The sequence below is a fragment of the Erigeron canadensis genome, chromosome 8 (genome assembly GCF_010389155.1).
Source record: "Erigeron canadensis isolate Cc75 chromosome 8, C_canadensis_v1, whole genome shotgun sequence".
Lineage (NCBI taxonomy): Eukaryota > Viridiplantae > Streptophyta > Magnoliopsida > Asterales > Asteraceae > Erigeron > Erigeron canadensis.
In genome coordinates this window covers 32417825-32562003 of record NC_057768.1, presented here as the reverse complement: position 1 = coordinate 32562003, position 144179 = coordinate 32417825, and the positions used below count along the sequence as shown (strand labels likewise).

The window sequence follows — 144179 nt, the reverse complement described above, 5'->3', positions numbered from 1 at the left end:
TTTATTGATTTGTTTGTAACTATGTTTCTAGGAATTTTTGGGAGTACGTTCAAGATTCGAGATATTAATGGATCGGAGCAATACCCGGGCTTGATTGAAGATGTTTGAATTATTTTGGATATCTGTACGAACATGTTGATGAATTGAACAATATTGTTTTACTATGTGTTTTGGAGTGTTTTTTTTTGAATATTTTCAAGCTTAATGTAATATGTGTATTAGTGTATAAGCATTTTATGCCAGCCTTACATTTTGAATATTTTTCATGGCTATAGTGTTTTATGAGACATCCAAGCATAGTAAGTTTTAAGCATCATGCCTCATGCGCATCTTGTTTGAGTTTTAATGTTTATTAGGAAATTGATTATAGTAGGTTATTTTTTGAGTGAAGTATTGGTACCTAAATTTCATTGTGAAGGGGTGCACAGCCACGGATGCCACTTCTTCTTGGACACAGCAGCTAGTCTTTTTACACTAACTGCCACAATTTTGATATAATGGCCATGAAATATACTTTACAAATCTTAGCAACTTCACTTATTCTAATTCCTTTACATTTCTAAACAAACTTGAATATAACCTAAATCAAAATTGAGATTGACTTAACTGATCGAACGAGCATTTTCTTCAAAGCAAATCTTGGTCATTGTATGAATTAACGATTATGTAGTTCAGAGGCATCATAAGCGGCTAGGGTCAACTAGTTTAAGTCCAAAGGTTATGTCCTCGCAATGTCTAACGTGAGAAACAATTGAACCAGTGTCAATCCCAGATCTCTTACCACACCCCTTAAAAGGAGGAACATGAAAGCAAGGCTCCATGGACATGGCTCGATTACATGGAGGATTTTGAACTGTCTCATTAACGGGCATATGTAAGATCCATGGTGTCAATCCTCCAAGACCTTGGGCCACATAACCAAACGTTGACCCGGGACTAGTGATCAGCTTATCCGACAAGCTCAGTAAGTACATATCTGCCCATGCTTTCATATTATGCCACTTTTTCCCGGTTCTCTGTTTCCCTTCAGAACTTGGATGGAAAACTTTAATCACCGTTCCATCAGCAGTTGTATATTTCTTGTATATCTTTTTTATCTTCTCAAAATGATCAGATTCTAAAGATGTCACTAGAACAGCTATAGACTTATGGTCTTCCTGTGAGACGATTAACGATTTGTTTGTATTCATTTCTAGCGGGAGCATCTTATTTGCTAACGAACAGGATAATACTGTCTCTGGTATGGTTTGAACTGCCCATCTAGTGTTAAACATCATTTTGACCCAATTACGAGTAAAGACTCTGATCTGGACGCCGATTCTTTCCTCTGATTTTTCTAGATAAGCTTGATAGTATGTGGTTATATGATCCCAGACAGGATTTGAGGGCAAGAACAGGTACCTACCTAGGAAATGGAAAACCGTATCTTTTACAGGGAAAAGTTTGGCTAGTTCTTGTTCAAATGACGGGATCAAGAACAGAGACGGGATGAAGTAGAAATTTGATTTCATTATTACCCAAGAAATGTTTCCTAGAAATACGTGATCGTCATCACAATAGAAACGTTGATCGTTTTCATTGTAGCCACCAGAGACATGAAGATATATAAATGATAATGAAGAATAACTTTCCGAAAGATTCACAATGTTGCCATAGCTTTCTGGTGAATGTTGATTCAACGAGTCAAGCCGATTCCAAAGAGGGAATTCCTTAGGAAGTAACCATGTGGTTTCGGGAAAAGGCTCACAGAAGAGATCAGACATGTCGATTTTGTTGTCGTAAACTAGAAGGACCCTGTTTGTGAGAAGAGCATAAAGAAATGCTGATGCTAGGCTCAGCATTCTGTTTCCTAGCCCATCAGCCGGTATCCTCACTAGATACTTACAATCTGAGGATTCATCGTCATGATTATTGCTCACACGACCAGACTTTAATTCTCTTATCTTTTGCTTGTAGGCTTCTGATTGTGGTCCACATCGGGTGTGAAGTGCTTCGTATTCACTTAATCTGGAAATTAGGTAAGACGAAGGTTTGTGCAGTGATTCCCTACGATACCTTCCAGATTCATACCTACTTTGGCAAGATTCGTAATTGTTATTGAAATCTTCCTCCTCTGGAAATTTAAAAATTGGAACACAAATGAGATATATGATCCTATAGGCAAAATGTAGAAGCTTGAACTTGGACATACTTCAAAAATTGGCAGTACCAAATGCATATATTTATTTTGTACAAATAAAATAAATAGAATATGAGATCAAACCGTTCCTATCAATCTATCGTTTTAAAACAAAAATCACAAATAATGAAAGCACTATTAAACAAGAAAAGAAAAAATGTGGGGAAAAAAAACTAAAATAGAAGTCAAAAGGAGCGACGTGAAAAATCCAAACGGTAAAACAGGGTGTGACGTGACGGAAGCTGAACATAGTGATACTGTTCACTTTGTTTGCTTAATATAATTTAGGGTTTAGTGCGACAAAATGCAACTAACTATGCCCAAAAAGTTATAGTGTGCACGAACTAACGTTTTTGTTTATTGTATGTATAAACTTAGTAAAAATTTTTATATTTTATGACCGACCAATCAAAACCTTACACGTGGTCTGTTCAAATTTTTTTTTTTTTTTGCATGTGGCAGTTCATCATATGGGCTGCCACCTATACACATTGTATGATTTGAACATTTTTATTAAGTTTATGCATACAATAAACAAAAATGTTAATTCGTGCACACTATAACTTTTTGTACATAGTTTATTTCATTTCGGTACACTAAACCATATAATTTAATATACTTCACATTGTTTTGTAATATAGTACTCATGAAACAGCCATAGAAACATTTTTTAAAAATCAAAAATAACATGAGTGGCTACAAAATATAAAATAATAATATTGAGTAATACCAATTCTTAAAATTTTATCATCTAAAAGCACGTGTAATAATATTATTTGTAACATAAACGGTTTTCCCATCCAACTAGTGTATCCATAAGGAGACTAGCTAGTAGTGAAAATATTTGTATTTGCATATCACATGTATATTTAAACCCATGAGAGTATGAGACAACCTAACTTTTAGGCCTTGGTTATGTTTCAACCTTAAAAGTTATGTATTATGCTAAACTTTTAATTTAGATCCTCAAATTACAAGTTTATGATATTTTTATTTATTTAATAAAATCGTTGTGGAAATAAGTTGTCTAATTTAAATAGGTTTCAATTTCTAAAAACCCACAAATATTGTTTCATTAATTTACAAAATTTATTAGTTTCGCATTAAAAACTTATTATCAAAATTAAGATTTTTCTAATTTTTCGTAATACTATAATTATTTAGAGTGTTGGCGTGGGGTGTGTTGTGTCACATTGAAACACCACTACCAACGCCTTTTTTTTGTGGTGTGGCAAGGAAATAAGTGGTAGTACTATACCGCTTTTGAGTGTGTGAGGTTCGAGGCATTTATTTGCCTTTTCTTTTTCCTTTTTTATCTGTTACTATTTGTCTTTTTCCTTTTTTATCTGTTACTATTTGTCTTTTTCCTTTTTTACTTTTATTTACTTAATATAAGGTATAATGTGGTGTGAGTGAGGAGAGTGTTGCCATCAAAATAGTGAAATGATGGTGAGTAAAGGACGGATGAGGTACGTCATACGTGTCAGGTGTGAAATGTCAACATCCTTATAAATGAAAACACATTTAAATATGTCTGTTCTTCTCCATCTTTTCTTTGAAATATTTTTTGCTAGTTAAAACGTACTCTTCGTTTTCTACAACCAAATTGTTTACAACTTTCGACATGAATTTGAAAGTGAAAAACTATATGCATATGATTTATTGAATGCCCAATCACAATAAGACCAGCTTAACTTGATTACATACACATATTATTATTAGTTTATTACTCAAAAATTTCATGTGCACAGTAAAACGAACTTTTAATTGGCAGTTAATTATAAAGTAACACAATAGTTAAAGTATAAATATAATAATAAGCAGGAACAAGGTATATATACCTGTTGGTTGGAATGAATATCGTAGTATGACTACCAAAATGAAAGAACAAACAACAACTCCTCCTATTAACTTTAATTTCCTCATCATCATGATATTAATTAATTCGTTTTAATCATGCATGATCAATATTTTCTAATGGAGTACCGTAAATCCATAATTAATGTTGTTTATATATAGTGAGGATAAGAAATAAAACAAAACAAAAATGGCCGGCTTCATTGATACAAAACCAGAACTCTGATGGATCGTGCACTGCTGTACGTGGTTTTGTCATATTTAGTTATTTACTTAGTGTTAACAACGATGAATTGTTTAACATTTCAAAAAATAATTAAATAAACAACAACTGCTAATCCTTTTATATCAATCTTTGTAAATTATAAAAACTCAATATATATATGCATTAACAAAGCAACTTGAAATAAATAGAAGTAAGTTTTAAAGGCCGATATATATATATATATATATATATATATATATATATATAAACTAATTAATTAGAAATGTGTTTATTTTTTGTTATATGTAAATTAAATACTCCTCTATGAGTCTGATCAGGCCATGCAAGTCATGCTTTGTTGTAATCATCTAACTATGACAAAATGATGATTAATACAGTATATTATAATTACCATTATCATATATAAATAATAAATACAAATTAAGACTTTAAAGTTATTGTCTGAAATAACAAAGTACGTTCGCCTTGCCTAATGACTAATGCATCCATTTACGTATAACAAACAAATTATATGCAAATACCATGGGAATATCCTTTTTCCCAAGATTATATTATATATAAAGATGATTCACAATATGTAATGGGACGCCAAAAAATCTGGATATGAAATTAACATTAATTTGTTACCGGTTACGGTTCAATCTGAGTCCATTTTTATAAAATTTTGAATAAATCAATTAAAAGTGGTTGCAAATATGAAATTGTGAATTATAAAACGAGACTAGCTTGTAAATTTTTAAAAGGAAAAAACATCAAATTTTAAAACTTCAAACCCCCCATTTCAATCCTCCAAGATCTTGAGCGCGCTACGTACATAACCAAACGTTGACCCGGGATTTGTGATCTTAATCACTCAAGCTGATCAGTAAATACATCTCCGGCCATGCTTTCATATTATGCCACTTTTCCTCGGTTGTTTTTTGTTTCCCTTCCAAACTTGGGTGAAAAACTTTAATCACGGTTCAAATTATACATGTTTGCATTATAGTTTTAATGGTTAATATTCTCGTTTGTTTGCATTTGTTAAAATGATCGCCTAGTATTTTGTAAGGTTTCTTGTAGGTTTTATATAAAAATGTGACATTGGAGCTAAAATGACATTGTGTTGATTAATATTGAATTTTTGGATGCAAATGAGTAAAGTGGTTTTGCAAAAGTCAGTCATAAAACTCTCTGTTGTTTTAATATACAAATCTGATGGGCTACTTAATCGGGTGAGCCGTGGGTTAAAGGCCCAATATAACGGCATTCATTTAAGTCATTTGGACACATAAAGTCATCAGCCCATCATTGACATATTTATGTGTGACCATTTAGACAGTAGCAGCAATATTCACTCTTTCTGGAGAAATTTATTTGTTGACTCACCAATACCACTTTGCCACATAACGACCCAACCACACTCCCCATTTCTTGATTCTTTGTAAAAAAATTATAAAAACAAAAAAGCCGACACAAAGCTTCTTTTATGTGATACCAAAGCCCAGCAGACCATGATCATTTTCAGCTGGGGGATATAAAGAAAAAAGAGCGAACAAAACTTTTCCAAACTTGGAAGTTTTTTTTATCCTTTGTGGGACCGGCAATTTGCTGCTGTTGACCGTGTTTGACTGGATGGGGTTTGTTTAATTTGCTGCTCAAGGTTCTGATGTTTGGTGAGCCAACTTGATTATAGCCTAAACCCAGCCAACTAATCTCACACATATCATTTCATCTAAACACCCAAAGACCCTTTTCACCACAACCAACCACCATAATCCATCATTACCCACCCCTTGTATCAAAAAGACAAAAACCTATTCAATATTTTCATCACCTAAAAATTAAAGATGATTGTCTTAGCTTGAAGAGATATTGAGATATCGAAGAAGTTGAAGGTCGAAAGGCCATCCACCACGTAAATCTCTACTTTATTTTCATATTTGTAAACTTGATTATTATATGTCTATGTGTGACGATATGTGTGAATTTAGAATAGTTTATTAGTATGTTTGTTTAGGCGATAATGTTTTTCCGCTTTTTGTAAGTGGTTAATTATTTATTGTTGATTGGTTGACAAACATTTAGTTGTGGGTTTGACTTTTAAGGGTCAAACTTTGACTAGTTAATAAATTTGGATAACATGAAATTTATTAGTGATTTGCAATTGAACAATTGATTGAATTTGTATATATTAAATGTTGTTTTTGGAGTTGATTGGTCAAATAAGATTTATAATTTAATAACTTGTAATTACATTAAGATGAACGTCAATTTATTAGCTTGGATTGTATACATAAAGGGACACTAACTTATATTTTGACCAAATTCTATTAGCTTGGACTGTATACATAAAAAGGGATACCAACTTGTATTTTGGCTCAAGCCTCATGAATCAGTTTTCATGCTAAAAAATGGAAATGGGAAATACTTGTGACTGTAATACTTTTTTCTATTGTTTGTAGTGATTTCAACGTCTGAGTCTTTTGTCGTAGATGACTGTCTAGGCAATTATTTTAGATGCTTATGTCACGTTGTTGCTCAAGCTATGGTCAACTCCCATAAACAAGTGTTTGTCAACTTGGTTTACATTGTTTTATTTGAATCAACTATAACCATTATGAAAAGGAAGAAACATGACTAAGTAAGCATATTGTTAAATACAGTATTTGATCATTTTATCTGCTTTATTTAGTTTATATACTTTTTACTCACACTGTAAGTAGTTTAAAAAACAAATAGGTTGTATGTAACAAACTTTGAACGAATGTCTATAATAGGAAATAACTAAAGTTGTGTGTATTGTATGTAAACACCTCGAAAATAATGTTTATTGTATGTAAGAAAATGTATTCAACCAATTAAAATCAGACAAGTGACAACTCTATATGGTTGCCACGTATGTTTTCTTACATATAATAAACATTTTTTAAAGTTGTTTACATACAATACACAAAACTTTAGTTATTTCCTACTATAGACATTCGTCCAAAGTTTGTTACATTCCAGGATACTTATCCCAAACAAATATTTCAAAGTTTCTGTTAATTTAACAAAATCTATCCCAAAATTTAAATAGCTCACTTAAGTTTTTAATTCACCATCTTCTTGTCGACACTCGAGTCATACTTGTCATATACTTTTGTATTTGGTTAGGTTTTGACTTTCCATTCATTCCATTCCATTTTCCACTTTCTTTATTCTTGACCGTGGCCCGTTGACTTTACAACACCGGTAGTGGGCATCGTCAGCTTCCATCACACGTTCAGTGTTTCGACTATACTTTTTCTACTTTCTCAAAAATAATCCGATGACAAAGATGTCGCTAGAACGGCTATAAACTTATGGTGATCTCCTTGAGGGATGATAAACTGATGGCAATGCTGATGGCGACGATTGCGAGTAGCAATCGGCGGTGAGGTTAATAAAGTAAAGATTATTGATATAAAAGAAGGTGATGTAGTTGTTTTAAGAGTCTGACAGATCTATGTTTTAAATTAGTTGTATGTATACTAAATGAAGATAATGAAATTAGTGGAGAGGGAATTGGACTTTTCAACAGTTTGTTTTTTAATTTTCTTTCACATTAATTTCTACAAAAATAGGTATCTTGAAATTAACATATCTGAAAATAAATAAATAAATAGCCTCAATTGGGGTTAAAATCATAATGATTAGGATAGTTAATTAAAAAATAAGTGGCTAGGGTCAACGAGTTTAACACCAAAGGTTATGTCCTCACAGCGTCTTATGGGAGAAGGGTTAGTCCTAGATCGTTTATCACAACCAGCATTATAGCTAGGACGAACATGAAAGCAAGGTTCCATGGACATGGCTCGAGTACAAGGAGGATTTTGCACTGCTTCATTATCAGGCATGTGTAATATCCATGGCGTCAATCCCCCAAGACCTTGAGCTACATAACCAAACGTTGACCCGGGACTCGTGATCAGTTTATCGCTCAAGCTCAGTAAGTACATCTCTACCCATGCTTTCATATTATGCCACTTTTCCTCGTTTTTCTGTTTCCCTTCCGAACTTGGGTGAAAAATCTTAATCACAGTTCCATCAACAGTTGAATGGTTCCAGTATACTTTTTGTATTTTCTCAAAATAATCAGATGTTAAAGATGTAACTATAACTGCTATAGACTTATGGGTTCCTTGAGGGGGGATCATTGAAGATTTGTTATTACTGATTTCGGGAAGCATCTTATTTTCCAAAGCACAAGATAATACCGTCTCTGGTATGGCATTGTATTCCCATCTAGTGTTAAGCATTATCCTGACCCACTCGCGATCAAAAACTCTGATCTGGATGCCGATTATTTCATCTGCTTTTGCTAGGTAAGCTTGATAGTATGTGGTTATATGATCCCAGACAGGATTAGAGGGCAAGAACAGGTACCTACCCAGGAAATGGAAAACTGTATCTTTTACCGGGAAGAGTTTGGCTAGTTCTTGCTCAAACGATGGGATCAAGAACAGAGACGGGATGAAGTAGAAATTTGATTTCATGATTAACCAAGAGATTTTTCCTAGGTGTCTTTGATCTTGATCACAATAGAAACGTTTATCATAATCATTATAGCCACTGCACACATGAAGATATAGAAATGATAACGACGCATAACTTTCTGAAAGATTCAAAATGTTGCCATAGCTTTCTGGCGATGTCTGATTCAAAGTGTCAAGCTGTTTCCATATAGGAAATTCTTGTGGAAGTAACCATGTGGTTTCAGGAAAAGGCTCACAGAAGAGATCAGACATGTTGATTTTATTGTCATATATCAGAAGGACCCTGTTTGTGAGAAGAGCATAAAGAAATGCCGATGCTAGGCTCAGCATTCTGTTTCCAAGTCCATCAATTAGTATCCTCACCAGATATTTACAATCTGAGGATTCATCGTCATGATTGTTCATGCCACTGGACTCTAATTCTCTTATCTTTTTCTTGTAGGCTTCTGATTGCGGTCCACATCGGGTGTGAAGTGCTTCGTATTCTCTTAATCTGGAAATTAGATAAGACGAAGGTTTATGCAGTGATTGTTTACGATACCCTCTTGATTCATACCTACTCAGGCAAGACTTGTCGTAGTGATTGACTTTCTCCTCTGAAAAATGAAATTGGAATGTAAATGAGAAATATGATATATCCTAAAGGCAAAATGCAAATAATTAAACATATAATACTCAAAACATCAACACAATCATATAAATAAATCTATATATATTTCTATACAACAGGAGATCCATTTTCTTATCTGGCCGATAAAAGGATTATTAAGGGTGCAATTTGCTTAAGTTTACTTGCAGAGTTCACATTCATGTAGTTAATGAGTTAATTACTCGTTAATATTTTACTACTATGTACTTGTATTAATCAATCTAATGAATGATTTGTTGGGTTAGTCGGGTGATTCAGGGTCACTGGTACAGCATATGGGTCATGGGTTCACAGTCTGTGATGTTTGGATATGGGCCAGTTTTGGATCCAAACATGAGCAGGAGAATTCCATATTTACTCAAACAATAGTTTAAAAACATACGTATTATTGTTTTTTTACAACCAATGAAAAGTGGTTTTGAACTGTAAATGAAATTAAGTTATCACAAAGTCTCGACATCATCTAAAAGAGTAAAATTATTGTTGTTACCAATTGCGTTTTCACAAAGTCTTGACATCAAGATCAATAAACTTGACAAAGTGGAAATCATGTACGTACAATTCATAAAATATATATCCAATTTAGATCGTAAAGCTGACAAAGTAGAATATCCGAGCAAACCACACAAAGGTACTACATAAGTACATATACTTGCTACTACAAACTTCTGTGCTAAACTATAAACTTTTCGTATAGAATATATATATATATATATATGCACGATCAAGATATATACCTGATGGTTGAAGGGAGTATCGTAGAATGAATATAAATGTGAGGGAACAAACAACAAGCACTCCAGTTTCCTTCCTCATTAATATATTGTTAATATATCAAAACTTAATTATGAAAAAAAAAGTGGTGTAATATATATATTGTTTATATATAGTGAGAAACTGAGAACCATATATAGTGAGAACAAGGGGTGCATGGTTCACTTATTGGAAGGTAAGGGTGAAAAGTTAGGTTAGTAGCCTTAAGAATAAATAGCTACTACTAGAAAAATCAAATTTACATAGGAGAGGTTTTTCCTTGAAAGATCCTTTACTATTAGAAGGATCAAATTTACATAGGAGAGGTTTTTCTTTGAAAGATCCTTTAATATAGATATTTTAAACAAGTTTCAAGGAAATCTGGTCCTTAGAAAAAAGTTTATGGCAAACAGATTTTTCAAGGAGTTCGCTTATTTCCAGCGCATTATCAAGGACAAGTTATCAAGGAATTTCTAAGGGTATCTATCTTGAAAAATATTCCTTGAAACTTCCTTAATATACATTTCCTTGCAAAATCCTCAATATAGCATCCTCTAAAATTCCTTGATAAAATTTCTTTGCTGACTATTCGTTGAAATCTCCTTACAAAAAGTCCTTGGAAACCCCTGCCAAACTATTTCCTAGAAAATTCCTTAATGAACAAGTCCTTGAAAATCCCTCAAAAATCTATTAGTATTTCTCAAATAATACTTTTTTTTTCCTCACATTCCCGGTTATTGAAAATATGTAAAATTGGAATTAAATCCTGTAAATACGATAGTAACCACGCAAACTTTTAACATAAATGAAATTGCATAAAACCATACATCTTATCAAATACAATTACAGATTCCAAAAGCTCCTAGCAATATTTAACGTTTCTAATATAGATACTAGCTACTTAGGACCAAAAGACATAACAATGTTTAATGTTTTCAATACTAGATACTAGCTAGGAGGTGGATAATTTTTAAGCATCATTGAGGTAAAAGCGGCATACGTTCTCCCAATGCCTTCTGCTCTTCAACCGCTAGTGTTGCATTCTCCGCAAGTGCTCTTTGTTCTTCCATCTCTTTTTGTTGTCGGTCAACCGTTGCCATCAAAATACAACCCTACCAAATAAAAATACATACACATTTTTACCATTAGAACACTATTTACACAAATTGACTACATATTACAAATACCTATATCAAATTCCAAGTAAACTTGCCTTATCTTTATTGCTGTCATTTCCGGTCTCAACCCTTTATGTCAGAGTTGTTTTAATAAGCATATATTATTTTGTTTAATGTGTGAACTTTTTCGTTTTACAATTCTAAAAAAGATAAATATTTCCTAATCATACAACAATGAAAACCAAGTACTATATATTTCCTAATATATTGTTAATATATCAATTATGAAAAAAAATGGTGTACTATATATTGTTTATATATAGTGAGAACCATATGTACTGAGAACAAGGGGTGCATGGTTAGTGGTATTGGAACGTAAGGGTGAAAAGTTAGGTTAGTAGCCTTAAGAATAAAGTTAGGTTAGTAACTGTAGAAATTAGAATTGTTTTAATTGATCTCAAGCATTGAATATCTTTACATACTGATTAGGGATGGACGTGAGACTGCGTCCTGTACCGGTCCTGGTACCGACGGTACCAATCCCGAAAATGACCAAAACGTGGTACTGATCCCGTTCTGATTTGAATTGGTACCGGTACCATACCGAGACGGGACCGGGATATCAGTATCAAGTCCCGAGTATTCCCGACTAAAAATAAAAGCTATCTCACAAACCATTTCAAAGCTAATATGATCTCTTGCTATTAATGTTTTGTCTCTCAAATCCATTCTGTAATGCAAGTATATGCTATAATCTAATTAAGATACCAAGACATGTCATTAAACTAATTAAAAAACAGCAATAAGCCAATAATACATAGCATAGATTACGTAATTAATTCATTACTAAATTCAGGAGCTTATAGCTTGAGATTAGTATATGAAATATTGCATGCAATATGTACAGATTTAACTGTATATCAATTTCGTTATTGATGATGTACATAATCTTCAAACTATATGAGATCAAAAAGTAAAATTCTAAAATCACCATAGCCAAAATATAGATGCCTGCTCTTTGACTTACTGATTACCATTTAAAAATTGCACATATTATATATACAAACCATATAGTTGGGACCAGTTGGGATTTTCGGGAAAATCTTATCCCAGTACCGGTACTGATTAGTCCCGGTCCTGAAAACCATTAAAAGTAGGTACTGGTACTGGACCCACTCGGAATTCGGTACCACTTCCTGGTACCGGAATACGGACGGTACTGGGATGTGATCGGGATTTGGGAATTGTTGCTCATCCCTAATACTGATGGTTTTTTAAAGTTATTAAAATATAATTTTGGATTTTAAAATTATGTGAAAAACATGAATCTTCATGTTATACAATTATGTTGAGACATGAATTCTGTATGTTATGAATATATGTATGCAAATACTTTATAAATAAATATTTCATTAAATTGTTAGTGATAAAATGTACAAAGATAGTCATATGAATATGTCAAAGCAATTATACGATAAATAACAAATGGTTTAATTAAAATACCCTATTAATTATATTTAATTTAAAAATTCTCTAAAGGAGTCTGTAACTTTTTGGGTTCTTAATATATCTTTTTCTGAATGCAAGGAATGAAAAACATAATGAATAAGCATGCTTGATTAGGATTAGAAAATGCAATCATTGTCCAACAGTGGTTAATGGACTACAATGGCCGTCACCACATGGGGGACGCTAATGATAACACACTTGCTCTACAGTTGCTACAATCACCAGTTGCTCTTCTACTGCTACCACGGCCACCATGTGTTATGTTGCTACCTCGACCGCCACCACTTATTCCCCACTATCACCAGTACCTTATGTCGTCGTCGTCACCATCACCTGTTCTACTGATGCCACTACCATCACCATCACCGCCACCTGTTTCTACTTATTTCTCCGCCACTACCAATACGTGCTCTATTGTCCTCGCCACCAGTTCCTCCACTGACGCCGCTTTCACCACCATCTACCGCTACCATCGTCACCGCCATCTCTTCTATATATATTATTGTGTGTTGACCAAACCACATTAATTAAAATGATAATGATTTATGATTATTAACCAACCAACATTAATGCATCGATTATATTTCTTACTATTCATTTGCATTCTCTTTCCCCTTCCCTTTCTCAATCCTCAATTTGAACCAACCATATTCGAATTATGTCTCAAGTATAAAATCTCTTCCATGGTAAATCGGTTTCAAGCTTGGTTTTAAAAAGGCACAAGCCTTACAACTTTTCGGTACCGGTAACATTTTTGAAATTTGACTTGTTGGCCACGTGTACATTTTGGCTAATTATTTAGCTAATTAATATATTCCGGGTGCAATTTAAAGTTCAATTAAGTGCAATGTGTTCTTTAGATCAATTTATCGTTTAATTTGAGACATATGTGCTAGTTGAGGTCATTTGATAGTGTTATTCGATCATACGGTATAAGATGACATTTGGAATTAATCGGAAACATGAAACGGATCATCCATGGGTCAAACCCAACCCATGACCCATGTACCAAATTCTTTCACCCAACCCTATCTCCCTACATCTCCTCCCACCCACCCAATCATTTCTCTATCTCTTTCTCTGTCTTTAGTTAATGCAAACACACACACACACACACTCTCTCATCCTTTCTCTCTCTAAGATTTTGACATTTCTAATGTGGTTTCAATAAAAATAATAACAAAATCATCATCTTCATCATCTAATCTATCACATATCAAAAACTTTCCAAAGTGCAAAAAATTTCTACATCTAGCTCAAATTCGGATTTCTTCGATTGTGAAGGTTTTGGTAAGTCAAATTCAACTCAAATGCTTCATTTTAAGTTATCAAACATGTTTCTTGTTCAAATCTATACATCCTTGGTCATTTAAGCTCCAAAAACCCGAAATTGAGTGGATTAGGGTTTCGATTAGGATTTAATTGGGTCAAAAACGATTTGGGTCAAAGATCGATGCTATGGATCAATTTTGTGTAGTGGGTTATGTTCATTTATGTTCAAAATTGGTTTAGAAGTTCACCAAATCGATTAGCTTGGTCAATTGTGGGAAAAATTGAGTTTTCTCCCGTAACTGGCAAAGTTGCACCGCAACTTTCCAAGGGTTCACCGTAACTTTTAAGTTTCCATTTTTTCTGAGATCAAAGTTGTGGCGCAAATTTGACATGGTTTGCCTCAACTTTTCCCAGTTCAGCAAAAACTCAATTTGAAAGGTCGTAACTTTTACATCGTTAGTCCGTTTTAAACGTTCATGCTATCCACGGAAATGTATGGGAGTCTACTTTATTATGGTCTTATCCATTTGAGATGAATCCAAACTCATTTATAAAAATGTTAATCTAAAGTGTCCCCGTTCTTGATTGGGAAAGCTTTTAAAGCATTTGTTGGGTTAAGGCATGACTTAAACTAGCCAGGTCTTATTGTTTAAGGTATTTTGTGTTGACTTGATGCTTGTGAAGTAGGTTGTGGACATTTGGCAAACACTTGACGTTGTAGCTCATCTTAAAACTAGTTATCTCAAGGCAAAGGTGAGTTTTTGTAGTTCCCTACTCTTTTAAGAATCGGGCTGAAAAGTGTACTTACGTGCAACATGACATTTGTTAGTTGAATGATTGTTTGATTAAATTGTTTGACGTGTGAATATTTGGTTGTGATATGGTTATTGTATGTAGTTGTTTAAGTGATTAATAGGTTAGTTGTGCATACATGGTAGACGGTAATGCCTTTGAAAGGATGTAGATGTGGTGGGAAGGCTGCGGGTGACCCTATATATAAGCATCTATGATTTCTCAAAAGTAGTATCGTATGAAGTGTATGCACATGGTGTTTTGGTGTTGTTGTGGACATTTGTGGTATGTCGAGGGACATTGATGGACATGATGACATATAAACGGGTACACCAAGTACTTGATGACATTATACGGGTATAATGGTCCACGAATGCACAACTTATATTATGATTAACTAGTCAGAAAGTAAAGAGCAAAAGTAAATAATAAGAACAAGAATAAGTTCAAGTGCAAAGATCTAAGCAAGTCTAATCATATGTATCATTGATTAAACGATGAATACATGGTCGATATTACAACTTGATTTACAAGAAACAAATGAACAAAGTAATTGCTAAGTCTAGACACATTACAAACTTGAACAATTACAATAAAAGTGACACACACTTTTTAATGTGACAAACACAGAATAAGTGTTGCGGCTGTGTTGCCTTTTATAGAGAAGAATTAGGGCAACACACCCTTACAAAGATAGTGACTAGATGGTGGTTGTCGACGTTCCATTGGCTCGAAGTACTTACATGCAGGAGCCTTTGTCTTCTTTACCAAATCGGGTATGAAAGAGAAAACCCTTGCTTTGGTCCCAACTGTACCTTTGCCGTACAAGGCAAATTACAGTTGGAAGAACCACCATGTGACTCTTGTCTTCATCTGGTTTGAGATCTTCCCGCCTTGACCAATAAATTGGGCAGCATACAACCCGCTTAAGAGAGTCACTGGACTAGCTGATGACTCCCTGACGACACATGTCTGGTCAGCGAATTCAAGACTCAACAATCTCCCCCTATTCGCTGAGGAGACTTGCTGAGTAGATAAGAGTTAGAAAAGAATGAAGTATGGTAGAAAGATATCTTTTATATCATTAAAGAATATTACAAGCTGATACTTTTACAAAGTAAGACATCTATAGATTAGCAGCTTTAATCTCCCAAGCGTCCTCTTGCTTGGCAATCCTCAGCACTAGATCATTTCTTCTATGAGGCTTCATCAGCTCTTTATCAATCTTGCTGATGAACCATCTAGCACTTGTTAATTTGGATAATCTCTTTCTAATGCTGATGAGAAGCCCAGTGGAAGCCTTTTCAATCTCTGCCAGTCTGAAGAAGAGTTGATCATTCTGAAAATTTTGGAAGAATATGCCAGCAGGGGACTCCAATACTCTCCCTTCTTCAAATACACTTCTGGGAGGCAATCTGAGATTTAAAGCAGCATCTCCAGAGATAGGAGGAAGGTTAGCAGACAAGGGTTGATAGATTTCCTTCCTCTTTCTTTGAACCCTCTGGCCTGCTGATGAGGTGATAGCTGCAGGAGTACCAAATACTTGCCTCAACATAGGCAAGTCAACCTTGAACTGTGTCTTGTACCCTCTGGCCTTCTCAAAATATTCCTTCAGCATCTTTTGAAGATGGTCATAACTAGCAGCCTTCTTATCTTTTATCAGCATATAGATTCCAAACCATTCTGAGGCACCAAGAGTGGTTAGTTTGACTCCTTCATATTTGACTAGCTTGTCAGCACCATCCCTTAAGATCTTCAGGTTGGCCTTGAGACCCATTTCAGCTTTGAAGGCCTCAGCAGCAATTATTCTTTGAGGCCTCTTCCTATCCTCCATATACTTCAACCACTTAGCCTTTTCATCTTCGAACTTGGCTCTCTTTTCTTTGAGTTGCTTCTCTACTTCAGCATGCTTTTGTCTATAGAGAGCTTCAGCACCACCAGTGGTTAAAATCATTCTTTGTTCTCCATCTAGCTGATCCTTTTCAAGGAGAGGCAGCTGCTTGATGTACTCAAGATTCTTCCTTTCATTTTCTTGATTCTCTTTGATTATGTCCAGCTCCTTGATAGCTTCTTCTAGAGTCTTTCCCCCAGCAGTCAAGGCCTGTATATCTATCATTTTATGCATGTGACCTGTTGGGGATTGGATGGATAGTTGATCATCAGAAAGAGAGGAAGAAGATGAGGGTCTCTTGAAGAATCCAGATTCAGTGAGCTGTTTTCGACGATCAACGGATAAAGGAGTAATTTCAGCATTGGCTAGATATCGTCTATGAAAGATAGATAGCAACTCTCCTAATCTGTCTGTAGCCATTTCTTGAGCAAAACCAGCTTCCCACGCCGCTCTGGGAGCTTGAGGATCCATCTGCTCAACATCTTCAAAAACTTCACGCTGGGGAGAATTGGAAACTATAATCTGTTGCTCCCCTTCAGCATCAGCGTCTTTCATCTCCCCCTCAACACCAGCAAGGGGAGCTTCCATTTCCATTTCAGTCTTCCCCTCAGCACCAGCAGTGGGAATACTTACATTTTCCTCGCTGATAGCCACGATTGCCAGATTATCATTTATTGTTTTGGTGGCTTCAGCGGCATCATCTTCATCCAACACCTTTTCAGCAACATCATCATATATTTGTTCTATGCTTTGTTTATTGCTGCAGTAATAGTATCTAAGACCTCAGCGTCAACCTTCTCCCCCTTGGAAGTGGCATTATTGATGACCACTTCCACATTCGCTGCAGATTTAGATTGCTGTTCAACGAGCTGAGTCAACAACACTTTGATCTCACCCATCTCCTTTTCTAAGTTTGCTTGCCTCTGACGATCTTCCTCAGTGAAAGAGACAGGAGGAGGAGGAAGATCAGCCACTTGCCTTTTCAAAGCATCAATTGCTTCTGTATTCTTTTTAATTTGAGTGGCCAAAGGGGAGATGAGATCAGCTAGCTTTGTTACTTCAGCAGCAGCAGTAATGCGCTGGAGGCTGCTTTCTTGCTAAGTAACGGAAGGAGTTGCCAATCTTGCACAGCGATCGAGTAAAGACTTTTGTGTCCTGCTGATCCTTTTGGATGACAATTGTATAGGTGCGCAGCTTGTCTTGATCAGCAGCCATTGAGACAATTTTGTTTTTAATGGTATCGATGCTGGCAGTGTTTTCACTTTGTTTCTTATACCAGCTTTCCAAAATCTGCACCAATCGATCACTTTCTTTACCTTTAAGTTCAACAGCCAGTGATGCGGCCTTGGTGAGATCATTGAGTTGGTTCTCCACCCGAGCCAGCTTATCAGAAGAGTGAGTAGAGAAAGAAATACCCAAACTTTTGGCAGTTTGAGGTTCGATATCAGGCTTGGCAAAAAAATGAGCAGCAAGGAACACTTGTGAAAGAAGAGGGCATGCTCAGAGATAGCATGGTGTTCACTGGCAGCATGGGTGGAGTCTGAGGTCTTGCAGAAAGACTGACTGCCTCAGTTTCTACACATTCATTTGTTGCTACTGCAATGTTACCAACAGCATCAGCATTCTCATCAGTGGCTACTACATTTTCACCAGCAGTAGCAGCCTCTTCTTCGGCATCCACCTCCATGTCACTAGCATCAATTTCGCCAGCCTAGTTGGAGGAATCCAGCTGGAATGCATCAACCATAAACTCACCCAACTCTAAATCACATTCATCATCGACCAACTCAACATCACCAGCAATTTCAACATCCATCCTTTCCTCCATTGAAAAATTTAAGGGGGTAGGGGAACCTGGTGCCTCAGTTTCAGTGTGTTATGTCACTAAAGCATTATCGGCCGTAGAATTTGTTGTCCCTAGCATCACTTGTGATATGGCTGCTGACAATGACTCAGAAGGTTGAGAAGAAGAGGGAATTATGGGAGTAGTGAACTCAACTCTAATAAGTTGGGGTGGCCCTTGATCTTCACCAACCTCTCCTATAGATGATTGAGGTGGCTGCTTGCGGTTACCCTTTTTCTCGTCAGCAGCCTTTTTTGAGACTGCTGATGGGCTGGCTGGGTGTCTAGTGTCCTTGGGTTGTGAGGACGTCTTAGCCTTAATGGTTAAGCCCTTTGGTACTCGCTGATTCTGTTTTGGGACATCAGTAGGAGGTGAAGTGGAAGATGTAGTTTGTTTTTTATTGGTCTTTTTGGGAGCTTTGGAGGTCACTGGGGGGATTACCAGCGAGCCAGCTCCAGAGGGTTGCTTTTTACTTCGGGGTAAGTAGAATATAATACCTGTTTAATTGCTGGAGGAAGTACATCATATTTAGCATCAAACACTTCAGTGTCACAAGCAGGTATCTTGTACACTCTGCTGGCAATTCGTGGTGCTGAAAAGACAGTGGCACCATAAGGAAGATACTTCTCCTTCATCTCATGCTTGAAGACTAGAGACAAAAATCGAGTGAAGGGTACTGAACTTGATATGTTCCTGGCCAGCACCTTTGCCTTCAAGTCTTCAAAGATGACACTGACAAAGTCAATGAAACGGCCCTTTGCCAGTGCATATATTATTTGCATCTGACCAGCTGTGGCCTGATCAAATGACCCAGTATTCCCACCCAGGCATTGAATGACATGGGTGAATAGCAACCTCCATACCCCAGGTAAGAATTTCTTCCAAGGATTGTTGTGCACAGGTTGAGGTGGTTCTGCAAACTATCTTTCTTCAGATTATGAAGGAAGACAAAGAACATCTCTTATTAGTTCAACAGAGATGGATATGGTGTGTTTTCCTTTCATAACAGTACCAGTGATGGTGTTGTTGGTTATGTTGTAGTCGCATGTCCACCAAAATTCTCTTAATAGATGAACACACAAATTTGTTGGGTCCTTATAGATGGCCCTTCTGACTAGACATGCTTTGATGAAGTCAATCATTTGATGGTACCCTTTAACCTTGGAAGGGATTTCAAGAGACCCAAGGTAGTTACGAGGTTTGATAGCCAACTTGTGGGCTTGGAAGGACACTTTATTAGATGGAACAATGCCTTCTTGATCGAAAACATTTGATGAAAGATAGAGAGGGATATCTTCAATTTGTTGTGGCGATGATTGTTGTTGTTGTTGTTGTTGTTGTTGTTGTCGTTGTTGTTCGGATTGAGAAGCCATTATAAAGATTTTGAAGATAAGAGAAATAATAATATTGAAGGTGAATGGAAAAGATTTGGGAGAATTAGAGAAGATTTAGAAAAGCATGAGAGATTTGAGAGAATTTGGAAATTATGAAGATAAAAAATGAATGTAAAAGACAGAGGTGGAAGAGATTTGTATATATATATATGGCATGGATATGGGCCCCATGACTGCAAAAAATGAAACGTCACGTATTTCTCTCTCATACGAAATAAGTATTTAAACTAATGATATTTATTAAAAATCATTTTTTGTACCAATGAAGGTACGGAAAAAGTATTTTAAAATTTAGAAAATACTTTTGTATATACGTATGAGAGTAACGTATAAAAGTCGTATGATGTGACAACTTGTACCACAATTTCAACTGTACTTGAGTGCATACGGCGGGTACAGTGTACAAGTTTCCCATTAGGGAGAAAATCGAGGTAAGCGTTTGAAATACTTAGTAAAATATTAGTAAAAATACGTAGTGGAATGCACTCAGATAATGAAAGGTATCCACTGAAGAGTTGTTAGAAAAAGAAATTTGGTTACCATTTTGATGATGTACTCCTCTGGAGCTCTATCTCCGAAGGTAAATCTGCCAGAATTACGGAGCTCACCTTCGTCAGAACGAAGCTCACCTCCATCAGAATGGAGGTCACTTCAGGAAAACGGAGCTCATCCGTCAGAACGAAGGTCCGCCAAATATGGAGGAAATCTCTTATAATCTTCCTCCTAAAGCAAAGGTAAGTTTCCTTATCTTTTATTATTATAATATATCTATAATATGACATGTAAATCCCATAAACATGTCATACCATATCTTGTACCCACATAACACGAGGGTATCCCCCTAAAACCCTAACTTATCCCCCAAGGTAAGTTAGTCCTATAAATAGAGGTATCCCCTCATGAATAAAGGTATCATATTCTCTCTACGAGATACAAAACCTCATTCACCCGATCATCCGATCACCTAAGGTGGTCGTCTTCTCTACAAAGTCGACTCCACCGTCAACACAAACACACTCGATCTTGTGGCGTTGAGCTTCACCAAGCTTTACACCGATAGGGAACCGCCAACGAATCAGTTAAAAACCCTCACCTTGTTGGATCGGAAGACCGTACGGTTCTTTGATTCATCACATTTGTTTTTGATCAACGACCTAACACAGAATGAAGGTCGCTGACCAATTTTGTACAATTTTTGGCAAATTATTAGCCATCAAAGGATTTTAGATGTCTTTACTAGCAGCCGTTTGCTGCTGGACTAGATAGGGACTTTCAGCACCCTATTATTTTTGTTTTGCTTTTTCCCAAAGCAACAGGGATAAACGGATTTTATTCGTCTTTACCAGCAGCCGTTTGCTGCTGGACTAGATAGGGACTTTCAGCACCCTATTACTTTTATTTTGCTTTTTCCCAAAGCAACAGGGATCAACGGATTTTAGATGTCTTTACCAGCAGCCGTTTGCTGCTGGACTAGATAGGAACTTTCAGCACCCTATTATTTTTGTTTTGCTTTTTCCTAAAGCAACAACGATAAACGGATTTTATTCGTCTTTACTAGCAGCCGTTTGCTGCTGGACTAGATAGAGACTTTCAGCACCCTATTACTTTTATTTTGCTTTTTCCCAAAGCAACAGGGATCAACGGATTTTAGATGTCTTTACCAGCAGTCGTTTGCTGCTGGACTAGATAGGGACTTTCGACACCCTATTACTTTTATTTTGCTTTTTCCTAAAGCAACAGGGATAAACGGATTTTAGATGTCTTTACCAACAGCCGTTTGCTGCTGGACTAGATGAAGACTTATGGCTCTTCATTGCCTTACTATTCAGCAAGTAAGACAGACTTAAACTTGCTGAGAAGAGTTTTGACCTACAGATCAATTATAACTTATAATAAAAATATATAAGCTAAGTTGTAGATTCACCGTTCAGCATACCCAACCTACTGACGAGATCCTTGAATCTCTTTTCATCTAAGGGTTTAGTGAAAATGTCAGCGAGCTGATCAGTGGGAATGAAATAGATTTCGACATCGCCCTTCATGACATGGTCACAAATGAAATGATACCTAATATCTATTGTTTGGTCTTGGAATGCTAAACGGGATTATGTGTGATGGCAATTGCACTCGTATTGTCACACATGATGGGGATTTAAGAGTAGTCTAGTCATAGTCAGCGAGTTGGTTTTTCCTCTAGAGGACTTGTGCACAACAACTCGCTGCATATACGTACTCAGCTTCAGCAGTGGAGATGGACATTGTATGTTGTTTCTTACTAGACCAAATAGTCAGCCTCCCCCCCCCCCAACAGTTGACATCCACTACTTGTGCTTTTCCTGTCTAACATGCATCCAGCATAGTCAGAATCTGAGTATGCAACTAGGTCAAAGTTAGACTCTTTGGGATATCAAAGACCTAAGGAAGAAGTCCCTTTAAGGTATTTGAAAATTCGCTTGACAGCGAGAAGATGAGACTCCCTAGGAGAAGCTTGATATATTGCACAGAGGCAAGTAGCAAACATGATATCCGGACAACTTGTTGTGAGATACATCAGCGAGCCAATCATTCCCCTATAGTGAGTGGGGTTCACATGCTTACCAGCAGGATCAACATGGAGATTATTTGGAGGGGACATAGGAGTGGGCTTAGGAGTGATATTGGACATATCAAACTTAGCTAGCATGTCTCTAATATATTTTTCTTGATTTATAAAAATGCCATTAGAGAGTTGGCGAATTTGCAAACCAAGAAAAAAGGTTAGCTCACCCATTATGCTCATCTCAAAGTGAGAGGACATCAGCGAGCTAAACTTTTTGCAAAGCTTCTTGCTTGAGGATCCAAAGATGATATCATCTACATATATTTGAACATATAGGACATGAGCACCCTTTCTAAAGATGAAGAGGGTGTTGTCAATGGATCCTCGTTGAAAGTTATTAGAGAGAAGAAACTCAAAGAGTGTGTCATACCAAGCTCTGGGAGCTTGTTTAAGGCTAGATAATGCCTTGTATAGACGATAAACATGGTAAGGCTTGGCTGGATCTTCAAAACCAGGTGGCTGCTCAACATAAACTTCCTCTTCGATTTTTCCATTTAGGAAAGCACTCTTTACATCCATTTGATATATTGTGAAGTTTTTGTAAGCAGCATGTGCCAAGAATAAGCGTATAGCTTCCAATTGGGCCACTGGAGCAAAGGTTTCATCGTAATCGACACCTTTTTCCTAAAGGTAACCTTGTGCAACCAGCCTAGCCTTGTTACAAATAACAACACCATCTTCGTCCATTTTATTTCTGTAAACCCATTTGGTTCCGATGGGTTCTTTGCCAGGAGGTAGAGGAACTAAAAACCAGACATGCTATCACTGGAATTGAGTGAGTTCCTCTTGCATGGTAGCAACCCATGATGGGTCAACCATTGCTTCTCCAATGTTCTTGGGAGTGATCATAGACAAGAAGTTAACATACAGACATGTGTTTCTTGTCACTGATCGAGTGATAATACCCTGCAGAGAGTCACCAATTACTTGGTGAGCTGGATGACTAGATGTCCATTTAAGTGAAGGAACACTTGATGAACCTAGCTGAGTGTCAGCGGAAGATTGAGTGATGGTAGCAGCAGGAGTATTATAGGAGGAGAGATCAATGGTAAGAATGGGTTCAGAAGTTTGATCAATAGAGCCATTCGACTGAACTGAGTTATCATTGATGTGGGAGTCATCAGCAGGCTCCATATCTTCAGCATTTGCTGAAGCATCATGAAACTCATCTTCAGTAGAGTCATCAGCTTGCACTTCATCAGCCAGTGATATTGGTTTGGCTGATGCAACATGGATTGATCTTAAGATAGGCTCAACTGGATCAATCGAGTAGATATGAGCAGCGAATTGCTCTAGCTCAAAGTCAGCTGAACTATTCTGTGGGATATGCAGATTGTTTTCGGGCAACGAGCAAGAGGCATCAATAAATGAGTCAGTTGCCTCAGTGAGAGGATCAACGAGCTCATTGAAAATGATCTCAATGGAGGAAGATTGAATGTCCTTGAGAGCTGATGAGCTTTCATCGAAAGTGACATGAATGGATTCATCTACTTTCTGAAGACGAGTACTGAATACTCTGAAGGCTTTGCTGATGGACGAATATCCCACAAAATAGCCATCATCAGCTTTGGCATCAAATTTTCCTAGGTGATCCTTATTATTGAGAATGAAAACAGGACATCCAAATACATGAAAGTAGTTGATCTGAGGTTTCTTGCCTCTCAAAACTTCATATGTTGTCTTATCATGTCTTTTGACAATAAGACAACGATTTTGAGTATGGCATGCAGTGCTGACTGCCTCTGCCCAAAACTTGCTGGGCAAAAAAGACTCACTGAGCATGGTGCGTGCTGCTTCAATAAGAGTTCTGTTTCTTCTCTCAGCGACACCATTTTGCTCAGGAGTTCTAGTAGAAGAAAAGTTTTGTGAGATCCCTTGATCAGCACAAAAGGTTTCAAGAGTGTGGTTTTTGAACTCAGTGCCATGATCGCTCCTAAGTTCTTTAACCCTTATGCTGTTGAGATTTTCAATTTTCTTGATGAATTTGATAATTTCATCAGTGGCATCACTCTTAGAATGAAGAAAGATAGTCCATGTGTATCTTGAGTATTCATCCACAATTACTAAAGTGTATCTACTACCCTTTAGACTTTGGATATTTACTGGACCAAAGAGGTCCATGTGAAGAAGATGAAAGCAGCCTTTGATAGAATTGGCTTGTTTGGTTTTGAAAGTAGCTCTGTGGCTTTTACCCATTTTACAGGCACCACAGAGTCTATCCTTTTCAAATGAGAGGTGAGGAAGACCACGAACCAAGTTTTTCTTGGCCAGTGAGTTAATACTTTTGAAGTTCACATGCGACATACGCTTGTGCCACAACCAATTGAGTTCAGCTGCTAACTTGGCAAAGAAACAAGTCTCTCTATCAGTTTTGATAGGAGTGAAGTCTACAAGATATACATCTCATTTTCTTGGTGCTACCAAGACGACTTCCTTGTATATGTTTACCACAGTGCCTTGATGCTTATCAATAATCATTTTGTAGTCAGCATCACAGAGTTGACCAATGCTGATAAGATTATGTTTTAATCCATTTACATAGGCAACTTTGGTGAATTTAATAAGACCATTTGAGAGAAGTCCCTAACCTTTAATTTGTCTAGTGGAGTTATCACCAAAAACTACAGTAGGGCCAGGAGCCTCTACATAGTTATCCAGCAAGGTTTTGGAGCCAGTCATGTGCTTTGAACATCCACTGTCCAAATACCACACTCCTTTTCCGAGCGATCCCTGCATGGATATAACAGAGGGTTTAGATAGCCATATCAGCGGGATTGAAGGGTTGTGAGTTTGATTCAATAGTAGAGGATTCTAATTCAGGCTCAGGAAGAAGATCAGCAGGGTGTGGAGGATATCCTCACATATCAACAAATCCATGGGATGGATCGTCGTTGTTGATAGGAACAATTCCATCATGAATACTGTGAAGAAAGACAACATTATTGACAGTGTTTGTATCGCTATATTCAACCAGCATGGCTGGTTCTCCAAACCCATTTGTTATGATTCTTTGAGAGTGAGGAAGAGAAATTCGCTGAGAGGAAATGTACTCAGCAGCATTTTCCTCAGTGATTTGGGTAGAATCGTTTAAACTCAAATCAGGTTCAGTGGGAGTGACAATCTCGCTGACAGTGCTCGATGAAGGAGCATCTGCTGAGGAGGAAGAATTTGGTTGAACAACTACCTCAGGAGCCTCTCTTGAGTTGTCACACTCAGATGCAACATGTCCTCTGCTGCCACATAGGTAGCATTTTCTGTCAGAGGGGTTGCCTTTCTGATTTAGGAAGAATTCCTTCAACTGAGAGGAGAGATCATTAACTCGCTGAGTGAGCTCGTTAATTTGAGGATCAACAGAAGTGATGCCTTAGTCTTTTGTTTGGATTTAGACTTAGATCTCTGTTTGTGGGAGACCCTTGGCATCTGAGGGACAAAACCTAAAATGGATTTTCCTCTTGGATCTTCCAAGGGTGAATTATGAGGATTTTGTGATCCTCTGATCATTGTCCATCCTTGTCTTCCAGCAGGTTGAGAAGAAGAAGGACCCTGCTGGGAAGATTGATGCACCCTGCTAGGAGTTATAGGTCTAGACTGACGATGGGGAGTCGCTGACCTCACTTGCCTGTGAGGCAGATACTCCCTAATTGAAATAGAGGATTGAGCTCGTTGAAGTGACAAGTGTCCTCTTTGAGGAGTAATGGGTCTTACTTGCTGATGTGGCAAGTGTCCTCTTTAAGGGGTTACATGCCTCACTTGCTGTTGAGTCATGTGTCCTCGTTGAGGAGTGGTAGACCTGTTAATGGATTGAGACATTCTTCTTCTTTGTGGAGTGGAATACCTCAAGATAGGACGAGCAGGCACAATTAGTGGTGTCTGCTGAGAGGTTTGATGGTCAACACGTTTGTTCATAAGACGCTCATGCTGAGCGTTCTTAGTCTCGACATGAGAGAGTTCAGGTTTAGATGAAGGTTCAGAAGAGATGGGTTGAGGTTGCTGAATAGTAGGAGCAGTACGTTGGGGCGTGTTGTAATCATATGGTACAACAACTGTACTCCTTTTAAAAGGGTCAGCAGACCTCAAGGTGAGTTGTTGAGGAGCGATTGGTTTAAAACCATTACTTGAAATATCTACTTCAAAAATTCTTCCAGGAGAGTATTGTATTTTTCCCTCACGTGGCATCATGCCAACAATGGGGAGATGAGAGAACATGTTGCTAGTGCTAAAGGAAGAGCTAGCAGCATTTACCTCATTGGAGTTAGATGGGTCGCTGGAATGAGAGGAAGAAGAACAAACGTCCATCTTAGTATGATAATCGTTGCCTCTAACAAAATACCACTTTTTCATCTCCTCAAGAGACATGACAGCAGAGGGAGAAATGGAAATTTTAGGCTTCACATCATCATTGAACATGTCAGCAAGACAAGCAGCAGAGTCATAATCGCCACCTATCACTGCCTGGACTTGGGCAGGGACCTGTTCACTGAGGCATTGATGGTGAAACTTAGAAGCTTTTGACCAAGAGGTCACCATCTTCTTAAGGTTAGAAACTTCCAGCTTAAGTTTTTCATTTTCAAGTTGAAGCTTTTGAGTCAGCAACTCATGTGATTGAAGTTCAACACGAACATTCTTCAGCTTATTGAGTTTTTCAGACTTTTCACTCAGCTCTGAACTTACAGAGTTAAGTTTAGATAGGATTTCAGTACGTAGAGATTCTACAAACTGAAGATTACATGACAAAGACACAATTATTTTGGTCTTGTCCTTATCAGAAGCAGAGGTGTAAGGTGCCCTATCGTTGCGTGGATCGTAATAAGACGTGATTCGTTATGTCAAGAGTGCGGAATCCTCTTGAGATAACTAGATTGTTATTGCCTTTCGTTGATTAATGAGCAATTAACCAACCCAAGGAGATGCACAAGGCTTGTGCTTCGTGTGGGAGATCACACGAAGGAACAATTAACCTTAGCTCATAAATTCGTAAATTATTAACGAAGATTAACCTAATTTCGTAGATTAGGTCTTGTATTTATACTAGTTAAGTATTGGATCGTGTGGGCTTAGGCCTTAATTACGTATTAGACCTGAAACAATTAACAACCGATCTGCCTCGTGCTGACGTCAGCACGAGGTTGTTCCTACATGCTGATGACGTCAGCACGAGGGACGACCCTTTGTTCTTTGTTTTAACTTTGTTTGACTCGTACACAACATCCAATCACCGTTTAAGTGTTCTACGACACTTATAAACCTTGATTCTATGTTCTTGTACCTGCAAAACAATATATAACACACAAACACAATACACAACATAAACAGATATAATATTGAAGTTCAAACGTAATCATTAAATATCAACACAAGTTCTTATTTAAATGATTACAAACGATAATCAAATCTATGTTGCGATTGTCACAACGAATCTGCATCTACAAGAGGAAAAAGCATGTACCTTTTTAATGCTGACATTCACCCACTGACTAGAAGAGACTTGGTCTTTAGTCAGCGCATCACCATCAGTGAGTGCCATCAAGCACATGGCATCAACATACTCTTTATCATCAGACTCATTTGAGTCAGCCCAGTCATGCTCTTCAGCAACCAGTCCTTTGGCTGGTGTTTTGGCTTCCTCAGTTTCAGCAAATTTTGCCTTCAGCTGATAATACTTGTTCCTGTATTTATCAGCAGACTTAGAAGAGTTAGGTTTAGGAGCTGCAAGGGTTGGAATAGAGAATTTGCACTACTTTTGGTAATGGCCTTTTCTGCCACACCTCCAGCATTCCTCCTACGATTTATCAACCAGAGGTTTGAAAGGAGCAACTGATAATGCTCAAATTATACATATTTATTTGAGCGTTTTCGTGCCATTTAACGTATAAATATGACCCATTTGAATGTAAATTAATGTATTTTAGCTACTTATTACTTGCATAAGTGTTTTTGTAGGTTGCATTGGAAATTGATGGGGAAATGCACTAAAAAGACCATAAAAATGTTGCTGAACTGTTTTGGCCATAAATATTCATTCGGTCTCCGATTGAGATGATTCAACTTTCTACGGATTCAGAAGATTATTATTTACATGTTTCATGTTGATCACTTTCGATGAATTAGCCACCATGATCATGTTTTAGAAGTTTGAAGCATAAAGATAAAACATGAAAACGACATTATTCACCTCGACCACATCTATTAAACATTTGCAGCCAATGAATTGAAGATTTCTTTTGAATTGGCACGTTTATGATATTATTTTGGCTCAGTAGTTTCCTATTCATGTACTATGGTTGCAGCCTATGTCCCTGCAATAATGATCGTAATTGACACTTTTGGCTATAAATGGGGATTGCAGGAGATCAATTGAAGTGTGCCTCCTAGTGAGAGCTACAATCTCACATATTACTTCAAAGTCACCAACACCAATTCAGTTCTCAAAACACTTATTCGTAGTTTGTAATAAATCATTTAGTTTTTAAGTTACTATTGTTAATCATAAAAGCTTTAGTTACATTCAGATTACCATTGTCATTTAGAAAATCTTCTGTTACAATTTGTCTCCTAAGTTCTCGATCAATAAACTTTCAAATTATGTTTGCACTTGAAATTATTCAAAGTTACTAGTTCTGAAGTCTCTAAAAAGCTTGCTTTATTACTAGAATACTCTAGTCTCAAATTGTCCGTAAAACTTCGATCGCAATTTGCATAAAAATCTGTATGTCGAAATTTCGTTTTATAAGTCGTTACCAGTTACCGTTGTAGCTAGTTTGAGTGAGACGAAGTAGCTCCTTGGTGCAAACTCATTTGGTGTTCTTCCACTTTGAAGTTATCCTTTAGCTAAAAATAATGTTACATTCAAGTCTTATTACAATTGGAGGTTAAGTTTTCATATTGTTACTTTAATCATTTAAGGTTAGTCATTTCCACTTATTAGTTTAATAATCAGATAGTGACAGTCCGAGTATAAACTGGGGGTTGAAACAATTTCTGGTTACAAAAATCAAACAAACTCTTTTTCGTGAGAAATAGTTAAATAACTATTTTTCGGCCGTAACAACCTTAAGTTTTATCTTTCGCTCCTCTTACGCCAAAATTTACTTTTCAGTCAATTAAAAGATTTCAAAAGATCACTTTTAGTTTGTTAAGCAACGTGACAACTCGGTCACAAAACCCCCCAATTTTACACTTTCTTTTTAGACTAGATTTAATATTGTTATTAATTACTAAACTCATTCCCTTGGACGATTCTGGACTTACTAATAGCTATACTATACGCGACGGGGTACACTGCCCGTGTGTGTAATATAATTATTAGTATATCCTTGTTTTATAAATTTAAAACTTGGGTGATTTTTACGAGCAAAACGATTTAATAAAATATGCACTAAAATACACGCATCAGCAACCGACTTACGGTTGTTCCACTTCCTGGAATATTTCTTTCCAGCAATTAGGGCAAATCCCATGAAGTCGCTGAACATTTCTTGTTTTTCATCAGTATCAAGCTCATCAACAAGAGATTGAATGGGGGCAGGAAGATTAGTGGTGTTGGCTTCATCGCTGAGGTTGATGGGCTCAGCAGAGACAAGGGCTAAAGGGTCAGAGACAGAAAGTGCAGAAGAGCTGTTGGAGGAGGTAGAAGGACCAACATGTCTTCGTGCATCAGCAGCAGCTCGAATATTTTGAGCTAATGCTTTTTTTTCAAATTGAAGAGTGCCAAAGAGTTCCTCAAGATCGTAATTCTGAATCTTCTTGGTAGTGCAAAGAATTTGTCTCAAATTTTTCCACTTGAGAGGAAGGGAATCGATGAATTTATGGCACACTTCAAAATTATCATGAGTGATACCAACGTTAGTCATGTCATTAAGCAACCCTTTGAAATGGGTGTAGGTGCTTTTGAGACTTTCATCGGGAAAAGAAAAGAAGTTTTCATAACATCGTTTTAAGTCGATCTTTTTGGTTTTTATTAAATCAGCAGAACCTTCATAGGTGCTAACAAGTCTATCCCATACTTCCTTTAAAGATGGATATTTGATGACGAGCTTCATGACTTCAGTAGGAAGAGTGATGATAATCATGTTCTTAAGTCTGGCGTCAAGATTTACCAGCTTACGCTCATCATCAATCCATTAGACTTCTCGTTTTACCAGATCAATCACAATCTCAAGAGCTTCAGGTGTAGCTCCTGGAGTTCTTTGGACATAAGTGGGTATGTAGGGACCTTCAGTTAAGATGGTCATGAGGTAAGGTTCCACCCCTACAATGTGAAAAAGCATTCTCTCCCTCCAAGACCCAAAGTCTTTGGGCTCGAATTTTGAAGGAATTGATACGTAACCAAAGTCACGTTGGTTCACAAGGGTAGGAACAGAGGTCATGTTCTTGTTTTAAAGAAGAATTTTTGAAGAGAAAAGAAAGTACAGAAAAATCAATGTAAATACATGAAGGCAAACAGATCTTGTTCCGATGATTTAGAAACGGTGGCTTTGATACCACTTAATGGTCCACGAATGCACAACTTATATTATGATTAACTAGTCAGAAAGTAAAGAGCAAAAAGTAAATAACAAGAACAAGAACAAGTTCAAGTGCAAAGATCTAAGCAAGTCTAATCATATGTATCATTGATTAAACGATGTATACATGGTCGATATTACAACTTGACACAAGAAACAAATGAACAAAGTAATTGCTAAGTTAGACACACTACAAACTTGAACAATTACAATAAGAGTGACACACACTTTTTAAGGTGACAAACACAGAATAAGTGTTGCGGCTGTGTTGCCTTTTATAGAGAAGAATTAGGGCAACACAGCCTTACAAAGATAGTGACTAGATGGTGGTTGTCGACGTTCCATTGGCTCGAAGTACTTACATGCAGGAGCCTTTGTCTTCTTTACCAAATCGGGTATGAAAAAGAAAACCCTTGCTTTGGTCCCAACTGTACCTTTGCCATACTAGGCAAATTATAGTTGGAAGAATCATATAACCCGCCTTGACCAACAAATTGGGCAGCATATAACCCGCTGAAGAGAGTCACTGGACTCGCTAATGACTCGCTGACGACACACGTCATCGAACAAGTCTGGTCAGCGAATCCAAGACTCAACAGGGTACTTACGTACTTGATGACATTATATGGGTACTATACGTACTTGATGACATTTGGATGGCATGAGAACATTGGTGGGACATTGATGGACTTGTTTGACATCACAGAGCTTGTTGAATATTTATTGCCAGCATTATTACTTGATTTTGTTTATTATGCTTATTTAACTAATGTGATTAGTTCATTTGTTAATATATGTGTGATGGACATTCATGGTCATTGATGGATATTGTGGGTCCTTGATGGTCATTGACAAACAAGATAGGCATTGACAAACAATTGTGTACGTTGAGGGACATTGACAAACAAGATAGGCATGATGACATATAAACGGCTTCACAATGTAATTGATGATATTATACGGGTACTTACGTACTTGAGGACATTATATGGTTACTATACATACTTGATGACATTATAGATGACATAGGGACATTTGAGGGACATCGTGTACATGTGTGAGATCATAGAACCTGCTAGATACTTATTGATATCAAATTTCTCGTTCTTATACTTGTTATGGTATGAATGACATTGGTACGTGTTCTTGTCATTTATTTTCTACGAACTCACCAACCTAGTGTTGACCTTGTTTAGTACACTTTTCAGGTAATCTTGTAAAGCTAAGACGTGATGGTGGATTGATGCTTTCTCTGGGACTTGGGCTTGGACTTATATGGATCCAGGATTTATTTGCCCCATTTTACGCATTTGTACGTGATTGTTCATGTTGGATTCACTGAATCCCTTTTTATTCATATAGTTCATGTTCTACGATAACTTCATACTAATGCTATATCTTTTCGGTAATATCTCGGGCCTAGTTTGGGGTGTTACAGTACCGAAGGTGTTAAAAAGTGTGAGCTTTTTGTACACAACGATAAATTTTTTATAAATAAGTAAAACTTTTTCCTTTATCTTCTTTCTTCTTCTTCAACTAGACCAACTATTTTTTGGGGGTTTCTTTGCAAACACCAAATTTGATCAAATCTGGACTTAAACGAGGCTCTCAGTGATGGTGTTTTGATATTTTATGTGTTATAAATACTATATAAATAAATAAATAAAGTTTCTTTGTAAGTGTTGTACGAAAAGCTCGCCGCTTTTCCGCTTAGCACTTTGCGTATTAGAAATGGACCTTATCGCTTTTGTGCGCCTATTGCCTTTTAAAACCAAGGTTTCAAGCCATGATTAAAATGCAAGTAAAAAAAATATCATTCATAACCATGACATTTAATTATGCATATAGGGGGGAGTGGATTCGGGGTATTTCATCGGTGTTCAGTCGGGTAGCTCGGCTACACCGTCGTCGCCCACTCGGGTTCTTCAATTGGGTGAGGGGAGAAGCTAGTGAACCCGAGGTGTGAGAAAGAAGGAAAGTGAGTGGGGTTGGGTCAAAAGCTTGACCGTTGGTCATTTTTTCAGAAAAATAAAATTAATATATATACCTTATATATTATATATATATATATATATATATATATTATTGGTAGAGCTAAGAGAAAAAAATAAGTTTATTTTTAATCTTGACCATCTTAATTCATAACCAAATCAATCATAACCCTTGACATTAAAAGTCAAACATACCTAATATAAACATCATATAAACATAGAAATATGCTTAACTCTTTACGTATATTCATGAATGGCCATATGGTACAATGCTAAAAAATGTGGCGTGGTGTTAAAACTTTGATAACATAGGTATTATCATTTTGTAAGCTTTTTATTACTGATTTTCAATAGTAAATTCTTTTGTATATAAGACATTATTTTTAGTAGTTTCAAATACAATGACATCTCTTCGACGATTTACTAATAGCGTGCAATATATAGTTTGAATAATAATGGTAAAAAAATTTAGTTTCTTATTAGAAATCTACAATTATAAAAGTATTATGTTAATCACTAACGACTTTAATAACTGATAGACCTATACGATGACATTAGCGGTAACGATGATGTTGGTGGTGGCGGCGCCGAGTAATAACGGAGTCGATGACAACAAGGGTGATTATCGTGGTGAGGTGATTATTAATGTAAGAGAGGGTAGCGTATCAATTTTATTAAGGGTATATTATCTGTAATTTAGGTAAGGTATTTGATCTTTGGATATTCAATCACGGTTCGAGTCTCAATTCGTATTTGTATGAGTGAGTTATTTGGGGTGGAGGGGGGGGGGTTGAAAATACCTAACTCGAGCCTGACTTGATATCCAAATTACGATAGAAATATCAACCGAAAGTTGCCAATCCATTAACCCAAACCTAAGCCATCAATCCAGGAAAAATCGACCCGCAAGTTCAATGGGTTGGTGGGTTAATTTCAGTTCAAACAGGTCATATGGGTTGGTGGGTTCGTAGGTTGACGGATTGATTTCATGTCAAACGGGTTATGAGTTCGTGGGTCATATGGGTTAGTGGATCGACCTATTAAAAAGTTTATATAAGTTTAAAATATTTTCGGGTGGATGGGTAGACCTGTTAATCAGAAAGGTCAACCGGACAAAAGAATCAGTTTGACAGGTTAGAGAGTCCAAAATATGCAAAGATAACTAGGTTTTTTCACGTTGGTTTTGGGTTGGATCGAGTAATGATAGCCTCAATATGTTATTGCCAAAAAAATATATAAGTGCTAAAGTTTAGATTAACTTTATGCTCGATTTCATACTAAACTTTATCTTTGTATATTACAGGACTTATACTTTTTGCAACATGTGATATAAGTATAAGGTTATTTGTAACCCGATCACCGACCGGGTATTACTCTAGTTTATATTACCGGGTATTACTCTAGTTTATATTGTTGTTGCAGTGTGCATGTATATGTGAGGCGGAGGAAGAAGACTCACGAATAAGACAAAGGAAAAAAAAAATATATCTATTTAACAAAAAAGTTTCATTTTAGCCCTAAGATATATTTTTCAAAATTTTAGTTTTACCCCGTGAATATTTTAAAAGTTTTAATGTTTTGATATATTTTGTTTAAAAGATTTATTTAAAATTCTAATGTTATGTTTTTATAGTTATATAGTTTTTATTTAATGTATTAAAATTATATGAAAAAAAAATGAGTAGTATGGTACAAGTGCTATCAAATTGAGTAAGATTTGGATAATTTTGAGTTGGAAGATATATTTATTTGATAAAAATGATATGACAATTTGGGTAGAGTCAAACTGAGTAGGATTTGGGTAATTTTGAGTTGGAAGATATATTTATTTGATAAAAATGATATAACAATTTGGGTAGAGTTAAGTTGTATTTTATGATGCAGATAACTTTTAAGGTACATCTATGACTTTACACAACCAGATATTGAGTGATACATCAAATAATAAATCAACCTACTAAAAATCGTAATAACATTATTGTCTTTTATGATGCAGATTGATTACTTTTAAGATACATCTATGACTTTACACAACCAGATATTGAATGATACATCAAATATATACATACATCAAATAATAAATCAACCTACTAAACATCTTAAAAACATTGTTAAACAAATTTAATAGAATTGAAATAAAAAAGTTAGAATGGCAATTAATACCTCTGAAACACAGTTGATTTTTGAACCCACCAACCTTGCTCCTAATGCAATACCCATAAATAATCTCTGCCAACATAATTAAGCCTAAGACTTGTGAAAGCATGCATTATGAATATAGCGTGATGCAATGGATAATAAAATTAAATTAAAGTAAACTGAGAACCTTTTAACAATTAAGAAAGTGTATATTAATCAACAGTCGTATTGAAAGGTTCATTTGATTTTATTGCAAATATATAAGTGTACTTAGTATTTTTACTATCATTCTTGTAACTAGCTAGTAAATCACTAAGTCAATGGAATTACTATATGATCTCTTTCGGTTACTATTGCTATGATGGAGGTTTTCTATATAAAGATTCAATTGATTTCCATATGTAAATCTTTGTGCCTGTTTCGGTTTGCAAAATGTTTTAAAATTCAATAGAACTAAAATCTGAATTTCATTTCATATCATATCATGTTCAATTCCATTTATGAGTTATTTGGTTGGGAGAGTAAATGAATTGTATCCTTCAAATTTCATCATATGAAACAATTCAATATTTTTACAATACATTTAAGTCGTGTTTGGTTTACCAGAATTCGATGGAACATTATAAAATTAAACTTGAATTTTATTTCTTAGTGTGTTTGGTTGTTCAAAAATGATAGATCTCATTACATTGGATTGTAAACATTTCATAATTTGATGGATTTTCCTTTCTTTGGGATTGGGAAAGAATTTTATTCATTTCGTCACTTAAAATCAAAAACATTTTGTTAAAGTTCATTGCTTTGGTAAATTTCATTCCTTTCAAAAGCATTCTGTGAACTAAAAAGTGTCCTTACTATTACTATTTGGTTATAAAATTAATTATTTATTATTAGTTTATATTTTAAAACTATATTTATCCATTACTGATGAAGAGTGTCTATATTATTGGGTCACATTCGTTACCATTTGACGTTGCTACTGTCATCATTATTAGTCGTCATCATCATACTCTTATGTCATGCTAGTGTATGCATTATCTAGATGTCATGCTAGTGTACTGTTATTTATTAGAGAATGTGAAAGATGTATATAAGAAAGTGGAGAGAAAAATAAATATTTACCCATTTACATAGATAATGATATTTGTAAATTGTGTCTTCTTTTCTTGCTACCCACGCCCCACAAGCTTTTTGATGGGCTTTTTATTCTTCCTAGCTGAGCCCAAAAGAAATAATTCGGCCCATTTCTATTTGATATTCATGGAGAGAATATATTTTTAAGTATATGCGTCACATTCTTATTTTTCAGCTTAAGTATTCATTTTCTTTGTAAATGACTAGCACGGTACCCGCACAATGCGGTGGTAGTTGTGGCGGTAACGGTGTAGTGGTGGAGACCATTGTTGGTGCTGGAAACAACGTTGAGTAGTGTAAATAATTGATGTAAAGGTAATAGATGTAAAAGATTAATGAAGATATTTTAAATAAATGACTGATATTGTAATTTAATCATTAATGGTATTCTAGATAATTTCCTCATAACTTTTAAAGAGATAGTTGTTTTATTTATTAAATAGTATAAAAGTATAGATTACGTGTATAGGGGAATTAAGATTAAGAAATAAGGGTATCTTGAGTATAAAAAAGTGTTGAATATCATAAAATATGAGAGGTTGATATGCTTTATAAAGGTTTATAGATATAGATATTCATTTAGCATACTATCATCGCAATTCTACTCCGATGAATATACATATACATATACATATTAAGTATAAATGTCTATGAAAATAATTAATAATAGTACAAGTATAAAATTAAGGAAATCATTTAATAAAATATGTATAAAATATACAATATCACTGTCACCCAATTAACGTGCTAAATTTTGATACTACAATAAAATACTTTCACCCTTACAAACGAATGATAACGCCAATACCATGGGAATTATTATAAATTTAACACCCAATGCTATTTTTTTATTGGTTTTAAGTTTCAATATCTCTACCTAGATAGATTATTTAAAGGTTTTACCTAAATAATAGAATAGGAACTCGTATACCAATGATCAAGCGCTATGGATACAATTTGCATGAAATTTACAATATTAATGTGTTACCTTCTAATTCTAATTCAATAAGTTGATAGGCTAGTTCAACAGGTCTAATTTTACTTTTATTTAGTTTTTAAACAGATTTATAAAACTGGTTGTGAATATCGAATTATAAACTGTAATACAAGAGTATAATTAAATTTTAATAGATCAAATTTAAATGACAACCAATTACCTAGATTGTCAATTTTGAAAATGTGTATCTAATAATAAAAGTGAAAAGAGTTCAAACGAGAAATTGGGTTGCTGATGTTCGACAGTAGCAAGAAACTACAAAGCCTTCGACTTTTGCCCTATCTGCGGCTGCTTAATTCGAACTCCAAACAAAAAACCTTTTACAGCTCCACTTCTGCCGTCCTCACCTCTCTCGTACGAATAATCTAGTGATTATATACAATATTACCCGGATTGAAAGGATGAACAGTAAAATACTAAAATTACTATATATATTTGCTGTGTGAAAAAAAAAACAAATAAAACAAAAGGTGCGTTAGATCAAGTGGTCAGGTAGTATAGGTTCTATAGGTAATATCCCTGGTTCGAGCCAAATGTTTTATTTATTAATTTTTCTCTTTCAAACTTAATATATTGGCCAAATGTTTGGGCAATTGGGCCTGTGCTGCCATTGGGCCCTAATCAGAATTTTTCAATAAATTTTTACAACCTATATTATATTTAATTATTGTTGCCGGTGAGTTGTATTTTCTTTTGTTTTTAATCGTTGGATCAAATTATCTTTCAATCACAACTGTGTAAACTCAACCATTAAATTTGGAGGGTTAGTTAGGTCGATAATAGAAACGTGGGTCAAAAATTAAAACACATTCAAATGGATGATTAATCTATTCCTATAAGTTCGTAAGGTTCGTTATGGAGAATACTAAAAGGTGACTCCAATTGTAACCATATTCTTATCTTCTTATTTACATTTGTTGAAAGTAAATACCATAAAAGAATCACGTTGGCAATTAATTAATATTAGTATCATCAAATAATTTATGAGTAACTTAATCTTTCTTAGTTTGTGGTTTCTTACCTATTTCTAAGCATTTTATCTCGGAAGATAGTTAAGTATTGATAGTTGAGTAGTTTTACACGTTACATGCTTTTTGCTATTTATATGTATTGTAGTTTAGTTTGTTTATGTAACCAGAATATTGAAGAGAAACTCCCTAGTTACAAGTGGGCTAGCTTTGTATAATTAAAATTTAATTATATTTTTATTCTTTTAAGTTTTATTTATTTATTTATAAATAAAATTTTCAAACGTTAAATACTTTATCAATAGGCCAACAACATTATATATGATGTGACAAAGTTTTTTAACATGGTAATAATATTATCTTTAGGTAGACATATATTTACATATTTCATAAATGATTTTATTAACGGGTGACTAACACAGTTGACATTATATTATCTATTTATTTATATTTGAAATGATTAAAAAAAAAAATTCAAACGTGGTTATGGTACTATCTTTAGGTATACATATATTTACATATATCATATTACAAACTTTTTTACGTGGTTGTTGTATTTATTTTAAATATTAGAGTTAATGACATAAATCGTCCCCGTGGTTTACCAAAATAGTCATCTTTCGTCTTTAAAAATCCAAAACCTCAAGGACAGTCCTTTATAAGAGGATAAGGTTCACGTTTGGTCCTTTGACTATTTAACCATCACATTCTCTCTGTTAAACCCCCCACGTGTCTCCCACGTGAGGGGTATTCTAGTCATTTCCATTATAAAGGATGAAAAGTGACTATTTAGGTAAACCACAGGGACGATTTATGTCATTAACTCTTTACAAAAACCTGATTTTTTTAATCTTTTTGTTTCACTTACTTAAAGCGTAGATATTCTAAAACTAAATACATATATACACATACATAAACACAATAATACATATATCTTTATTTGAAGATCAATCTATCCAATTTCATTCACCTATTCAAATGAAATGGGGCTGCCATTAATCAAAGGCAGAGAACACAAGAAAAAAAGAATGAATGAAGATAGGGATACCACCACTTTCTTGTAAACCACCGTTGGGCTTTTTAGGCAATCAGACCGTCGAATCTTTCAGGCCATCTGCTATATATATCTAAATGGTAACAACAGAGTTGGGGAGGTCGGCGTTGTGGTGATCGGATTTTATAGATATAGGTATAGATCTGGATATAAATATCGATTGGAGGTGGGGTGCGGTGGTCGGATTAGATATATATGGATCTGGATATAAATGGTGACAACAAATTTTATAGATTTAGATACAGGCCAGCGGTGTGGTGCCCGACGGATATGCGAGCACAACATGTGTGTCTCCGTTTGCAGCTGCCAGATGTGGTGTGGAGGGTCGAGTAAGGGGTGACGTTAGTGCTGGTAATGAATGGGCATGACGGAGTTGGTGATGAGTAGGGCTGACGACGGCGGTGAATTGTGAGGTGTCGATGGTTTTTGGTGGTGTGGTGATTAGCGGTGGCGGTAGTATGGGTCTTATATGGTAGGTGGTTTTCCGATTGAGGTGCGGGGTAGGTGTTGTTGACGTTGATGTCTAGCGTGTGGTTTTCCGGTGAGGTAGCCAGAAACTCCAAAAACAGTGTCAGAAAAAGGTACAAACTGTAACTTAGCGAGAGAGATAATGATAAAGAGAGGGGGTGACAAAATGAAATATATGAAAAATTTAGAGATATATGTATAGATTTATACTTAGAAAGAGATAGATGCAGATGTATCGATATATCCATGGAAAGGTTTTAAGGGATTGGAAAAGAAGATGATGATTTTTTTTTATTATTATTAAAAGAAATAATTACACATTTTGTTTTTTGTAAAGAGTTAATGACATAAATCGTCCATGTGGTTTACCAAAATAGTCATCTTTCGTCTTTTAGAGTGAAAATGACTAGAATACCCCTCACGTGGGAAGCACGTGGGGGGTTTAACGGAGTGAAGGTGACGGTCAAATAGTCAAAGGACCAAACGTGAACCTTATCCTCTTATAAAGGACTGTCATTGAGGTTTTGGATTTTTAAGGACGAAAGGTGACTATTTTGATAAACCATAAAGACGATTTATGTCATTCACTCTAAATATTATCTTTAAATATATCTATATAAACATTTAAATGTGGTTGTCGACACAAACACAATAATTGAAGCCAGCATTGCGGGATTTTAAATCCACTAGTTGTATATATAGTGCAGTTGGGGTATTTGTGTTAACCGACTCTACAAAATCATCTGGACTTCTTTTCCTTGTATTGCTTGTAGTCCACGTACCCAACACCACCATTGAGATTTAATTTGTTAGCCCATCCAGGAAAATGACCCATGTGGTTTTCGTAACAAAGTACCTTATACGAAGTCAAAGTGTTTGACTAGCAATATATTTTACCATTCTCCACGAGCTCTTCTTCTATTTTAATCATTTTTCATAAATCATCATTTTAGCCCATTTATATCATCTTCCATCTTGAACCTACAATTCCATAAAATAATCTATTAAGCATCAAAAAGTCATAAAAGTAGGCATATCTAAACATAAGAAAAGAAGATAAGGATGTTAGATCGTAAAACTTTTTTGTCCAAACGAGTACTGTTTTTTGTAGGTATCTAAAGCTGGATACTGATATCGTTTATTTTATGTGATATCAAAATTACTCGTTTGGATAAAAAAAATTTACGATTTAACATTCTTAGTAAAAAATAATAATAATTAACCAAAACATGACAAAAATCATTTAGAGGGATTGTACATGCAAACTTTGACTTCAATGTTTGTTAGTGTAAATATTCATTTAGTTTCTTCTACTTTCATATATATATATATATATATATATATATATAAAAGGTTTTTTCCCCGTGCGTTGCACGAATTAACATAAATTTACAATAAATAATTCAATAAAAGTTCAATATAAAAACATCTTTAATAGTTTTTTATTAAATTCTTGTAACCTTAAACATATTACTTCAACGATTTCAGAGCAAATTTGTTACATCTATTATCTGAAAGCAGATAGTTAAGAAGACAGTTACATCTACATATCATATGATTACAACAATATTTACATTTGAGGTAAGAAATACCTTGTCATGCGTATATAAAAAAAAATTTATCATGTATTTTTGAATTAAGAATGGAATAAGAATTTTAGGTAGAATGTAATTGAGTGACATAATTAGAAACCAAATTAATATTACAATAATTTGCAAAGAACATACTTATATTCAAATTAATGTTGCATCTGTCTAGAAAAGAAATATCAAGATACTTGAAATAGTTGAAGCTATTTTAAACTCATGTCTTGAAAATTATGTATAAAAAAACAATGAAGAAAATCAACTTACATGAATCTTTAAAACCCAAAATCACATACAGAAACATATATTAGATATTATGTAGTTAAATTAAGATTTTCATGTAGATGAATAATGCCACTATGGGTATCTTATCTCGCTCACAAAAGCATGGTAGCTTATATGTGGGAACAAATCTAAGAGCTATAATTAAGCCTATAAGTAAAACATGAAATTTATCTACCATTTTCTAGTGCATATAGTGTTGGCCACGACCTATATTAGACATCGAAATAACAATTAATGGTTAAGTTTAATAAGCATACGAATTTGGGTCAGTAAATTAATCGGTGACTTTTCGATACTATATTTGAGATGTTTTACTATAAGCATTCCGCTCATATATCAACAACAGATTCAACTTTATACAATGTCTTTTTTAAACTTAGACGACAACTTTATACAAACAATAAATTGTTAAGTTACTGATTTAAAACAATACATGTATCTACATGTATGTATTAAAAAGGACAAAGAAATATATTTGGAAATCGGCAATAGAATCATATAATGTGCATATTATATCACATAAACATTAAACTTGAAATATACAACAGTATAATGTTGCATATATAATATTGTAGAAACACTAGTTTGTTAAGTTAATGATTTGGAACAATAAATGTATTCATTGTAAAAAATAACATAGAAACAAAATAATTTGAAAATCTTTCTTTTTAATACGGGATTTGTTTAATATAACAAATTGTTAAGTTATTGTTTTGGAATAATAAGTTTATTTATAGGTACCGAAAAAGATAACATAGAAACAAAATCACTTAATTTTTTATTATTATTTATTATTATTACTTTTATTAGATTTATAGATAAAATAGATAAGTATTGTGGGAAAAAATATGGAGATGACACGTAGAAAAAATCCTACGTGGCAAAGTCTGAAGATAGTTTGAGTTGAGCTGGATGTCTTTAGAAAGCTAGGATAAGTACTGTTTTATTAGATATATAGATATAGATATAGAAAATATAATTTATATATATATATATATATATATATATATTAGTATATTAGCACTTTTTAGATAAAATGATGAATTACTTGACTAATATCTATAAATATTTCATATACTTATATATACATATAAGAAAGATATTAACAAATACTAATTAAGGACTTGTTTTGATTATTTAGACTATTCGACCAGATTTAATAATTTGTAAATATTATATAGAAATAGAAAGTATACAAGAAAATAAGAAACTTTGTTAGAAAAATATGAGAAGAATACAATGGAACCAAACAAAACGGAGAAATTTTTTTATAAAAATGCATATTATATTAGTGAGAGAATATAACAAATTATTACACATGTGGTCTAATAAAAACAATTGTTATCAATTTATTGGCTATTAACATTTCTTACTAACATGAGTAGATGGTAAGGATAATATGACTATTGTGGTTAATTTTTTTTTGTAAGTGTCCATATATGGACATAACCTCTTAAACATGACTACTGTAGTAATTTTCCAAAAAATATACAAATTATCCAATGTGAATATAAATTTTAAATTTTAAAATTACACAAATTAATATTATATTATAATGTTATATTTTTATATTATATCACATTACAAAATGGCTGCTGGTTTATACATATCACTGTTCTAATCAGCATTACAAAAACTTTGCAAAATGGCTAGTCTATTACATATCATTGTTCTAATCAACATTACAAAAACTTAGCAGCTTCAACTAATGTATTTCTTTGACATTATTTCTATACACAAATAATTAACTAGATTGAAACGTATATATCTAAAAGTATCTAGATAAATCGACTGACTCAATTGATCAAAATCATAACGATTATGATATATACATCATAAGTGACTAGGGTCAACTAGTTTAACACCAAAGGTAATGTCCTCGCAACGTCTAACGAGAGAAACAACCGAATCAGGGTCAATCGTAGGTCGCCTATCACAATTGCTATAACTAGGAGGAACATGAAAGCAGGGCTCCATTGACAGGGCTCGACTACAAGGAGGTTTTTTCACTGTTTCATTTACAGGCATGTGTAAAATCCATGGTGTTAATCCTGCAAGACCTTGAGCCACATATCCAAACGTCGACCCGGGACTAGTGATCAGTTTATCACTCAAGCTCAGTAAGTACATATCTGCCCAGGCTTTCATATTATGCCACTTTTTCTCGGTTCTCTGTTTCTCTTCCGAACTTGGGTGAAAAACTTTAATCAATGTTCCATCTACAGTAGAATGTTCCGAGTATACTTTTTCTATTTTCTCAAAAAAATCAGATGTCAAAGATGTCACTAGAACGGCTATTGACTTATGGTGATCTCCTTGAGGGATGACTAACGATTTGTTCGTATTGATTTCTGGGAGAACGTTGTTTTCAAAAGAACACGATAATACCGTCTCTGGTATGGTCTGATATTCCCATACAGCATTAAACATCATCTTGACCCATCCACGATCAAAGACTCTGATCTGGATACCGATTATTTCATCTGATTTTTCTAGGTAGGTTTGATAGTATTTGGTTATATGATCCCAAACAGGATTAGAGGGCAAGAAAAGGTACCTACCGAGGAAATGGAAAACCGTATCTTTTATTGGGAAAAGTTTGGCTAGTTCTTGCTCAAACGACGGGATCAAGAACAGAGAAGGGATGAAGTAGAAATTTGATTTCATAATTACCCAAGATATGTTTCCTAGATATTTATGATCTTGATCGCAATAGAAGCGCTTATCATTATCATTGTAGCCACCGGAGATAAAAAGATATATAAATGATAACGAAGAATAGCTTTCTGAAAGATTCGCAATGTTGCCATAGCTTTCTGGTGAATGCTGATTCAACGAGTCAAGCCGATTCCAAAGAGGGAATTCCTTCGGAAGTGACCATGTGGTTTCGGGAAAAGGCTCACAGAAGAGATCAGACATGTCGATTTTGTTGTCGTAAACTAGAAGGACCCTGTTTGTGAGAAGAGCATAAAGAAATGCTGATGCTAGGCTCAGCATTCTGTTTCCTAGCCCATCAGCCGGTATCCTCACTAGATACTTACAATCCGAGGATTCATCATCATGATTATTGTTCAAGCGACCGGACTTTAATTCTCTTATCTTTTGCTTGTAGGCTTCTGTGTTAGGTCCACATCGTGTGTGAAGTGCTTCGTATTCACCTAATCTAGAAATTAGATAAGACGAAGGTTTGTGCGGTGATTCCCTACGATACCTTCCTGATTCATACCTACTCAGGCAAGATTCGTAGTTATTGATCACTTTCTCCCCTGAAAATTGAAATTGTAACATAAATGAGAGATATGATCCAATTAAAATGCAAAATGTAAAAAAACATGTAATAATAATCCTCAAAATGTTACATTTAAAGAAATCTATATTTCAATATACGACAGCTAGCTATATATGCATCCATTTTCTTATCTAGCTTCTTAATAACTTGGAGAGATCGATCATATTCATGTATTAAATGAGTTAATTAATTACTTCATTAATGTATACTGTGTACTTGTGTTAATCCATTATTGCGATTACAAAACAAATTATGCCTTTTCGATCATAGCATATATGTATGCACATGCTTCTTCAAAACTGCATTATTCAAACACTTTTTTAGATTATTTGCGTTTTACAAATGTAATAATCAGATATTCACTTCATATCGTAATCCCAAATACCTGCTAAGTGGTTATAGTTAACGATTAAGTGTACAGAATGTTTCCTGTGATTTATTTAACTTCACAATTTTAAAAACAAGTAAAGCATATTGTACAAAGTCCTATCATTATCCTTTTTATAGTAAATAGACAAAATCATGTGCAGAACCACGTTCCCGATTTCATGCATCAATTCTTCCATTTTCTTCATCTATCGTAAACAATGAAAGAATACTTATTTACTGCTCCATGTGGGATCGAGGGGTAGAATTCTCAGGTTCAAAAACTAACTGTTTTTTTTAAAAAAAACTTTTTTTAAAAATATAATATAATACTAGTATAAATAACTAGTTATGTTAAAAGCGTAGGAGCATTGTAACATTTTTCGAATCAAAATTTACTTAATTTCTTCTACGATATCATTTTCAGAACATGTCATTCTCAACTCTTTAAAATTTTAAGCCTTTTCTTTTATGCTTTAATTAGAACGTACGTAAAAGTAAAATTTTAAATAGTACAGTAACTTAAATTAAATATATGCATGTTTACGAGTGCATGCGCCAACACAAGTGTTAGTCATATATTCAAACACAATGGTATCAAGAAACAGTAACTCCATATAAATTTTTGATATCAATTCATTTTTTTTTTTCAACTTTAGTTAAATAAAAAAAGAAATAAAAAATGTAGAGTATATAATTTGAAAAATACATAACAATTCATCAACAAAGATCATCTCGAACATTTTGATTTTCTTCGAGTTGTTCACAACATGGAGTCGTAGATGATGTTTAATATGTGTTGGCTTAATTTTAAGAGTTTTATTATTAAAGGTCGGTCATTTTTTATTAAATAAATATTAAAAAAATAGATCGAGGATTAATAAGAAGGAAGTATTAGGCTAAAAAAACGAGATTAAAAGTGACAAGTGTACCTATAAGCTCCTCTTTTAATTATATTATAGATAATAGATCTATAAGTGGTTGATTGCCTCCATAATGTTAGCCCAACCATCGGATACCAAGATAAAGGGCAAATGTAAATGCACACGACTATATTCCATTTTTGGTATATATATATGACAACTCGGAAAGAAAAACCAAACAATCTACTTTTCAAAAATCTTTTCTATCCATACTCTTTATAATAATTATGAACCCATATTTTAGAAAAGTGTTAGAAAATGTTTAGATGTAAAAGTATCAAATTAACCTTAATAAATACTCTCTATGGAAAGGGTATTATTAAAGATTACTAAATTTTCCTTTAATGAATTAACAGCTAATCAACCCGCATATTATGCGGGTAGCTGAATAGAATTTGGTGTTAAAAATATAGTATATTTAAAAGTCATAATATATAAATCACATTTGTTATATTAAAAATCTAATGATAAATTGATTATTCAATTCTCATACTTCTAACTCCGAAATAGTATTACAATAATAAATTTTAATCTACAAATTTATTTTCTATTTCAATATCAACCCTTTTGATAACACTTAACATTTTACTTAAGTTACAATGACATTAAAAGTAAAGTTATATAATTTAGAAAAGATACCATGAAAAATATAATTAATTATACGGGTTTTGATTTTTAGTTTTTATTTCTTCTAAATAATTAAGTAAAATAAAAATTTTTCATATATATCTACTAAAATTATGTTAAAATCATTATATCCTGAAATAAGTTTGAAATTGTTTTGTTTTGTCTATTTTTTTTATATGATGTCATAAAAAAATTAAGATAATATATTAACATGTTATGGAAAATTCTTTTAAAAGAGTATGACATAATCACAATCTTCTTTTATTAATATAAAATATTTACACTTTAAAACTTTATATTTCTAATTTACACTTTAAGCTCTTATCTTTTAAAATATTTCTACTATCATCATTACATTAACTTAATTACACGGTTATACCACTCGACACCAATTGTTGACGTCATCACCGTCCGTCACCGACACTAGTAAACCGTCATCGATGACGCATTAAGTAGGGACCATGCTGCTAGTTAATTCACATACACATTCAAATATAGTCTGCTGGGTAAATTTGAGGCCCATACTTTTTTGAGACTTAGACACGTATTCACTTGAGACCCAAAATCTTGATTATTTATGTCCATTAACAAGTTGTGTACCTGAGCTCCATTTTAAGATTGTTTTTCCAAATAAAAAAATATAAAAAATAAATCTACAAGTTACCATATATATTGTCTTTCTAGCTAGTGTTCATATATATCCCATAATTTGTTAAGATTATATATTAAGCAAAAACATGAACTTGAAACAAGACATATATAGTATAGTAGTATATATAGAAAACCGGTTGCCCGGCCATTTATTGTCTTCCTTCAACCAGAAGAAAGTAACTTTGAACTGTAAATAAAGATATTCGAATAGAAAGCTTTCACAAAATCGATCTTGACGTATATATCCTTTATCCTATGTTTACAATTTCCGTTTTCCAAAAGTACTCTCGACTCAAAAGATCATTAACGCGCGTTTGTAGAAGATTAATTAGAAACCTTTGTTTAGGACTTCCAATATGCATTAATTTGAAAGTGGAATTTAGATCGTACGTAAAGCTGATCGACAAATTAAGTAGAATAATTAAGGAAATCGCCAGCAAACCCTTAATAATAAACGCAACACACCAAACAAACTTAAACACACACAAATAATAATTAAAGGTACGTGCTACATATACTTATTACTACAAAATTATGTGCTAAACTTGATTTTTAAGCTTCAAATATATATATATATATATATATATATATATATATATATAACTATATATCTATATGAACGAAAAAGATATATATACCTGATGGTTGAAGGAAATATCGTAGAAAGAATATAAAAAAGAGGGAGCATACAAAAAGCACTCCTATTCGCTTCCTGATTCTTATTTCGTTTATCATCATAACTTTCTTATGAAGAAAAAGTGGTTTGCTATAATGTTTGTGTATGTATAATATTATATAAATAAAAATAATTTTGGCCTCCACATGCAAGCGCACTTGTATAAGTCTATCTTTTGAATTATATATTGCAAGAATAATATTTATCTCACCATTCATGAAAAAAAGGATACTTAGCTTTCAAACCAAATTGTCAATTGGTTGCAGTCAATAAACATGAAGATCTTTATTATTTATAAAACTCCACATGGCGATCATCCTATTTGGCCGACTAATTCATCCTTGTAACTATCTATCTTTTGAGAAAACGATCATTAATTAATTAATATATATAAGCTTTCAAAGTTATTAGTTGAAATAACCTTCTTTTTTGTTTTTTTTCTTGTTTTTTAGCTCTTTCATATGCCATACTTGAACTCGAACCCGATAAGATAGATGATACCCGAACCCGACCTGATACCCATTGGGGATCTTATCGGGGCACTGTATTGGGAAAAAGGGTTACCCAAACCGACCCGATATCCGATACCCGTTATTAACCCGAAACCCGATCCAAATTTTGAGTGTGTAGAGAGTTGTGCAGATCGAGATGTCGAATATGAGCATGTAAGTATATAAAACACAACTAACTAGTCTGCAATAAGGTTGAAAAATTTATAGGGCCAGATATATCAAAGTTTAATGTATGTTTGTTCGACTATTTGTTCATTGATGAAAACAGCAAACATGAATCAAAAGCCAAAAACTCTTTTATATTACGTGGTTTGTTCATATGAATCCTTAATTATCTATACATCTAAAGGGCTGCATCTCAGCCCTTAGATCAAACTAATCAATGGCTGAGATTAGCATTTAACTTATAACTAAAATTATACACGGAAGGGTAGTTTCGTAAATTACCCTTCATCCTTTATCTTCTTCCTCCGCCTCCCAAAATACACACGCACACAGTAACCAACACCAACACACACTTAAAAGCTGCGATTCACACAGTAAACACACACACTATTGCCCTCTCTTTCTTTCCGGCCATTTCTACCCGTTTATCATGTCTCTTTGGCCATTATTCTCTACCGGTGATTATCTCTATCTGTTAATTATGTGTCTCCGGCAATTATTTCTACTGGCGATTATCATTTCCATCGGCAATTCCGTCTAAATCATTAAATAGATAATGGAAAAGTGATAATGATGATCCGATCTACTCTATTTCTTTATTTATTCATTATTTTTTGTATTTTTTTTTCATTTTGTATGATTTTCTAGGTTTTTAGTTAATTTTTTTATGTTTTTTTTTTCATTTCTAATTCTATTGTTAGAATCAAGTGATTATATAGTGTTATTTAGTTTATGTGTAGAATCAAAAATGATTTTATATATTTTTGTAAGTTTTCTGTTTTTTATTTATTTTAATGTTCATAATCATATTTGATTATGTATATAGATCTTAGAGATTTCTTTTTATGTATCTGTATTTGTAAAATCATATTTGATTATGTAAAATCATAACTTATACAAGATCAACTATTGAAAATCATATATGATTATGTAAATGAGTTTGTTACATTGAAACTTATTCATAATCATAAATGATTTTAAGCATACATTGTGACATACCCATACAAAATCATATTTGATGTTATTACAAAGAAAAATATTTAAAATCATTGTTTAGAATCATATATGATTTTCTATATGTTTTCCATACACAATCATAACTTATACAAGATCAACTATTCAAAATCAAAAATGATTTTACGTATACATGGGTAATAGTTATAGAAAATCATTTATGATTCTGTATGTGCAAAATCATATTTGATTTTAAAAAACTCGTACATTTGGGAAAACCATTTAAAATCATAAATGATTTTACATATATGGTGTAAAAAACCTATACAAAATGATATATCATTTTATACATATAGACAATAAATACACTATGAAAAATTTATATATGATTGATGTATAAATTTAAGACAAGGCAAACGAGTTCTATGCATATAAACCTATTTAAAAACTAAAAAATATACCTGTTTGTCCGATACGTTGTATCAAAGGACATTATGTCGCTGAATTCTTCATAGTTACGCCTTGCTACATTATCGGCCCAAAAGAGTGAGTGCAATTCAGAGTTGTCAACCTTATACTCAAATGCAAAACCAGGGATATGTTCTCTCATTTCCATCATTTTGTTAACTAAAATTTGAGCGTCACTTTCATTGATGTACACATTTAGGTCCCTCTTCCAGTTTCTGAAATCATCAACTGTCCCGTTTACATTTAACGAGCTTCCTTTCAAGTTACTGTACAGTTGATGAGCTTTTGTTGGTCCAACGTTTGAGATGGAGGCGTTTTAGACAAATAGCTGCTCTGCATATTTTAGTTGTCTATCTGTTTTGCATAGATGTCTATACTCTTGCGGAACCAATTCATGATTATGAATTGCATGGAAATCAGCTATTATGTATGTTTCGTTCAAGTAATCCAAGTCAAATCTCACTCTAGCTCTACATCCAGTGGATTCCATGCTGCTTTTTCTAACTTGTTTTTCATTTCTTTCTAAACTATCTATGTTAACCTTCTTTCTTTCTCCAGCTCTGTGACAAAGATAGTACTTTTGTCTTACTATTCCCGACAAATTAGTTTTTTGGCTCCCTTTTCTGATTTCAAAACCAGAATAATAAGCATACTCGTGGTACATCTTACGACATCTTTCAAGTGATCCATAGTTTCTTCCTATCACTGGTTGTCTTTTGTAATCAACTATTGGGACAAAAAACTGCGATCCGTCTGGCGTTTGGAATGTTTGAGTAACATTTGTTTTAGGTGTTTCTTTCAGCACGAGAACTGTATTAGAATATACAGGTCAGAAATAAGTGCATTCAATGCGAAATCATATTTGATTTTACACTGATAGTCTTAGATAGAAAATTATACCTTAAAACCTAAAACTTGAACAAAATCATATATGATTTTGTGTAAAATCATTTTTGATTTTCAATAGCTTATTTTGTATATGTTTTTCACAATCTACGTGTAAAATCAAATATGATTACAGGAATAACATCACGCGTAACTAAAACGTCAATACAAAATCATATTTGATTGTACTAATAAAAGTTACAAAACAAAAATCTATAGAAAGTACATACAAGATCATATATGATTTTACAGATACAGATAATTAATCAAATATGATTCTGAACAAAAAATTTTATCTATAACAGATAATTTACGAAATCATATTTGATTCAATACACGAAATCACACAAACATAAACAGTTATACTGCACAAAATCAATTTTGATCCTAAACTTAAAACTACCAAACACATGTGCTTTGAAACATGAATAATCATATTTGATTCTACTACATACTTTTAGTTAAAATCTTCATAAATAATCCTAATAAATTTTTAAAAAATTCATGATAAAATTTAAAATAAAGAAGAAAATAGATTAAAATTACCAGAAAATATATTTGAAATATCTGCATAATTTTCTACTTCCGAAATTATTTCTCTTTCATCAACTGAATTGGATGTTGATGTTGACGGAGCTTTGGCCGGAAATCTAGTTGGATTGATTGAATCCACCGAATTCGATGAAGATGATGACGGAGCTTTCGCCGGAGATCGAGTTACAATATTAGGATCGATCAATTCCATTGAATTCGCTAAATATGTTTCCGGTGTTATTGCCGGAGATTTCGGAGGAAATATTGATTGATTTTTTGTTATTTTGGAAAGGAGGAAGTGTTTTTCATGAAGCAACTGAGTTTTTTTTTTTTGGGAGAAAGAAGAAAATTATAATTTGTCAAATTACCTTTCTACCCCCCCGTGTTGTTTTTTTTTTTAATAACAGCCGTTGATCACTTTTGATCTAAGGGCTGAGATGCAGCCCTTTGGTTTCACCACTTTTTGTAGTTTCACGTGAGTACATCTCATTATATTACTCCTCATATATATATAGTGATAATATATTTATCTATAATATAAATATAAATGTGTATATATTATGTATATAATGAATAGATATGTGAGTGTATGTTTATAATTTGTTTATACTATACATATGTCGGGTCGAGTCGGGGTAGACATGCCCCGGTCCCTTTCTATCGGGTTTTTTCATTGGGTATGGGATTTCCCCATCGAGTCAAGTTTTTTTTTTCATCCCTACCACTAAACATTCATCTCAATAACCTAGCTACGTTCCACGTCATATACTTCATGAGCGCTTTACATAAAAGGAAAGAAAAAAAGGTCTCGAATATATATTTTTTTATTTTTTAATCATATATTAATTTCGAACGAGTTTATAAAATATAGTTTTATATATATCTAACTTAATATTCATACAATAGAAAATATATCTAACTTAATATTTATATAACTAGAAGGGTGTCCACGCGTTACAACGACAACGGTTTATAATGCGTGAGATGTCGTAACGGTAATACAAGCTGTTTAGGTTACTTTCATGAGATGTGATGATGAAACATTTAACCGTGATTATCATTCTAAATATAAGTCGAGGATTAGATGCGAAAAATAATAAGGTGCAAAGATTAATCATTTCAAATATATTTGTTAGGATTATTTAGTGATAGTTTGAGGATATTGAAAAAAGTGTCGAAGAATTTTCTAAAATAAGAAGACCAGTTTGTTTTATAATGAATATGAAACAAATGATAGAATTTACCATATATGTTATCTAATTATCATCTTTTCATAAAAAAGAAATGGAATATAAAACAAATACTAATAAAAAAAAAATTTATAGTATTTTGAACTTTGAAGACATTTAAGACCAGTGAAAGAATTTATTTATTTGCGTCGTTTTTAAATTATTGTGTAAATTATTGTGGTTTTTGATTTATTGAAGTGATCGACACGAATCGCTCTTGTGGTTTTCCCAAAGTCTTTCGTCTTTTAAAGGTAAGAAATGACTTAAGTACCCTCACGTGGAATGCACGTGAAGGGGTTAACGGATTCGAGTTAATGTCCGTTTTTGAAAAGGATGAAACGTGATCATTTTTCATCTATAAAGGATGATATCAGAAAGTTTTAAACTTAAAAGCTAAAATCAGACTTTTTAAGTAAATCACATGACGAACATGGGTCCACAAAACCACCTTAGTTTAAAAAATGTAAAAGATTTTGGACTCATGTTTAGTTTAAGATATGGGTCCATATATTATACATATGACTTAATTTTAACTTAATTGACTTTAACGTATCAAATATTTAATTCAAATTAAAGCAAAAGCTTAGAAGCTTAGAATATGTAAGTTTACTTGGTATTTGATTGCTAGTTTATTAGTTAATCACTTCATTTATAATAATTAAACATGTTATTTACACCAACAATTATCGGCTAATTACTTTGTCGTGAACTATAAAAACTTAGGATAGTAATTTTCATATATATTTTATGTTTTGTGAAGACCTGTGCAAGAAGCGGTTAACCGATTTTGGTTATTAACTTTAATAATCGGTTTTCGTTATTTTCTGAAACAGTAATAACCGGTTACGGTCAACTTGTACCGGTTAATAACCGTCTTCTAGGTTTTAAAACTGGAACCTATCTAACCGATTTTGATTAATAATAACCAGTTAACCGATACCGGTTAACCTATTCGGTTTTTTTTAACCGTCCATTATAATATTGAGAAAGTGGTGAACAATGGGGAAAAACAATCATTTCCAACAAGTCTGAACGACAAACCCATATTCCAAAAAAACCTCATATTCCAAATATACATCAATTTCTAAACACAAAACAAAATTCATTATCCCAAAACTCAAAAACAAACAAAAATTGATGTTGGATCTGATGAAAAAAGCATTAATCTATATATAGTATAGATATATTGAAAGCTTATGAAATCATCTAATGGTACGATCTTTCCGGTTATTTATCAATGTATGTATATAATAGCGATTGATATTGCTAGGGGTTAGGTATTGTAAAACAAGAGTATTAATGTAAAACAAATAAGACAAGATCTTGACCCTTAGATCATGATTAAATTGATGCACGAAGATTCACGAAACAATTGATGTACGATGATTTTCATGATTCACGGTGATTATCACCGAAGAAAAACCTATTGTTTTATTTGTTTTACTTTAATATTTGTTTTATTTTACCTAAAACCTATATATATATATATATATATATATATATATATATATATATATAAAATGTATATAATATGTGATTAACCGGTTATCATTTGGAATAATTAACTGGTTAATAAGCGGTTTTAGTTTTGAAAAGAGTAATCGACGGTTTCTGGTGACCTATAATCGGTTTTTACTATTCCGGTTACTAACCGATTTCGGTTAACGGTTACAAATCGAGTCGGTTCGGTTAATCGTTTTTTTTTTCATCCCTGAGACCTGGGCATACCTAAACCGACGAGTTATTGAACATGAAATTTTTTATCTCTTAACTTCATTGCCCAAACTAAAATGGACCCACATGATTTTGAATCTTAGAAAGCCCAACACTTTCTTCTCAAGATACAAAATTCAACCAAACAGCATCCCATACTTGCTGCAGGATCAACTCTGCAGTGTTGTTGTTGTAGATAATACTGAAATTGATTGCGTTGATGTTCTCTTAATCAAATAGTATAATACTTCCTACCTACTACTATTCATTCAATAATCAATTTTGAGGAAGTTTTTTCAAACTTTGCCACCTATAGTTTTTTGTTCCTCTTGACATTCCTTTTCATATATGTGATGTGATCCATATTATTCATTTAATTAAATTGATGTTCATTGAAGTTTTTTAGTTTTCTATAAGAAATACGTATCCTTTATAATTTTAATGATTATTGACGTGTTAAACTATACTCGTGTATCATTGTTATTGTTATTAACTCAACATCACACGAACTTTGCAATTTTAACTATTGTATTTCTCTTACAATTCTACGCAGATAACTACCTTAGAACATATCTAAAACAAATATAAAAAAAATCAACTCAACTGATCAAATAAATGAGTGATTCTGCATATATCCTTGAAGCAAAATCTTGGTCATTTGTATGAATCAATGATTATGATAGTTCAGCAGCATCAAAAGTGACTCGGGTCAACTAGTTTAAGACCCCAACTGAAGTCCTCACAATGTCTAACATGAGGAACAATTGAGCCCGTGTCAATCCCAGATCTATTATCGCAGCCCTTAGAAGGAGGAACATGGAAGCAAGGCTCCATGGACATGGCTCGCGTACAAGGAGGTTTTCGTACTGTCTCATTATCGGGCATGTGCAAACTCCATGGTGTCAATCCTCCAAGACCTTGAGCCACATAACCAAACGTTGACCCGGGACTCGTGATCAGTTTATCACTCAAGCTTAGTAAGTACATATCAGCCCATGCTTTCATATTATGCCACTTGTTTCCGGTTTTCTGTCTCCTGACCGAACTTGGTTGAAAAACTTCAACTAAACTTCCATCAACAGTTGATTGTTTCGAGTATACTTTTTTAATTTTCTCAAAATGATCAGATGTTAAAGATGTCACTATAACAGCTATAGACTTATGGTGATCTCCTTCTGAAGATTTGTTAGTACTGATTTCTGGAAGCATCTTATTTTCCAAAGCACAAGATAAAATTGTATCTGGAATGGCATTGTATTCCCATCTAGTCTTGAATAAGGACGCGACATATTCACGATCAAACAGTCTAATCTGGATGCCGACTTTTTCATCTGAATTTGCTAGATGTGTTTGATAGAATTTGGTTATAAGATCCCAGACAGGATTTGAGGGCAAGAACAAGTACCGAGCCAAGAATTGGAAAACCGTATCTTTTACTGGGAAAAGTTTGTCTAGCTCTTGCTCAAACGAAGGAATCATGAACAGAGAAGGGATAAAATAAAAATTCGATTTCATAATTAACCAAGAAACGTTTTGAAAAGCAATTTGATCATGGTCACAAAAGAAACGTTGATCGTTATCATTATAGCCACCAGCAATATGAAGATACAGAAAAGCTAACGACGAAAAATTTCCTGAAAAATCCAAAAGTTTTCCATAGCTTTCAGGGGAATTCTGGTTCAAGGTGTCGAGCCGTTTCCAAATAGGAAATTTCCGTGGAAGTAACCACGTTGTTTCAGGAAACGGCTCACAAAAAAGATCAGACATCCGGATTCTCTTATCGTGAACTAAAAGGACCCTATTCGTGAGAAGAGCATACAGAAAAGCCGAGACTAGGCTCAGCATTCTGTTTCCTAACCCATCTAGAGGTATCCGAACAAGATATTTACAATCCGAAAAATGGTCATCTGTGAAATGACCAGATTCTAGTTTTCTAACCTTTCGCTTATAGGCCTCTGTATGCGGCCCACACCGTTTGTGAAGTGCTTCGTACTCACTTAATCTAGAAATTAAATAAGGCCAAGGCTTGTGTATCGATTCTTTGCGATAGTTTCCTGACTCATACCTACTTTGGCAAGATTCGTAGTTGTGATTCAAACCTTGGACTGAAAACATAAAAATTTGGAACAAGAATGAGAAAATTATATCGCTTGGAAAATCCTAAAGACATTCTAGTAATGAAAGCATATAAACAACTTAAAATTAATCCTAAAAGAATTTCTTTCATAGCAATAGCAAAAAGTGTGTTATGTGTATGTATATATATACTCTACTCTAATTCATATATATAAAACTTGAAAGTAAGTAAATATGTGTGTGTGTAAGTATACCTGTTGGTTGAGTTGAATATCGAAGAGTGACTAGAAAAATGAGGGAAGATACAAGAAGAACTCCTATAAGCTTCTTCCTGATCATAATTATTTTCCTTGCTTAAAGGGAAAATTTCATTTTCAATTTGATGATATATAGTTGAAACAGTAGTAATTCACAAAATTGGCTAGCTAGCTAGCTAGTCAAAAAGTTTTTGGCCTGGAAATCATTACATTTATATAACATTTTATTCAACCAATACTTATCTGTATATATTAGATATAGAAGATGATTAAAATGACGAGTATTTTAATGTACAAGTGGTAAACGTCATTAGTTTAATTCCGCCTTTACTCGGCCACTAGCCAAAACCCCACTGACTAAATTACCAAAATGTCTACAGCTATACATGCTATTTTAATATTCACAAATCACAAACATAGGCCCATCACATCGCATGAAACTTATCTATAATATATAAACCAAAAACTCTATTTTAAATAATTTAAACACTCTTTTTAATATTCTTATATTACTCCTAATTCACACAATATTTTTAATTTTATATTTCTAAATAACACAATTAGACAAACACCCTACCATGATCTAAAACACAGTAACTTCTTTCTCTCCTTTATATTTACACAAACGCATATCAATTCTTCCCCTACTATAGTATATTATCATCACCGTTTAACCACTACAACACGCGGACACCAATCCTTATTATTTGTTAAGCATCTTTATTGTAAATTGTAATGGATACCTCAGTCGACACAAATATTAAAATTAGTAAGGTCCCCCTTCTTGTTTTTCTCTTCGTATCTTTATTTCCAATACCATAAATGTATATAGTTTTTAACTTCTTTTGTAAAATCCGGTCTTCGAATAATTAGACATACTTTATGCTATGATGTAGACGGAAAGATCGAGGCTTGTAGCAAACAGGATTACAAATACATGGCTACGAACCAGCGCAGGGTTTTGGTTCGAATTTTTCTTTCTTTTCTACTTTGGATAGATAATGAAACATTGGGAAAGTTGGAAGCTGATGAAAAGGACAAAATGGCCTTCAGAACATTGATATCTTATTACTTTGGCTAGAAGAGTGAAAAATACATAAAGAAGGAGGGCCATTGTTGCAAGTATTACATTTTGTGTCTCTGTAGATGGCAGATGCCTGCTTCTCTCACAGTCTCACAGTCTCATGATGCCAGCCTACGTGTCTTTCCCAATTGATGGATTTTTGTATAGTGGATTTTAAAAACTCTATCTCTATTAAAGGTGAGAAAAACCGAATTGGAAAACCTAAATAGAATCGAACCGAAAAAACTGAAAACTGTACGAAATCCATTAGTTTTGATTTTGTTTTTTAAAAATTAAACGGATCAGTTCCGATTTTGGTTTCACATGTCAAAAAACTGATCAAACAACGAACTGAACCAAATATATTTTAATTTATTTAAATTTATATCATATTAACTTTATATTTATTACTTATAAATTGTAAATATGATAATATATTTAAACTTTTTGTCATTTTAGTGTACAAATCTATATAAATTGTATGTTTTAAATGAAAAAACGTACATTAAAATCAATTATATTTATAAAAGTTATACCAATTTTAACACCCAGAAAACATAACTAGTTAATAAAACCATCTCTATATTTTAGTTTCTATATTTATTATCGATTTAAAATTTTCGTAAACTTAATGTTTAAAACTTATCCAAAATATAAATTAAAAATTAAAAAAGTGTTTATTTAAAATCATACTCTAATCATATTCAAAATATGCAACTACCTTATTTTTGGTAAAAGGTATACCTTGGTTAGATAATTTGCAACTCCTTTGAAGCCTAAGTTTATTTAATACAAATTCATGTATATATTTACTCTAAAGGTTAGGTAGGAAAAAAAATTTAAAAAAAAAAAAAAATCAAAAGAAAATAAAAAATGCTAACAAAAAGAATAACAAGAGTAACCGGACAAGATATGTAAAATATACCGTTATTATTGTTATTATTATATTATCTACCAATATATATATAACAAGGTCTTCAATTCTTTTATAAAGAAACAAGAATCGTTAGATGAGTTTAAACTTTTGATTACAACTCTTAGATCAAAATAATTATTTTATTCTTTAGTAAACACGATATTAACCCGGTCCTAAATTCTTTTATAAAGAAGTAAGAATCGTTAGATGAATTTAAACTTTTGATTACAACCCTTAGATCAAAATAATTATTTTATTCTTTAGTAAACACGATATTAACCCATCTGTTTTATATACTTAGACAAAAATATTACCTGGTGTACTTAAATAGAGTGATATAAAAGTATAATATAATAATAATATAATATTAAATTATGTAAATTTGGAAAACGGTTTCGGAAAACAAAAACGAAGATACGAACCATATAGTTTTGAATTTAGATATACACTCATTTGTTCTTAACCAATTCATTACTTATGCTTTATGTATTTAAAAAGTTATCTTTTTTAGCAACACACTTAATAATTAATAACTTAATACAACTGAAAACACATTGTGATCTGAATTTAATAAAATATATTTTCATTGTGTTTTTTTTTGTTTTTATTCTGTAATCTAAAAACACATTGTATTAAGTTTTAAATCAAAGTGTGTTTTGATAACGCATGAAAATCAGAAAAGTGTTCAAACACACTGATATGAATTTAACACAATGTGTTTTTTAAAAGAAAATTAAAAACACATTGTGTTGAATTCAGATCACAATGTGTTTTGGTCAGTTTTTTAATTTTCACGAAAATTTTAGTTTTCAAATGATCACAACCTAAATTTAAACGTTGACCCGGGACTCGTGATCAGTTTATCACTCAAGCTTAGTAAGTACATATCAGCCCATGCTTTCATATTATGCCACTTGTTTCCGGTTTTCTGTCTCCAGACCGAACTTGGTTGAAAAACCCCAACTATACTTCCATCAACAGTTGATTGTTTTGAGTATACTTTTTTAATTTTCTCAAAATGATCAGATGTTAAAGATGTCACTATAACAGCTATAGACTTATGGTGATCTCCTTGAGGGGGGGATCATGGAAGATTTGTTAGAACTGATTTCTGGAAGCATCTTATTTTCCAAAGCACAAGATAATATTGTATCTGGAATGGCATTGTATTCCCATCTAGTCTTGAATAAGGATGCGACGTATTCATGATCAAACAGTCTGATCTAGATGTCGATTTTTTCATCTGAATTTGCTAGATGTGTTTGATAGAATTTGGTTATAAGATCCCAAACAGGATTTGCGGGTAAGAACAAGTACCGAGCCAACGGTTATAAGATCCCAGAATTTGGTTATAAGATCTCATCTTTCCAACGGTTGTTTCGAGTGGTCATACGTCGAAATCGGAGTTCTGTAGCAAAAGTTATTGCCATTTTAGTGAAGGCCTCTTTTTATCTTCACCTTCTAAGTACAAAAGGGTCTGATCTTCAATAATTGGGTCTGGGCCTGTATCAGTAGCTCTTTCGAAGGAATCAAGAACAGAGAAGGGATAAAATAAAAATTCGATTTCATAATTAATGAAGAAACGTTTTGAAAAGCATTTTGATCATGGTCACAAAAGAAACGTTGATCGTTATCATTATAGCCACCGGCAATATGAAGATACAGAAAAGCTAACGATGAAAATTTTCCTGAAAAATCCAAAAGGTTTCCATAACTTTCAGGGGAATTCTGGTTCAAGGTGTCGAGCCGTTTCCAAATAGGAAATTTCCGTGGAAGTAACCACGTTGTTTCAGGAAACGGCTCACAAAAAAGATCAGACATCCGGATTCTCTTATCGTGAACTAAAAGGACCCTATTCGTGAGAAGAGCATACAAAAAAGTCGAGACTAGGCTCAACATTCTGTTTCCTAACCCATCTAGAGGTATCCGAACAAGATATTTACAATCTGAAAAATGGTCATCTGTGAAATGACCAGATTCTAGTTTTCTAACCTTTCGCTTATAGGCCTCTGTATGTGGCCCACACCGTTTGTGAAGTGCTTCATATTCACTTAATCTAGAAATTAAAACTTGAAAGTAAGTAAATAACAGAAATATATATATATATATATGTGTGTGTGTGTGTGTGTGTAAGTATACCTGTTGGTTGAGTTGAATATCGAAGAGTGACTAGAAAAATGAGAGAAGAAACAAGAAGAACTCCTATAAGCTTCTTCCTGATCATAATTCTTTTCCTTGCTTAAATGGAAAAATTCCATTTTCAATTTAATGATATATAGTTGAAACAGTAGTAATTCACAAAATTGGCTAGCTAGCTAGTCAAAAAGTTTTTGGAAATCATTTTATTTTATGTAATATTTTATTCAACCAATACTTAAACCACCCTTATCCGTGATCCATAGTTTAGATTGTGGAATATTTAATTATAAAAACATGATAGCGGCCCTCGATCCTGCACGATCTTGCCTCCAAAACGAGCAGATTGAATCATAGATTGTTACTTTATACTTGCCACATGACATCTTTTCAATGGTGGGTGTTTTTCAATATTTTATTATATATAATTAATTATAAGTCTTATTAGTTTTTATGTAAAATCTTATATTTTATAACTTCTATTAAAAATATAAAAAACATAGTATTCCTTATTTTTCAGTTGCGAACATTTTGACATAAATTTTATTAAAAATAGAGCTATTTAAAAAAACATATTTTTTTTATAAAACTATTTAATTTGCATTTTTTTTTCTCAAACAAAATAAGAATAATTAAAGTTGTAACTTTGTTTATCTTTTTAATTATCTATGTTTAATGAATGTGAAATATTATTATTTTACTAAATTTGTATTTTTTATTATCTTCTAAGATACTTTACATGACTATCATAATTTTTATTTATTTTAGTTTATAATAAAAACTTTTAATATTATAAAATAATAAATCATTTTAATATAATAAAAAATTGGTATAGGTTGGGTTGTGGATGAGAGTGGAAATTTGAGTTAGATTGAGTTGTATAGGTGGAAGAGAGGGAAATTAATTTTTAATTAAAGATTGAGTTGGATTGGTTTACTGATGTGGATAGTCTTATCTGTATATATTAGATATAGAAGATGATTAAAATGACTAGGGATGAGCAAAAAGTCCCAAATCCCGATCCCGTCCCAATCCCGGTACCGAAAAGTGCTACCGAATCCCGAGTGGGACCGGTACCGGTACCAAGTTTTGATAGTTAGCGGGACCGATACCAATCGGTACCGGGACCGGGAAATCCCGAGCAAATCCTGATGGTCCCATTTAGTCCCGACATGCAGGAAAAGTATATTTTATATATGTTTTCAAGGAATACTATGTACGTTTATCTCTATATCTGAATCTATATGTATTCTATATTTATGTTATATGCATATCAATATGTATATCAGTACCTACATATGTATACGATTTGAACAGGATGTTTTATATATGTTGTCTACGAATTGCACAGGATGTTTCAATATAGATATAGAATACATAGACACAATAGAAGTACATTAATATGAGTATAGATGCAGATACATATATCAATTAATACATGTATATAAGTTAGAACAGAAAACACGTTATATGATGCATTTGTGTGAAATATATTAATACATGGATTTGTATGTATGAGTACTTGATTCATATGAGTACAGATACATATATGAGTACAGATACATATCAATTTGCTACAATGTGAGTCATATGGTATCTGCACTTCAGTACTTCACTTTTAAAGTTATCAATCTTTTAGAAGAATTTATGAAAGTTGCTCTATATTACCAACAGTTAATACTTATAAAAAAATAAACAATAGTTTTAATTGGGACCAGTCGGGATTTGGTACCGATATCCCGGTCCCGTCTCGGTACGGTACCGGTACCAATTCAAATGAGACCGGGATCGTTACTATGATTTGGCCATTTTCGGGATCGGTACCATCGGTACCGAGACTGGTACGGGACGGTACCAGTTCCATGCCCATCCCTAAAAATGACTAGTATTTTAATATACAAGTTGTATATGTCTTTAGTTTAATTCCGCTTTTACTCGGCCACTAGCAAAAACCCCACTGATTAAATTATATTATATTATATTATATTATATACTCTAGTAATCGAATAAGATGCGAACAGAGGCGAGTTTCTATTCGTCTATGTTATAGCCCACATAATTATTCGGATTTTATCAAATCATATTTGATTTTGATTTTCTAATACGAGTTATTTTTTGGTTTTTTCCGTATGTTTTTCCTTTCGGGTTTTCAAATAAGTATACTGAAAACGTTTATTTGTTTTTTTCTAAATTCACACCATTATTCGGATTTTGTCAAATCGCATCCGGTTCGGGTTTTCTAATACGATTTACTTCTTGGTTTTTTCCGTATGTTTTTTTCCTTTCGGGTTTTCAAATAATTATACGGAAAACATTTATTCTATTTTTGTAACAATATTCAGATATTAACACATTGAATCCCTTTCAGATTTAAAATTATGGTTACTTGTTGGTTTCTTACATATTTTTTTTTTTGGGTTTTCAAATAGTATATCAAGACTATTTTTTTGTGCTATTGCCTTTGAATAAATATCATATCATATGTCAAATATTTTAACAAACATATATATCGACACATCATTAATAACAAAACATAATTGTTTTCAGGTTTCCAAACAATATATTAAAAACTTTTATTAATTTTTTTGTGGTATTGTCTTTGAATAAGTATATATTTTATATGTCAAAGCTTTTAGAAACATAAATCATTATTAACAAAAAGTAGTCGAACTAATTGAAACTGTACAACGCGTATGCGGAAACTTTTGTGGTTATGGCTTTAAATAAATATATTAAATATATATTTGATATGATAAACTTTTAAACAAACTCATTCATGACAGTTTGTTATATCATTGCAAGTATACAAAATAACACTATCATTTTAACACGATAATTGGTGTCCCGGAAATGGGTAGAGATTCCCTCAAGTTATCTCAACGTGAGGGGTAAAGTTTGAAGGATCTTGACCCTTGAATTAAAATCAAAAGTTAAGATTCAAAAATGATTATCAAATCTGGACTCTTAATTTTAATTCAAAGGTTGAGATCATCCTAACTTGACCCCTCAAATTAATGATAACTTGAGGGAATCCTCACCCCGAAAATTCCCTGGTTACCAAAATGTCGCTGTATATATACATGCTATTATAATATTCACAAATACGAATATATATATAGGCCCATCACATCGCCTGAAACTTATTAAGCATCTTTATTGTAATGGATACATCAGTCGACACAAATATATATTAAAATTAGTAAGGTCCCCCCTCCCTTTCTTTTTCTCTTATTTCTTTTTCAATACCAAAAAGGCAAAAATCTATATAGTTTTTAACTTCTTTTGTAAAATCCGGTCTTCCTATATTTAGGCCTACTTTATGCTATAATGTTGGCCGGTGACTTTACATTCATAGGCTATTTTCAATGGAGGTGTTCTTCGATATTTTTGTCATTGAAGTTTGTCTAAAACTAATGATTTTTTGAAGGATGCTTTTACCTAATGACATGTCTTTACTTGTCCTTACCTAATATATTTTTGTTTTTGGTGAAAGTAAAAGGATATGTAAGGATATTTGTATGGTTGGAGATAAAATTATAAGATTTGAAGGATTTGTAAGAATGTATAAGGATTTGTAAGGCAATGATGTGGCAGCTCAAAGACGTCTGCGTCCTTAACATTGGAGATAACCTTATTGCTCTTTATTCTTTAGTTTTTCTTAAAGAATTTCAAAAGTAGTATCGACAATATATATATGCCATGATATATATATTCTTCCTGGAAATTAATGTGTGTGATCTGAAGTTTTAACTGTTATATTGGAAAAGAAATACGATATATTTCATCATTTGAGATAAAATTTCAGTTGTATCTCATTCCTCTAATGAGGGTATTGGGTCTGGAGAGGCCAAGGTTCGAATCCTGGGGGGCAAGGTTTAATTCTATTAATCGTCGTGGCGTTTGACAGATTAATAGGAGGTTTTTCTCCCTCCGTGATTCCCTGAAAATTCAAATGACATTCTGCCCGAAAGACACAGTGACCGATAAGGGGACAAACATGCTCTGACTATTTGAACATATATTAAAAATGAAAAACGATATATTTCTTGTATAAATATCCAAATATACATAAATAAAATTTTACTAAACATGATGCAATACGTTTTAATTTTTATCCACTAACCTTGCATCATTATAATGTAACAATAACAATAACATGTTACAATTTTTAGCATTTTTAAAAATGATTTTTGGCTATTTTTAATGGATTTTAGGAATTTTTGGCACCTTTGGTAGCTTTTATTTATCATTTATTTGTACAGATACATCTATATAAGTTGTATTGAATATTGATAGAAAAATGTTTTAAAAGTTTAAATTTGGTTACATTGACCTGTATTCTATATTTATTTGACCCGTAACACCAATATAAAATACATCAATTTTGAAAAAAATTGAACTACATAAATTTAGCAGACCCGTAGCCCAAGCTACCCCTAAATACTATGTGGTTCCACCCTGTATAATATCATCATCTTTATGTAATTAAAAGTTGCACTTCATCTAACTGGTTACACTTCTCAATTATGAATTAAGGTTTCTTTTTTATTCCAGGAACTCCTCGATTCCTTGCTGCACTAGCAATGCGTGCATCTTCACCCTCCAAAAGCCAAAGTCGTTTTTCCCATCAAACTTTTGTATCTTAAACCGTGCTCTTGAACGCCATAACTCGGTGTATTTCTCAAGTTTAGTCTCCTTGGCTCTGAATACCACTTGTTGCAATAAACCCAATAATTCTTAAAGCTAAACGAACTACAATGAAACCAAAAATAAGATGATGCCCAAAAACTAATCTTGTTTATTGACCAAGTGATTTTTAGGTTATAATAAGATGATGAGGTGTCTTAAATCAATATCCTAGGTTTTCTAATTTTATATATTTCATTGTGTTACCTAGTTTAAGTTTATCTAGGATATACCTGATTTTAGCTTTAAACTTGGACTCCAAGTATTACCTAAAAAACCGTTTACATAAAACCCATATCATAATCTAAACTAATCCTACATGTATTACAATTTAGCTAACAAATTTATACAATAGTTTTATGAAAATTATGAAACGAATAGCAAAACACAAAACGAGTCATGAACACCACCATTCATTCTTGAACACAACATATTTGATCCGGTTGTACACTGGCGAAATTATATATAAATGAGGGGTAGTCGAGCTATAAGCCCCTTAAATTGTTGTATTATAATTTTTTTAGAAATAGACATATTATTTATTGGTGTTATGATCCAAAGAATATGAGATATTGGTAAATTTAACTAATTTCAAACTTATGAAAAAATTTCTTATCAATATAACTTATGAAAATGTATATGTGCTAATAATATGAATTGAAAAGAATACAATTAAAAGTGTTAAAATCCTGCCAAAAAAGACTAAAATCCTTAATAAAATGCTAAAAATTGTAATAATATAGACGTTATCATGATGATATATATGAGATTAGTGGGAAAAACATGTGCTACAAGTCACATACGATTCATTGTGGTTGTACAACATGGCAGAGTCGGTCCATTGTGATAGTGGGCTAAGCGGCTGTTTAGGGCCTGGAATATCAATGGCCTACAATATTTCCAGGTTGCACCCCTTACTCTTGGTATGGGCTTACAATTTAATAAACTACAATTGGGCTTATAAGGCAACACTGACCAAGTGAAGTTTTTGTGTTTGACACCGCTTCGGCGCTCCCTGCCTAAATCATCTGCGGTTAAAATGAAAATTCTGTATTTTAGGTTGGACAAATTGTTCTTTTGAAACTTTTCTCTTAGTTTTGGTACCAAAATTATTTTTTGTCATATGGAGTAAAAAGTTGCACTTTTTACTTTTTACATTATTTGATGTGATCAAGATTAACTTTGTTTGAGAATTAAAGAGCTTATTTAGATTTATGAAACGGTTTTTGTTAGAGACATTAGAGAAAAGACCATCAAATTAGTCTCGTTTGTAGCTTAAAAAATGATAATAAAAAAAACCTAAACCGGCCCTACCACGTGGATAAATGCAGTATACTACTATTATCCTACAATTAGCTTATAACCTGAAAATAGTAAAACTTATAACTTATCCACATAGAAAATTTGAGTAGTACAAATATTATTGCATAAATGTTCTACGTATATGAAAACATATATATATTCACAATATCGGTAAACATACAACACAAAAAGTAGGGTGCATCTGTGAACACGATATGTATTTTGTGGTTGCGCGTACAACATGATTCTCCAAGGTTGAACGCGATTTCCTAATTTACTTTTCGTTTTGTATTTTTCCGCCCGGTCTAATGTTTTATTTTAATATCTTAGGCTAAATTCAGTTGGATGATGTTTCTACCAACTTCGGGATGAAGAGAGAGACTAACACACAATACATAACATTGCTTGCAAAATGAATATTCATGTTATATGATAAAATCAAATCGTTTACGACTTTTTATTACATTATTTTTCTAGTTTTTCCATCCAATAAAGGTGATAGGAAAACTGAGTTAGGAGATTCTCACAATGATATCCCGTATTTCTTTGAGAATGCATCCTTATGCCCATATAAGTCGGTCATTATGCAATGGAGCTGGTACTCGAACATCTCTTGTAACTTCTTATCTACAACCATTCCAGATTGAGCATACAGCCATTCTATGTAATCAATCTGTCATTAATTAGAAGACAACATTGTGCTCATGAGTCACTATTATTGAATTTTGAGAAATCTCACACAAAGTACAGTAAAACCTTTATAAATTAATAGTATTGAGAACGGAATATTTTATTAATTTATAGCAAGTTATTAATTTATCGAGTGTTAATTAACAATACTTCACTTAAGTTGGGACTTGACAAATTATTAATTTTATCGAGGTATTAATTTACCGAGGTTTCACTGTAGTTCTAAACAGACCTTAAAGTCAATAGAATGAGCGCGGTGTTCAGGAATTCCCTTTTCTTCCATTTCTCGATAATATTGTTCTACTTCACTTAACATTTCATATTCTGATGGCAACGATACCTTCCTTGACAACACTTTCGCTATCCATCTTGCTTGGCCCTCGATGAGTAGGAAAAAGAGGCTCTAAAAGTAGAAAATTAACAACAAAGTTATATATATGTTAGTTTTAATCAGATAAATAAGTATTACATTAAGAAATAAAAATGAAGATATATAAAACTTAATTACCCTTCGAGGTATTCCAACAAAGCTGAGGCTCGGAGCAAGTTTTGGGGGGAAAACATGTTTGTATAGAGGTCCAATACGTTTGTCTTGGATGCTTACATTAATGCCATTTGTTTCAAGGAACGGAACATGATATTTGTACCTGTAATGCACATCTTTTGATTAGTTTTGGGAGAGGCACGCGGGGGTCCTATCTGATCACTCGGTAATGTATTTTTATCTGTAATTCATTTAAAAAGGTCTTTTTTTTTTGAAAATTAACTTTTATTCGCAAAAACACAACCCACAAATCGTGGGTCGTCCCCAATATTTACATGCCTCTGCTATTTACAACATCGAACCGGTTCGAACTATCAAGACTAATTGTACAATTCCTTGACCGGTTCCTAAACCAAAAGAAGCTAATTGCCTTTATCTCTTGAAAGACCTTATTGCCATTCGTTTCTTCATTGTTGAATCTTCTGTTGTTTCTTGCCCGCCATAAGCACCAACAAGTTACAAACACAATGCCTCTAAAAATCTTCTTAGTAGCAGTTCCAAGTTCCAAATGCTCCTCAATGCTAAAAATATCCTTGATTGAAAAGAAGAAGAGTGGTCTTACTTTGCACCAAAGCCCAATCCTGAACCAAACATCCATTGCCAGGTCGCAAGAGCAAAAAATATGCTCCAGGGATTCTTCAGCAGCCTCGCAGAGAACACATTTTGCATTATTAAAGGTCACATTCCTATTCATGAGGGCTGCCATGGTGGGAAGTCGGTCCATGGACACCCTCCACATGAAAAAGTTGCAGTCCTTAGTCGTCCACTTTGGCCATTTAAACACGAAGCGGTTGCTGAAATCCCGTCCTTTTCGGAGGAACTCTTTAACTCCTATAACCGAGAACGACTCCTCTTTCCCACCTGTCCACTTCCATCTATCCAGAGCATTTTTAAGTGTGAGCCCACCCATCATCGCTGACATCTCTTGCCATTCCACTAACTCACCTGGTAACCTTGGTTCCTTAGACCAGTTGCATTGCATACCCGGGCTGGCATTCTGACTGCTAAGGCGATCCATAACCAAGCATTTTTTTGTTTTTCTCCGGTTTGAACAATAAAGGGAAGTGGTCATTCAGCGTGGTATCGCAAGCCCAAATGTCAAGCCAAAATCTAATCCTTTCCCCATTGCCGATCTCTCCCTTAAATAATTGGTTTATACTAATGCCTTGGACATTGATTTTACTGATCTCGCTTACCATGGACTTCCAAACGCCCACCACTGACCAGTTGATGGGTAGTGGCTCCCAACATCTCTTAGTGGAGTGGATGGCGTCAATGACTCTTTTCCATAAAGCATTCTCTTCATTCCGGTATCTCTACACCCATTTAGATAGTAAAGCCGTATTTGACATTTTTAACTTAAATAGGCCGAGCCCACCAACCTCGATAGGTGAAGCAATTCTATCCCAAGCCACCCAATGAATCTTTTTTGTGTCGGTTGACCCACCCCAAATGAATTTTCTAATAATAGTCTCTAATCCGTTAATCACTTTGTTAGGAACTTTGAACAAACAAAAGTAATATGTTGGAAGGCATTCGAGGACAACCTTAACCAAAACAATTCTCCCGGCAAATGAGAGGCACTTTGACTTCCACAAAGCCAACCTTGCCTCAAAAATGTTGAAAATGAAGTTCCAGTTAACCACTCTATTCATGTTCGCCCCTATTTTTAGCCCCAAATGGTCCTTCGGAAAAGACCCCTCTTTACATTTCATAATTTGGGCCATATTCTTGACCTCATTAGCATCCACCCCCACCCTAAATAAGAAAGACTTGTTGAAATTAATTTTCAGCCCGGAGCAAAGGTAAAAGGTTCTAAGAATACGAGTTACCTTTCTGATGTTACCAAGTGACCAGTCCCCCAATATAGAGACATCATTTGCATAAAGCAAATGCGAGATTACCGGGCCATGGTTTGGAAGTCTGATCCCAGAGAAGACACCTTTATCACACGCCTTTTGCATCAATCTCGCGAGCCCTTCCATAGAAATTAAAAAGAGAAAAGGAGATAAGGGGTCTCCCTGTCTCAAGCCCTTTTGACATTGGAACTCGAATGTGGGAGAACCGTTAACCAACACTGCAGCCCAGGCCAATGAGAGGATGCCATAGGTCCATTTACACCATCTTTCAGGAAACCCCATACGATCCATGACGTCAAGTAAGAATCCCCAATTGACGTTATCAAACGCCTTGTTAAAATCAATTTTGAAGATGAAAGCTTCCCTTTTCTCCTTTTTAATCCATGAGATAATCTCGTTTAGGATAAGTGGCCCGTCAAGGATCATTCTATCACTAAGAAAAGCGGTTTGAGAATCCGAGATAAGTGACCCCAAAGCATTCTTCACACGAAGGGCTAGGACCTTGGAAATGACCTTGTTGATAACGCCAATCAATGAAATCGGTCTGTAATCATTAAGGGTAACCGGGTCCTTTACCTTGGGAATTAACGCGATAAAAGAAGCTCCACATCCCCTGTTTATAGTCTCTGTATCAAAAAAGCTATGGAGCATGTTGATGTAGTCAAGTTCCAGCCTTTCCCAAAACCTTTTGATGAAACAAAAATTGAACCCGTCGGGACCGGGGGCCTTATCATCCCCACAAGCAAAAACCGCCTCCTTAATTTCACCCACCGAAAATCTGGCCACCAACCCTTCTGCCTGTTGAGTACTAAGCTTATGGGGCAGGTCGCAGCCCAACTTGGGTCTTGTGACCCAATCATCTTTAAACTTGTCTCTAAAGAAAGTAAAAATTTGTCTCTTGATTATATTCAGTTTGGAGACCCATTTCCCATCCACCATCATGCCTGGAATTCCGTTTTGCCTCTTTCTATTATTTATAAGCCCATGAAAAAACTTGGAGTTTTCGTTCCCATCTACAGCCCACCTACACCTGGACCGCTGCCTTAGATCATTGAACTTGTTTTTTTCGAAAGTTGTGATGGAATTCAGGCATTCCAATCTTATCCAGCTTTCCTCCTCCATAAGATCTTCATCTTCCATTTTGGCATTGAGCTCCTCCAATTCTTTTTTACATATGACATACTCTTCCTCTTCTTTTTTCTTTATGTCGTTCCTCTAGTTTCGTATGAAGTCTCTCAGCCACCTGAACTTAAGCATTAAAATAGCGTTAGGTGGCCTTTCGCCAGTGAATGTATCGAGAGCCTTGTGAACCGTTTCCTTAAAATCTTCTCTATCTAACCATGAGTTGAAGAACCGGAATGGTTTAGGTCCAAAGTTTCTATCTACCAGCGTAAGAAGTATCGGGCAGTGATTTGACTTAAATCTGGGCAAAGATCTGAAAGTTGCCCCTGCCCATCGGTCAACAACCTCTCTTCCAACCAACAATCTGTCTATCTTACTGAATTTCCTCCCGCGTTCGTCCTCCATCATATAAGTAAAGCTATTACCTTTCATCTCGTATTCATGTAGGTCGGCGGAATCAATGAAAGAGTTGAATTCACGGGCACTATTAGAGTTGAAATTCGACCCCTTACGTTCCTCCGCCACCCTTACCGAGTTAAAGTCCCCAATGAAGAACCAAAGACCCGACTCCCCGTCCTTCACATTGCGTAGCTTCTCCCACAGATTCTTTTTCTCCCTTCTACTTTGAGGTGCATAAACATTCACCACGAAACATACCGTATCGATTCCTTTTATTGTTCCTTTAGTTAAAAGAAAATTTTGATCCTTTATACAATCAGCTTTCCTAAAAATGGCGGGGTCCCAAACATTTAACAAGCCCCCTGACCTACCATTAGACTCCACCCAATCGTATTCACAATTCGAGTTCCCCCAATAATACCCTATCAACCTACTCTCGATATCAACACATTGAGTTTCCTGAACGGCTAAAAAGGAGACCTTTTCGTTGTTTTTAATCCCCTTAATCCAGTCCGACTGGTCGACCCCTTTAACCCCTCTAATGTTTATAGATAAAATATTCATGATTGGATATTGTTCATACCTTCTTCTAGGATAGCCTTCTTGATTCTGCTTTTAGCTTTCCATAGATCGACATTAACTTCATCACCAACATTCATCGTCTCTTGAATTTCCAGTTCCATCTCTGAATCCAAGTCGGTGTTACTCTGCTCCTCCTCTTCTTTTTCTGTAGGTATGATATTTACATTCACACCCACAGAAGTATTATCCTTAGGGAAAGGAATGGTTGTGGTTAAAAAATATGTAGTTGACCTGGAATTAGTATGGGGTAGTTGGGCTTCCTTTTCCTTGAGTTCCTTATTGTTGTTAATCGGAATTGGGCATGGGCTCATGAGCCCATCAAAAAAGTCCAAGTCTGATGTTCTAGCCCTCTTTCTGGACCTTGGGGCACTATCCCTCAGGGGATGATTAATTTAAATAAACCTTTATTTACCCCAGAACCTTTAGCCGTATCTTTTGTGGGTCCATGCTCAGTGGATGAGAAAACAAAATGATTAGTTATTTTTTGAAACCCTAAATCTTTCTCCTCGCCATGCAATAAATGCTTGTCACGCTCATCCAATTCCCCATGCAAAACCTCTTCGTTTCCCTCTCTAGGTTTTTGCCATTCCCTTCCTCCATCTCGCCTAGAGTTTCGCCGGAATTATCCCCGCCAGCCCTTTCTTCCGTGTTTGAGACTGACGACTCCACTTTCTTGATTTGACCACATGGAGGACACCAGTCGATGGATTGTTCGACAACCCATACCCTGAATCTCTTCTTTCTCCACTTCACTGCCACGGTCTCCTTCACCTCCTTCCCATCTCCAACTAATAGGCCAACACATTCAACAGAACGGTTATCGTCGTCTTCTCGTGCATTAGACGGGCTCACCACCTTACCCACCTTGTCACAGACATTGTTTACGACATTTGCAGTGGCCAAGTGAAGAGGTACGCCATACACACCGACCCATGCTATTCTTTCAAAGGGAATGGACTGCCCCTCCCAAACATCTAAGGCTGAGATCCAGGGACTCCACAACTCCTTATTAGAGTGAAAAGCATTTGCATTATCCGAATCCTCGAAGATGATCAGTATGTTCAGTCCTCCCAGGTATTGAGTTGCAACCCCACCGGAAACCTTCTCACCCAGCCATCCATGAAGAGACACGAGAGCATCAAAAGAAGAGCATCTAGCAACCAGTGCTCGTTTATAATACTCCGTCATCCCATTCTCATCGTCCTCTATCACTACCTCTTTCTCAACTTCCCCCGGCTGTGGGGTACCTCTTACTACATCTCCAAAAGACGCTCCTCCCTTGAACAGGTTGAAATGAAATCCTTAAGGGCATTGGAGAGATCCCTCGGTCTACACCCCACGGGAATGTTTGTAACAAAAAACTTGGTAATCTGGATACCGAAGCCGTCGTCATTCCTGTTATTGAAAGTTTGCTGATGTCTTTTTTTGTTTGTTACCTCTTCCCAGCCACTCTCTTTCCTACTTTCTCTCTCACACATTTTGTTATGTATTGGTGATATGTGTAATGATCGAACATTTATTTGTCTTAATTTTAGTTTTGAATCTCGTGAGTGACATTCGGTCCTCCTGATTATTTTTCTTAACTTTATTTCTGAAACCCGTGACTTTCGATCGGCCCCTTGTATGTTACCTAAAGCTTTGCACAACTAGCTTTTATATATACATACCCCGTGCAATGAAATATGATATCGGCTTCAATTGAGAATCCATCTTTGAAAATAACAATAACATCTTCATTGACACAATCTATCTGTCATATAGATGTACAAAGAAACATTCATCATTTATTTGGTTCATCTCAAATTCAACAATCTCCTTTTATCTGGGCGTCATATGTATATATGATAAACAAAATACTATGAGTAGTAAAATGGACCAAAAAAATTAATACAAATTATTACCTCATCATGCTGCCATAGATTGCTGTATTTCTCCAAATTTTCCACTTGAAGACGCGGAGCTCTTGAGGAAATATGAACTTCTTTGGCAACCGTGGCTAACTCTCCCGACAAGTCCACCCCACTCGGTCCGCACCCAGTTATCACTACTACCTGTTCATTAAATTTGATTAACTAATGGATTATGAGTTTACTAATTACCGATTCATACATACTTATTATCTCGGATAAGATGATGTATGGTTAATGTGACAATTAATGAGATATGAAATCTTGATAGCTAATTATATGTATATCATTATATATCACTAACCTGATCACGAAATTGTTCAGGAACACGATAATTGTGACTATGGATTTGCTTCTTAGGCCATGTCTCAATGCCTGCAGCATTTATGTTTAAAAGGACGCACTATTAAAATTGACATGGAATATTATTATCCAATGATTTTAATCTGAAAAAGTTTCAATTGGATCAGCAAATTAACATTATGAAATTGAAAATGTTCTTTGGGTAAGTTGTAACTTTATAATTGTTCTACTTCTATCAAGTAATTTACATATAATGAGAAGTATTTAAAAAAAAAAAAAAAGAATGCATTTCTACGTACATACCTTGAATATCATTTGGCATGTAAGGTTGAGAGTTATTGCCGTTACAAATTACTACCGCGTCAAACACCTCGACCAAATTCACCCCGTCCGTCTTCGACTCGACCTCAAACTTGATGGCATTTGAGTCAACGACCTCTACTCGGATTACCACAGTATTGAACCGAATCAACTCATTGAGCTCAAAATGAATTGCAAAATCTTCCAAATACTTTAAAACCTCTTCGTGCCCAGGAAATAACCGTGGATCACCATACGCTTTCTCATCAAATTTAAAGTCAGCGAAGCTCATGAGTTGACGTGGCGAAATTGTTGTCAAGGATTTGTAGAGAGATCCATGAACTATATCTCTGTTTGGGTCGAGTCCTATTGGATCCGACTCAACTTGTGGGTCATAGACCCATGTTCCACCAAGTCGATGTGATTTTTCAAACACCACGACTTGCTGGGCTTCTCTTTGAAGTTCACGGGCCGTGGTTAGTCCGGATACACCGGCACCTATGACAGCTACCTTTAATGAATTTGCCATGACAGATGCTTAACTATGTGTTTATTATATATCTTCCAGTGGATATATACCATTAACGGATCGATGTAAAGGCTTTGTGGTCAATATTGAAATAGTTTTCTAATGCTTATACGACAACAGAGTTGTATTAGATTCTTTTTAAATGATTACTCGTATTTCGTAAGGAATCATAGTTATTATATTTTTTTTTAAATACTAAATACAACTACTGTAATATTTTATATTAAAAGTCCATCAAGAATTTATGGAATATATATAACTATTTTATCCTGTCCAGTTGTCCGATATCTCGACCTTTTTACCTAGATAAAGATCATGAACCACCAGTACATAAACACACTCCCAATAGGTTCTATCGTGCCTAACCTAGACCATCACTAACCACTAGACGATAGTCACGCAACAAGCCCCAAGTTTGCCAGCACACAGCATGCATGATTTAAACTTGGTACATTCATTCCAGTATTGGACTGATGGCATGAGCCCGCGGCCTCTGCTATTCCAATACGAGATATTCACCCTAGTCACTATGGGCTCAAGATTTCTTACTATTTCTTAGATTCTTGGACCCAATTCAATTCAGTGGGAGATCAGGGAGCCATTCCATTGACTCGTACTGGTCACATTTGTTAACTACGAAATTACAAAGACAATAAACAATTACAGTTTGCATCGATTAATTTAAAAAAACTAGTATTAGTTGTTCTTCTACTACATAAAGCATAAACAACGAAAGAAACTAGCCATCTTTACAAAGCACCAGATAAAGTTTGTTTTCTAATCAGTCAGCTATTAGAGTGAGGTATACACCAAAACCCTTCAGTTAGAATCAACAATCAGTTTCTTGGCCACTAGTCGGATTCCAGCATTCTGTTGATAGTCATATGGATCTAAAGAGAAGTAAGCATCCACAAAGGAACCTGGACAGATCAAAGCTTCAAGATCTCCCACATCATACCTACTGAACACAACACGTTGAATGGATCGCGATGGGGATGTCGACAGTGACTCTTTCTGGTATATCTCTGTGATCCATTTAGCACCGTCACCTTCAGCTACAGTGGGTAATCTGCGAAATATAGATAATATTCAGCATTTACAATTGATAATTTTCAACCCATTACTGAAATATACTATAATCTTTGAAATCATATTTGAAACTAGACATTTATACAAAGAGAAAATTTGGACAAAAGGTGCTTCTTGTCAAGCAGGAATGACACATTTAGCCATACAAAAAAGTTAGATCATTTTGATCTGTAACCTAAACCACCCCACTCTACCCTATCATGCCCCAGAGAGGCTATGTGCAACTGATATAAAGAGACTTACTGCAATCTAACGGTGGGTGAGTTGTAGAACCCGGGCTTTCTGCTCACGACAGGTCTCCACTCAGAGCTTGTATCAGAATCCACATACCTCTTAGCAATATTATCACATGCATCAAGAACACCACAAAGTTTTGGAGATGCATCAACAACAAAACTTAGTCTTGGCCTTCCAGCATGATCGGCAAATCTCGAGCTTATTCCAAACCGTACTTTCAGGGCGTTACATCTGATCTGCAATGGGGTGTCTCTGTGAAGTAATTGTATTTTTTGGAGTCCACGGAAAAAGGGGACAGCAGCTACAATGACAGAAGGTATGTAGACTTCATCTGGATCAAGATATTCGGTACTTTCACTTGTGGCAGTGGATACAGTAGCCGTGGATGACTCTTCATCCATGGCTTCATTTGATGGAATAGGCTCGTTTACTATATTATCTACAAGCGGAGCCATGTTAAAAGGGTCAGATTGAGCATGACCCGACTCAACTTGTTCTGGAAGTTGTTCTCCCGCACCAGAAGCCACCAGTGAAAAAATTGGATGTTGTGGAGGAGAATTCTGATTCTCAGCATTTCTACTAGATGAGGGTGGGCTAGTGCCCGTTCCATCTAGAGCACCTTTTGCATTACTGCGGTTTCTGGTGGTAGCGTTTGGAGAAACCCAACTGTTTTCAGTAAATATATCTGGAAGGCTAGATTCCTACATGAAGGTAGATTGGTCATTTTACAGCCTGTTTATAGAAATGAAGCTCTGACAGGGGGAAACAGAATATAGTATTATTTTTTCGTTCCAAATCCTTCTTCTATTAAAAACCAAGTTGTCAAAAATTACAGAAATTGGAGAAAGAACATATAAATAATTGAATAGTCTCCAGATTTTAAATATTTGAACATTTGCATATTGATTATCATAAGTACAAAACCGTCTCAAAAGAAGGTGACAATGTAACTTAATAGACGAAAACAAGAGATTTACCAAGAAAAGAACAGTTGCGCAATACTTCAGAACTTCAAGATTCATTCGAACATCGTCCAAACTCCTGAAAATAATAGAAAGTCAGTCAGTCAGACCCGGATGGCAATACTAATGTTTCCTCATGTCATCTAGCCCAAAGAAACGAGAATCGATCATATATACATATATAATGACATGCAAATGATGTGATCCCTTTTGAATATCCAAATTTATTAGAACAAACAAAGCCAAATGAACCTTACCCTAAAGGAAAAGTAATTTGGCATAGATTAGTCAAAACGGGCGGGTTGCCAGGTTGGGTAACTGCTCAAAACATGTTTGAGCCAAAAGGGTACTTTTTGTTTTGGTGGACCAAGCCATTTGTTGCCCAAAAAAATTTAGTATTTTTTATAACAACTTGTTTCTTTTAGTTGATTACAAAAACATGCAATGCAGCAGGTCAAATGCATAAAAATACAACATGGAAGATAAGTTAAAGGTATAACCTATTCAACGTTTTCCTTTATACCTATTTGGTTTAGCCATCTGAACCTACTAAAGATAAAGAATAACCTAAATCGACAGGAATATAAGTAAATGACCAGAAATCGACATCTCTAAGAATGTACATATAAATAAAGCAGAGCAATTATGCTTTTACCCTCAAATTATAACTCTCTTCCCCACCCATGACCCAACAACATAACCAATATCACAACTCACAAGTGGACCTGACCATAAAGAAAGTAATGCAACATAATGAAAATGTAGAAAGGACTTTGGTGCTGACACGTGTCTCGTGCACTGTTTTAAGACCATCACGCATCAATATATTTTGGTGTAGCAAGGTGATTCAAGGTGTTAAAAAGTGTATCGCGCCATAATCATTCCTACACTAGCTTTATATGACAAGAATACTTTTCTTGGATTAAACACATATTTTTGATTTATAATTCACGCTTACCGGTGTGATTGCTTTCCGAGCCCAAAATAAGATGCCAAACTAGCCATCTAAACAAAGATAAAAACTATAATCAGCATAACAACATTGATCATTGAATGATACTGTATAATAAGAGTACCTAAAGCCAAACAAATTGTATCAATACATTTATATCACAATACATATAACAAAAATGCAAATTATACCTTCATATCACCAGCTCTCCTTCCAAACCTTTGTGTCAACAAAGCTAATGAATCAATGGTCCCTTTCGGCTCGGGCGGAGCCCGATTAATATTCGCAAATGCCTCTCTTAAACGTACACAATCAAACCGAATTATATTATGACCAGCCCATATCCTTCCTACAAACAATATAAAAAACACCCTAAATTCATCACAACCCAGTAATTCAAAAAAAAAAAAAAAAAAAAACATTAAACCTTAATGATTACCATGTAAGATATCATAAACCTTATCTGCAATGTCAGCAAAAGATGGAGCTGAAACGACAGCGTCTGCTGTAATACCATTAGCCCGAACAGATAATGTAGAAATGAGTGAAAGATCATGTGGTTTGACCAAACTTTCATAGCTTTCAAGCTCAACAAGCTTTCTCGGGCAAACTAGAATTGACCCGAATTCCAAGATTGCAAACCCTTGTCCGGGTCGGGTCGGGACAGTTGTTTCTAAGTCAAAGAAAGCTATCTCTGGTCTATCATCTTGTGGGTTTGAACCCATTTTCAAAAGGGTGTCTGAAAGTTAGGAACTTGGGTCGAAATAGGATGTGGTTTTTTTCAGGGCGCGAAATTGGTTGTGTGTGTGTTTTTGGCGTGTATTTTTGGGGTGTTTGGGGTTTTGTTTTATATATAAAGAAAAGAAGATAGCTTTGGAGAGAAGTTATGTGAAGAAGAAACGTGTGGTGTTACTTTTATACCCTTGAATAAGAAAATGGTGTTTTTATCATCAACCAATTGCTTAATTCTTGATCATGATCAATTGTTGAAAGTTAAGCAATTTTGGCCTATATTTGAAGGTCAACTAAATATAGTTGTAATATCTTTTAGGTTCGGGTTGGTGTAATTAGACTAGAATGTGACCCTTTTAGCAAGTCTTTGATTAAACATGAACAAAACTGGGTTTTTTCATATTCATTCAAAGTTATTTGGAAATGACAAGTCAACTTAAATGTACGTAACCCGCAACCTAACTTTGGCATTGTATAATCATTTCTAATCGTTTCTCTAATCATCCCAAGACGTTTAGGCGTGAAGATTTCAAACTTAATTGTTCCGACTAAACAAGACGCCTAACCAAGTCACTTTGATTTACTCTCTTTTAGCTATATGAATTGATGGATATGGATTAACGATCCACTCATCTATTATAAGAACTTAGCATCTAAATCAGTTGGGTTAATAAGGTCGTTCATAACAAGAACCTGTTTAGGCAAAAAATATTTGTGAGGTGTCGAGAATTTTCCACATAGTTAAAAGACACATGATAATATGTACGAGTATTAATGTATATAATGAACCAAAATATACTTTTAGTTTATATATGTTGAGGATTGAAGTTTTTATTGTCGACAACATTATCAAATTTTTGATGAACATTTATGTAATAGAAGTATGGTATATGCGTTCAAAATATAAAAGATATATATATGAAAAAGAAGTAGGAAAACTAAAATTAAGAAGGCAAGAAGAAATCCATTTGGGAGAAGACTTCACAAAGTTACCCTAAGCATGAAGTAAAATACAACATGGAAATATACTTTATCTATTCATGTTGGGAATGCATCCTTTCTCCAAAAAAGTATTCACATAAACCATAACCACAAGAAAACACCATCTTTCATATCTTTCCAGGTCTAATATTTTCCCATAGTTCATGAACATGGTTTTCATCATTTTACCCAACAAGCCGATGTACATAACTTCAAAGTAAAATATGCTAATACACTTCAAAACACATGTACTCTTATATGATCAGTTAAATCTCAATCATAGATAATATAAATCTTTGACACGCGTATGCAGAATCACCTAAAAAATTAATCTAGCAACTCTAGGTCAAATTGATGAATCAATGTTTGTCTAATGAGTGACAAAAGGTTGAGGCGCCTCATAAACATCAGGCTTGTATCCATTAAACCCTGCTTCAACTGTCAGTAAAAGAAGCGTGTCATATATCAAAGGTGCAAGCTTATGAGTCCTATCCCCTGCCAAGAACTCATGGACCAATTCACCTATTTGTACCCAACTTCTTCCGGCAGGCTTTTTAAGTGCCAACTGGACCATCTTTTCTCTTACATTCTCAACGTCTTTCCACCTCTTCACACTAGCATACACGTTTGACAATAGTACTAAATAGGCAGAAGCTTTATCATCGACAATATGTAAATTAGCCAACTTTTTAGCAATTTGGGAAGCAAGATTTACATCCTTGTAGATTCTACAACCACCAAGTAAAGCACCCCAGATTGCATCGTTTGGCTTCATTGGCATAGCCTCAACAAGCTTAAGTGCTTCATCTAATAGCCCAGCACGACTCAAAAGATCAACCATGCAACCATAATGCTCGATTTGGGGCTCAATCCCCCAAATCTTATACATGGTACTGAAGATATGTCGTCCCTCTTCTACCAAACCAGAATGGCTACAAGCATACAAGACAGCTAGCATGGTTACGAAATCAGGTTTTGAGCTATCATCTTCTGCACGTTCCTGTTCTTGTTCCATTCTTTGGAACACACTTAAGGCGTCTCTGCCACGACCTTGTTTTGCAAAACCCAAAATCATACTCGTCCAGGAGACAGTACTTTTCACAGACATTCGCTTAAATATCTCGTACGCGTCATCAATAACACCACAACCTGCATACATATGCAAGAGTGCATTATTCAAACGAACGCTGCATTCTTTCTTCTTAATATCCCAACTCCTGTCAATATAAGAATGTATCCACCTCCCCATCTTCAAATCACCAATCTCCGCACAAGCAGACAACGCAGCCACCAAAGTCACGTGGTCCAACTCCATACATTCCCTCAACATTTCACGAAACAAACACAACGCTTCCTTACATTCCCCACTATCCACACATCCAGAAACCAAAGTCGTCCAAGAAATAACATTCCTCTCCGGCATCTCCTTAAAAACTCTTTTCGCCCCATCAATATCACAACACTTAACATAACCACCAAGCAACGTATTCAACGTCACCACGTTCCTCACACTCATCCCATCAAACACCTTACGCAAATCCTCCCCTTTCCCAAACCCCGCATAAAAATTCACCAAATTCGTTCCCAGAAACACATTTCCACAAAACCCACTAACCAAAACCCTTCCATGAACAGTCTCCCCAAACCGCAACACCTTCCCACGAGCACACGCACTAATCACATAACAATAACTATACTCATCAGGGATAGTTCCTCTTTGCAGCATTTCATCAAACAGTTGGAGTGCATCCCGAAACGAACCCGACCCAGCATACCCTCTGATGATTTGATTCCAGGAAGTTGTACTTGGGTTTTGGATTTGATTGAAAGTTTTGTGGGCTAGTTGGAAATGGCCTATAGATATATAAGATTGAAGGAGTTTGACAATGATGAAGTTTTTATTTGTCAGATTGTTGATGATGATTTGGGTGTGGATTTGGGTTGTTTTTGAAATGGGGTTTTGGTTTGGGTTTTGTAATAAATTAAAGATGTGTTGTTGGAGAAATCTTGATGGTTGTTTTATTATGGTTTTGGAGGGAAAAGCGTGTTCAACTAACATATACATATACATACAACATATACATACAGGAATTCAACAGTTCAACTCCTATATCTAACATCTATCTACTGACATAATTTTGAAGGGTTTAAGGTTTATTATGGTTTTGATGAATCCTTTGATTTGTATGTTTCTATCGACTTATATGTTGGGTGAATTTTCAAATTGTGTACATGAGTAGCATTTGTGTTATCTTTATGCGACTTTTTTCATTTTTCATTTTTATCAGATGATTGTCAAGTGATTTTGTAACAAAAAAATCTTTGTTCTTTTAAGATTTCGTAAATTAAAAGTATATCTAAGGACATGATCATCATGAAATCATGACACATCTACATAATGTATGGTAAAAGTTAAGAGAGAAAACACATAATACATGTGTCAAACATATAATGAATTGGACATATCTTTAGGCATATCTTTAAGCATATATTTTAGGCATATCAATCATTTCCTTAATAATTTTGAGTAAAACAGTCCTTCATTCTATGTACTTTTACCTTGATTTAAAGTTAAAACTCCGCTTAAAAAAAACAAAACTTTTTTTACTAGTTACTTTTGTTAAAAAAAAATTTATGCTATTCTAAAAAAGAAAAAACAAGACTTTTTGTTACTAATATGAAGATGGTCAAATAAGGATAAAGATCCCCACAAGTTGTTTCTAACTTGAAGGGTCACGTTACAACAATCTTGATCATTGGATGAAAATCAATGTCATTATTAAATCTTGACCATTGATTTTAATTCGATAGACAAGATTTTCCCCAATTTACCCGTCAAATAAATAGTTGAAACTAATCACTAGCATAAAAATTTAATAATATATTTACATTTGTGTTAAAAAAAATGGCTTGTTGTCTTTACTCTTTAGACTTGCACAAAAAATCTTTTTTATTTTAATTTACATTTATATATTTTTGACGAGGTTCTTTTTAATCGTCTGAGAAGTCAAACAAACATAAAATAATATCTAATGTCAAGATTCAAACTTGATTTTTAAATCGTTTTTTTCCGAAAATCCTTATTTCACTTCTACAACGTGATCTATCCGTGATTTTAAAAAAAAATTAAAAAAAATAACTATGTATACAAAGTTTAAACGTACACAAAGTTTAACAACTTAATAATGAGCATATAAGTCAACAAACATTTAAAAAAAAAAAAAAAGATCTATTGAACATGTATTACTTTTCTTCAATGTTTTATAGTTATACTCTACAAACTTTGGATTGACACTTCCATTCAAGAATTAGCAACAAATGAGTATTGTTCATGGAAAAGTTCAAATGAAAATGATGAAAATTTCCACCAAGTTTCCATACACTAAAACCCTAAACCCTCATTTCTCAAAACCAATGTCTTCAATTCCCACATCATATATGTCAAACAAAATCTTGAATTCAAAATCAGCAACAGAAGCCCTTCAAATTTACTACAAATCAATTCATTACAACAACAACAAAGAAGAAGACCCCACAAAGAATCTTAAACTACATTCTGCAACTATCCATTTCTTAACTAATCAAAGATTATACTTGAAGGCAAGGTGTTTGATAAAAGGCCTCATTGAAACTTTACATAAATCATGCTCACCAAACAGATCAAGTTCATTGCTTTTTCATGCCCTTAACCAACCCGAGTTTGTTAGACCGAAAAGTAAGGTGTTTGGAGTGTTGGTGATGGGTTTATGCGAGTTGGGTTTTGTCGATGAGGCATTTTGGGTGGTTAAAAAGATGGAATGTTTGCCTGATGTTCATGTTTGTAACAGGGTTTTAGATGGGTTTTTGAAATTGGGTAGAGTTAGTACGATGTGGGAGGTTTATGGGTACGTTAAGGGTCGTGAGATGTTGTCGAGTGTTGTTACGTATGGGATTTTGATTGATGGGTGTTGTCGTGAAGGGGACCTTGAGAAAGGATTTAAGTTGTTTGATGAAATGGTTGAGAGTGATTTGAGACCAAGTGTTGTGGTTTACACGAGTTTGATACGTGGCTTTTGTTGTGAAGGTAGGATCTTGGAAGGGAAAAGTTTGTTTGGGAAAATGATTAAAGCCGGTGTGGATCCGGATTTGTATACTTATAATGCTTTGTTGGATGGTTATTGTAAAATGGCTAATGTTGATGAAGCACTCGAGTTTTATAAAGAGATGTTGGTTGATGGGTTGGTTCCGAATTATGTCACTTTTGGTATCCTAATTGATACCTTTCGAAAGGTGGGTGGCACGTTAGCTGCCCAAAGTTTTTTGGGTCAGATGACGAAATTTGGTGAGGTTCCTAATTCGTATGTGTTTAATTGTTTGATTGATGGGTACTGCAAGGAAGGCAATCTTTCTGCAGCACTTGGTTTGTTATCAGAGATGGAATTGTTGAGTATTGCCAATGATGTTTACACCTACTGTATACTTATACATGGTCATTGCAATATGGGTAGATTGGAAGAAGCGGATGAGTTGTTTAAGAAAATGAATGAGACAGGAGTTGTTGCAAATTCAGCAGTGTACAATGCATTAATCAACGGATACTCCAAAATTGGAAACATGGAAAAAGCTCTTGAATTTTGTGGTCAAATGGTGGATAAAGGTGTGGAGCTTAATATCATTACGTATTCTACATTAATTGACGGGTACTGTAAGGTAAAGAACATCGAAGCTGCAATGGGTTTGTACACGGAAATGGGGATCAAAGGTCTTGTGCCTGATGTTGTTGCTTATACAGCCTTGATTGATGGGCATTTTAAAGATTGTAACACGAAAACAGCCTTACGGCTATACAAGGAAATGATTGGAGCGGGTCTGGCTCCTAATGTTTTCACTCTTAGTTGTTTGATTGATGGACTATGCAAAGATGGTCTAGCTAATGACGCTATTAAGATTTTCTTGGATAGTGACTATTGTTCCCCAAATAATGTTCTTTACACGTCATTAATTCATGGACTTTGCAATGATGGGCAAGTTTTCAAAGCCAGCAAGTTTTTTTCAGATATGAGAAGTGATGGTTTCAAGCCAGATGTGGAGCTTTATGCTGTCATTACACAGTGGCATTTTAAATCAAAGCATATGCACGATGTTATGATGTTACATGCAGACATGCTTAAGATGGGCTTGATCCCAAATGATCTTATTTATAGTGTTTTTGCTAGGGGATATCGAGAGGTTGGAGACTATAAATCAGCATTTAGGTGTTCTGATGACTTCTTATATTCAGGTTTTGACAATTCGGAATCTGGGCCAGAATCTTTAGCTGAACACTCAACTTTGTAGTCGTGCTTGGCAACATATTAAGTTGGAGGTATAGCTATTACGCAGCGGAACATCATTGTTAATCTTATATCATACAATCTGGGCAAAAAAGGGTTTCTTGTCATGGTTTTTCAAAGTTTTAAAAAGATGATCTTAGGGTGGAGTCAAGTGTGCTCAGAACTTGCTTCCATACAAGAGTGACAAAGGACCCACTATAGATGCACTACAGCACTTCTATGATATTCATTTGGCATTGTGTCTGTTGCCCAATCTGACCCCCAGTCCCCCACCCATCCATTTTGCCTTCCGAAGATAAGTGGCATTGTGGAAGAGCAAATTTTATGCAGATCCTTGATACGCTTTCACTGTGATAGTATAAAGTTCATCCCCCGTGTGCTTTGTGGAATTGATTAAATCATATTGCATAATAAAGTATTCAAATAGGTTGTTAGCATGGACACATTTTTGTAGAATGTAGGCTGTTTATTTGCATGTCACTGTAATATAATGTCATACCATATGAAAGGAGCTTGTTTGCACCTTTACAAACAATTGAATTTGAGATCAGTTTTGATTTTAAATGTTTGCATTTGGTACCAAATGAGTTACCAAAATACTGCAATTATAAAATATTCCCCTTGACCTAATTCAATGAGCAATGGACATATATATCATTTAAGCAATATTCAGTGTACCACCCATTCTTAAGAAATCCCGAGAAACTCATGAAAGCCCCTACAAATCAAGGGGCAATGTAGTGCAAGCAGGGTTAAATAAATGCAAAGGGGTTTACCTCCAACTTCAGCTGCTTTACTCCAAACATACCAATACACATCTTTCCTAAAAATGTTAACAAAACATGCTAAAACAGAAATCTTAAACTTATATCATCATAAAAACTTGTTACAACTTTCATCATACAAACAAAAATGAAATAGTCATAACTGAAGATTTGCCACTTTTTCTTTTGCCCTAATATGCTCAAAATATTTTGGGATTCAACTATAACTTTTAGAATTCTTGGTATAACAGCCATGTTTGTCAAACAAGGGATCTACACAAAAGTACAAAAATAAAATAAACTTTTTACACTTGTTTATGCAACATATGTAACATAAACACCTTGTATCGCTTTTTAATGGACTCCATTCATGCCCTTTGTATGCGGTATATGTCACATGTGGAGAATCTTGTATTTGCAATGGAAATCCTGCATGTTGCCTGGGATAGAGACATTTGTAAACCATAAGAACATGTATATCACCACATCCTAAATGTTGTGTGCATGACTATAGGTCCAAACATTAACTTAACCATATATAAATCAGACTACTTGTATCCTTAACTTGGCATCTCAGAAGTGGTGTGTATAACACATCATCAAAATAAGCAAATTACAATACCAAATTAACATCATGGATCATTTCCCCTAAAAAAAGGGGGACTTACATTGTATCTGGTGTTGGAAACACATCCTACTTGAATAAATCCAACCTACGTTGAAAATTTTTATGAATGAGCTGCCACCGGTCTAGTGCTTGCTTTAATACCTTTTATCGCTGTATAACAAAGAGCATACAATTGCATAGAAACTCAGAATGCATGATTTAAGTTTTCAGTTACAAATGAGTGGGAGTCCCCTACCTTCAGCATAATCTTTTGCTCCAAAGACCGCAGAACCGGCAACCAACGCATTAGCCCCAGCCTCAATAACCTGCCACCAAATGAAGAGATAAGCAAAGCCTAAGTTCGTACTATTCTCTCATTTTACAAGTTTAATACTAACAAGAAAGAAATATTGGTGCAGATTCCAAGGGATATACCTTATATGCATTGACGGGCGTAACGCCACCATCTACCTCAATCCATGGGTTCACGCCCTGCAAAATGACATACAATGTCATAGCGAATGTTAGAATCTGAAAGGGCAAACAAAATGGACCCATGTTCTATTAATATGAGCTTAAAAGACAAAATAAAAAAATTGTAATCCTGAAGGCAATAGACCCAAAAAGGTCAAATGCCCATGGAAACAACAAGCTCATATGAGCTTTAGCAAAAGCTAAGACATATAGCCTGAGGACAAGCTGTTTTAAAAACCCAAAATAAACCTTTAGGATTCTTGAATGAAAGCGCTAAATGATCACATGTAAAAGGTAGAGTGGCAAAATGGGCGGTTGGGTAACAGTTCAGGCTGACCCACAAACCCTGTTTTTTCTTCTGTTTTCTCAAATTTCATGAGTAACAAACTTATATAATATTTACTAAATTTTTGTCAGTTTGTTACAATGATATTGATTTTTAAATAAATCGGGTTAGGAAGTTTTATGTGTTGTACACCTTGCATGACTCTCAACCCTTTTTCATTTCAGCTAAAATTTCATGTTTATCCATTTTACTTGTTAAAAAAAAAACAAATTGATCCATTTATCCACTAATGGGTCAAAAATGTCACCTCCATAAACAATTAAACATGAATGTTATACAACTTTAAAACTTGCTCTCTCTACAGTCTACACCAGCCTTTAACTCCTTTATTGGTTATGATGAACTATAGGGCCAAAATCACTCCATATTCATGGTGTTTTAGGTAACCACAAATCAAATGGAAAGTTTCAAACGTAAAATGGAGAATGCAATACCTTTTCGACACACATTTTCCGTAAGTCGGATATCTTCTTAACTTGGCTTTCAATAAAGCTTTGCCCACCAAATCCAGGATTTACGGACATAATCAAAACCAGATCAACCACTGTTCAAAAAATAATATAAAAAAAATTAAAGCTATTACAGATTAAAGAAATATTGTTTGAAACTTAACTTCATATGAGCAAACATACTAAATAGAGGAAAACCAAACTTACCATCGAGGACATATTCTATTGTTGTTAATGGTGTCCCAGGATTTAAGACGACTCCAGCTTTTGCTCCAAGACTCTTGATCTGGATAAAAAGGGATCAGTAAAGAGTGGTTAGTAACCGATAAGTAAAAAAACTAAACTCGGAATTGTAGATAAAAGAAACAAATACATCATGTTCTCTTGTCATAATCAATGAAGCAAATTTCAAGAAAAGGTATAAGATCTTACTTGATTAAGAGTTCGGTGTAAATGGATGGTGGAAGATTGCTCACAATGGACACTAACTATGTCAGCTCCAGCTTTTATAAAGTCAGGCACTCGTTGTTCAGGTTCCACAATCATCTGTCACTTCAAAAATCAATGTTATTACTTATTATAGATGTCATTTAGCATGATATATATTTAAGCACAGCTATATTCAAAAGGATACCAAATGCACATCCAACGGGAGGTCCGTGACTGGGCGCAAAGCATCCACCACGAGGGGTCCAATTGTAATATTTGGTACAAATCGACCATCCATTACATCAACATGAATCCAATCACAACCTGCCAATTCAACGGCCTTCACCTATGTTTACAAAAACAAATTTATAAGATATACTTCTTTTTAGTACTTAAACAATAAAGAACAAAATCTAGAAGAAAAATACCTGCTCTCCCAACTTAGAGAAATTTGCAGAGAGAATCGATGGAGAAACTATTACATCACTCTTTGAGAACCTATCGACCCGAGAACCAGCCTTCGCAACGATTTTAATAGCTCTCCTGGATTCATAAAGTTGGATATTAAAACTAATATATAAGAAATTTAGATGCACTTAAAATAGCACCAACCTAAGGATTTCAATGGCCATGTCAAACAATCAAATGAAACAGTTTGCATTCAAAGGTTAATCAATGAACATTTTAACCAACAAAAAAAAGCTAACTTCACATATAACTCCCAATATAAAACCAGTAAAATATATACTAACGTATCATATAAAGCCATAACCCCTTGCCATTTGTAGATTAAGTGATACCACCACATATGTGTCACATCACCCCTTTCCCCAATCGAATAAGTTTTGAGGCATAATCCATTTTCCCAACCCAATAAAATAGTGACGCAGCATCACCCACTCTCACACCCACCATCGGCACCAACTGCCAACCTCAGCAGCCAGCCACCGTGGGCTCTATTTTTAGAAAAAAATTCTTCTAAAACTATCCATGGCCACCGCATTGCACGGGCACTATTCCAGTCTTCTCTCAATGCATAAAAGACTTTAGCCAGGGAAAAGAGCAATATGTTAAATCCGGTATGGTAGCCTCGAACTAAGAGGCCACATCACTTTCCCTGCTCCGCCACTTTTAGCTTTGTTATCATCCAGGCACTGTTGTCATATCGGCCATCTCAGGCGATATATTGGTGATATATCGAATATCGGGCCTTCACTGATAAAATATTTTGTTTATCGGGCTAATATATCAGGTTGGTCATATATCAGGTTAGATGATCCAGGACAACCATTCATCCAGGGACACGAGTATATTCTAATGCTTTAAGTGTGAAAGGAGAGGGGAAAACAATATATACAATGCCGAACTACGACGCGGAACAAATGGCACCCCTAACTGACCGATATGGTCACTGAACAACGTTGTACACGAGGTCAGATGACGCCAAGTGCCAAGCAGCCATACGGGAGGCTCTTATATTCCAATTTCCTCTCCAAATGGGCAACTCTAAAACTATGGGCTTGGCACAAAATTGACATAAAGTATTGCACAAAATGCAGGTAATCTTTACTTGTCTCATATACAAAATCTCCTTCCACAACATGGTCAAGATCAAATTTTTAATCCAAATTACACTAAAATACATCAAATTGAATAAAATTACACTACACCCATCTCGATTTTTGATATAATATTCCCAAAAACTTAATAAAAATCAAGACTTTACAAAAAGGAAACCGAACCTTGGGCAAGTGAGGAAATTAGGCTGAGCAAAAGCCAGATTGGAAAACCCGTTAGCCTGTGATTGGATTAAAGTTGATGAACCCAAAAAGGCACTTGCCATTTTTACTTTGGAAAAAAATAAATGAAATATTGGTTGAGGCTTTTTATCAAACAGTTGGTGGTTGTGTAAGTTAAAAAAGGTGAAACCTTTGGTGGGTATGAGTGTTAACAATTTTGAAAATTTGTTGACGGATTATCCGAAATGGGTGGTTAAATGGGTGGTTAAGGGAAATGGGGTTTGGGACCCCACTCTCTCATTGGCCCTCCGTTGCTGTAAAAAGACGGCTGTCTCCATTTTATATGAACAAGATCAACTATTCAGATCATCAGGAGTCTTATTTCCTTTTCTTATAAAAAAATCTCTAAAATTCGAATTAAATTAAAGATGGCCATAAAAATGATTAACCAATCGTCTTTGAATTAAGTATTTAAATAATTTGCCTCTCGAAGACTCGATCATTATGTCTATAATAAGGCTGAAGGTTTTATTCTCTTTTGATTTTTATCACCCCATATACAGTTAAAGATGATATATTAACCTAAAGCCTATAAAAAACAGCATTGGGGCTATTTACTTAATTACTATGCCTTATAATGATTAGAATCAGTGACGGACAAACAGACTTGATTTTGTCTCCATAATTCATATTTAAAACAAAAAATGACTAGACATTATCAATTCACAAGTCATCAGAATATTAATCCATGTATATGTCTCACTTGATAGTTAGGTATGTATTATATTGTTATCTAGCTAGTATTAATCCATATTGTTATGTTTTGTTATTTTATTTTATTTCTATTTTATCGAGGTATTACTATGCGGATATGTATGGTTACTTTACCACACATGTACGTCAACATTACGGCTATTTTCAATCCCGGCCAAAAAATATTGAAAATATGGTCTCGTACTAGTTTTGGTTCATCTGAGATAGGATTAATATCAGGGTTTAGATACTTTTCGAGACCAATTTTGTCGATGCAAAACAATAACCTATAAAATAAAACAATAAGATAAGAGGGGTAAATGTTTATAACCGCTTAGTTCCGTAGATGAATTTTACCTTTCAAGCTAACGACCTTGCAACGTTAAGATATTCATCTTAATAAATATAACCTTAATGTTTTGATGAATTACGACTGCATATATAGAGTGAAGTTATAAAAAGATATATAAGACATAGTCTAAGGGTCTATTTTACTAGACCCATGAAGATAAAATATGGATTGGTGTCATCCAACATTTTAATATTGGGATTAATTACAGGAAGATCAACGTATTTTCTCATTTGTACACGGTTGCCCATTATACTTTTTTATTGATGAGGTTTACCCATAAACTTTTTTTTTGTACACGGTTGACCCATAGTTGATCGGTTTACCGATTATAGTCGGTTAATGAAGCTCATATGGATTCACAACGACAAGTTTAGTCTCTGATGACTAATGTATTTTTCCTTTTGTACATGGTTGGCCATTGAACGTTTTTAATTCATGTGTATTACCAACAAACTCTTAATATGTATACATGGTTGACTCAAATCTTCAAAACTGGTTCTTTTTCATACTCAAATCTTTAAAACTGTTCTTTAAAAAGAAAACCCATAAATTTTTAATAAAATAAAAAACAAAAGTTTTTTCTAAAAAAAATTCCAACAACTATATACATGTTGTAGTAGAAAACGTTTCATTCAGAAATTTATCCCATTTGGTTGACAATCTGATAGATAATCAGAAATTTGTCAAACGAATAGTTGACTAATTCAGCATTTACATTACATTCCTGATTCCTATGTCAGATAAAAAAATATCTTATACACTCACCTTTGTTAATCATTTTACTCGGCAGTTGTCACGAAAAGAAAATACTTTAAGACTCATAAAAATTTGCAAAATCATGGATAAAATCGAAGAGCATAACTACAATTTCAAACTTCTCAAAACAAGTATAGATAGCATTTCCGGAAACATCTTCCTCGCTCGTCTTGAGTTAATGATTAAAAGGAACGAAAATTCATCTTAAAGTAATAAGAAGATCAAGTAGGACATGATTCTTGTCGACGGTACTCTTCTTCGACTGTTACCTCTTTTAACTCATGAAAGGTAAACACACGCGCATAATGTCATCTTTGATTTCGTCAAAAAGGATAATTATACCACTCGGAAATGACTAGAACGAATAAAAATCAACGGAAAAGACATTGAGGAATTTCCTGAACAACAAGAACATTTTCCATAGACCATGGTTTCCATTCAGCGTCGATGATCCAAACACATGAGACTAGACTATCATGCAACGATTATCAATACGTACGGGTGAAAGCACCAATAAAAGTCGACCGTTTCCTTTCTACCGCCAAAGACAATTACATTCACTCAAATAAGGATATTCAACTAGGTCGTCTTCTCCTCCCACAAATTTCGGTATCGTTCACACTTAACCAATCTATTCTCAAGCATTGCACTACGCGCTTGTGAAGGAAAAGAAAAACGATTTGGCTCGAAGGATTTCCGATTAGGTTTCTAACTCTTATAACTACCATACTTATCAATTACAAATTCATTGTTACCATATTATCTTCATGTTCTCACTATGCCAATTCCAACTTAACTTCTATCATCATGCATCAAGTAGTCAAATACTCATTCAATAAAAACAGGTCAATCAAAGTCAAAATCACATTCACCATACTCCGTATGGTCTTTTATCATACACATAAATAATCATCGTCATATTAGAATTTCTAATTTCTACGATTTTATACCAATATGTAACATGCATTCATTAAATTAGACTTGCCAATTTAAACATGTTACTACTCAATTACTTTTTATTATACTTCGCATGATCCTTCAACATATCATCTACGCAAATTTAATTAGACTATGAGTCTCCAACTCTACAATCTTATATTAACACACATTATGTGCCTTCATAACAATAATCAACCAATTTAAATCACATCACATCACCGCACAACTGATTTTCATCGCCATATCTCGTATGGCCTTCTTAACACAATAATGATGCCACGGGTCTCACTACCCAATGGTCTTACACAAAATAACATCACACTTTATTCGCATACATTCAACATTCATCAACTATTCAACATACTTTTTCTTTATAAGCGACAAACCATCTCTTAAACTTATAAATCACTTCAGCTTTTCACTTTTACGACCTCATGGCCTATTATTCAAACAAAACTTATGCTCTATCACATTCGCATACTTTTCACGTTTATCATGTATTTATCATGTCTTCTTCTTTACTATCATCAAACAATATATTAAACTCCTAAACAAATCTCAAATTTTTAATTCTAACCATTTAATAAACCAGTTAGCATGCAAAGCTAATATTCTATTATACTTAGATATCAACTAGTAAAAACATAAAACAATTCACATTATCAGATAAGGTCTCCAACCTATGGCTTCACAATAACATACTTCCATATTCAACGGACTTAACTTGAGCTATTATAATATGTGACCATAATAATGCTGCAGTCATTATCATGATTACTTATTATAACACCTCAAGTGAACTGCGCTAAATACATCCATATGTCACTAGAAACCAAACTATGCACATAAGGTCAAGTCACATCTATGGTTTAAGTCTAGGTATCCGTGTAATAATAAAATACCTAAATCCCTTAAACCTCGGCTCTAATACCAACTTGAAACGCCCCAAACCATATTAACTCGAAAGGCATACAATCATTTGAAAACTCATGTTAAACAAGCTAGACAATTTTATACTTAGAAAATTTAAGCCAATTTTCGCCAAAAAAACTCAAAGTTCTCAAATTTGAAAAATGACAAATTGAACCTTCTTAGAATGTTAATATAAGTCTATTGTATGAGTTTCAGGTCCCGAAAAGGTCAAACGAAGCCTCGGTAAGAAAATGTAAAAAATTACAGAGGAGCACGGCTTTTGTGTCCTGCAGAGGCCGTTCACAAGAGTCGTCCTCTGCACAAAGGCCGCCCTCTTCAGGTTTCGTACTTTTGACTATTTGAACAACTTTCGACCCTTTTTCTCAAAACCGAGCTTCCGACGACTGATTAGCAACTTAGTTTTGACATAAATCAACCAACACAACATTTCCAAAAGTCTCCATACCATCCATTTATACAAACCAACACATTTCTAATACAAAATGACTCTTTAGAAGTAACCGAAACTTCTTATTTCTTACATTTGACAAAAATGAATAATTATACCAAAACAATCAATGTATCATGAGCCATAGTTCAAAGGGGCCTCTACGGGTCCTATCAACGTTACCATTATACGCATTTATCATATGCTTCAAGCTTTACAAATTCAACTTCAATCTTTATGTTATTTAGCTTTGTTTCCGCAACTGGGACAACCTATAAAAAGGGTAAACAACTAAAAAGTAAGCAAAGCTTAGTGAATAATCTTGCATACGTTTATACATACGAAGGAGGGCAAAAACACAGAAGACTATCGCATGTAGCCAATGATACCGTCATATCATCACTTGCATACTCACTTTTGCGCTAACAAAACATACATGGATCCACATACGCTAAACAATCATCAACATGATTAACTATCGGGATTCTTAGGCCCCGGAGGTTCTTAGGCCTCATAAACACTATGCCCCATATGGGCCTACGCCGAATCAATCACCACACATGGATAAATAAACTTCAACATGATGTGGTCAACACCACACATGGACAAAGGCTTCAACATGATGTGGTCGATTGACCCAACGTATACATAAAGGTATGCAAGAGTACTCACCTCCTCCGCAACAACCAAAATCATAAATCAAGAAGACCGCATGAACACAAAACATGTATGCTTCAACCTAGCAACAAATCACAACGCATATAGGATCATCAATCACATACTAGGCCATCTAGGCATAATCACTAACATTTCAACACCCAACCCATCATTTACAATTTTATATTAATCTTGGGTTGACTCACATAACATGTATCTCTTATAACATTTTCAATTGGCCAAGAGTTACTTTCGTATCAAAATCGTCATTAACATATTTGACCTAGCAGACTTCAAACAAGCATAACTCAAGTTCTACTTACTCTTTTAACATGATTCCAGTGGCCAAATTTTCATGACGCATACACCTACCTTTTATCTTTAGTGACCAATATGTGAATTGTCCTTCAAAGGTGACTTCTGGTCGTTTTAAAAATCAAAACTGCTGCTGTTAAACAGCTTTGACCCTACTGCCTTCAAATGACCATAACTTGAGTTATACACCATATATTTACCTCATTCCAGTGGCCACTTCTTCTTAACACATTTAGGTATATTTTATATTTAGTGACCAAGATATGAATTAACTTGCAAGAATGTGTTTTACCCGTTTTAATGACAGACATAGAATCAGTTTTGCTGAAAAATCAGCATTGTGCCTCTGAACTCAAAAATTCATATCTAGAGTTCTACTTCGTATTTTTAACCCATTCCAGTGGCAAAATTTACTTAACACAATAACCTACATTTTCTTTTTAGGACTCGACAAGTGAAAATTCTGTCATGAGGGTGTTTAACTCGTTTCAAACTCAGGGACAGAATCTGTCCAACATTGTTCTTACTAGTATTCATCAAAACCTTCATGCAACCCAACTAAAAACCCTAAATTTGATTAAATTACAATAACCCTAACTTGTATTATAGCAATTAACTCATTTTTATGAAAACCCCCAAATTCTAAATAAAAAGATAGTTGCATGAACCCTAATTTCTAAAAAAAAACAAGAATTAGGTTAAAGGAAAAATTATTACCTTCAAGATTAGGAATTGGAATTTAGAATGAAATCACAATTGTCTTCTTCTTTCTTCTTCCTAATTTCAGCCCCATCACTACACTTAACCCTCACTTTTCAATTTCTTAGATGAAGGAAGATTATTATTATGATCAAGCTTTGAAGAATTTCTTGAATTACTTGGAGAATTAAAATTAAGGTAAAGATGGAATGAAGAAAAGATGAATAATGAAAAGGGTTGGTGGTGGAATTGTGATTCAACAAAAAAAAAAAGTGGCTGGCAACTTTTCTAAGTGCCACGACCCAAATGAGTTTTTGTGGGTATTTTACCCGCTATCCGCTAAAGTTCCAACTAAAACAATCCCATATTCAAAAATAAAATACTAGGAAACTATTTTAATGTCAAAACTATAATAGAGGTTAATTTTCATTGGCTTGATAAATTTAGGATGTTACACACGTCATTAAAAATGGTGATTACCGGTAATATGGGTTAACCTTGTACAAAAAATAAGGTTGTGAGTAAACCTCATCAATCAAAAAGTATAATGGACAACCGTGTATAAATGAGAAAGTACGTTGATCTTCCCGTGATTAATCCCTTTAATATTTAGCCTATCATCAGGCTACTAAACTAAATAGCAGATAGGATTAAGAACAACTAACCATATAATAGGTGTTAAGCCTTATGAACTATGATCCAAATAATAGAATATCGAAGAGTTAAAGAATCCAAGAGTAAAAGCACTTCAAATCTTTTTCTAAATTTTTATTATTTTATTGATTATATTACAAAGTACGATAAGAAACTTAAAAAGTTCAAAAAGACTAGAAAATAAAGACTTCGTAGCTATTACAATTGTTTAGCTTTTATTGTGTAGATGATGCCTCTTTGAAACTTTAAGGTTCTTTCTTGGAACTTTGAGAATAACATGTTGTATCCACCTGGCTCTAGACGTGTATATTCATATTAGTTTAAAATTCTTCGATGCATTTAGAGTAAAGTGTTTATGGGAATTATAGAGTTAAAACTAAGTGTTGTTAATGATATGGGATTATGGTCAAAACTTATAAAAATGAACAACAATAGTTAAAGGGCCACTCATGTAAAATAAGTGGGCCGTAGGCCTCATTTGCGAATTGCGATTCAAAATGATTGATAAACGGTATACAGTAGTAGTAATAGTAGTAGTTTTAACAATCGAGAAGAAGAAGATGAATGTTCTTTTAGGATAGAAGGTGTTTCTATTTCATGAGTTTCACACAATTGTTGCGTGTCACTTCATTGTATGTACGTAAAAAGTGAAGGACCAGTATGGGTAGCAAGTTAGCATTTGAATACTTGATCGACGTTCCAAGATCTTGCGTGTTGTGTAGAGATCGATAGAGGGGGGCTTCTTTGGCTCTTTGCCATCCGACATCATGTGTTGATCTTTCTATAATTGTTCTTGAAGATAGCCCTAGAAAGTAGAAACTATAGTTAATTAAACATGTCATTTTCATTGGACTATATATATATATGTTTGGTTGTAAGAAATTGATCCATCCCTTCATAATTCAGTGGTCGTTATGCTGTCTTAGTTTTTTTGTGCTATCTCCAATTATATTCATGTGATAGTTGGATAGTGATGAAAAAATATCTTGTTAATTATAGCCTTTAAACACAATCTCTTTGAATTTTGAATGGAGTGACTAGTCATTTTATTATCAAACTGTTTAGGTCTTTGCTAGAAGATGGAGAACAATATCATGTATTCATGTGAACATCATAAAGAGAGAAAAAAAGAAAAAGCTTTCATAACAGGTGACGGTGTTGGATTCTCACATGCTAAAACAATAGAAAACATGTCTTGATCAATTTTGATTCTATGAATTATCAAAGAGAAGAAATTGATACACGCCAATATCTCATTCGTCAAAACACCATCAAAAAGAAAGTCTATAAACTTTATACTAATATAAAATGCATGAATATAAACAAATAAACATCTACAAAAGAGTGAAAGAGTTATGGGATGTTCGTGAACAAATATTCAAAAGTTAACGAGCATAAATGAACGACCTAGAGCTAAATTGATAGCAATAAACGAATAGTCAAATAAAGAGTTTGTTTAGAGTCCTGTACCATGGACGTGCTTGGTTTAAAATAAGAAATGAGAAAGTTGGTTTATCAATTTTCACACAAGATCTGAAACTCTCATCGTAATACAAGTACTATAAGGTTCCTAACGCCATCATGCTGCAGGCAGACTTACCTGGTTTATGTTTCATATGGCGGTCACTTGAACCTTTTTATTTAGTCGGTCAAGGATCAGGCGCCACAACTAAAAAGAACATACTCCACTTTGGGAGTACAAGAATTTGATAGGAACTGTCAGTTCTCTATCATATACATCCAATTTCATCAATTATTTGAATGCCTCCACCGGCTTACAACAGATTCCGGGTCCAGGAATATAAAGAAAAGTCCACATTGATGTACAAAAAATGTTTTATTAATAGGCTATACCCTACAATACAATATAATACAATACAAAAATCACTTTTATAAAACTAAAAAATGATTATCATTCACTTCGTAAGTCCATAACAATGACACGCCAAATGCAAGAGCTGTGTTATACCAATCAACTACCAGAATGGTTTAGGAAAACAGGTATACCGAATTAAGTGAAGCATGACCTTAAATAAGATGACGATTAGTTGATGCACACATTTTGAGCTACTGCCTCTTAAGTTCAAGATTAATACCTCTTTAGGCTTTTGATCAATCTGCTAGCTAATAGTGAATCAATTTTAATGTTACATTAGATCTCAGGTTCAAGTCCTAAATTCCCAATATGGTCTATTAGTCCCTTTAAATGTCAAAGCTCACAACCACAGACCACTGGCACAAAGGCCTAAGATTGGCACATATCATCTAAGGTTTAACATACTGCACCATTTGCAGTTTTGCATATACGGGTAAAACAATTAAGTTTAGTAACAAATGCATAAAAGACACACTTATCGTCTTATACAACCTTTATGAACGAGGCAACAAGCTTATATGACCAGAACCTTTGTGAAAGACAACTCATTCTGTGATAGTGGGTAGCGGTCTGTGTTACATAAAAGTAGAAATACATCTAACGCAAATCATAAAACAAATACACATCATATATACACGAACTAGACGCCTTGTTTTGCCCGTCTGTATGCCTGAATAAATGATTCAAATTCAATATCCACAAGAACTAGTTTGAATATAATACTATACCATATAACCACAATACTACTGCTCGTTCGAAAACCATTACAAAATTAGATCTTTACACTACATTTTAAAAATACAAATCAACATCAACCCGGTATGTAACCCGGATAATGAAGCAGCATTGGCTGCCTGCTGCACTAACCTGATTAACTAGAAGTAGCAGCCTTGGGTATCATAGGTGGCACTCCATGATGTGTAGCAAGCAATAACTCGTTCATCCGAGCAATCTGATACAATAAACACCGAATTCTCTGCACACCCAGGAACCAAAAAAAAAAAGGTTAACCTGATAATCCGACATATTCATTCGGTTAGACATTTCATCAAACACTTGGTATGCAAGCAACAAAAATCGTTATGAAATGAAATCAAGATAACAAACATAACCCCACCTCATCTTTCTCCTTAATAACACCAAGCAGCTCATCAACACTCTCTCTCCGTCTCCGGCGCCGTCGCCGTAAATACAACAACACCATCAAAACCGGAAACCCAAATGACCAAAATACCCTTCTTTTAACAACAAAAAACTTGAAAATATTCCCAACAATGACAGGTAACTTAAATTGGAACAAAACCCACCAAGGACTAAGTTCAAAAACCGACCCCGGTGCCGGTTTAACATCACTTTTTGCTGTTAAATCAAACGACACCGTTTTGGGTTTGACTTTTTTCTCTTGGTGATGTTGGTCAAAGGTAAGGTTTTCGTGATTGTTGGGTGGGAATACAAGTGGGTTGACCGGCGGCGGCGTTGACGACCAGGTATGAAGTGGGGTTGGATCAGAAGATGCAGAAGAGAGTAAGATTGGAGATTGAGTTGGGAAAGAAGAAGGAAGGTGGATGGCTTCCCATGAAATGAATGTGGTGGTGTTTGGATATGGAGATATGATTTCTGGTTTTGTTATTGGCTGTTCATCTTTTGTATCTTCTTCAGCCATTTTTTAGAGATGCAACTGTGTACCTGCCACTGACTGAGCTGTATATGCTCTCTGTTGGTAATATGTTGTGTCAGTTTGGGTGTATTGGTAATTTCATAGTTATTTTTAAAAATACTAAATTACCCTTAGTAAATACCAATTATGATAAAAGTTTTTATAAATTATTCGTACTAAATTTGTCCTTAATAAATTAATTTTTATACTCTAAACTTTTATTTTAATAATTAATACTTTAACTTTTATCTTTTAAAATATTTCACTATCCCTTTACATCAACCTACATCACTTGACACTGTCACACTAATACTATTGTCACCGACACCACTAGACCGTCGTTCCTACCAACACCGTCGCATTGTGCGGGTACCATGCTAGTAAAACTTTAAAGATATATTTAGAATGAGATGAAATTTAAATCATTTGATCCGTCATTTTTCTCTCTATTGAGAAAGTTTCGACTCGGAATTATCTCAATCTATTTTAGTATATGATTATTTTAGTATATGATTGTAACCGGTATATTTACTTTATTAACCATTATCAAAGTATTCTAGTGGTTGGTTGTCTTGATGTTTCCATACGAGTTATCTAATTCTAACCCATTTAGATTAATATTTTGGAAGTAGTTAGGGAAAAAGTTATGAAATTGATCACTTGAATACTCCTATTAGGCTAGATACATCTATCTATCTATATCTATATCTATATAATTATTAAAACAGTAGGAAATCAAGCCTTCTAAAGCATTTTTCAAACACAAAGTTATTCTAAAAAATTATCACGCAAAATTTATGTTATGTGGCGTCTCCATAAATTTTCCACAATATTTATATGTGAAAAAGAAGAAACTACATTTATTTCATTATTTAGATTCAATTTTATAAGGCAAGTAAAACTCTTTCATTATATTAAAAAAAGATTTGCCATGCACATTATTGTTTCCCATCGATCAACTAGCACAAATTTTATTTTGTGTACTAATGCATAAAACAATAAAATTTGTCATCATTTCCTTTAATAAAATGTTTACCAAAGTTTCTAACGAAAATTTCATATAGGACCATTTAATGTTTTGATGTTTATGTGAGCTCTTTTAATAATATTAATATTTTAATTTTTAATATCATATATAAAACTCTTTTGTTACGTGATTCATAATTTATTTATTTTCCTTTAAGTGAATTTTGAGTAAATTCGGGTTGCACAACTACAAGAAAAGAAGGTTTACTATTTCGAATTCTTATGGATTTAGTATTTTAGTTTGAAGGTTTTTATGGGGGTGGTTGTTTGTTTGATAAGTTGTAAGATGACCCCTCATATCATATTTAGCTTCATAAACATTGAAGAACGTAAATGTTATGTAGTATTTATGTAAATGGGTTTTTCGTTGATATGCAATTGTGTTTTTGCTACAAAAATGTTTATGGATATTTTTGTTTCAGTAGAAAGTCATTTTTAAATATATGTAGCTTTATTTATTTGCTTCTATTAAATTATGTATATTTTGCATCATCTAATTTTCTTTTTTCCGTTTTAATCTAAATTATATTTATGTGTAAACATTATTTCTCATCTTTGTATGTATCTCCAAAACATTTTGATAATTTGATATATTTATTATATTCATATTTAACATTGTTTTGTTTTTATTAATGTGTTTGCAAAATAAATAATAATCGCATTGAACTAATTAATCAAAATATTAGTTATTGTGTGTGTCTATGTCAAAGAGTTTAAATTAACACTAATCTAACAATAACTTATAATATTTCGCGCATCACGCGGGGTAAAAGACCTAGTACATAATAAAACAATAGTTATCTTGACTTTTTAAAGTCATCCATCTCAAATTAAAACTAACTCTAAACATGCCACATAGGATTTATCCTACGTGGCACCTTCATATTTTTTTCACACTAATAGATTTTCATTAATTAAATAATATAATATAATTATACATATATTTTAAATATGGCATATAGAAAAAGCATATATATATATGTATATATATATATAATTTATATTTATATTAATCAAACATATATAAAAAATCACGACTAACCTTGCATGACATTTTTTAACTTTTTTATTTTAATTATAAACACTTCATAATTCATGACTCATAATCCATGATATTTTATTACCTTTTCTAATATTATTAGGTTATACACGACCAAACAATTTTGTTGTTTCTTCTTCGTTCTCTTGGCCGAAACCTTAACCAAAATTGGTTATTCTAGCCACAAAAAATGTTTATTTTATAATGATAATAGTAGTTATTTTGAGTTTTACGAATGAATTTCTTGATTGTTGGAGATAAAATACTTTATTTCCTAATTGCGGTTAGGATTATTTTTTCCCGTCACTACATAAGGTTTTTTCTCCATCTTTTCAGCATAACTGAAAGCAAAAACTATAATGATTTTCTCTTATTTATCTTATTAGTTTTTTACTTATTCGTATTGTATTTATGTGTATTTTATATGACTAAATTTTTGTCATGCTTAGTTTTTTTACTTTGTATATATTATTTCGTTTGATGAATATATAGATATCATGCTACATTATCGATTTATGTTTGATTTGTTGATGATATCAAAATATCTTAGGTTAAATGTTGGTGTGTAATCACTATAGTAGGTTTAGTGATTGTGATATCAACATGTAAGAAAAGACAAAAGATGACCAGAGTAATCCAGAAATTTAACTATTTATTAATGCATAAAATAACCTTTTTAACTAGCCGCACATCGCGCGGGATAAAATATATAGTTAAAGTAATAATCTTGTAATAATCTCACCCATTCGACATAGCCTTTAACAATGAAACCTTTAATTTCAGTTATATCTAATTTATTTATCATCCTTCTTCCTTCACAAATATATCTAATCAAGAATAATAAGAATGAAAGTATAACAATCCTACATATTTTCTTAGTTCGATAACTAATATACAAAAGACTTTTTTAATTAATTCTACTCCATCAAACAACCTTTCTATATTTACAGTTTTATCTCTAAATATTTAGTTTTGATAATTTTCATTCGTGTCATTATATATAACATTTTTTCTTACATATATAATTTTTATTATCATTACGTATTATATTAAGCAAGATACTATATTACATCACTGTCATTATAGTGTCATCATTTGCATAACTTTTCTCCCCCATCATAGTAAAACTTTGTATGCATGAATTACAATACTTTTGTATTACACTAATACTACTATATATTATTTGTGTCTAAAACTTTGTCGTGTATAGATTCTTTTTAGCGGCAAAACGTGGGTACAAACGACTAGTTTATACTAAAAGAGAAATGTAGTAAAATTAATTAAAAAAGTCTTTTGTATATTAGTTATCGAACTATATCTTATGGTTAAAATAACTTACTCATGTGAGTTGACTTTGGTTTACGTTAAGATGGATCGTGGAGAGTTTTACCCTCTAAGGTCTCATGTTCGAGCTTGACATGGTAGAGTTTTCTATCTTGTGGGTTTAAATCGGATATGTTCGTTGAAACGGCTATTTAGCATAAACCCTACTAAGAACACATCTCTAATGGTTATAATCAATTAAAAGTTTTGGTTAATTAAAGTATTAGAAAATAGAGTAATTAAGTACAAACAATATAGGATATGTGTTGTTTAACGTAACAATGACTTTTAGTTCCATTAGTTTGAGATGAAATGAGAAGGTTTATCTTATATAAGTTTCTATCCGAACATTTAGATTCTGATCCTTTGGGGACACACTACAACGATAGATTTTGAAATAGTGAAAACTGAAGTCCAAACTAAATTTGAATTATTAATATTAATGTAAGTAAATGTACCATTGATTTGAATTATATAGCTCTATTAAGAGGAATAGAATAGTGAACATCGAAGTGAATAGTTGCGTAGCTGCATGTTAACTTGTTTATTTTTTTAAATAAAAAAACGTATGTATTTAATATGTCAAACATTTTAACGGGTTTATCATAAGATATGTTTTTTTAAAAGACTTTTTAGATATCGTCTATTTTTATTTTTTATTTGGCTCATCCATATTTCCTATAATAATAGTTTTATTTGCTTCGTTTTTTAGATTCTTTTAAAAAAAGTTTTATGTATTTAAAATGACAAATTTTTAAGCAGAGTTATATTTTTTGGAACGACATTTTAATTTACCACTACTCCTAAATTACACGCATGTCTGCAATGAAACCCAAAACTCTCGAAAACTCCTTATTAATCCACCCCCACAATTGAGGAAAGTAAGACTCGAACCCAGATGGATCCCCCTGAGGTTTTCATTTTTATGATAATTTTTACATTTCTTTTTGTACGTCTCACCTTGTATTATCTTTCGGATTATACCACGACGCAACCATTTTTTGTTTTCCTTGCACAACTGTCAGTCAGTCAGTCTATTTTTTTTTAATTACATAAAACATATGTATTTAATATGCAAACTTTTAAGCGGGTTTATCATATTTATTTATGATTGATATAATAAACATAGATATATACAATTAGTTATTTTTTTAGTTATCTGTCAGTCTGCTTTATTTTATTTTATATTTCAAACATTTGAACATAATTATGCACGTAAACACGATAGTTGAAACCTGCAACGCGAACTTATAAAATTTTATATCGCAAACATTTGAACGTATAGTGCACATAAACACGATGGTTGAAATCCGCTATGCGGTTGTAAACCCACTATATATCTATACTTATATTATAAAGCAAAAAGCCTCTATATTTTCAATATTGAACTTAAATTTTCAATATTGATTTTAAATACTTCCCCAAAATTTCTCTCTTATTTATTCTATATTTACCTAAAATAACTATAATACACTTTCTCTTTCCTCAAATCTCAACCAATCATTTTTTTTTCTCTCGTCCATAAATCATTTATTCCTCCAATTCATTCAAAATCTTTTATCTCAAAAACCGTACATCGATAAATTATAAAAATTATATGGGTGTTCTTAAAATATCATGCTCTTTCATTAGAGAAGTCATGTGATATACTTTCGACGAATTTTTAAATCCGAGGGTGGTGCCCGTAGGGCTAAGGGCGGAGTCCGTCAGGTAGATCACTCCATCACCGCCACCGTCATTACGTCACCACCCCATCACCGTCGCAACACACGAATACCTTCCTTTCGTTAATATTACCGTAAATAAATGGTACCATTGGTTTGAAATGAGATGGATGGATTCCCGTCAAAACAGCGTTATATTTTTTTCATTTTTTAACAAGAAAAAAAGTGTTTGTGAAAACATAGCCGTCCAAGAAATATTTTATTTATTTAATAAATGAATGGAAAAGCCGGCACCTCAATATCCACACCACTTGTTATTAAGCTTTACCGCGTACCACGTAACCCTTTCACTCGCTTGGGCGGCGGCTTTTGCCACCCCAGTCAAACCCCTCATATCTATATCTCATCTCGTATATATATAGATTATAGATACATATACAATTGGCACCTTACCTACACAAAACAAACCACATGTTACTCTATTTTTTCTTCATGTAGTATTTGTTATAGTATCAACTCAAAACACAATAATTAAGCCAGATTATCTATAATATAAAATGGTTATGAAAAAAGAATGTGTGAAACCCTCGGTAGCGGAAGTCCATTACCGGGGAGTGCGAAAGCGGCCGTGGGGACGTTACGCGGCCGAGATTCGCGACCCCGGTACTAAAACACGTGTTTGGTTGGGTACTTTTGATACCGCGGAAGCGGCAGCAAGAGCATATGACTCCGCCGCCATTAACTTCCGAGGATCAAAAGCCAAGATCAACTTTCCACCGGCCCAATGTAGCACTGTTGAGTCTTCTAGTCAGAAAAGTCAAAATAACAAGTCAACGATTGAACTACTTGATCTCAAGGAGGGGAGTCAACAAAATGTGGTATTTGTAAATCAAGTGCATCACCCTGTAATGATATTTGGAGTGCGACATCATGGGGTCTACCCAAACCATTATCAAATAGAGTTAAACCTTGATGGCAATAATGGCGGCGGCGGCGACGGTAGGGCGGAAAGTGAGTCGGGCTCGTCGTCTGTGGCTGATGATTCGCCATGCGATAGCAAAAGAGAGTTGCGGCTGCTTAACCTTGATCTAAATTTAGCTCCCCCAACGATAGAAGTTTAATTGATAAGTTAATCAAGTGTATTTATAAAAGTAGTAATGATATTGAGAAACCAAGTTTATTTAATTTAAAAGTAAGGAAATCCTAATTTATTTATTAGGGTTTTGTTTATTTAAATTTTAAAAACTTTTATTAAGATGCATTAAATAGTTATATATATATTTACTTAAAATTAATTATGAGTCGACTTTATATATGAAAATGTATAAAAAAAATTTAATGAAGCCATAAGAGTTTCATACTTTCATTTACTAATATTTTCTTATTTACTATCATCTAGAATATGGTTGATTGCTAATATGCTTAATTAATTTTTCAAGATCAAGAGTTCCATTGAATACTTTGATTGTTTATGATAATTACGTATATAGTATATACTAATCCAAAGCAAAACAACATTTTTCTTTCACAGTATCCGCGATCCTTTACCCAAACAAAATCACTATTGAAAGAAACCAAGTTAGGAACCACTGGGTAATAACCAAGTGACCAGCCGCCACTTTTCAAGGGATCCTGAGTTCGAGTCTTGTCAAAGACAAACTTGAGATAATCAATGAATTATTAAGTGGTTGAGATCCACAAAGACACTAAATGATAATCAATGGATACCAAATGATACATGAGATCAATGAGTTCCAATTACTTTTTTGATATAAACAAGCTTGGGCCAAGTTAGATAATCAACTATGTTGGGCTATTAGAGATAAACTATTTTGGCCCAAGAACCACAAGTAAATAAAATTTTATCTATATCTATACTAAATTATAGAACATTTAGTTATATCCATTCTTCTTAACTAAGTTGTTAATAGCCAAAAATGTTTCTCCCTTCTTATTCATTACTGTATTTTAAAGCTCTCTACTTATAATATTTATTCGAAATAATCACACCACCGCCATCGTTGCGACCACGCTTTCACTACACCGCTGCAGTGCACATACATATGATTGTTATGGAATAATATATACCAACTTAACGCTCGTCTCCCCTTGAGGCACTAATCTTGAATTCTTGTTAAGTGTTCAACCAATTAATATGATGGTAAGTAGGGCTGTCAATGGGTTCGGATTCAGGTTGACGGGTTGGTCGGTTAAAAAACCTCGACCCTAACCCAACCCATGATTTCAAATCAAAAATTTTAACCTTGACCCACAACCCACAAACCCATGACTCAACCCATGTGACCTAATAAGCTAAATATATATATATATATAAATATAAAATAGAATAAATAAACTAATATAAAGTTTTATCATTGATGGTGTAAGCTGAAAACGCATAGTATGTATAAGAAAATGAATTTGTCCATTTTTCGGGGAAAGAAATACGAATGTATTGTTAGTACTTGACACAAAGTTAATAAACTTACTGTCTCATATTATATCACTTATTATTTCACAAAATTTTAAGTTCTCCTCTTATTTTAGATTTGAAGTTTCTTTAGGTTAGAAATATAGAAAATGAGAATGGGACTCATGGATTAGTGTAATGTGGAGTATGAGTTATTATATATAATTTAGTTATTTTAAAGATATCGGGTTGACGGGTCGACCTGACAAACTAACAACCCAACAAAAAAAAATCAGATTGGTGGGTTGATGGGTTGGTGGGTCAAAAATACTCAACCATAACCTGCTTTTTTTCGAGTTGGGTCAAAATTGACAGCCCTAATGGTTAGTATGTCTTCATTACTCTATTAACTTTTTGTGATGTTCGTGATTTTAGCGTCATCTATTATTTTGTGATTATGATTTACTTAAGATTAAAATATTTCGGTTTAAGCTTTAATACTAATAAGGAAAGTGGACAAAGTCAATGACTCATCATTAAAATATGGGAGGTGATCTGTACACCATCAGTTTTTGGTGCTACACCACCAAATATGCATTATTGTGTTGTAAAGTACAACACTGTAAAGCACAGTTAGTGGTGTATCGCTAAAAATTAGTGGTGTACAGATCGCTTCCCTTAAAACATGCAACCAATTCTGCATAAACATTTTGACAAAATTCACAATATTTCAAGATCAAAAGGTAAAACCTTTTACACTCTATATAGTGTTCTTATGATCTTATCTTAAATATACATACGATAATACACATATATAGTCTTTGTTTTGATTTACATGTTTGTTTGTGATTTAAAGATTTATCCCGGTTATCTCTAAAAATCCTATTTATTAACCTGTATACTCTATTGACAAAGGTAATTTACAATTTCACTTACATGTTACAACAAACAAGAAAGTCGATTTAAAACTTTCGTAAAACGATAATACGTTCCAATCAAACAAAGTTTATTTCAAACTGTATTTTTCTTCTGTTTTTCTATAAGTTTTTCCTTTTTTTATTTTTAATTTTTTATGTGTACATGAAATCATGAACTAAAAGACACAATCGTGTTAGGTTTATTTATTTCTATAATAACATAACTCACGTCATTGTCATCTCCCTCAATTTTGACTCCTTTCCTATTTGTACCTAATCTATCATTCTATTGGATTGAATCATACGTAATTCAAGTTTTCACTTTCACCTACATCTTTATCAAATTTCTATAACTAGAAATCAAAGTAGTAGTTAGTAAGAAGCATAAATCCCAGTAGTTGGATTTTAGTTATAAAATAATAGTTTTATCAAAGTAGTGTCAATTTTTTTTTTAAAAAAAAAAATATAAAACAATAGATTTTAATTATAAAACAATAGATTAGTCAAAGTAACATCACTTTTTTTTTTCTTTTCCGTTATCGTTACTAAAAGAACATGAGATACCGATCAACATTATACAAAACGTATTTACGCAACTAAATTTTATAGAAAGTTTCAAAAAGTAGTAAAATATATAAAAACCTTTGCTAAAAATTATGAGGAAAGGTTAGGTAAAGCATGCAGTACCTATCTTAGGTAAAGCAGGGGAGATTATGTAAAATTCAGGGGGAGTTTATGTAAAATTCAGGAGGTTATGTATGTTTATTAAATTCAAAGGTTTAATATGTAACTTTTTTTAATGTGGCAGTACCTAACCTTAAGTAAAGTCTGCAGTACGGATCATTTTCTCAAAAATTATTTCCCATACATTAGCATTATTCTGGCCAAGTGGTCATGTAAACAGATGTAGATATATATACGTATACTCCAAATTAAATACATACAGTGAGTGATATACAACAGAATAATAAACACACGTAAATGAATATGGTCCGTATCTGAAATGAATGGATATACAATAAAACAACACGCACGCTGCCTTTCTTGTTCACTCTTCATTCTTCTTCAACTAACTCAACCACCACCTCTTTCTCTCTTCATTCTTTTTTTTTTTTTCCAGTTTTATTTTAATCCATAAATATTATATACATTATTGATTGATTGATTGATTTGATTAAAAGTGATGTCTACTGAAAATGAACCATCACCATCCCTTGAAGGAATTCAAGATGTCCAAGATTTTGTTCTGGTCAGTTCTTCTTTTTCTTTTCTTTTATATACATTCTTTTTTATATCATCATTTTGAATTGCTTATTCTTGTGATTAATTTATCAATTGTTTTATAATTTTTATACATAATTTGTGTCTTGGGCTTATATTCGATTGTTATTATTATTATTATATATAGTCTTAAGTTGATAAGCTGATAAAAAAAAAAAAGAGAGAGCTAATTTTAACGGATTTTTTTTTATTAAAGTTTAAAAAAACCCCCAATAAGCTTAGCTTATTTTTGCTTATGTCAGCACATAAGCTGAACTTCATAATTAAGCTCGTATGCCGGAAAAATGTGAGATAAGAGGGATATGTTCAAAGTAAATTGTTACATGAACTTTTGAGGTTTTTAAGTAGAGATGTGTTGTTGGAAATGTTTCAGGGAGATCAAGACGATTCGTTAGACACGGGACGGTCTAATCATCTTTGTGATTTAATGAAAAAGGGCAACAAAGCGTTTAGAGATGATCGTTTCGAGGAGGTATATAATTAGTCTAGTTTTTTTATTTTCACTTGCTAGCGTGGTGGTAGGACACTCGGAAGTTGGAGCGAGGGTCACAAGTTCGAATCCCATCTCGAGCGTTGTGGTCGGCCAGGTTTTCTTGGCGGAACGTTGAATTTACCGGGTGGGGCGGGCAGGGGGAGGGGATCGGGTAGGCCCACGGTATTCAGTCCGAATACCCATGGTCCGGCCCTTCGCTGTTCTAAAAAAAATATGAACATAATAGTTAGTGTTTTCACTTTATGAACAACATAATTACTCACTAGATTCTTAGGAAACTTTCGATTATTCATAGTTGCTGAATAATGTTTATCGATCAGGCAGTTAATTATTATACGAGAGCTCATAGTATCAAACCAGATGATCCGGTCATACTTAGCAACCGATGCGCTGCTTACCTCAGGTGACGTATTCTACATGTGTGTATTTATATTCACACGTACAGATGTCAACGCACTAGATTCACTATACGTCCTATATATTTGAAGAAAGCTGGACGCACACTTCAAAAAATGATTGAAGTAAAAAAATATCACATATGCACTATCCCTACATTTTGTATATGAACTTATTCATCCATGATTTTCCCACTTATATGCATTTTTAAATATGTGCATCCGTTTTTTGATACATATTTGAGATATATGAATGTGAATTTAGTGATTTTGTCAATCATATGCGCGAAGACAATGTGGTCTTTATGGAATCTTATATATGGTACGCTATGTTTTGCTTGCTCTAAAGATTTATTTGAATAATGTGAACCAGGATTGTACAATTCCTGAAACAGAGACCAGCTTCTCTGTCTGAGCGTAGACCTTTGAGCGGGCTTGATCCTACAACCCATGCTAGCGTATATCATCGTTCTTTTTTAAGCTTAGTTACATCATGAGTGTGTTTATCGTAAATTGAAATCACCAGTTTATATATTGATTCTTTAATTTTGCTTATTCAGCTTGCATTGAAGGATGCTGAGCAATTGATGAACTTGAAAAATCACTCCATAATGGCATATATCCTTAAGGCAAACGCACTCATTTTGGTGAGTACTGTCAACTTATTTATTGGTGGTTTGCATTTTTTCATTAGTTGAGTATTTCTTTGATAGCTTATGTTCATTTTTGCGCATCTTGACTTTATTTGTCAGTTAGAAAAGTTTGAGGTAGCCCGCGATGTAATTCTTGCAGGTCTTCAAGTTGATGCTTCAAGGTGAATTATTAAATTATTTTTTTGGCCTACCGAGGACTTTCATATATTCTTTAGTCTGAATAATTTCTATTAAAGTGAATGCATTCACTTCTTTGCATTATTGTGCAGTAAACTTTCATAATAATATGCTCTTATGCTTCCGATATTGTGTAGCAATGCTCTAACGAATTTAGAGAGGTTTACAACCCATATGTTTGGGAAATGGAACCATAGTCAAACACCGCGTACTGATGACTTTGATTGCACTGTTTGCTTGAAATTACTCTATGAACCAATCACAACTCCTTGTGGGCATACTTTTTGTCGTTCATGCCTCTTCCAGTCAATGGATCGGGGTGAGTTGACTTTCTGTTATTTTTTGAAGTTTTCTTTCCATAGTTTTGCTCACTAATGTTCTTTTTGGACCATTGAATATCTGCTAGGAAACCGATGCCCGTTGTGTCGGACTGTTTTGTTTATCAGTCCTAGAACCTGTGCAATCAGGTGAGTTAATTTCATTTTTATTAGGAGATAAGTATGCTATTTTCTAATATCTTATGTGTTTGATGATTTAGTAACCATAGATCTTAAATCATGTATAAGTTTACCATAAATACATTGAAAATACTTTTGATCTTTTATTTAGTTTCCAATGCTGTGGTACTAGATATGGTAAAACCGGTGGGCCGGTAACTAGTCATAAAGTAAGTTTGTGGTAGGGGTGACGTTGGATTGACCCAGAACACTTGTCCAAAATTTTATGCATCAAAATTTACTTTCAACATATTTGACTTGATTCCTTTTGGCTATTTTTTAATTGACCTGTTGGACCCTGTAGAGATAAAACATAACTTAAATCAACCCATTCATAGGTAGATGGGTCGAAATAGCACTTGATGATGGTAATTCTTCATGAACTGAAATACTGAATTCATAGATGTCATGCTTTGGTAGGCATTCAACTACAATTACTTGGTGACACTTGATGTTCACTTAGATCTTTGTAGTACTCAACTGTTTTTTCCCTGTTTTTTTCCCAGTGTGACACTGAAAAATATAATAGAGAGGAATTTTCCAGAGGAATATGCAGAAAGGAAATTGGAGAACGAAAGTTTGACCAATATGGGTCCTGATTTGTTGCCTCTTTTTGTCTTGGATGTAGTCCTACCTTGCCAGAAGTTCCATTTAAATATTTTTGAAGCCCGTTACAGACTTATGGTTAGTTCCTTTTGTCCATCCTATGTCCATATACACTTGCTACTAACAAGAGATAGGCTGTTTGAATTATTTTAGGTCGGCGATGAACATCAGATGGTCTTGTGTTACACACATCTTTATATCATACAAAAGAAGAGATAGGCTAACTGTTTAAAGATGTAGATTTGATAATAAATTTTGCTTATAGTTGACCTTTGTGCCTAAATGACAGGTGAGGAGAATCATGGAAGGAAACCGGAGAATGGGAATGGTAGATATCTGGACTGTTTTTTCTAACTAATTTATATAGGTGGAAACGGGCGGGAAGAAACAAGTTTGGTTTAAAGCAGATCCTTTCTCTAGGGGTTGAGTTGACAGGCACTTTGCTGTCCAGTTTTCAAAGTTTATCAAAACAATTGGTGTGCCAAAAATTAACATATATATTCCGTTTCAACAATAATCTATATAAACTGATTTAGAAGGTTTATTGCATTCAAAGTACACTTTGGGCACTTCTCAACCCATTTGATCCATTTTTTTAATTCGATGATTTTTCTGTTTGACCCGTTAGGATAAAAAACAAGCCAAACCAACCCATTCGTAAATTAATGGGTCAATACTGCCACCTTTAACTTTTCCATCGATTAAGGTGGATTGGTAGAGTCACCTCAACAGCTCAAGTCATTTTACTTGACTCTGATCATTTGCTTTGCATGATATAGGTTGCTCTCGACTCTACGACTGGATCTGTGGTTGATTTTGCATGTGAAGTGGAAATTACAGAGTATAATTTCATGATGTTCTGTTACCAGTTATATCGTACACACATAATCCGCGCTTGCTAATTTCTAGTAATTAATAATACTTTTTGAATCATGCAGTTGCGAACCACTTCCAGATGGGCGCTTTTTCTTGGAGGTGAGATTGCACAAATACTTTTTGTTAAGTGTTGTAAGTTCGTACAAAAAATGTTACCTGGTCAATCCAGCCCATTTAACCGTACTAGAAAAATGATCTGTTTTAACCTTAAATCTGTTTAAACTAACCCAACCCACTTGAGTCACCTATCTTGTCACCACTTGTATATGCAATATCTGAAAGCTGTATTAATTATTAAAAGATGTCATGTATGTTTTTCCCCTCTGTTTTTGAATCTTATCCCCTAAAACATCAAATTCATGCAGGTTGAAAGTCGGCGAAGATGTCGCATCCTTCGGAACTGGGATCAAGATGGGTTAGAATGGCATTGACATTAGCATTATTCTTACTGATAGTCTGTCACAAATTGTCTAGTTAAAAATTGCTTTCTAAGTTTTTTGCATTTATGAAGGTACCGTGTTGCTGAGATTGAATGGGTGCAGGATTCGTCTCCAGCAGAAGGAACAAAAGAAAGATCTGAGGTAAATTATACTTTTGACCTTGACTTATACTTTAGCCTGCTTGTTCACAAATTATATTGAAGACAGCAATATCAGTAATATCTCTGGACATGGCAATCCAAGGCCACCAGATCTAGATTTAAGATATACACAACATTGAAAGTAAATTGGTTGCAAGGATGTCTAATTGGGTAATTAAGTGAACTATGATAGAAAAAACCGGTTGCAAGGATGTCTAGTTGGGTAATTAAGTGAACTATGATAGAAAAACTGGGTTCTTGTATATTCCAAATTTCTTGTCTTGCTTTAAAAGACATCCGTTCCAATTATAGTGATTCTTGATGCTTGCAGCTGCAAACTATGACGGAAACAGTGGCAGAATTTGCTCGATCATGGATAAAGGCGGCTCAAGAAGCAGCACGAGGAGGTAAGATTATGTATGTTAGATGTGGCCGTTTTGACTTATCTACTAGCAAATGGGTTGATTTGGTGTCTTATCTCTAATCCTGACATATTTTGACCTGCGCATAGAATTACCAGTTTTGACTTTGCTTTGTCAACCCCAAAATATGAATCCTATTTTATACATCATTCTGCCTGATGTAAACTTTGGCTCCCTCCCTTTGATATTGTTATCCTTTACGTCTTCCATTGTGCTCATGTTATGATTTACGATATCCTGGCCATTAGAGTCATACATCTTGGAAACAAGCATGCTTATAAGTTTTATCATACTGGAAAGTTAAACCAGGAGCAATAGGTTATCTTTGATTTTAGGAAGAAACGACTTTCTGAATCTGACGAGGAGTTTTCATGCAGATCAAATGAGGCTTACGGAACTGCATAAAGCAGAAGGTCTGATGCCTTCAACAAGGGATCTTGAAAGCTTCAGTTTCTGGGTATGCATAGTTATGTGTAGAGGGGGCAATTTTGATCCATCTACTTATGAATGGGTCAATCTACTTATGAATGGGTCAATTTGGGTCGTTTTCCTAAACGGATCAAAAATGGGAAATCTGAAAGTTTAACTAAAATGCTACCATCCCTATGGGCCGAACCGGTTGGAAATCTCCTAAGTGTATTTTGAATACCTGCCTTGGTACGTGTCTGATTTCATACCGGTTAAGTGTGGTCCAAGGCCCTTTATTTTTTTTTACTTTGATTAAACGATGTCATTTTGGTGAAAAGTCAGGTTTACATCACCAGTCTAAAGTTTGAGCCGGTCCAGGGTACAACTTGGGACCAAAGTAAGTGGTCCGGGTCTTGGTAACCCATATTCTCAAAAAATTTGTTACCATTGCGGCCTAGTTTCGTACCATTGCAAGCCCCGAAACCCTGCATGACCAGTTTAATTTGCCACTGGCATCCAACTTTTTATGAGGATTTTGAAACCAGATTGTATTGCTTAAACACTTTCCTGAATGCAGCTTGCTACTTTATCAAATCGAAGAGCACAAGAAAGGTTGGATCTTCTTCGCCTTAGAGATACAACAGCGGTACTCAACTTAAACTTTTAACCTTATATATAACTTGCAGCGTCGGTAATCATCATAATTCCATAATTAATGATTAGAGGCGTGACTTTCAAATTATATCAAAACAAGTCTGCTTGAGTTAGAGGCTAGAAATCAGGAATAAAAAAGCAGTTACCCATATTTGAAACATGTGAGATGGGCCGAAAGTCACCTAAACTAAATCCAGATACTTACATTCTTCCTCACTGTTTATTTGAAACTAAATACACTGTTATATTATAGATTTTGTAATCATATTTTATTTATTTACTATGATTATATGAAAGTGTAAAGTATCAATAATTAAGTCTTGACTGGTCAACCACTGGCTTAAACCCCAGTGGCCAGGGGTGTTTACACTTCCCACTATGTGGGACCCCCGTGGGTTTTCTCCCAAGGTTGTGGGTTCGAGCCTCGGCTGACATAATCCTTGGGTTTCCCATCTAGGAATTTTCCACAAGGAGGGGGGTTGAGAGACTGCAGCGTATGCTCAACATCTCGTGAGGTCCAACGATTGTTGGTTAAAATTGCCTCCAATCACGTCTGAGTCGAAATACACCTTTCAAAAAAAAAAGTCTTGACTGGTCAACCCAACCCCGCCCGTTTACTCATTAGTCATTACGCCTGTCGCTTAGCCCACCCTTTTTCGATTTTCCACCTCTGTTGATATATTTTCTCTCACACTAAACCAAAATGACGAGTGGCAACAATATATGCTCTTTATTTCAGCATTAGCAATTGTAGTGAACGAACAATTTAAGTTTGATCTTCAAATAATTCAAAGGGTTACTCAACATTTTCCAGAGTATATCCATCTGATTATGGTTTTGTTCTTCATCTATTAGCTAACCAAATGTAGTTTCTTGCAGAGGTTAAGGAGGGCATATCATTATATGAAAGTATAGGAACAAGCTTGTGGATTGCAATGAAAGTAGATATATAATTTACTTAAATTTATTCTTTTGTTGGTCATATAACATTGTATGATACCGTGATATAAGTCCATGAGATGGACAATATACCGATGGCCAAGAGAATGGAAAAAATAGAACACAATTCTTTGAAAATATCATTGTATAAATAAAAAGACTGGAATTCCCTTATACAGTAACTTTTGTCAATTAATATCCATTCTTCTTTGATGGCTTGTATGATCCTACTTTGTCCATTTGAAATGTAATATGATATAGCCATCTATGGTTTTGTATACTAAATTTGGATTGTAATTATGAAACAATGTATACAGTTTTGAATAATATTGTATTTTTATGTGTACGAGAACGGTACCCGCGCGTGCAGCGGTGATGGAGGTGATTGATGACGAGGTGGTGATGTAATGGCGACAGCGGCGGTGGCGGTGTTGGGGTGATTTACCTGATGGGCTCCGCTCTTAGCCTTACGGGCTCTGCCCTCGGATTTAAAAATTCGTCGAAAGTATATCGAATGAGCATTCTAATGAAAGAGCATGAAATTTTAATAACATCTATATAATTTTTATAATTTATCGATGTACAGTTTTTGAGATAAAAGATTTTGAATGAATTAGAAGGATAAAATGATTTATGGAAAAGAGAAAAAAAATAATTGGTTAGAGATTTGAAAAAAGAAAAAGGGTATTATAATTATTTTAGGTAAATATAGAATAGGTGAAAGGGACATTTTGGGAAGTTTAAAATCAATATTAAAAATTTAAGTTAAATGTTAAAATTTAGATAAAATGCTTTAAAATATAGTATACATGAATTAATACATTTCGTGCGCAAGTCGTGCCATATCTGGTATGGCTTACACTGTAACCTTTTTTCCCCTTAGTTTGACGTTAATGAATTATTATTTCAAGTAATTTCATTTAATTTGACATTAACTAGACTTTTATGTCTAATTTGAATTGAAAAAGCAAAGCCAATTATCATAAGAAAGTAGTAAGTAGATATGAGATAACTTTAAGATCTCTACTAAATCCAAATTAATGTGGACAAACTTAAACAAACAAGTTAATAAACTAATTATAAAACATAAGCAAGCCTAAAATTGTAAACTGATAAAGAACAAAACAAGAAATTGAATCAACTTCAAAACTCAGACCAGACTTCATCATATATCTAGCTTCGGTCGTCTTCGTTACTTTGATAACTTTCATTACTCACATACCTCCATTATCTGCTACTACATTCACTGCAATCCCATTCTATCATTCTACATATCTTCTTAACCTTCTTTCCCCGATTGCAAGTAGCATTGCCCGTTCCATCCTTATTAACCTCGTCCTCCTTTCCTTCTTCCTACTTGTCATGCCTTTCAACTTCAATCATCTATACTTGCGAGCCTTATGTTATCTTCTTTCTTCTTTTACCTCTTGAGCGAATGAGCATACGTGTTATCACTCCTGTTCTATAAGAGTGCACGGTTTCCAACTTCCAGCATACTCCCCACCTTGGAAGTCACTGCTGGGGTTCGAATCATTAACATCTAACACTTTCCGTTCTATTAAAAAAAACCCTACATCCATTGAAATCCCTTTTACCTAGTTGTAGAATGATACAAACCCTAATAGGAAAAACAGTTTTAAACGCTAAAAGATACAAAGTTCTTTTTAGGACCGAAAAGAGAGTTTGTTAGAACATCATACAAAAGTTTAGAACATGAAGGGCCTACACAAATCAAAAACATATGCGAAAGGGAGAATTTCTTGATTATTTATAACATAAGCAGATCCTGAAGAAAAGAAAAAGAGTATTTACAGGTAACATTATATACTTTAGAAGATGCCGGTCTCTAGCTGAAGTATCAGAGCAGCACAGAAATCCAGGAATATCAACTGTGGCCCGTTGATCTTTTGGACATCGACTAAATAGCTGTCCTCTGGAGTCTTGTAAAGCTGTTAGACGAAGATCAAATAAATCTTCATTTAGTTCACAAAAAATAAATGAGTAGTAAAAGAAAAAACAAAGCTATTAAGAATATGAAGATTTTTTACCTGAATTTCAAACTTCACAACACTTTGTGACAGAATATTGTTGGGTACAATAGCAGAATTCATGTAGTGGTTCTCATACAACTGGTGGGATGTGATTGGTTCAGATTGAGGGATGCTATAAACCCATCGACACTTGATGTTATAAAGCCCGATCTTTTTCCAGTTGACATTTAGGTCTCTAAGAACTTCAAGAACTCGCGTCATTATCTCACGAGGATTCGCTGGAATCTTCACAAACAGAGATGAGAAAGTCTTACTCATTATACTAATCAATGAATACATATACAATGAAAATTACTAATCTTTTAATTGTAATCTTTAAGGAAAACATAAATAATATACTCCAAGTGGTAACCAATGTGGTACCAGGGATCGAACTATTCCCTCCAATCTACACCTTTTGTCAAAAGTCAAACTAGTTGTCTAGGAGATCATGTGGAGTTTACCATGGTAAAAGAACTCATATCAAATTGGATATAGATAATCACAAGTTTGACCTCAAAAGTGAGATCACATACTCACAAAATTTACAACATGAATTCAATAGACACCTCTGCTCTCAAGGAGATGCAGTTCAGCTTCCAAGATCAAACGACCTAACCTCTTAACTTTGAAGCAGGAATTTATATCTAGACATCTACTACATCTGACAATTGGAATGGATTTGGTGTTAAGTTTGAGACAAAGAAATACCAAATTAGGTATGCCAACTCAATTAGTTTGGCACACAAAAGCAAAGTGCAACTCTTTTCTAAGATTCTGAAAGTGGATGATTGTGTAACATGTAATCGAGTCCGATCATTAGAATAATTCAGTTCTTAACTTAAATATAGTTTAACATACCTGCATTCCGATGTTCCATTTTCTTTCACCAGGCAAGTTGGGCCTCAATGAGGTATCACGACTAAATCTGTTCGTTGTCTCCTGGTCCGGAACATTGTCTACATGCATACCCTCCTGCACCAAAATATTTAAAACCAGTTGAACACCAAATTATGAAATCTTAAGCACACTAGTTTGGGGAGAAAGATAATCATGTCCACCATGAAAAAATTGAACTAACGTATAAAAGTGGTCAAGGGGAATTTTTGACCCATTTACTTATGAATGGGTCAGCTCAGGCTATGCTTGATCGGTAACTGTTCAAATAGGTAATACAAAAACATAAGCTCAAAATGAAACAAGTAGCAAAGGTGATGACTATTTATAAAATCTTTAGACTAAGAGGGATTCTGGTCAACCCAACCCAACTTGTATAAAAAGTGACCTATCATCATCTGAATATGTTGTGACTGGTCACAAGATCACCTAACCCACCCATTTTGTCACACATAACCCAAGTTTTAATGAACAACGGTTTCCAATTCTTAAGCTAGTATTACACTTGGCTTTTAATTTCTGAACAATCAACATGCTAGCCAAATGCAAAACAATTAGTGTTCTGAAAAAGAATAATAGGAAATAAGACTCTCCATCTGTCCAGGAAAAATTAGAACTTTCTGTACCTTGGTAAAAATTTATTTTAAATTTACATATTTCCTTTGTCCGCATTCGAGTCCAGAGCATTCCTTTATTCGTAGTTGTGACCATAGCAGTTAGTAAATTGATTAAATAACATACCACACTCTCCGAAAGTTCAGCTCCAAGATATCCACCAGCCACACGAGATTGGTTATCGAACAGCAAATAATATGCAACTGTAGCCTGAGATGAACATATTTAAAGTATTAAACTAGCAACAGGTTTCTACTTTATGCAAAATTGTAGCAAGAGAAATGAGATACATCATCTTGTATTCTGCTGTGAAGTGATTGAGTCAGATGGTTTCTTTCAAACCCCATGTTGAGAACTTTCTTAATGATGTCCTCGTCAAGCTAGCAAGTACAGCACGAAATAAGTTAGTTAAAGCAAACCCATGTCTACTGTCTACACATGTAGCAGAATCCACTCATTGTGATCCAAGCCCATTTTTCCCAATCCACTCATTATTCCACCTCTAGTCTTGACATACCTTTTTTAGATGCTCTGTTGCATCTGGGGCTGGAACAGCTAAGTAGCGCGGAAGCTGACTTTTGAACCAAGGGTGCTGACGGAGGTCAGCAATTGTTATTCTCTTCATCGGATCAACCACAAGCATTCTTGGGATTAAATCCCGGGCCCCGGGTGATAAATGACTAGGAAGAGTATAGATTCCTGACTGATAATGAAACAACAAATTAAATATTGAACTATTCAATTTTGGGATATTCCATAAGAATAGCACCATGTTTGGATTTGCGTTTCATACTATCTTATTATAGCGATTTCAAATCATGACTATTACTTTTCAGGATTTAGAAAAACAGATTCTGCCTTCGATTATCTGATTATTTATGGGTCAACATTACCAGCAATCCAATAGTAAAATGGATTTAGCTATTGAGCCATCTTTTTTGACCATAATATCCATTGATATGTATTTATGTTTAAGGTAATCAGTTCAAAATACTGATCCAAACACACCCATTAGATATTTAAAACATCTACTATCAAATATTACAATTTTGATGAGAAAATACATAAAATGCAAGAATATACCTTAATTTTCTTGAAAAGATTGGGAATGTTCTCATCATCAAAAGGAAGAGTGCCACAAAGAAGAGCATACAGGATGACACCACAACTCCACACATCTACCTCAGGGCCTGCGTAAAGTTTACCAGAAACAACCTGCATATCAAGTATCATTATTTAGGATCCAACTCTACGATTGTGGATTCTGTTGTATATAAACCTTCAAATAGAAGAAAAACTAATTGAAAGAAATAAAATTGTATGGATTACCTCAGGGGCTGCATAATTTGGGCTTCCACAACTTGTTTTAAGGAAATGTCCATCTCTCATTATATTACTCAACCCAAAGTCGGCAACCTTCACATTGCCTCTAGAATCCAACAGAATGTTTTCCGGCTTAAGGTCTCGGTGGACTACCATGTTCCGGTGGCAATATTCTACTCCAGAGATAATCTACTTTATAGAAAAGAAAGTAACAATCGATCATATTAATACATAGTGTCAGATATTGAGCTGGATTAAGAAATATAATAGATGTCAATATTGTTTTCTTCATATTAATGCAGCCAAGATTTCTTCAACTGTTGAAAATCACAAGTTATAATGAAAATCTTAGAAATGACAATAAATGTTGGAAACTAGCTAAAATTACAGTCATATTGTTGACTCTAACAAGATCAAACTTTTACCTCTCATAATCCCTTCATCCCAAAAAGTCTACTTTTCGGTTTTAGTCTCATAAAACCAATCTCGTTTGAACTTTAACAATTTAATATATACCTTCAAAACATAAAGATGAGAAAACCTTTTGTTCTCTTATCTGTACTTTATACATGTGGCAAAATTAGAAGGTTAAGTAATGAACCAAAAATGGGTAATTTGTGGTACACGTTTATCTTTTATACATCATTATTACTTTAAATATGACTAAATAAGCTAGGTTCTTATAATTATGGCTGTTAACTTTTTTAATATGTGACTTAGGAGAATTCATAGATTAAAATACACTTTTAGCGGCTTTTGCTCTATTTCACTAGGTTTCTTTTTAGCCAGTATTTCCTTACATTTGGCCCAGTAGTATTCAAACATAATCAAATTAACCATTTTATATGCTTCCATAATTTGAAAAAACATGAAACTTTCTAATAGACGTCTATAGATTGCTTATAACTTCTAACCTGTCGCTAATATAGAGCTAAACCTTTAACTAATATCTCCCATTCTTCAGATAACTTAATGTTTTATCACTGTCAGAAGATCAGGTACATACCTGCTGAAAAATTTTCCGAGCTTCATTTTCATGTAGTCTCCCTTTCTCTACAATATAATCAAATAACTCTCCAGATTTCACATACTCCATAACGACATATATGTCTAGGGGTGTCTCGATCACCTCATACAGTCTTATAATATGAGGATGCACAAATAGCCTACAAATTTTAATCTCTCGTCTCACTGCAGATGTATCACAAAAAGACGAACTATTTCAGATTATGTATTACAAAATTAAAATCTACAGAAAATGCCCAAAAAATAATATTCTAATATAAGATTAAGCGACATATATGATGATACCTTTCTCCTCCATTTCAGGGTTTTTAAGTTTTCGACGGTTAAGAATCTTGACAGCCACTTTGTAGCCTGTAGAGATATGCTCAGCAATTTTGACCTTTCCAAAAGAACCATGGCCAAGAGTCTTCCCGAGTTTGTAGTTACGTAATAATGTATCAACGCTACCCATTCCTCTATTTGTTCTGTCCATATTTCTGCCATTAAAGTATGTCAATGTATAGTTCATAGTAATAGATTTTACTACCAAATTAACACATACTATTTGAAGATTTTTATTTTGCCTTGTAGGTAAACATGACCTCCTTAAATAGAACTGAAAACCAAGTGAAGTGTCTTATTCGTGGGTTTTTAAACCATAGCAAAATATACTATAGTGATTAGCAATTTAACTAATAACACAGTTCCTTAAAAAGAAACAAAAAATTACATAAAGTACTTTTCCATTTACTGCACTAACAAACCAATATCATTACTAAGTTGTAATTGCTACAACAGGAAATCATTAATACTAAACTAAAGTTTCCTAAAAGGCAAAATGCCACGATTTTCAGTATTTCTAGAAAAGGAAATGTTGCTTCATTTCCTTTCCTTCCAAACATATTTTCTTCTTATACTATTTTATCGAAAACCAATCACAAACGATCAAAACAAAAAGATGATTACAACTTGACAATCAAAACCAAAACAAGATCATGAGATTCTTCTAAACACTTCACATTTGTTTGCCAAAGTTGACCTATACTTTAACAGTTTAACCATTCAAAACAAGTTCAAAATCCAATTAAATATTAACACATTCATCTTTATACATACATACATACATTGATACATACATATAGATATAGATATATATCACTCCTGAATTTTTTATAATACAGACCTACTAAAACCAATCAACAAGAAACAAACTTCATCATTCGTATCTTTTTAACCCGGATTACATTACAACTTCAAATCAAAAATCCATAAACAAAATAATCCAAGAAAATGAATCAATCGAGACCCATATTAGATATGAAGCAAAACCCATCAATATCTAAGCTCAAAAACATCTTTTGAAATAAAAAGATTAAAACTTTAAGATCAAATTCTTACCAATTACCAAAGGATCATATAAAGCTGAAAACTTTAAAAGAGATTGAAAACAATGTTTGATTTTCCAGATATGTTATGTATACTTTCAACTCTGAGTCAGCATAAACTAAACGGATATGCATTACTCACCAAGATCAAGATTTTGCAATTAAGCCCTTCAAGTTTAGTGAAATAGCATTTTGTGACCTTACTTTGAACTTGATTAGGACAAGTCAAGTCTTTTAAGTTTGAAGTAGCCTTGTGTAGTTGTGTAACATTATTTTAAAAAGAGAAAACAAAAACGAGATAACTGATAACGCGATTCTAAAAAGGTACAACTGATAACGCGATTCTGCATTACAAAATGTCTAATTTTCTTTTCTTTTTTTTCTTTATTTCATTACTTATGAACAACCGAATCATAATTCTAAGTTGTCAATGTGGGATTAGCTCACTTGGTAGAGACTCTTGTCTCTTGAGGTAAAGACGAAGATTCAATCCTTGACAATGGTGTAATTTAAAATTATTTGGTATAATTCAGTAGCGTTGTACATTTGCCTTTCAAAAAAAAGAAAAGAAATTACTTTAAAGGTAAGGGTTAGTCGAACAAACAAATAGTAATATATATATATATATATATATTTGTCTGAAAATCTTCTAACAACAAGATGACGAAACTTGTAAAATCAAGAGATTAGATAAGAAAAATGGATAAATGAAATTCATATATAATAAGTATTTAGATTTGGAAGAATAAGTGAAAGTCATAGCCGGCTCAATGATTGTATAAGGTCAAGCAACAACTTTGGGCCTCCAATTCTATAAGGCCCCCATTTTTTTAACAAAAATTTTGGACTTTTATATATCAAAAATGTAATAGCAGTATCTAAAATAGGATACGATGGGCTAAACACAACAAAATAAAACTCAAGCAAAAGGTAGCAGTAGCAGATTTGGTCTTTCACAATAGCAAATATCCTTTTCTCATGTTTTTTTTGTTTACGTTGCTAAAAAAACTAGGCCCCAAAAATTGATCTCGTTTAAGGTCACTCAAAAGCTTGAGCCGGGCAGTGGTGAAAGTCGAAATGTATGTGTGATTGAAAAAGAAAGAAAGAAAAAGAAAGGTACAGAACATTTGACATGAAGTCGATCACATATACTATTGGTTATTGACTGAGCCTCAGTGTCATTAAACATGTTTTCAATATTTATCAAGTTTAGTTAAACTGTACAATAGCAACGTGAGGTAACAAATCCGCCTGCAATACATTATGTTTTCCTGAGTAACAATCATTTCTCAATGAACATCTGATCCACGCTTATAACAATCTTAATACACAAAGATATGTTTTAACGTTAAGGAGTCACATGACTGCGATTTTATTTTGTGCTGGCTCGAATTCATACAGAACACAACTATCTTCTTCAACTCAAGCCATTTCTTAATGAACAATGGTTTTTCTGACAGAAAGTTAGCATCTTGATGTACGCGATTAACATTTTTCCAAGATAACAGTCATTGTTATGAAATTCTCAATGATTGATAAAAAAAAATGCCTCATTTTGTATATAATGTAAAAAACAAAATGTTCCTATAATCTGCTGCCTGCATCTAATGTTTACAACTACACTCAATGGCCTATTTTCTACTTTCTCTCTATTCCTAGTTCTATATACAATTAAACTCACCGAGTTGGTTTAGTTCCCCATAAAAACTTGTTAGAAGGGGGAACCAAAAGAATTGTGGCATGATACAAAGGTGAATAAACAAATATGGGTATGTTAGTCGGGGTTAGAAAGCTGTACATGGTAAAGTTGTACATGGTTATGCTGTACTCTGCCTTGGCTCCAGTGCAGCCAACTGACCACCATCAGCCACCATCTGGAATCAAAATTTAAGGCCAGATGGGGTTTATATCGTTCCCGATAACACTGACAACAATGATCACCCATGGTTTCATGAAGATCTGTATGTATCTATCTGTGTATCCGTAAAAATTGTACTTTTCAGCTTTATACAATCTTTAAAGGTGGAACGCCGCCTTCACCTTGCTCTTTATATGTATTTACAGCAGAGCTGTTTGCAGTATGTTTGCAAGCCTTTCCAAGGACAACTGGACCCTTTTGCCTTCAACATTTCATCAAGATGATGATCATCAAATTCGTTTCAGTTTCTGGCCTGGTTGGCAATAGGCTTGCAATTTCTTCATTGACCAGACAATTTTGAGTTTTTGCATGATCTTATGAAGAATCCGTAAAAATCCATTCAAGGAATTTTAAGTGAACTTTGAGTGTTGTTGCTTACTTTTCACCAGCTTTTTTTGCTTTCTCCGCCTCCTCTTTCTTTTTTTCTGCTTCAGCATTTTTACGGTTCTCCTCATCGGATTTTCGGAAGAGTCTCACAAAGTTCAATAGGGTTAGAGTAGCTGCAAAACCAATATATGGTTGTAATAAAAGGACAGTTACTTATGAGATGGAACCATAGGGGGGTCAGACAGGTTAGTTAAATTGTCAAAACATGTTTGCGCCAAAAATGAGTTATTTTTGGTACAGGGTGAGACACTGAGACGGGTCAGGTTGTGTGACCAGAAACACTGTTACTCTAAGCTGATGTGTCACATATGATTACAAAGCTCATATTATTTCTGTATAGCGTTTTATCTTTTAATTAATTGTGTTTATTTTACCTATTTAAGCCGTTAAAGATAAAACATAAATAAATTGACTCATTCATAATTATATCGGTTGAAATTGCCACATATAAATTTAATTTTTACTAGTCAAATAGGACTTTCCTTCAGCTTCAGAAGTTAGGGATCTGAATATGCAAAAATGCGGTACAGCTTAATCATGTACAATACGGAAGTCAATAGGGAATTTTCAAATTGTGTCCAGAAAATCTATGCAAGTTACCTTGTTCAAAAGGGCAACGAGCAGGGTCTTCACCAAAATATAAGGCCAAAGCATCAGCATTTCTACCCTGTGACAGAAACAATATATTAGCCTCATTTAAAAGAGAACTTTGTCGCAAAAAAAGAAAGGTGTTGTCCTGAAATAAAAGTGAACTACTACTCACAATCAACTTTTATTTAAGGAACATACTTCCATACAATTTCTATTTGAGAGAACGTACTTTCGAATTAGCCTTTAAAAGTATATAATAAAACAATGACTGGTTACAGGGTAAGGGTTACACCGATTAAAAATGTGTTCTCTAATATAGAAATTAACTGAAATTACATTCCTTTTACATGCAATTTGGCCTAAATTTATAGTCAAATTCACAGGGATTTACCACAACGGCATAAAAATTTGTTACACTGTTCACTTCCGCCTCAGCATTGCCAATGAACTCTTTCAATTCCTAAAAACGTGAGAAAACATTAATCAGAAATTGTAGTCCTAAACAATATAATCAGTTTTCCAAACATTCCCGGTTAGGGCTGCCTAAGCATCCCACTGATCAGTCACCTAAATTTAGGCATCCCCCACTTCTTTGATTAGCATCTAATAACTGAATCCAATTTTTGAAAGAAAAGTTGTTAAACTAATCGATATTTATGTTCATGAATGAATAGCGAGAGTTTTCAATTAACAACAATTTCTTTCATGCAAAGGTAGTCTCTTTGTAGAACATATTGCTACCAGTGGTGAGATAGACCTCATGAGCATCAATAAACTTTTCTCAGATAGGCGGCCATCATAGACATTCCTTTGCTTTTATCGTTTTTATGATATAAGTATGATTTTAGGGTAAGAGATGAAAGAGAGAGTAGAAACCATGCATCAATAGTTGAGTTGATTAAACATTTTAGGCTTATGGATATCAGGCCTATGTATCATTACTCTTGTTCATTTGAAGAAGCAATTGTACCAAAATAATGCAGGTCACTCAACCCATTAGCTTTGCTTAACTGATATGATCCAACATCGGCCAAGTATGGGATTTGTTGGTGGTTTATAAGCCTAGGTGTCCCCTCCTCCTTTGAGCTAGCTTTTGGGAGTGAGTTCTACACCTAGCTTATGACATGATACGAGCCTATTATGGGATGGGTTCGTATCATTAACACTTTACAAAACATTGCATGGTGGAAGTGGCCATTTCAACTACTTTGTTTACACAAAAGTTAATTGAGTTATGGTTTTCTAAAATGGGTCAAATGAGTCAAACGAGTTGGATAAAAGGAACAGGTCAAATGGGATGAACAGATTAAAAGTTTCCAAAAGTCTGATTTAAAAGCATACAAACTCTGCAATCATTTTATTCAGATATTTCGAATATTATTAGTATAGTTATATTGTTTTTGTGTATCATAATTAGCACATTAGATGTTTAAAAAAGGAAAATAGTATTGTGGGTTGACCCACCCCAGGCAAACTTGACCTGTACTAATAATCCCCTGCTTCAACCCGAACCAGTTTTGACCCATAACCCAACCGGCCCTCAGATATTCCATCTCTCCACCTCCAAATTTAGATAAATTCGGTAATCTCAAGAGATTCCATATTACGTTTACCTACCTTGTGAAAACCTTCAGATATTGGGCCATCATTTGCGGATGCATCTAGTTCCTGCTTGACTTTTTTCAAACCAAGGATAATGGCCTGCATTTCTTCTGCTAAGGCTTTCAATTGTACCTGCAAGTTAAGCCTGTGATCAGTTTTCAGTAATCTACTAACGGTATTGGTGATCAATATATGAAAGAAAAATAAATTAAAACCTTGGTTGCAGCTTCAAGGCTAACAAGATCCTCATGGAAATCTAGAAGGGCTGGTGCCTTGGTGGCAAGAACCTGTAGACATGGAAAGCATGTGTTAAGAGGATAAAAGTAAATTTTGAACCATCAAGTATATACGGTCAAAAACAAATTCTATAAACAAGATGCACGCTAATGTAATTTGCATAAATGAGTAGTATGATGTTTACCGAATTTTCAAAGGTAAATTATAAGGGTAAATTACATTAAAAAGGCATGTACTTTACACCAATTTCTAGTTTACAATTCAGACCTTCAATCAAACATTTCTGAGGTTCATATTCCCCGCTGGCCAATTTTAAGATTTTTTTTTTCACTTACTACCATTACCACTTCACCAATTAAGGTATGCTTGGATTCAACAATTTTTTATAAAAAAAAACACCATAAAATTGCAAAATACTTTTTAAGGCTTCCTTGTACCTTGCAGAGATAATGCATTAGAGTCATTCTGCTGGTTGTGGATCGTGTATCAGTCAGTTTCAAAAGGCTATCCAACTTGAAACCAACTGCAGCACCTGCAAAGTTTGGACAACATGAAATCTCCTCAAAGGAAATGAATCTAACGAAAGGCAGATACATATACTTCACAACTTAAAATTTAAATAACAATCCTGCTTATGGGAGCTGTTTAAATATACTCTCGGTATAGATTTTTTGATAGTAACGTATAAAGAGACATGTAAACAAATACTATTGATTTCCTTAAAAGGCAGGTCGAATGATGTTCTTAAATCTTACCTCTAGCAGTTCCTTGATTTAACGTATTCCCTAAATATAAAATTCTCTTCATGATTTCCTTCAACTTGTTAGACTTCCGGACCTAATAAACCAACAAAATACTAGATAAGATATAAACTGATCAAGAAAAGATGTAACAATATATATATGGCATTTATAACATTAAAAGCACCTCGTCACATGCAGAGTTTACAATGTCTAGATTCTTCTTAAATTCTGCAAGCTGAAAGAAAGTCCAAATGAGACACGGTATACTGAAAACGTGAATTTCAGAATATGTAAGAATTAGTAGACTTCAAACCACAGCCTCAAACCTGAGTGTTAAATTGAATTTTGAACAAAAAAACATTTAATTTTGCCTCCATACGGGGCACCGTCATTAGCTCCAGGAAATACTGCATGATAATTAGAATGTTGAGCATTATAAAGTTATGAATATGAATTTACAGTTGCTTGATATTTACAGTACTTGAAAACGTAAGTAGTAGAAACATGACTATTTACAATCACACTGAAGAAGTAACAAAAAATAACTGAGATAGCTATTACAATCAATAAGTTTTCATACATGAAAAAGATATATATATATATATGTATTATGGTTTTGATACTGACCTGTTCACACTTGCCCAGTAGTTCCTTGTCACCTGTATAATTCTGAACAGTCACAAAATCAGAAGATCAATACATATATGGAAGAATTGAGTCTTTTCACCCACAAAAGGATATATTTAAATACTATTATACCAAGTAAATGCAACTTAATAAGTTACGGCATCACCTTGAGTTGCTCCATCTCTTCTTTCGTGGGACAGAATTTAAGAATATTTTCTACTTGATCAACATCTAATCGTTCTTCATCCATAGCAAGAATTGCCTCCTGCGGATGACAGGATAAGCTACCATCATTCACCCTCTTAAACATAAAATTAATACGATACTTACAAGAGTATGGAAGAGGTTATTTCAATACTATTCCCATGATGATTACCAAGCATAACCGTGTTCAAATGATTACATGTAGAAATTGAAGCAGATACATCTTTTGATACAGATATTTTCTCTTTAAAAAATGATTTATTTACAAGTAACGACATCATCAAACATCTTACGCGCTTAAAAAATGAGGTGCTTGGATGTGATATGACAATGAATGTGTTTGGAACTGCTTCTGCTGCTTGAAGTTATTGTACTAAGATAGTAAGATATTTGAGTATTTGGGAAATTCTGAGTATTTAGCGAGATCATATATAAGATGACCAAAAAGGAAATTATTGTGAAGAAAAGAAAGATGTTTTATGAAATAAGAGTAAAACTATCTTACGTCGGGTCAGGAGAACGGGAAAATAATTAATGCTTATTCAAACCTCAAAGCTGATTATAATGACTTCCAATCACAATAATCAACTAATTAGTTATAGATGCAATTCTAAAGAGAAAATATGAAGCCGATAGATTAGGATGTGGTGTTAGGACATGAATTTACACTTACTGTGATTTCAGGAAGCGGCATTTTAACCTTTGTCAGCATGATTTCCGTGTTATTGGCCCTCCTCAGATCAATCTGGAGATACGAACAACTTATATAATTACTGAGAGTTACCAAGAAAGTTATATATTATTACAGAGAGAACATTATGATTAAGAATATGAAAAGTAAAGGGTAAAGGATAAAGCATTTAATGTATATTACATTACCAAGTGGACTACTTCAGGTTTTGAACTAGAAGCTTTTTTCTTCTCCGCATCTTTGGGAGCAACTTTCTTTGGAGCTATTGCAGAGAAAAGTGTCTCAATTTCTGACATATCAAAGTCTGGCACGCTATAATTCAATCATAAATCACGAGTCATCAGAATGTACTCCTATATATAAAAGTATGCATACGCACTAACTGATATTATAATTAACATATCCAACGTTTATACAAAAGAAGAATGAACTAACAGAATTAGAAACCTAAGTGATGATGATAAGAGTAACTACCTTTGGGTGCCATTATTCTGCAATTCGGCCCACAAACTTCCTGCCAATGCCCTACTTACCTTGTTCCAATGCAATGGCTTTAGATTGGATTTTTTTACTTGAAGTCCTCCTCGTCCTCTCCCTCTACCTGGGCCACCACCTAGACGACCTGGTGGAGGTGGAGGGCCACCTGGCGGTCCAGGGGCTCCAGGTGGTGGAGGAGGTCCAGGTGCTCCTCCAGGTGGTGGAGGAGGTCCAGGCACTCCGGGTGGTCGAGGAAGTGCAGGTGCTCCAGGTGGTGGTGGAGGTGCAGGTGCTCCAGGTGGCGGTGGAGGTGCAGGTGCAGGTGCTGCAGGTGGCGGTGGAGGTGCAGGTGCTCCAGGTGGCGGTGGAGGTGCCGGTGGAGGTGCAGGTACTCCAGGTGGCGGTGGAGGTGCAGGTGCTGCAGGTGGTAGTGGTGCAGGTGTTCCAGGTGGTGGTAGAGGAGGTGGTGGAGGCCCAGATACATGAGCACCTGAAGGAGGTGGAGGAGGTGGAGGTGGAGGAGGTGGAGCAATTGCTTCAGTAATGGGTGGCGGCTGTGGTGGTAGTGGAGCGACTGCTGCTATCGTGTTTATTGGAGGAGTAGGCGGAGGAGCTGAAGCACCAGGCTTAGTAGGTGTGGATACATTAAGTGGAGCAGGGGCTTCATTCACCGGAAGTGGTGGTGATGGCGAAGGTGAGGGTTGGGCATCTTGTACAGGAGGTGGTAGCGGTGTAGCTGTAGCTTCACATACAGGAGGTGATGGGACCTCCGCTGATTTAACTTCCATGCTCTTTTCAGATTTTGGCAGTTCAAGTGAGCCATCACAAGGTTTCTTTACTTGTGCATCCAGAGATGGTGCTTGTTGAGGTGAACCAGGTGATGGTAGTAGTGGTGATGGGGCAATCACAGGTTTGATTTGCATGTTCTTTACAGATTTTGGCAAATCAAGTGATCCATCATAAGGTTTCTTCACTCGTTGCACATCCAAAGATGGCGGACAGGAAGCTTGTTTCCTGGATCTCCTTTTTCCTTCAAAAACCTTTTTCTCCCCTAATTTAGACTCCGTTGATGGTGGTAACACAGGTGGTGCACTTTTACGTCTTGCATAGAACCCTTTATTAGAAGGAACCCACCATGGTATAACATCTGATTTCACCTGTCTTACATGTTTCGGGCTTTCTTTTTTTAAGTTCCCCAAACTTTTCTGACTAACAATACTAGTAGTCTGCACCTCCTTCACCCTTTGATTCTCTTCTGTATCTTTTTTAACTTCTACTTCCTCTACTAAACCATCCAGGTTCACGTCTGACCTATCCACCTCATATGAGTCACTCGTAAGTACCACAGTTGACTTCAAATCAACATCTTTGAATATTGAAGCCTTCGTATCAACGTCTTTTACAATTGTAGGCTTCAAATCAACATCTTCAACCAATTGAAGACTCGGGTCAGCCTCATGATGGTGGATTTGATTTCTGCCATATGATGGATGATCTTGAGATGAAGGTGGTTCTACTTCAAATCCAGATATATCATCTTCAAAAAAACTTGTATCTTCTACTTTAAAATCATCATGGTCAACCGCATTGCTAAATATTTCTTCTACCTCAAAGAACTCATCCCCTGAACCACTTCCAGTTGATTCACTCCCATCAATAGATACTCGTTCTGTGTTGATAATAGATGGTAGAGGATCAGCATCCACAAAAAGTACCTGATACAGAAACGAGTCTGCATTTAACTTATATCACTTATGAATAAAGGCAGTGCCATTATAGAAAAGTCAAAGGTCAACCTCTGCCTTGAAGTCCTTGGGCACCTGATCCCGAGCATCCCAAATTAAATCAACTTCATCACGGCCCAACATCAATACATAGCCTCGGACAAATGCTGTATGGAACACTACTCTGAACAGAATCTCCTCCTTTACATGATCATCATCCAAATGTATGCATTCAAGAACCACATCCCCTTGAACACGGTAGTGGATATCTATTTTTGCTAGGTGGCATTCATTCTGCAATCATAAGCTAAAAGATTATATTACAAAGCAATGTATTTCCATACAGTTTCAATGTGGCAAATTTAGAGCTATTCCCTTATGAATGGGTAGATTATTATATTTCTCAAGGGTCAAATGAGATGAACAGGTCTAAAGAGCATCTGCAATACATAGACCTTAACAAATCAGTTAATTATAACTACTAGATTATTTTTGAAACATTTTAAAAATCGAAGTTAACATGCTACTAATCTATAAAAATTTAAATAAAAATATATGAACAAAAACAGTTTAGGCTTAACCGAATCTAAGTTGTTTCATCCATTTACCCATACAAAATTACTGTTTTTGACACAAACCCGTTACCCAAGCTGCCTGTTTTTCCACCTCTACTTTACATAAAAATGAAATAGATAAATTTACCATTCCATAATAGCGAGCATGACTCTTGGTATTTGAGGTTGAAAATAAAAGCTTACAGCTTTTACTTGATGCAATTGAGAACGGATCATGACCATATATGCGGATAATGGGTCGGCAACCCTTACCACCAATCAACGGAAGGACTCGAAGTATGACACAATCTAAAGCTAGAGGTGCCTCTTCAGGTGGCCAATCAACACCTAAATTTCTTTTGGCGATGTACTGAAGATACCTTAGCTGCGATGGCTGAGGATTTAGTGGTGACAAAAGATGAAGAAGCTCACGAGGAGCTTGTTTATACACCGTTTCAAGAGTCTTTTGCTCACCAGTATACTGCCTCCTTAACAAAAGAAGTGCAGCAAGCATAAAAGCGAGCACGGGCCACCCTCCTCTTTCACAGTGCATTAAAAGCACACTTTTTGGTTCAGAAGATATCATCCAACTTTCGAAAGTTTCTAAAAACTTATTGATCGTTACTAATGGTAACAATGGACATCCTTCATACTGCCAAGGGTACTCCGTGACTGTCATATCATAATTAGAGAATATATCAGAAATTTGGGTAGTGTTGTTACCACCTTCTTTCATGTTGAAAACCATGAAAGAAGTATCTGGATAGTAGTCCTGGAGTTCAGTGATAACGCCACTCATATAGGTTTTGTACGTATCTGCTTCCAGTACATCCGACGAGAAGCAGCAATCAAAGACTGAAAAAAAATGAGAGAGAATATTAAAAACCAATATATAATCAAGAACTTAGGTGTCATGTTTACGAATAAAAAACAATATTATCCAGAAACTTGCTGCCAAATGATAATAATAATATTACACAATAAGATAGGATGGGTAAAGTGTTGAATTTAGTATAATCAGTCAAATTATCACATATATTCATTGATATAGGTAGGATCATATGCTATTTATTTCAATGTAACAGAAAGACAAACAAAATGCAAAATTGTATGCTTTCAAGACAACTGTCTCTCCAAAGTGGCTTACTTTCAGGAGTCATATCTGCCATATCTCATCATCCCAATTTACAGTGTTACTTGATTAGGTTACCTATTCAATCATGATGATCATTGCCTACTCTTCTTATGAAACCATCATTTGCTTATTTTGCAAACTACACGTCATATACAACACGACTCTTTAACACATTTCTTTTCACATAATATGTTTATCACACTGTTTTAGATCATTTACAGGTTCAGTCTCTAGCTTTCAACACTCTATGCTTTACACTCTTAGCACCAGGTGAAAATTTCAAGAATCTAATCTTTATTCACTTTTAACAGAAACTTCTTGTAAGGCCCATCTACAAAAAGCTAGCCCAAACACAATGTGATCTCTAAGAGGCTGCATTAGATCCCTAACATCAACTAACACTTATACCAACAAGCAGTTAGGCTAGTGGTAAGGAAAGCACTTGGTGACCTTAAGGTCTCAAGTTCGATCCCCGCTTGGCACACACACACAAAAAAAAAAAAAATCTTTTAAGGTAGCCGTTACCAATGAAGCCTGTTAAGATGAGGGGTATGCAATGATAAGAAAAATCACTATAAGGGTATGTAATGATACGAAAAAACGAGAGGGGTGAAAATTAATAATATGACATACCACAGGGGTATGTAATGAAATTTTCTCTATAGTTTATATCATTAATATTGCAAAAGTACTATCTAGCTACACGTATACACAGGTTGATGGTCTATAATTCGTATCTTCCCTCGGTATATGTATATTGGTGCAAGAAAGCCAATTAATTGCTGATTAAACTAATTATTATGACTTCACTAATTAGTTGATACACTAACAAATTAACAATAATCGAACGACTTATAACCTGAAATCCTAATTATATTCGTCCTGCTTCTAAATTCAGCAACAACAATTCAACAACAATATACTGAGTAATATATAGATGGGAAAAGTGAAGGTAGTGTTGTCACACACCTAAGTTGGGTGAAATCTCCTTCACATACTAATTTTTTAATCCATAAATGTATAATGAATAAATATATATATATATGTATGTATATATTGATTCCTGATTTCATTTATATATAAAAGACTTATTTCATATACATGTGAAGTTCTAAAGACGCGGGGTCGACATCTATTTTTAATCTTAATGCAACCTACAACCTTAAAAAATTTCGAATATCTATTTCTAGTCTTAATGCAACCTAAAACCTTAAAAGTTTCTAACAAATAGTACACAGGTAGGTTGGTAACTGAACTAACAAACCATCAAATGTAACATCACAAATTTAATGGTTTCTTGATGCATCTAACTCCATTCAAAATGTATCGTATGTATCCAACTTTCTAACTTGCTATTGTATAAATTGAGGTTTCAATCATCACCTATTGTATATATTTGGCCTCTTAAGACTTGAAACATGGTGTCACGACCGGTTTGACGATGTACCGTCTATCATAGCCATCGCCAAGTCGTCAAAAATACCGGTTACATGATGCATGAGTCCGCATAAACAAACAATAACAATAATTGAAAGTTTAATGCATACAATAACAAGGTTTAAATGTAGGGTATATACAATAGATTTTCGGGTAAAGGTTGATATATTTATAGATTACCATCTCCACAACTCGAAACTCAAATTAAACAATTCCATATATAGATTATTCTATACGGGTTACACTAGAGTTTCGTTTTTCCACATGATTATGTTATCAGTTACCACCTAAGTTAGAATAATATAGTACTTAGGTATCAAATCTCTAGCTATGAATCTCTATAGAAGCAATATCATTTTCATTTTCAATGTCTAACTCTAGTCTTGTCACAGCCTAAAACCAAAAGAACTTCAAAATAAATACCAGGAAGCAGCTCATTTGCTAGCTAAACCAAGACATTATCGAATGTAGGATACTAAATTCGTGAAAAAAAAAAACAAAGGAGCTGCAAAAAACAATTGAACTAAAATTGAGAGATGAGCAAGGGAAAAAATTTGTACCGAAAACCTTCTCAGAAATCTCAAGAAGGTGATCCGGCGGTTTACGATAAAAGAAACGTTTGAACAGCGCCATTTAATGGCGCTGTTACCTTCCCAACCGGATCCCAAATGATTTTGTTTCCCTATTTTCTTTTCCAAGATTCCCTGATTCCAATAATCTTTTTAACCATCTCATCAAGAATTCAAATCTTGAAATTCTCCAAGTTTCAATCTTTATGATCACCCAACAAATTTCAATATCAAAGCTTCAATTCCCAAAAAGGGTTTTAATTTTTTTTAATTTATAATGTGGGTATTTATAATAGATTATGTATTAATTTCAGGTTAGGAAACTAATTTAGGCAATAGATGTGTTTAGTGACAGCAGAATTATAAGGGTTTTCTGGGAAATCATATGGGTCAGAAAATTGTCAATCAAAACAAATTCAATAATGTTCAATTTTTTCAATGTCGGGAATTTTTGAAGTGATTATAAAATGCAATTCTGATTCTTGAATTCGCTACTGCAATTTGAAAATTTTGATTTCTTGTTGAAAAACTTGAAATTAAGGATGAAGAAAGGGGGGAAAGGAAGAACAGTGATCAGCTTTTTCGATTATTTTATTATATTTTTTTGTACTTAATTCTTAATTATACAAATTTAATATAGGACTAACATATTTATTACGAAGTCTATATAGGTTTTCTTAAGAAAGAATTTAATATACGACTAACATAATTATTACGTAAATCTATATGTATGTTTTTCTTAAGAAAGAATTCATTCTATCGAACGTTACAAATATATATAAAAACTAAATTAAACCTGTATGTTAATTAAAAGTTTTATCTTTTTTGAGTAAGCTAATGAGATAAAAACAAATAAAGTCATAACTTTGTAGTTCAAATATTACAAAACTCGTGAAATATATGTTTGGTGGCTCATTGATAAGATCTTAAACTCTAATCCAACAGAGTTTAAATTCTACTTTTTATATCTGTAGAAGTAAATTATTAAGAGGTGTTTCGAGAGTCATAGGTTTCATCCCAAACATGTGTGGTTCGAACTCTGCATACTGTCCAATTGGATGTCACTGTGGTGTATCGAATACCAACTAATAATTACTAACTCGTTATTAAAAAAAATGATAACCTTTTTCTTCATATTTTCATAAATTTGACATAACAATATTTTTTGTGCAGTTGAATCGTAGTCCATATTAATTGATGATTTACTGTAAAGAGATAGGATAAGTGATCAAACTTGACTATGGTAGCTTAGCAAGGATTATGAGTGTAGTGCCAAATATTTGATAAATTGGTTAGTTTTGGCAAGATTTTAACCAATGAGAGAGTGACATGTGAAGTTGAAAAATTTTGCTACTTTTTGCCAAAAAGTAGCCAAATTTCATGGTACAAGGGCTTTAAATCGGCAAATTGGCAAACTATCCATCATAAATTAAATAAATAATAATAATAATAATATACTCCATCTATTTCTATATCTCCATCTATCTACCTATATACATACACACATGTATATATATTTATATATATATCACAGATGGTTTTGACATCTAAATCATCCCCCCATTCGGATTTGAACATCACGGTCGGAAACCCAAATGGCTTGCCGGAAAAACTCACCGGAAAAGATGGTGAAAATGACAGTGGGTCAAATGAATCGTCGGAAAAACTCATCGGATTTTATCTCTCTCTCTCTCTTCGGGAAAAGATGTTGTAACCCCTTCCTCATTTTATCTTACTTGGAAAAAAAAGTCAAATGAATCGCTGGAAAACGAAATCGTCGTCGGAGAAAATGGTGAAGAACAAGAATGGTATGCATATATATGTATGTGTCATATATATATATATATATAAATTAATGTTTGTTTTTGTTTGATTACCTCGAAAATAGTCACCCAACGTTCACTTGCATCGGCCAAAACTAGCCGATGTTTCTTGCCAAAACTTGCCGATTCATGTGCTATAGGGGTTGCCGATTTGCCGATTGAGCCGATGGTTTTTGCCGACTACACCCTTGCCCCTAAGTTATTTGTTACTATTTTTATATCTATATCTATACTACTCTATAAAGTAAACTACCCCTACCCTTTTAAGTAGATAAGATTTTGAAATTACCATATTACCCCTCTTATTTGTTCACTAATTTAAATATTTTTTCACCTATTTACCTATAATATTCTTAATTAAATAAATTACAAGATAAATCTTCCAACCCTTAAAACATCATATTAACCCCTCTTACATCAATTAATTTATAATCACCACCACGCCACCACTACCGTCACCGCTGCAAATCGCCGCCACCACTGCCGCCGTCGCCATACCTTCGTTGCTACCACTATCACCGCCGCGCAGACACCCGTCTAGTATTGTTTTAACAAAATTGAAAAAGGAAATAAATCAAAATATTTCACAAGCATAAATTTATAAGCGTGATAGTCTGAGAAAACTTTGAAGCAAATTAATATGTAAATATAGTCCATCTCAAATAAATAGAAAAAAATAATAATAACTGACAAAATCTACTAATTCATAATTAATCCAACTTCAGGTTTCATATTTTGTTGAAGTATCAAAAATCAAATTTAGTTTCTAACAAGTAAAATTATTGTAGAGTTTAATTGAACAATAAAAAAAAATCCCGATAACATTTGTATTTAAAAACTATTAATAAAGGAAAAAATATTTTTTAAGAAAAAATTAACTCTTCAATATGTGTGTTAATTTATTTGATTCATTATTTATTTATTTAATGTAAATAAATTTCTATTGATCTATATAGCTTAAAAAACATCAAATATTAAAAAAATAAAATAAACATTTATTTGGGAATTCAATGAAATAACCCACATAAGTCAAATTTAGTATATAAAGAGATTATGATTTTAATTTGTTAATGACACACTTTATGAATGATATTCAGAGATAGTTTTAATGTATAAAGTATATGCATATTAAAGCCACTAATGACAACTCGCATATTGTCATGGTTTTTCTAATAATTAATGAAAAAAATATTATTATGTAAGTACTCTATTTTGAGTAAATTAAGCTTAAGTTATCAATACGTGAGTCGTATTTGTTTCGTATTTAATATGGAACACATCCACAGTGTATCGGTGTGTTCCGTATTCATTTCATATTGAGTTCGTATAAGGAGCTACATGTTGGGTAATACGGAAGGTTTAGTTTTTTATTTTTAATTTGTAGTGTATATATATATATGTGTGTGTGTGTGCGCGCGCGCTTTAGGTAAAATAAAAAAAATATTAAAGTAAAACAAATAAAACAAAATGTTATTCATCAGTGATAATTACTGTGCATCATGAAAATCATCGTACATCAATTGTTACATGAATGTTCGTGCATCGATTTAACCATGAGGGTCTTATTTGTTTTACTTTAATACTTCTTTTACAATACACAATCCCTATATATATATATACATACACATACATAGGGAAAAGGGGAGGTGGTGCTGTCACACACCTAAATTGGGTGAAATCCCCCTCACATACTAATTTTTTAATCCATAAATGTATAATGAATAAATTGTGGGCTCCATGTTTTTTATGAATTAAAAAAACTAGCATGTGAGAGGGATTTCACCCAACTTAAGTGTCTAACAGCACCACCTTCACTTCCCCCATATACATATATATGGTAACATTTCGGTAAAACACTCTTAAAATAGGAACCGTGAGAAAACTTAAAAATATCATTTTGATGCATTAAAATAAGAACGGTAACACATTGATCCATCAAAATTGAAAAAATCATGTTTTTTGTTGGATGCATCATTTAGATGAATATGCATCCAAGATGGATGCACAAACTAAAAAACATGATTTTCTTGATTTTGACAAACCAATGTGTTGTTAAACACTTAAATAATGACAATTAGTTATACACTATGTTAGTTTTATGGACTTTTAATGATCAAAATGTAGTTTTTAAGTATTTTCACTGTGTTCTTATTTTAAGACTGTTCTTATTTAATTGTCTATATATATGTGTGTGTGTGTGGGGGGGGGGGGGTAAGGTTCATCTGAGAACCATTTACATACGAACATCAAGTTATAATATAAAGGTTCTCATGGTTTTCACATGAACTTTTTTCTATAGGGAAAAGTTAAATTAGGGAGTCCTTATTTTAGGGACTGTAAGGGATTCCTTCTACCTCCTTATCCGGCCACCACAACCATCATCTCTGATCACCACCACCACCACCACCATCTCCAACCACCACCATGATCCTCCGGCGACCATCTCCGAAGAGACTTACACAAGTGGAAATAACTTACACATGTTTTAAGTACAATATTTTTTTAGGTAGATCACCCATCACCGGTCACCCCCTATGACCTATCACCCTCTATGACCTATCACACTATGACCTATCACCCTCAATGACCTATCACCCCAACCAGCTTTGGTTTATGAATATCCTTAAAGGTGAAGCCCGCTCTGAATCATAATTTTTATTCAACTTACACATGTGTAAGTTGTAAGTCTCGCCGGAGATGAATATGGCCGGAGATGTCGCCGGAGATGATCAGTGGTGATTAGATCTGATGAAAATAGACGGTCTAGATCAAGTCCCTAACAGTCCCTAAAATAAGGAGTCCCTAATCTAACTCACCCACATATATATATATATATATATTTCAAATTAGTTAGCTTTTATTAAATTGTTAGTTGTGGAGATCTTTTCATTAATACAAATAAAAAATAAAATTAATAGTTTAATTGTGATTTGCGTATCATAACTACTACGGAGTATAAAACTGTTCACGTTTAATAACTACTATAAAACTATAAGATTGTTAGTTTCAAAAATTTTTTAGTATTAAATGTTTGACACGCCATTCATCGTTATAAAACTGTTAACGCTTAATAACTACTATAAAACTATAAGATTGTTAGTTTCAAAAATTTTTAAGTCTTAAATGTTTGACACGCCATTCATTGTTTTGGTTTATCATTTCAAAACTCATTTCTATGTGATGAATATATCCATAAATTTTTATGTTACATGGTTGTACATATAATGAGATATATACATACTTTGTTGATGTTTGCAAATTTAATTTTAATATTAAATTCATCATATTCTTAAAGGCTAATTGATTAAAAAGTATTTAAACTTATCACTTTTTATTTTATTGAGGTTAAAAGAAAAAATGTCCTATGGTGGGGATAAAAACCGGCAAAAATGTCTATATAAGGATCGGGTTCAGGTTGTCAGTCACTTTGTTTTTTTTTTCTTTCAATTTCTATTATTAAAATATATCAAATTAATGATATAGCTTGCCACCTAAGACTCTAAGAGGCTAAGACCCACTTCAACTTCTTCTTTCTCTAACAACTAAACATCATCATATGTAGTTCCATGCATGTAGGCATATAAATACGGGTTGAAAAATGTTAGGCATATGACGAGTTGTGTTCATAAAATCATAAAAAGTATATCTATCATTTGTTGCGACTAGAAATTGCTTTCAACAAGACTCTATAGGTGTTTAAACGAGGTAGTGTTTTTTAAAATGAGACAAACATCTTAAAATATACAATGTAGTTTTGATTGTAATTTAATTTCTTATGTTGCTATATTCCAAAAAAATACTTAATATTTGAATATCTTGTAGTAGGGTCACTCTAATTTACATTTGATGCTATTTATCTTTGCGATGAGCCAATAAATTACTTATTGTCTTCATTTATTGTGTTACTTATGAATTATTGATATCTTATTTATTGGAACCATATCATATGATGTATACACGTAAAAACAAATGTGCAAAAAAGTGAATATGGATATACAACTGCTTTGACAAGACTTTTACGAAACCTAAACTCATCATTTTCTTAATTTATTCTAAAATTAATAGTGAGTGGAAAAAGTTAGTCCAGAGAGTTCCCTATTGTCACACCCCACCTTAGGCGGAATCGTAGGATATGACGAAAAGATATAGCAATAGCACATGGACTTTATAATAGAGTCATACTAAATGAAATCCAAATAATTGTGATTCCCACAAACGGGATAAGTCTAGGCAACACGCCTCAAATAGCAAAAGAAATGTAGCAAATAGCAAATAGCGTTCAATGTTCAAATGCAAACTAGGAGTCCATGTAGGATCTCTTTATTATTACCTGAAAATGAATGCTCGAACTCACCAACATAATGTTGGTGAGTTCGTAGATTTATATGAATACAAATGAATTTGCTGTGCATGATAAATGAGGTTTGGACAATAGTGTAAATATAAACATGTAGTAGCATGTATGCATACCAAATACTGATCATTGCCATCATAGTTATCCAACAACATAAACTCACCACTGCTTGCCAACAACTCAATCACATCATTTGCCAACAACTCAATCACACATTGTTATACCAACAAACTACCAACTGGAGTATAAAGTTGGTTATTTGTTATCATTGTTATCCATTGCCATAAATTGTCATCAATAGATATCGACAGACATCTATTGCATCATGAAATCAACGCAAACAAGCTAACATACACATTTCATAAGTACACGTATATGTCCAATAAAGCAAACTAGTTTTCGCACATCTAGTAAGAAATAAAAATGTTTTGAGCATCATTTTCCCCCAAAGAAATAATATAAAAAGGGGCCACGAAACTCACCTCAACAAGCAAGCAGTTATGCAAAGTCCAACAAGGTCGCTAGAATCTACACAACATATATATGAACAAGTTACAATTATGAACATGGTCAAGAACAGTCCATTGTAACCCGTATTTGATGATATATATATATATATATATGGCTACCTTCAAAATATTCCCAACTGATTTGTCATATATTATTAAGTTACAAGTCACATAACTTAATATAGAGTATTTGTTTTAACGATTTATGATTAAATTCTACAAGCTCTTATTCACTGAAATTTTTGGTAACTTTATCTATTTTTTATTAGGATGAAACGAACAATTCAAGCTTTCAAATCTTAAGTACTGTAACCTTAGAGTGTTATAAACTTACATGAATTTTTACTTAATTTATTTCACACGTTAACTATTTTTAAAAATTCCATAATCACAGACTAGTCAGAAAATTCACTGTTTGCATGCAGAAAAGTTTTATAAAAGTTAAGGGCCTTCGAAGCTTTAAAAAAATCCAAGATTTTACTGTACACTCTTAACATCTTAAAAATGTTTCTGGAAAAAAATAA

General features: G+C 34.0%; 16 protein-coding genes and 1 long non-coding RNA gene across 19 annotated transcripts in view; 5 read left to right on the top strand and 12 right to left on the bottom strand.

The window, feature by feature from the left end:
• The window catches only part of LOC122579266, a 1915-nt gene extending 1602 nt beyond the window's left edge, over positions 1–313 (top strand). The window contains exon 3 of the mRNA XM_043751397.1: positions 32–313. Coding sequence (XP_043607332.1) covers positions 32–68 — 37 coding nt within the window. The 3' untranslated portion in view covers positions 69–313. The remainder of the gene's footprint in view (positions 1–31) is intronic.
• Positions 314–555: 242 nt separating this feature from the next.
• On the bottom strand, positions 556–2189 carry LOC122610654 (galactoside 2-alpha-L-fucosyltransferase-like). The gene has a single exon (XM_043783623.1). It carries the CDS (start codon positions 2187–2189, stop codon positions 681–683), a length of 1509 nt encoding a protein of 502 aa, XP_043639558.1. The 3' UTR covers positions 556–680.
• A 3426-nt stretch (positions 2190–5615) lies between these two features.
• On the top strand, positions 5616–9285 carry LOC122609873. Its single transcript, XR_006325411.1, has 3 exons — positions 5616–6159; positions 7986–8211; positions 9201–9285. It is a non-coding gene; the product is annotated as an uncharacterized LOC122609873 (long non-coding RNA).
• On the bottom strand, positions 7193–10468 carry LOC122609872 (galactoside 2-alpha-L-fucosyltransferase-like). The gene is made up of 2 exons (XM_043782813.1): positions 10145–10468; positions 7193–9354 (listed from the first exon to the last, which is right to left on the bottom strand). Exons 1-2 carry the CDS (start codon positions 10221–10223, stop codon positions 7925–7927), a joined length of 1509 nt encoding a protein of 502 aa, XP_043638748.1. The 5' UTR covers positions 10224–10468; the 3' UTR covers positions 7193–7924.
• A 32928-nt stretch (positions 10469–43396) lies between these two features.
• On the bottom strand, positions 43397–48390 carry LOC122579660 (galactoside 2-alpha-L-fucosyltransferase-like). Its single transcript, XM_043751875.1, has 2 exons — positions 48199–48390; positions 43397–44970 (listed from the first exon to the last, which is right to left on the bottom strand). Exons 1-2 carry the CDS (start codon positions 48296–48298, stop codon positions 43538–43540), a joined length of 1533 nt encoding a protein of 510 aa, XP_043607810.1. The 5' UTR covers positions 48299–48390; the 3' UTR covers positions 43397–43537.
• Positions 48391–55206: 6816 nt separating this feature from the next.
• Positions 55207–57314, bottom strand: LOC122578679 (galactoside 2-alpha-L-fucosyltransferase-like). Its single transcript, XM_043750698.1, has 2 exons — positions 57027–57314; positions 55207–56801 (listed from the first exon to the last, which is right to left on the bottom strand). The coding sequence occupies exons 1-2, from the start codon at positions 57109–57111 to the stop codon at positions 55390–55392; spliced, it is 1497 nt and encodes a 498-aa protein (XP_043606633.1). The 5' UTR covers positions 57112–57314; the 3' UTR covers positions 55207–55389.
• Positions 57315–60469: 3155 nt separating this feature from the next.
• On the bottom strand, positions 60470–61266 carry LOC122610652 (galactoside 2-alpha-L-fucosyltransferase-like). The gene is made up of 2 exons (XM_043783622.1): positions 61148–61266; positions 60470–61064 (listed from the first exon to the last, which is right to left on the bottom strand). The coding sequence occupies exons 1-2, from the start codon at positions 61264–61266 to the stop codon at positions 60470–60472; spliced, it is 714 nt and encodes a 237-aa protein (XP_043639557.1).
• A 6259-nt stretch (positions 61267–67525) lies between these two features.
• LOC122580610 (flavin-containing monooxygenase FMO GS-OX-like 7) lies at positions 67526–75367 on the bottom strand. The gene is made up of 7 exons (XM_043752875.1): positions 74842–75367; positions 74540–74610; positions 74230–74379; positions 73996–74078; positions 68331–68469; positions 68055–68225; positions 67526–67805 (listed from the first exon to the last, which is right to left on the bottom strand). Exons 1-7 carry the CDS (start codon positions 75365–75367, stop codon positions 67656–67658), a joined length of 1290 nt encoding a protein of 429 aa, XP_043608810.1. The 3' UTR covers positions 67526–67655.
• A 641-nt stretch (positions 75368–76008) lies between these two features.
• On the bottom strand, positions 76009–79447 carry LOC122578924 (protein NEN1-like). The gene is made up of 6 exons (XM_043750975.1): positions 79047–79447; positions 78799–78956; positions 78614–78660; positions 77671–77734; positions 76700–77394; positions 76009–76436 (listed from the first exon to the last, which is right to left on the bottom strand). The coding sequence occupies exons 1-6, from the start codon at positions 79330–79332 to the stop codon at positions 76187–76189; spliced, it is 1500 nt and encodes a 499-aa protein (XP_043606910.1). The 5' UTR covers positions 79333–79447; the 3' UTR covers positions 76009–76186.
• Positions 79448–80364: 917 nt separating this feature from the next.
• Positions 80365–82466, bottom strand: LOC122580270 (pentatricopeptide repeat-containing protein At1g05750, chloroplastic-like). The gene has a single exon (XM_043752547.1). The coding sequence runs from the start codon at positions 82389–82391 to the stop codon at positions 80691–80693; it is 1701 nt and encodes a 566-aa protein (XP_043608482.1). The 5' UTR covers positions 82392–82466; the 3' UTR covers positions 80365–80690.
• Positions 82467–83560: 1094 nt separating this feature from the next.
• On the top strand, positions 83561–86030 carry LOC122579870 (pentatricopeptide repeat-containing protein At5g61400). The gene has a single exon (XM_043752131.1). The coding sequence runs from the start codon at positions 83639–83641 to the stop codon at positions 85634–85636; it is 1998 nt and encodes a 665-aa protein (XP_043608066.1). The 5' UTR covers positions 83561–83638; the 3' UTR covers positions 85637–86030.
• Positions 86031–86593: 563 nt separating this feature from the next.
• On the bottom strand, positions 86594–90673 carry LOC122578416 (ribulose-phosphate 3-epimerase, chloroplastic-like). Its single transcript, XM_043750372.1, has 10 exons — positions 90444–90673; positions 89130–89244; positions 88907–89047; positions 88705–88818; positions 88480–88558; positions 88258–88367; positions 87439–87495; positions 87260–87329; positions 87065–87174; positions 86594–86836 (listed from the first exon to the last, which is right to left on the bottom strand). The coding sequence occupies exons 1-9, from the start codon at positions 90542–90544 to the stop codon at positions 87125–87127; spliced, it is 837 nt and encodes a 278-aa protein (XP_043606307.1). The 5' UTR covers positions 90545–90673; the 3' UTR covers positions 86594–86836; positions 87065–87124.
• Positions 90674–97477: 6804 nt separating this feature from the next.
• Positions 97478–100488, bottom strand: LOC122579440. Of its 3 annotated transcripts, none has more exons than XM_043751618.1 (3): positions 99919–100488; positions 99669–99777; positions 97478–97730 (listed from the first exon to the last, which is right to left on the bottom strand). In XM_043751618.1, the coding sequence occupies exons 1-2, from the start codon at positions 100462–100464 to the stop codon at positions 99673–99675; spliced, it is 651 nt and encodes a 216-aa protein (XP_043607553.1). In that variant the 5' UTR covers positions 100465–100488; the 3' UTR covers positions 97478–97730; positions 99669–99672. The 3 variants fall into 3 exon arrangements, with proteins under 3 accessions (XP_043607553.1, XP_043607552.1, XP_043607551.1); XM_043751617.1 differs by lacking the exon at positions 97478–97730 and adding an exon at positions 99432–99471; XM_043751616.1 differs by lacking the exon at positions 97478–97730 and having other exon boundaries at positions 99432–99777.
• A 5475-nt stretch (positions 100489–105963) lies between these two features.
• LOC122579924 (ethylene-responsive transcription factor 4-like) lies at positions 105964–106755 on the top strand. Its single transcript, XM_043752187.1, has one exon. It carries the CDS (start codon positions 106068–106070, stop codon positions 106629–106631), a length of 564 nt encoding a protein of 187 aa, XP_043608122.1. The 5' UTR covers positions 105964–106067; the 3' UTR covers positions 106632–106755.
• Positions 106756–109898: 3143 nt separating this feature from the next.
• Positions 109899–117014, top strand: LOC122578691 (LON peptidase N-terminal domain and RING finger protein 1-like). Its single transcript, XM_043750710.1, has 18 exons — positions 109899–110086; positions 110492–110590; positions 110932–111014; positions 111380–111464; positions 111567–111653; positions 111759–111820; positions 111974–112155; positions 112243–112303; positions 112840–113017; positions 113229–113267; positions 113719–113780; positions 113878–113914; positions 114181–114230; positions 114327–114396; positions 114727–114802; positions 115195–115274; positions 115803–115871; positions 116759–117014. Exons 1-18 carry the CDS (start codon positions 110021–110023, stop codon positions 116792–116794), a joined length of 1422 nt encoding a protein of 473 aa, XP_043606645.1. The 5' UTR covers positions 109899–110020; the 3' UTR covers positions 116795–117014.
• Positions 117015–118452: 1438 nt separating this feature from the next.
• On the bottom strand, positions 118453–124176 carry LOC122611117 (SNF1-related protein kinase catalytic subunit alpha KIN10-like). The gene is made up of 11 exons (XM_043784086.1): positions 124087–124176; positions 122995–123185; positions 122690–122874; positions 121690–121872; positions 121444–121575; positions 120878–121063; positions 120651–120740; positions 120487–120570; positions 119710–119823; positions 118867–119094; positions 118453–118767 (listed from the first exon to the last, which is right to left on the bottom strand). The coding sequence occupies exons 2-11, from the start codon at positions 123179–123181 to the stop codon at positions 118648–118650; spliced, it is 1509 nt and encodes a 502-aa protein (XP_043640021.1). The 5' UTR covers positions 123182–123185; positions 124087–124176; the 3' UTR covers positions 118453–118647.
• Positions 124177–126366: 2190 nt separating this feature from the next.
• Positions 126367–137033, bottom strand: LOC122610651 (formin-like protein 20). Its single transcript, XM_043783621.1, has 17 exons — positions 136961–137033; positions 133977–134683; positions 133347–133568; positions 131545–133265; positions 131262–131385; positions 131056–131127; positions 130345–130443; positions 130179–130220; positions 129878–129958; positions 129736–129786; positions 129564–129645; positions 129246–129340; positions 128787–128858; positions 128587–128703; positions 127361–127429; positions 126979–127045; positions 126367–126491 (listed from the first exon to the last, which is right to left on the bottom strand). Exons 1-17 carry the CDS (start codon positions 137031–137033, stop codon positions 126367–126369), a joined length of 3819 nt encoding a protein of 1272 aa, XP_043639556.1.
• Positions 137034–144179: the final 7146 nt, after the last annotated feature.

Bases quoted from the DNA above. Each gene is read 5' to 3' on its own strand.
- LOC122578691 (XM_043750710.1), top strand. From the start codon at position 110,021: ATGTCTACTGAAAATGAACCATCACCATCCCTTGAAGGAATTCAAGAT. The intron at 111,465-111,566 runs GTATATCATCGT...TTGCTTATTCAG, and splicing joins ATCCTACAACCCATGCTAGC to CTTGCATTGAAGGATGCTGA. The intron at 114,803-115,194 runs GTAAGATTATGT...GTTTTCATGCAG, and splicing joins TCAAGAAGCAGCACGAGGAG to ATCAAATGAGGCTTACGGAA.
- LOC122610654 (XM_043783623.1), bottom strand. From the start codon at position 2,189: ATGTCCAAGTTCAAGCTTCTACATTTTGCCTATAGGATCATATATCTC.
- LOC122578679 (XM_043750698.1), bottom strand. From the start codon at position 57,111: ATGATCAGGAAGAAGCTTATAGGAGTTCTTCTTGTATCTTCCCTCATT. The intron at 56,802-57,026 runs GTATACTTACAC...TTATGTTTTCAG, and splicing joins ATATTCAACTCAACCAACAG to TCCAAGGTTTGAATCACAAC.
- LOC122579440 (XM_043751618.1), bottom strand. From the start codon at position 100,464: ATGGCTGAAGAAGATACAAAAGATGAACAGCCAATAACAAAACCAGAA. The intron at 99,778-99,918 runs GTGGGGTTATGT...CTGGGTGTGCAG, and splicing joins TTATTAAGGAGAAAGATGAG to AGAATTCGGTGTTTATTGTA.
- LOC122611117 (XM_043784086.1), bottom strand. From the start codon at position 123,181: ATGGACAGAACAAATAGAGGAATGGGTAGCGTTGATACATTATTACGT. The intron at 121,873-122,689 runs GTATGTACCTGA...TCTATAAAGTAG, and splicing joins CTCGGAAAATTTTTCAGCAG to ATTATCTCTGGAGTAGAATA. The intron at 120,571-120,650 runs GTATCTCATTTC...TGTTCATCTCAG, and splicing joins ACAGCAGAATACAAGATGAT to GCTACAGTTGCATATTATTT.
- LOC122580610 (XM_043752875.1), bottom strand. From the start codon at position 75,367: ATGGCAAATTCATTAAAGGTAGCTGTCATAGGTGCCGGTGTATCCGGA. The intron at 68,470-73,995 runs GTATGTATATAT...TGTGCATTACAG, and splicing joins ATCATATTTCATTGCACGGG to GTACAAATATCATGTTCCGT. The intron at 67,806-68,054 runs GTCTGTTTAGAA...AATTAATGACAG, and splicing joins CTCATTCTATTGACTTTAAG to ATTGATTACATAGAATGGCT.
- LOC122579660 (XM_043751875.1), bottom strand. From the start codon at position 48,298: ATGATGATAAACGAAATAAGAATCAGGAAGCGAATAGGAGTGCTTTTT. The intron at 44,971-48,198 runs GTATATATATCT...TTCAATTTTCAG, and splicing joins ATATTTCCTTCAACCATCAG to GGGAGAAAGTGATCAATAAC.
- LOC122578924 (XM_043750975.1), bottom strand. From the start codon at position 79,332: ATGGGTTCAAACCCACAAGATGATAGACCAGAGATAGCTTTCTTTGAC. The intron at 78,957-79,046 runs GTAATCATTAAG...TATTGTTTGTAG, and splicing joins GGTTTATGATATCTTACATG to GAAGGATATGGGCTGGTCAT. The intron at 76,437-76,699 runs GTAAGTCTCTTT...TATATTTCGCAG, and splicing joins TCACCCACCGTTAGATTGCA to ATTACCCACTGTAGCTGAAG.
- LOC122579924 (XM_043752187.1), top strand. From the start codon at position 106,068: ATGGTTATGAAAAAAGAATGTGTGAAACCCTCGGTAGCGGAAGTCCAT.
- LOC122610651 (XM_043783621.1), bottom strand. From the start codon at position 137,033: ATGGCGCTGTTCAAACGTTTCTTTTATCGTAAACCGCCGGATCACCTT. The intron at 133,569-133,976 runs GTAAATTTATCT...TTATGATTGCAG, and splicing joins ATGCTCGCTATTATGGAATG to AATGAATGCCACCTAGCAAA. The intron at 131,386-131,544 runs GTTACTCTTATC...ATTGAATTATAG, and splicing joins AATAATGGCACCCAAAGGTA to CGTGCCAGACTTTGATATGT.
- LOC122610652 (XM_043783622.1), bottom strand. From the start codon at position 61,266: ATGGAATTTTTCCATTTAAGCAAGGAAAAGAATTATGATCAGGAAGAA. The intron at 61,065-61,147 runs GTATACTTACAC...TTTAATTTCTAG, and splicing joins ATATTCAACTCAACCAACAG to ATTAAGTGAATATGAAGCAC.
- LOC122609872 (XM_043782813.1), bottom strand. From the start codon at position 10,223: ATGAGGAAGGAAACTGGAGTGCTTGTTGTTTGTTCCCTCACATTTATA. The intron at 9,355-10,144 runs GTATATATCTTG...TTCATTTTTCAG, and splicing joins ATACTCCCTTCAACCATCAG to AGGAGAAAGTCAATCACTAC.
- LOC122578416 (XM_043750372.1), bottom strand. From the start codon at position 90,544: ATGGCAAGTGCCTTTTTGGGTTCATCAACTTTAATCCAATCACAGGCT. The intron at 89,245-90,443 runs GTTCGGTTTCCT...TTATGAATCCAG, and splicing joins AATTTCCTCACTTGCCCAAG to GAGAGCTATTAAAATCGTTG. The intron at 88,819-88,906 runs GTATCCTTTTGA...TTGAAGTGACAG, and splicing joins TCCCGTTGGATGTGCATTTG to ATGATTGTGGAACCTGAACA.
- LOC122580270 (XM_043752547.1), bottom strand. From the start codon at position 82,391: ATGTATATGTATATGTTAGTTGAACACGCTTTTCCCTCCAAAACCATA.
- LOC122579870 (XM_043752131.1), top strand. From the start codon at position 83,639: ATGAGTATTGTTCATGGAAAAGTTCAAATGAAAATGATGAAAATTTCC.